The sequence below is a fragment of the Phaenicophaeus curvirostris genome, chromosome 1, assembly GCF_032191515.1.
Source record: "Phaenicophaeus curvirostris isolate KB17595 chromosome 1, BPBGC_Pcur_1.0, whole genome shotgun sequence".
Lineage (NCBI taxonomy): Eukaryota > Metazoa > Chordata > Aves > Cuculiformes > Cuculidae > Phaenicophaeus > Phaenicophaeus curvirostris.
In genome coordinates, this window is record NC_091392.1 from 109816440 (window position 1) to 109960618 (window position 144179).

General features: G+C 41.6%; 1 protein-coding gene across 1 annotated transcript; it reads right to left on the reverse strand.

The window, feature by feature from the left end:
• Positions 1 to 25343: 25343 nt before the first annotated feature.
• On the reverse strand, positions 25344 to 87620 carry CYYR1 (cysteine and tyrosine rich 1). The gene is made up of 4 exons (XM_069870634.1): positions 87538 to 87620; positions 84319 to 84424; positions 36030 to 36187; positions 25344 to 32973 (listed from the first exon to the last, which is right to left on the reverse strand). The coding sequence occupies exons 1-4, from the start codon at positions 87578 to 87580 to the stop codon at positions 32840 to 32842; spliced, it is 441 nt and encodes a 146-aa protein (XP_069726735.1). The 5' UTR covers positions 87581 to 87620; the 3' UTR covers positions 25344 to 32839.
• Positions 87621 to 144179: the final 56559 nt, after the last annotated feature.

Consider the following 144179-nt stretch of genomic DNA (forward strand, 5'->3'; position numbering starts at 1 on the left):
ATGTGGTCTTCCTGGACTTCAGTAAAGCCTTTGACACAGTTTCTCACAGCATTCTGCTTTGGAAACTGTCAGCCTCTGGCCTGGACAGGCGCACACTCTCCTGGGTGGAAAACTGGTTGGATGGCCGGGCCCAGAGAGTGGTGGGAAATGGTGTGAAATCCAGCTGGAGGCCAGTGACAAGTGGGGTTCCCCAGGGCTCAGTGCTGGGTCCAGCCCTATTCAATGTCTTTATCAATGACCTTGATGAAGGCATCAAGTGCACCCTGAGCAAGTTTGTGGGCGACACTAAGCTGGGTGGAAGTGTTGATCTGCTGGAGGGTAGGGAGGCTCTGCAAAGGGATCTGAACAGGCTGGACCGCTGGGCTGAGTCCAATGGCATGACGTGTAACAAGGCCAAACGCCGGGTCCTGCACTTGGGGCACAACAACCCTATGCAGTGCTACAGACTGGGAGAAGTCTGTCTAGAAAGCTGCCATGAGGAGAGGGACCTGGGGGTGTTGGTTGACAGCCAACTGAACATGAGCCAGCAGTGTGCCCAGGTGGCCAAGAAGGCCAATGGCATCTTGGCTGGTATCAGACACGGCGTGACCAGCAGGTCCATGGTGGTTATTGTCCCTCTGTACTCGGCACTGGTGAGACCGCTCCTCGAATACTGTGTTCAGTTCTGGGCCCCTCACCACAAGAAGGATGTTGAGGCTCTGGAGTGAGTCCAGAGAAGAGCAATGAGGCTGGTGAAGGGGCTGGAGAACAAGTCTTACGAGGAGCAGCTGAGAGATCTGGGGTTGTTTAACCTGGAGAAGAGGAGGCTGAGGGGAGACCTCATTGCTCTCTGCAACTACCTGAAAGGAGTTTGTAGAGAGGAGGGAGCTGGCCTCTTCTCCCAAGTGACAGGGGACAGGACAAGAGGGAATGGCCTCAAGCTCCGCCAGGGGAGGTTAAAGCTCGACATAAGGAAAAAATCCTTCACTGAAAGGGTCATTAGGCAATGGAATTGTCTGCCCAGGGAGGTGGTTGAGTCACCTTCCCTGGAGGTGTTTAAGGTGCAGGTGGATGAGGTACTGAGTGGCATGGTTTAGAGATTGGTGGGAATGTTTGGACTCGATGATCTGGTGGGTCTCTTCCAACCAGGTGATTCTATAATTCTATGATTCTATGATTCTCAGTACCAGACAAGTCATTATCAGGGGCTGAAATAGGGAAATGCTAAACACAGGGGCATGGAAGTAAAAGGATACCTTTATCCAGAAAAGAAACCCAAAATGATGACCACAAAACAGCAGAGGCACCTCAGAGAACATCCACCAGCTGTTCAAGACAGCCAGGTAAGTGATGATTCACTTTGCCTGTCTCCTGCAACCCCCATATGCTGAGGAGCAGCAGGCAGCCAGGGATGGTGCCAGAGACCAGCAGCAGACCTGACAGAAGAGGTAGAAGACACAGCCAAAGGAAAAACCCTGCAGGACCTGAGTCACAGTTCTTGCCGGTTCTTCATCAAGCAGCAAGGATGACTCCTAACAGGGCTCTAGTGGGTCATGGTGCCTCCATGGGGGCTGCCTCCTCCTCCTCCTCCCCAGTCCACGGGACTCTGACCCCACGTCTGCACTTCAAGATGCTGGCAGCTCCTCAACAATAACTATATAATAGGGATACTCTTGGATGCTTGCACATGTTCCAGAATAGCCACTCATTCCTGAGCAGTACAGAAAGTTCAATTAGTACGAATTTCATGTACCTAGAAAATTCTCCTGTTGGTAACAGAGACTACATTTCAAACTCATGTATTCCAGTCGTCATTTAGAAGAACTCCCTAGACAAACAGTTGTTTGTCAAGAATGAATCAAAGATATAGTCTTAAACTGCACTGTGGCAAGCACTGTGTGGTACTTTTGAGGTGTTTTAGCAGTAGGAGGTTTGGCTAGTTATAAGACAACCTGAGAACATCCTGCATCTCTAATGAAATACTTGGTATTTCTCCTAACTAGTTGTATAATTAGATATCATTCTTACATGAAATAAAATTCATATCATTAACTAGTAAGCGTAAATGAAATCTATCCTTCTGAATGCCAGCAGACACAAAGATATGTCCTATTTGCCTTCCAGGTAATACCTCAATATTCCTATATCCCCCTTTTCTTTCTTATCCACGGGTAAGCCTCACTGCAGAGTAGCAGTTTTTCCTCCGCAGAGCAGGTGAAAAAAAATTATTATCTGCAACTTTTCTGCTTGAATTAATGTGCTATTGCCTCAAGAATGATAAAGTTGAAGGATTAAACCAAAGAAGTGATTGTTCCTCTTAACTTGATACATACCAGAAAAACTAGAACTGCAGTCATCATGCAATAACTGTCTTCCTGAAACACAGGAAATCTTCACATCAGCTCCAGGCTGATCAGAAGAATAATAAATGGAAGAGGCAAGGGCTCCCTCATTGCAACTGTTAATAAACATAATATTTAAAAATATATCTCTTTGGAGACAGATACAGGTTTCATCCTTGAAACCCAAACAATAATTCCATTTACAAAGGACAGATTAGGCATTCAAGAAATGTGAAGTGCCAGGAAATGAATCCAGAGTTTATTTTAACAGATTCATTGTTACCTACCTTACTGTGTTCAGTTCTGGGCCCCTCACCACAAGAAGGATGTTGAGACTCTGGAACGAGTCCAGAGAAGAGCAACAAAGCTGGTGAAGGGGCTGGAGAACAGGCCTTATGAGGAGCAGCTGAGAGAGCTGGGGTTGTTTAGCCTGGAGAAGAGGAGGCTGAGGGGAGACCTCATTGCTCTCTATAACTACCCAAAAGGAGGTTGTAGAGAGGAGGGTGCTGGCCTCTTCTCCCAAGTGACGGGGGACAGGACAAGAGGGAATGGCCTCAAGCTCCACCAGGGGAGATTTAGGCTGGACATTAGGAAAAAATTCTTCACAGAAAGGGTCATTGGGCACTGGAACCAGCTGCTCAGGGAGGTGGTTGATTCACCTTCCCTGGAGGTGTTTAAGGCACGGGTGGACGAGGTGCTAAGGGGCATGGTTTTGTGTTTGATAGGAATGGTTGGACTCGATGATCCGGTGGGTCTCTTCCAACCTGGTTATTCTATGATTCTGTGATTCTACAAACACAGAGTAAGCAGACATTTCCTTCAGCACTAAAGTCAGTAGCAGCCTTTCCAGCTGCTATAATGACTGCCTTTTTTGACATCTCAGTTGATAGTTGTCTGCTCCGTATTAGTTTGTTGTACTGACGCCCACACAATAACAGAGAAAACTGAGACAGTTTTAATTTTCATCTCCACACTCTAAACAGATGAGCAGTTTCCTCATATATTCATGGTATAATTAAGATGTTATATCAAACAAAATATGATTGTCAGACAGGGAGCAGAATTACCCAGCACTTCAGAGATCCATAAGGCGGAAGCTGGCAGTGGCTGAGGACTTGTCCCCATTTAGGCACATGAAGCTGTCTGCAGTGGGGTACATCACTGAAGCTCCTTGGAGGTTGTCAGAGGTTTGTCACAAGTTACGTGTTTGCCGACAAAAAAAATGAGCTGCACGTGTGTTAAGTATGTTCATGGACAATACTAGGCAGCTGAGGAACTAGGGAAGAAGGAAGAGGAAGACTTTCGCAGCATACATCTTCCTGTTTTGTGAGATACTACAGGATTTCTTCCATAGCCATCCTTCCTTTTGGTTTTGTTTGTGCTCATTTTTATCACTAGCATTGCTTATGTCAAAAATGCGGAAGCATGAAAAAGAAATTATATAAAATGCTACTGACAATAAAAACCTTTTCGTATTCCTTGAACTTTTTCTTCCACATGTATACTGGGGAGGAACCAGATTTCATATTACCTTCTGGGTCTTGTAGTCTGAGGAGTGTGCTGGCAAGTGATTCACCTCCCACCTGTAGGATTTTCCTGTCCATTTGAATTGCTATGTGGCTGTGATTTGGTCATTTATTTCTGTGCCTTCCACTCCCTCCTCCAGGATTTTTGCACAGTCATACAAAAAGGTAAGCACTTGTTTACATGCATTTAAGTATGTGTAAATACATTCTTACACACAAAGCGGATCTTATCTCCGTGGTACTAAAGCAAAAAGATTCTGCTGTATATCAGAACACAAAACCTGGCAAGCAATTATAAGTCTAAAGCTAAATGGATGACTTGCTACACTAGTGTGTAAATAAGAAGTCATAATGGATACCAGAGCCAAAGTGTATTTGGCCGAGGAACTCTAGAAACAAAACTATTCGTCATCAGGATTTTACTAATGTCACTGTTTCAGCAAAGGGTCATATTTAAAAGTGATTTCTTGCTTTCTTGAAACAGGAGCTGGGAACTCAAAAACTTCATCAGTCTGGAGTTCTTGTAGTTACCGTGGTGCCAGGGAAACACCCTCAACTTAGAGATAGACACAACCCCTGGCTTCTGCTGGTTTCATTGCTGTCACAACAGTATTGCTTCATGGATGCTATCCAGAGCTACAAGGGTGTGCTAAAAATGATTCCTGAAGTTGCAATAATTCCTTGTGGCTTAAAGCTTATTTTTTATCATGTACATAATAAAAGTCTTTTTTCTGCATCAAAACAGCCAAAAGGGATTTCTAATGCTTTTTTTGTCTTTCTCTTGAAATTTTAAGAGCAACAGATATCTTATCAAGGCATTTTTCCCAATAGTATGCAGAGACAAAACAGGGGATCACTCTGTTAACTGTATCTTTCCAGGTATAATCCAATAACAAAAGCGTAAATGTCCAGTACCATTTGGGTACCACCCCCTACCCTACTTGCTGCTTCAGAAGATGCATGGATCCAGCAGCCCTTGCTCATCTTTGCCAGCCCCACGCTGCTCTTCCACGGAACCTAAAGATGCTGAAGTGACACAAGGCCTTATGTTTAAGCAACTGAATCCCACTAGACTACACATTTTATCTAGGATTTATCTGCAGCCAATGAAGAGAACAAGTTGTCTTTAGCAGGTGATTCATCTATCTTAATATCTATCTAATAGCTCTCCTATAAAAGGCAGTTCTTTCTTCAGGAGCTGAGGGTCATAGCTATCCTAAACAAGATGATTAAGAGGTTTTAAGTATCTTAAGAGATGTATCAATATTTGTTATTGCTATGAATGTCAGTAAATTATGCATTTCTTTACATTGGAGAGAGTAGCAAGAAAAAAAACAGAAGAAAAAGGCCTAACAAAAAAAAAAATAAAAAGAAGCTAGACCCTCAAAAAGCAAGGCATACTTCTTTTTCAGATAATATTCTTTTTTATAGTCAGTATTGGCCTCATTCTACCTAAGAATCTAAGTTGGAGAACAATGGCAGCATAGACTGTCAGGTATCTGATACACACAATCACTTCTATGGTCTGGGTTTCCTTCTCATCAATAGAGAATAGTCAATGTGACAGATATAGCTTTTATTTGTTTCTTATTTACTTTAATGCCAGCAGGGTGACTTACTGCCTTCATGAAGGCCATGCCATGCATCTTTTAAAAAATCCCAAGGTGGCAAATTGTCAGTGGCCTCAACAAAAGGCAGGAACCAATTCTGTTATCAAGTATCAAATTATATTTTTGTTATCATACATCCCTGGGTACATAAACCTCAGCTGTTCTGGAGATTTTCAAACAAAGCATAGAAACAAAAAACCCTGTTCACTCCAGTGCACATTTATATACCAGATAAAAGACCTGCCACAGATCCAAAATCTGTAGCAATTTTTGAGTCAAACCCAACATGCATAGCTTGGAGGCACATTGGTAAATCAAACCTATTCATGACTGATCCCTAGCTCTGGGTCTAGGAACCGTGGAGCATCCTGAGCCTTGGCTCCCTTGTAGAGCTGGGCTATGGGCAGACTGTCTGTGGGCTCTCTGGTTCATGCAAACTCCCATAGTCCTACCAAGGAGCTGTTTGGCAATGTACTAGCTCTTTTGCACCAAACCTGTAAAAAAATAAAAATAATAATAAAAAATCAGTATGATATCATGTCCCAGCACTCAAAAGTCTTTAAACCAGTTGTGTAGACGCATCCCTCTTGGCTGCAGCACTGGTGCCAAACCTCAGGGATGAAACCTCAGACTAGACATACTGTTTACCAGGGCTGCTGTGAAACACAGTGCTATTCTGGCCACCACATTGAAGAGAAGGATGTGGAGGTGAACAAGGACCCAAACCGACATTACTGAGCCCTGGTGCTGGCAGGGCTCCCCCTACGAGAGCCAGGCATCTGCAGCAGGAGCTGTTGCGGGATCATCTGGAAATAGGGGGAAACTGAGATTTTCCTGAGGAAGATGAGGCTCCAGTTCTAGAAATTATAGAATTGCATGCTGGGGAAACAGGAGGCTCTTTGTGCCCCGAGACTCAACTGGGTGCTACCCAAAATCTGTATCAGTATTCAGACATTCAGTGTGGCTATAACTGAAGGAGAGCCAGCAAAAAAGACCATAGATACTGCCTGTGCTCAGAGATGATGAAATGAAGTAAATGTTTTGAATGAAATCTGTGACTGGGCTAAAGAAAGACACACGTTTCTCTTCAGTATTTTCTAGAAGTGCTAGTATCTTAAGAACGTCTTAGGTTGTTTTAAGCCTTTTCACGAGTCCTTCTATAGCCGCTTCTCCTGTTTAACATTAATAATCCGAAGGATGTTGAACACTCACTATGTGTGAATATGAGGATACTAACCAAAGCCACAAAAGATTTTCCTATGTGTGAGCTGTACTCACTGATCTTTTTCTCATTGAGACTGGGATTTGAGGCAAATGCTGACTATTATACTAAAGAAGTGCTGTAAATATTTAGCACAGATGATGTTTTATTCAACCAAGAAATGGCTAAGAAACAGTTAGCGTTATTTGATAATGTTTTATCCTAGAATTCACAGAAACTGTGTTCTTTACTTCCAAAATATCAATAAATTCCACAGCATCTTGTGAAGAGGATACTTTCTTCTGTTATAAATGTGCAAACTTATTTAGAAAAGAGGCCCAATTATTTACTTTATTTAAGTATGTTTGGAGTACAGCTTCAGAGAGGACAGAGAACAACAGGATCACTTCCAATAGTAACTTCCCTCTTTATTTGAAAATGCGGTAAAGGTATTCTGTCCTGTATCATTTCTCTTTCTTGAGTATCTGAGAGAAACATTTTGGGTCATAGCTTCTCAGATTTTCAGCACCCCTTATTATGTAAATTGAGACATGGAGAGACATTTACAATGACACCACTGTTTTAGGTTCCAAATGATTTGTTTATCGCATAATCATTTATGGCTTAAGGAAAAATTAGATGGTGAAATTAAATCACTTTGTATATAGCACTGTGAGTATAGGTGGACACATTGATCACTAGCTGACACAATGGATTGTCTACCTGAGAATAATTCAGGTATTAGACTTATGTGTGCTTGCCCACCATCATGCCTATAATAAGTTAAGCTTCTTAATATGATTAGCTTCCAAAATGGAATTACTGAATCAGAGAAGATGGGAGAAAATGAGGAAATAAAGTTTTCGTTACTGGTGAGTGCTACAAATACTGTATGTCTATGGGAATCTGAGTTTTGTCTTGTTTTAATTTATGGCACAGCATGGAAGTCACATAAATGTTGTGTTCTTTTCAGATGACTGTTATAATGATAGGATATAAGAAGCTTAAATTTAGATTTGGTTTATAAGAAAAGAATTCACATAGTATGCCAGCTCTACAAGAGACATCATACAGAGTCGAGATTGCTGACTTGTTCTAATCATAGAATCATAGAATCATAGAATCATAGAATCATAGAATCATCAGGTTGGAAGAGACCCACCGGATCATTGAGTCCAACCGTTCCTATCAAACACTAAACCATTCCCCTCAGCGCTTCGTCCACCCATCTTTTAAACACCTCCAGGGAAGGTGACTCAACCACCTTCCTGGGCAGCCTGTTCCAGTGCCCAAAGGAGCACATGGAGTTTTAAGGAGCTCCATGTCCTCTGGACACACTGAGATTAATCTGAGACCTGGCTTTTGTCTCTGGTTTAGTGTGAGCTAGGATCTTGTTGTCAGTCTTTCTTTCTGTAGAGAGGTCTAGAGCCACAGCTGTGCCTGTTTCCCCAAAGAAGCAACCTTCTCTTAATGAAAAGGCTGACAAGGTCCGATAACCCCCACCCCGAGACTATGCCCCTGTAACTCTTTTTATTTAACAAATTAAGAGAATCAACTATGATCACCTTCAAAATACATCCCTTCTGAGTTGACACACAGAGACATATGATGCTGCCAATGTTCAAAGCAATTCCGCAGACCATTTTCTATAAGGTTGTTGAGGATGTCTGTAGTTTTTGCTTTCACATCTTCTAAGGACAGAAAATGGGTTCCTTTGAGCACTGCCATGTTTTTATGGTTATCTTCACTGTAAGCTTCAGTCAATAGTCAAAAAACTTACATTATGGATTTCTTCAGTTTCACAAGAATCTTAGAATCATAGAATCATAGAATAACCAGGTTGGAAGAGACCCACTGGATCATCAAGTCCAAACATTCCTATCAAACACTAAACCATGCCCCTCAGCACCTCATCCACCCGTGCCTTAAACACCTCCAGGGAAGGTGAATCAACCACCTCCCTGGGCAGCCTGTTCCAGTGCCCAATGACCCTTTCTGTGAAGAATTTTTCCTAATGTCCAGCCTAAATCTCCCCTGGCGGAGCTTGAGGCCATTCCCTCTTGTCCTGTCCCCCGTCACTTGGGAGAAGAGGCCAGCACCCTCCTCTCTACAACCTCCTTTCAGGTAGTTGTAGAGAGCAATGAGGTCTCCCCTCAGCCTCCTCTTCTCCAGGCTAAACAACCCCAGCTCTCTCAGCCGCTCCTTGTAAGACTTGTTCTCCAGACCCTTCACCAGCTTCGTTGCTCTTCTCTGGACTCGCTCCAGAGCTTCAACATCCTTCTTGTGGTGAGGGGCCCAGAACTGAACACAGTATTCAAGGAGCGGTCTCACCAGTGCCGAGTACAGAGGGAGAATAACCTCCCTGGACCTGCTGGTCACGACATTTCTGATACAAGCCAAGACGCCATTGGCCTTCTTGGCCACCTGGGCACACTGCTGGCTCATGTTCAGTCGGCTGTCAACCAACACCCCCAGGTCCCTCTCCTCCAGGCAGCTTTCTAGACAGACTTCTCCTAGTCTGTAGCACTGCATAGGGTTGTTGTGCCCCAAGTGCAGGACCCGGCACTTGGCCTTGTTAAACCTCCTGCCATTGGACTCAGCCCAGCGGTCCAGCCTGTTCAGATCCCTTTGCAGAGCCTCCCTACCCTCCAGCAGATCGACACTTCCACCCAGCTTAGTGTCGTCCACAAACTTGCTAAGGGTGCACTTGATGCCTTCATCCAGGTCATTGATAAAGACATTGAACAGGGCTGGACTTGATGTTAACTCACTGTTCAGTCTTGCAGATCAGTATTTTTCTGATCGAGGGTAAGAAAATGTCTATATTTGAACAGCTGTCCCTTTGTAGTGAGTGAAGTGATTGAGTAGAGGCTTATCTCACTGTGATTGGTTAGAACATGCTCTGTAACCATCTCTTTGTCTCTCCCCTCTCTCTTCTTTCTGAGCTATAGGGTTAGTCTCAGTTTTTTTTGTGTTGGAACTCATAATGCAGGAGTCAGCTTAATGCAATTTCAGAGAGTCCAGATCTTAAATTTCCATAATGTAAAGAAAAATAAAAGGCTTTCAGGTTTGATAATCAGAAAAAAAACAGGGGGAACATCATTAGCCATAGCCAATTCCATGGGCACCTGTGCTATTAATTAATATTGCCAACACTAGACATCTACCTTATAGTCATTAAAAAGTTGCAAAAGTAGCTTCATTGTAAGCAATGTCCTGTTCAGCTGAGTTTTCAGTGGTTTACCTTTCATGCAGCATATAGTAAACATGCAAATAAGCCATTAAATGATGTTCAGGATCTAAAAGAGAAGGAAGAAGTTGGCTTCTTGCCTAGTGTTATCTGGAAAGTAGCCTTTAGCATGGAAAGGATGGGGTGGGTCTGTACTGGGAAGGTATTTGTCTGGATGTCAGCTGAGCTGGGCATGGTTGCACAGGTCTGACTCTGGTTCCTGCAGCCAGGAATGAGGAAGCACATTTTTTTCTTTTGAAGGAAACCAGTTCTGAGAAAAGCCATAAAACTATCAGGAACATAAACTTGTTGAATCCTAGAGAAGAAAGTTTTGTGCGAATAAGTCATGTTTTACCTAGAATAAAGCTTCTGGAGTTATTCACTCCCTGATTAAGCTGTGTGAAGAATTAGGCCAATTAAATGGAATAGACTGTGAGAGAGAATTTTCCTGTCACACTGTTTCATCTGAGAGCTGCTTGTGGCAGAAGCATTTCAAGTAGTTGCAAACTTATTAAAAATTTCTGTTTATTTATTCATTATTTCTATCTCAACAATCTTCAGTTGAAGGCAAATGGGAGGTCAGGGATACATGGCTGCATAATAATCAAAAGCTTCTAGGAAAGCATTGAGTTTATCTCTTCTTCTGGGAAAAGCAGACAGAAACCCTTTATATTTACCAAGACAGACATAATTATTACAGTTCTCTTTTTACAGTTTTATTGGAAATTCTTTTGAAAATAATAATAGGAGGGAGAAGAAAAGATGACCTTTCCCCAAAAGCTAGGAGAACCTGAAGAAAATCTCTTACTTATTGCTGCTTAAAAGGAATATAATGTTCAAGAGACATCTGCAAGTGGGCCTCCCACTGTTTGGAACCAAATTTGATTGGAGAGAAACAGAAAAATAGTGTCCCTTGAAAACTCAACATTGCACTGCAAAAATGTGGTTTAATGTTAACATGGACCTTCAGCTGCCATTGCCACAGTCAGATATTTTAGAAGTGTTGATTTTCTTGTATTCATGATAAAATGTTATGAGAGTATTTGTCCAGCGAGTGCTTAGTGGCTTTTTTTTTTTCAAAGTTAAGTACATTGTCTCATCTGTTTCAGAACATTTTTCTTTCAGGGAAACCATATGACATTAGACTGCTGTGAGTATGACTGCCTGCCAAGTCTCTTTTGTCTCTTCAATATTTAATTACAAGACCAAAGAATGACACAAATGTAAGAAACTGCCTGAAAAGCTGTGCTTACTGCAACCCATTTTTCTCAATAAGGAGAACAAAAATATCAGAGCGAGGTTTTTGGCCCAGTCAAACAATGAAAACATTTTTGCATGAATATTCATACATATTTTCTAAGTCTTCAGCTGGTTACATCCATTCCACTTGCTTTCCACAAACTTCAGATACCTTGTTGAGAACATTCATCTTGAAAATGATGTCCCATAGGACTTATGCATACCTGCACAGGCAAGTGAGACACGTGGCATGGCTGTGAGTGTGTCTAACTCCATCTCTGCAGTATGAGTTCAGGCATGTCCTGGTCTTCCCTGCAAGACGCCATGCACAGTGTGGTATAACTCAAAGGTTTGTTTTGAAAACTAGGATCGACCCACTATTTTACCACAGAGTGCAAACCAGAATGTGATCAGCATAAAAGGCCCAAACTCTCAAATACTCTGTGAAATCGAGTTTTACTTAACTTATTAAAACAAGAAAGGTAACGAATGACTAGTGATTAACAACCACTTAATAGTAACAGCTTTAAAGGCAATGTGTCTAATCATTACTACAAGAGAATATGTATAGTAATTAATAAAGATCCATCACGAATTGTGCTATTATCATTATCCAGATCCACAGTCACTGGTGAGCCCCTATTGCAGCGGATTTTGCAGAGCCTGCCCCTGACAGCTGGGAGGTTCTATGAAGTGTGTCCCCTCATAGGTGAGCTCTCCAAAGTAACTGGAAAAGAGTCCAGCTTTTATACTGCTAAATAAACACATCATTCTAAAAATGTGGCATCTCTGGTCTCAGCTGCTCCGTTGCCCCACTTCTTGCAGCCTGGCCAGGACCCAAGAAGGGATATAAAGGAAAGGACCAGATACTTCTTATTTTTTAACTAAGGGGTCTGTTGAGGTGCAGCATTCCTGCATAGTTGTTCTCCTTTCATACAGTGCTCATGCTTGTGCTGATTGGTCAGCCAGGGCGTTGATGGCCCAGGGATTGTTGCTCTTTTTCATTTCATGTGTATGCTAGAGAAGCTACAATTAAGAATAGCACAGCCAGATTCTACTGATAATAGCAATGTGAGAAGTTACAGATTAAACAGTACACATAGCAGTGCAATATGATTCATTCATGGGTCACCTCTTTTGTTTTAGGCCTGTTGATCAGGCCCTGTCACTTCATGCATTTTGATAAACAAAAAGATTTGAGAATAAACCATCCACATGAATTGCTCTCTTACATTTAAAATCTCATCATTGGGTGGTGCACTAGTCTGGTCTCTTAACTGATCACTTTCTTTGAGGGAAGATGACTTTTTAGCATATGACAGAGCCCTCATATTTTTCCCTGCTTCTGTTCTCTGGACCATCGATGAACATGTTCCTGTAGGTTCAAAGGGAGACTGAATTCTAATCTAAGGGCCATTTTCCCCACTTCCTGCCTGTTTCCTGAGACTTTTTGGGTGATTTAAGCTAATACAGTCATGTGGCAAGCCAATTTACAGTGCTGGTACACGGTTACAGAGCAATCTCTAGCTCATTAGAGTGTGTGTCCCACAAAATACAGTTTTATTATTATTTGCCCTGCCATCATTTATGCAGAATGCTTTGTTTCTGAAGGAAAATTAAGGACAATAAGAAAATCAAAACAATCACACAGAACTAAAGGAAGGAGGAAACTAGTTGCCCCGGTAGGACTCTCAAGGTCATCAAAACAAGGTTATATCTGGTTATCCTCCAAGTGATTCTCCCAAAACACCCACAGAGCTGTATCATCTTTTGTTAAACCACCTGGTTTTTCCTTTTTATATTCCTGGATTGACTGAAGATTTAAGTCTCTGATGTTGTCACTGCCATGCTTAGGAAGAGCATACCACAAATATAGGACAACTGCTTGTGCGTGCAGTTATGTGTCAGAAGTGTTGAGAAGGGCATTTTGAGGAGACATGTGAACGTACTGATCTTGAGTGAAGGAGAGGCAACTCACCATGACAGGGACTCATCTGGCCCAGGGAACTGACCCATGAATCGGCTTTGCTGGTGATGGGTTTCCTTAAGCTATGAGCTCAACTCAGTTTTGTGCTGTGGGGAGTCTCAGTTATTTCTTCCAACACTGATTCTCAAGTCTTTCATTTTACTCTCAGCATGGACAGTCTAGGCAAGCCCTTTTCAGACCCAGATCCTCCTGGCCTTTGGGCAAGAAGTGTCCAGCCCAGAGGGAATGCTTTAAGGCAAGATGGGGCTTCAAGGGAGCTTGTAGTGTGTCATTCAATTTTTGCTAGGCTACATTATTTCCTTTGCAAAACTCCTTAAGCTAGGGCTGGGGATTTGACAATTATTTTTTTGTCAAAAGCAATTTTTTTGAAATTGTTGCAATCATTCTGCCTTCATTTGTACCCACAGGCAGATTTCTACAGAGGGCTATCCACCATAAAGATTCAGGATTCGCCATACTTGGCGAAGACCTCTGTATGATCTGTCTTTCATGAATGCACACATACAAACCTCCACAGCCCTGTTTCTTTGGTTGTTACAGGTGGTGTAGACGACGTGGGTGGCAGATTCTTAAAAGCTTTTTGGCTAGCAGACAGTGGCACACCATTAATCTATTCAAGTTCTTGAATGGCCTCACCAGAACCTTACCTGAACCTCTGGCAGATAATTGGTTCTGTTTTTCAATGTCCCTCTGATACAGAGAAATACCATCCTTACCTTACAGAAAGGGAACTGAAGCACAGGAAAGATTAGATACTGAAAATCACTGCTGCAGCACACTTACAAGCAAAAGCCAAGTCCATCCAAGGTGAGTGTCCTATTCATTCAACTAATCTATTAGCAGTTAGATATTTGCAGAGGAAAATGGGGGTAAAATAACGAGGAAAGGAGGCATTGATAAAAAGAAAGGGACCACAGGAAAGGAATAGTTATCATTGCCTGATTTTACTGTGTAATCAGGCAATGGCTCTCCATTTTGACTGCTAGTGATTATCCCCTGTTGCATAACTAAAATGGTATTTAGGGCAAATATTCATATTTAATTTACTGCTGCTGCAAGTGTGATATGTATGGGAACAAGATGGGTCACTGGCTGAGGGAGCAGCTGGGGTTGCTTTGACCCAGGACGTAGCAGAAAAAAGAAAAGCAGGACAGCAAGAAGAAAACCTATAGTCACTGATTTGAGAACATGTCCTGTAAATAGGTTAAACACTGATCACTGGCCAACTGCTTCTGTCCACTGCAAGCATATGCAGCTCTGGGTGCTGCTTACTCAAACTGAGGCCCTTGGAGTCAGATTTTTGTTCTGAGGAAATGGCTAAGTGCATCAGGCACTCAAGTTTCAGAAACTCAGGTCAAACTCAGTTTGAACACAAAAAAAAGAAGAAAAAAATAAGCAAATGCAAGTCAATGAACAGAAAAAAGAAAAAAAACAACAAAAAAAAGCAAAGGCAAGTCAGGTACTCTGTAAAGTAAGTTAGAATCACTGTCCTTTGAGTATCTCATAAATAGGGTCAGCAACAGATGCTCACCTGTGGGAAGGTGAAGCACAAACAAAGGCTGTATTTAAGTAACTATATAAACTATACTTTTCTAGACTATTTTCCTGCTTCCATTTTAATCAAGTTTTCTTTTGCAATAAAACCAAAATTCTAGACATTTAACTACCATCTCCCAAGACAACACTATTATTATAAAAGAAAAGCAGATTTAGAGAGTTAATAATAAAGTATAGATTATGTTTTCTTGAGCAAAAAGAATCACTTCATAATATATCGCTCACAATAAAGAATAAGCCTCAGATTTCATGCAGAAATATTAATTACTAAGGAGAGAGAATTAAAGAAAGCATGTCAGATTAAGATTCTTTTGAATCACAGCAGAGAAGACAGAGTGCATCTTCTGAATAAACAGATTATGTTACAGGGAGTAAAATTAGCAGGCAATCTTCAGCAATGCCTGCCTAACAGTTCTCCATATGACTTCTTGTGGGCAGGCCCAGGAGAGAACAACTGATGGCAGAATGATTATTTCAGCTTCTCGTGTTGTTATTCTGCAGCCTTTCTCAGAGCAAGGGAATATTAACTATTCCACCTCTTCTCTGCGCTGCATAGAAATAATGCTTCACATCAGCATGTGATGTGCATGTTACAAATAATTGCTTATCACAAAAGCTTTTTGATCTGAAACTGTGAGAAACGGCATGTAGAAGAGAAAGGACTTCATGTATTACTGCTGGAGGAATGATAAATTTCAAATAATGGATGTAAAATAAGATTGACATCAAGAGAGCAATGTAATAACCACAGATTCTCACACATGAAATATGAAGGTGTGCACTTTACACATTACAGTGAGAGTATTTCCACTGGTGGTGGTAGACTTTGCTATTCTCCCACGAAGACGAAGCTGCTGCCCTTGGCAGCGTAGCACCCCCCGGGGCAGCACAAGCCAGTGTTGTTGGAGCTGTGTTGTTCTGTTCTTAAGCTAACGCTGCCTTTTAGGGGCCATTTTTTTAGTTAATCTATATGCAGTTCATCCCTCATGGAAACAAGGTTTGTGAAGGCCTTGGGCTCTGGAGGAATTTGTTGTAGTCAGCCTCTGAAGAAAGCTCTTTTCCTGCTGAGGTGACAAGAAAACTAATAATGCCCATTGTGCTGGAGCCTGCCAGTCTGTGCAAATCTTTCTGTGCCTCTCCTGAAGTCACCATCAACCTTGTAGATACCCCAGATTCATGCCTTCGAATGCCTCAACCTTGACTTAATACTTTTCTCCAGCCTGCTGAGGAGAGCAAGGAATAGATTAGAAATCCTCAGAAGGGTCCATGTTGCAGAGAAGTGCCCTACATAGGCTGGAGCACCCGAAGGACTGAAGGACCTGAAGGCAATGGCCCAGCACCAGGGTGGTGGGAGGTGGCAGAGATGAAGGACCTCTCCACAGGCTGCTTTCAGAGAATGGGGTACTGCTTGAGTGTGGAGGTGCTGGCAGCAGCACGAGCAGGAACACAGCCCCAGCTGTAATGCAAGCTCAGTGACAGGGAGCAGAAATGTCTGCTTCAGAGCTAATTCTCATCAGGGTTGAGGTTATCAGTAACACCGTAAGCCTACCCTGGATGCCAAAAACTCTTGCCCACATGTGCTGTGTCAAGCACACGTCATTAGCAGTTTATTTGTATGAATCTCTTCTATCCTAGAAGCCCTGTGGGGAGTCCATATGAGAAAAAAAGGTTCTGAAATACCAACTTTGTCCTTAAAATGCAGTGAGAGGGTTAGGGTTATCACCTCATACGTACATGGTATTCATTGAAATGTTTCTCCTTTTCGTCAGCTTAAAAACTCTTTGCTTTGCTGAGCTCCGCAGAGACCCTAAAATGCACCATTTTTATTTGGTGAAAAGGATGGAATGAGAAGCTCTTCATCCCTTAAACTTCAGAGGTGTTTTTGTAAATGTATGGAGTTAATGCTCCCTCCTAGAAAAATGACTAAAATATATGTACTAGGTTTATATTCAGAGCTGTTGGACAGATGATTCTGTATACTGTCCTCTGCCCTGCAAAAGGCACTCCTGTGCCCTTGTGGTAGGCAAGGCAGGCCCTTGCCCATTTATGAAACACTGCTTCTGCTTAAACTCCCATTTAGCCTAGGTGTTTTTTTCCCAAAGATTAGTGCAACAGAAAAACAGCAACTGCCTGAGATAATGCCATAAATTCTTGTCCTTTGGGAGATACCACGGAATAAGAATTTACCCACTCTTTGAAAAATAGATAAGACAAAAATTTTTCTCTTTTAAAAACAACAAAACAATGTTTCAATCCTTATTAAGGAACAGACTGGCTTATGTTGTGCTTTTAGTCGTGCCTTACCTTGTATTTGGGGGTCAGATTTCATCGGATGTGTATCAACCCAAAGCCATTGGAGGCTGAGCTGCCTCTGGAAGAAGATAGCCACGTGAATTCGAACTCAAACCAAAGCAAGCACCTGTCTAGAGGAATGGAGGGATCCTGTCTACTCCACTACTTGTCCCCCTTGACCTCCGTGCCTCACCAAACTCCTCTCACAGCAGTTTCTCAGAATAGGGAACTTAAAGAAAAAAAATCCCAACACACCACAACAAATTACTATTAGTAATAACAAATATGGTCTTTATTTCTGAAATTCTGTAATAACTCCCAGTTATTTCTTCACTGTTTTCACTAGAAGAGTCAAACAACCTCTAGGCAATGAGATAGCTATTGTGTTAGCTTGGGGATTTTTAGGCTTGTGTCTGCAAGGTCCCCAAGATGGGAAAGGGCAGTGTCTTGGAGAGTACCTTAAGAGGGATGTTCAAAGTTTCCTTACTTCTGAGAAGCAATTAAAAGCAAATGGTAGACTGTCCATGCGAAGCTGTACAATTTTCCTTTGTTGTAACTACAGTATAAGGTACACAATAGCCATACAGTTACTCCTACTCAGGAAGAACAGGGTGATATAGCCCAGTGAGGCACCCCTATGCCAAGAGAAATCCTAATTATAAGCTGAGGAGTAGAGAAAGAGGGAGAAAAAAAAATCTCAGTTACTAAAGCAGTTATTAAAATAAAATAAGGATGTTTCAGCTCAGGACGAAGCATGAAGTCAGAAAAAAAATATTGGATGGCATGGAGAACTGAATGCCAGATGACAGGTAGCCCTCAAATCACAGGCCAGTGGTCCCTGCTCTGTAGGAGGGAAGAGCTCTCTTCCAGGGAAAACATGTTGGCTGTCCTTTCTTCTGGGGGTTGTCAACAATTTGAGCTTGGAACCCCATAAGCAGACTGCACTGGTCACTGCTGTCACTGGTGATCAAAAATGAGCACAGGGCTCACTGTACAATATTTCTTCCTGCAAGATTTGTTGGGTTTTTGGGATTTGTTTGTGGGGTTTTTTTGTTGGGTTTTTTTTTTCAAATTTCTTGTGCTTGCTTTAATGTGAGACAATGAAGGACTATATCTATGGATGATCCAGCCATTCTGTGTTGGGATTTCACTCATCAGAGCATTTTACAGACCTCTCAAAAACAAGAAAAAAAGGGCTCAAAGCTTCTCACGCTACTGAGAAGAGGAATTAAGGAATTACATCCAAGATCAGAAATATTGTGGCTAAGGAACTTTTACTCATGTACTCATACTTCTGCTCAACAGGCAGCTTTCAGAGGAACGGGAAAGGGAACTGATGTGTGAAAATCAACTACGGACATAAAAAGATAATTTGCCAAACTACCTGCTGACTTTAGTCTCATTAAACTCACATCCCCGGCAATGTTTTGTGAAGAAGCTGGCATGTCCCAGCTGGATATGGGATGGCGGCCACCAGGGGTGGAGGCAGTCCAAGGAGAGGGACTGACGGGTACAACCAGCCCACCCCACTCCTGTGCAGTGGCAGTGCAGACCAGCTCCACAACCTCCCCCTGCTCTGGAGTCCCAGCTGCAGGGTGCCCACCAAACACAGATGCTGATGGCAACATCACAAACAGCAAGGCACTGTGGAGTTGTGCCTTGTTGCATCAGGGCAGCCATCAAGATCCATCCTGTTTGGTGCACAAATATTGAACTTCACCAACAGCTTAGGTTCAGGTTTAAACGGGAAGGAAGCATTTAATTTCTTCATCTCATAGAATCATAGAATAACCAGGTTCGAAGAGACCCACCGGATCATCGAGTCCAACCATTCCTATCAAAAATCCTAATTCAAAAATTAATATAAAAAATGCCTATCAAAACCTCACTTGAGGTTCTTAAAAGACTGTATCTTCCCTATGTGAAAGATGGGTATTAGCCTATTTTTTGAGGCTGTGAGACAGCTAATTATCTCACTGAAAAACTGTCTGTGTGGGAGTGACTCCTGTTGTTCATGAAGTGTGGTTGAGGAAAGTGGCTGTCAATATTAAAATAAAAACAACCCTGACTTTTTTTCCACTTGATTTTGTAATAAGTTAACTAGAACCAGTTATTAGCTTAGCCTGTGGTAAACCATCCTTTTTTTTCTTCCATTTTTTCAGCAATCTTTACGTAGAGCCTGAAGATTTCCTGGACAGATATATGAATGCACACACAATAAATCTGTATTTTCTGGAAAGCTCTGTGAAGATGCAGATAAAATTAATTTACCATAAAGAGCAGGCAACCAGCAACTTCTGAGCTGAAGACCTCTCTGCCCTTTCCCATTAGGCCTGTGGGGTGTGCAGGCAGCCATATGGCAGGTGGCAGCCTTCCTGACTGTGACTCTTGCAGTGGTAGCCTCGGTGGGTCTGTTGCATATTCCCAGCAAAGCTCTGGAAAGACCTCAAAATCTGTCAAGAATAATCCTCTGGGAAGATGAAGAAAATACAGGAAAAAACCATGAAAACTTGGAAACAAGATCATCTTATCTTAAGCTGGCTACAAATCCAGAGTAGGAGGGAAGCTTTCTTTATTACAGTGATTTTATTACTTCTGTTTCCAGGTCTTGAAAGTTTCTTCAGCATTCAACAATTATGGAAAACAAAGGGGAGGGAGGAGATCCCTTCATTTCCCAAAACCACAAGCCAGCTGCTCATTTCAGGTTAAATAAACCGAATTAAAGAAAACAGTCCTATCCAACTGGTACTCGCCCTTCATTTACTGAAAGACAACCTTTTTGTAGGATGTCTGTTGTATAACCTACTGCATCATGAACAGCATTTTCGAAGGGACACCTCCCGATTCACTTAGATGGTTTAAGTTCCTTTTGGTCAAGGGTAACGATTCCCCCTTCCACTGAAGGGCTTAGGGCAGGTTTGGTGGCCTGCAGCCGTCACAAGAACTGATGTCAGCAGCATGGTCTCAGCAAAAGGTTTAGATAGTTAAGTCTCTGTATCACACTCCAGTCTAGGAAAAAATAAATTTCAAGATCAGTGACAGAGCCACTGGTGAGCCTTAGCTAAGCTCAGAAATACTACACAGGTAATAGAAAAAAATGTTAATCACCATTGAAACAAAATACACCGTGGGAGCTTCATCTTCCATGAGAATGTATGTTCAGACCAAAAAGGTTTTTTACAAGGCATTACCTCTCCTACTGTACTTCATTCTCATGCTGTCTTTGGTGGGATATCAGATCATAGAATCATAAGTTTGAGTTGGAAGGGATCACAGAATCACAGAATCACAGAATAACCAGGTTGGAAGAGACCCACCGGATCACCGAGTCCAACCGTTCCTACCAAACACTAAACCATATCCCTCAGCACCTCGTCCACCCGTGCCTTAAACACCTCCAGGGAAGGTGACTCAACCACCTCCCTGGGCAGCCTCTGCCAGGGACCAATGACCCTTTCTGTAAAGAATTTTTTCCTAACGTCTAGCCTAAACCTCCCCTGGCAGAGCTTGAAGCCATTCCCTCTTGTCCTGTCCCCTGTCACTTGGGAGAAGAGGCCAGCACCCTCCTCTCTACAACGTCCTTTCAGGTAGTTGTAGAGAGCAATGAGGTCTCCCCTCAGCCTCCTCTTCTCCAGGCTAAACAACCCCAGCTCTCTCAGCCGCTCCTCATAAGGCCTGTTCTCCAGCCCTTTCACCAGCTTTGTTGCTCTTCTCTGGACTCTCTCCAGAGCCTCAACATCCTTCTTGTGGTGAGGGGCCCAGAACTGAACACAGTATTCGAGGAGCGGTCTCACCAGTGCCGAGTACAGAGGGAGGATAACCTCCCTGGACCTGCTGGTCACGCCGTTTCTGATACAAGCCAAGAAGTTAAAGTTCATCTAATTCCACCCCCCCGCCATGGGCAGGGACACCTCTCATTAGGTCAGGGTGCCCAAGGCCCCATCCAACCTGGCCTTGAACACCTCCAGGAATGAGGCAGTCACAGCTTTCTTGGGCAACCTATTCCAGTGCGTCACCACCCTAATTGTGAAGAAATTCCTTCTTCCTAGTCTACATCTTCCCCTCTCCAATTTATAGCAATACCCCTAGGCCTGTCACAACACGCCTTTGTAAAAAGTCCCTCTCCAGCTTTCTGGCATGCCCCCTTCAGGCACTATGAGTTCTCCTCAGAGCCTTCTCTTCTCCAGGCTGCACAACCCCAATTCTCTCAGCCTGTCCTCATTTGGGAGGTGCTTCAGCCCCCGGATCATCTTTGTAGCCCTCCTCTGGACCTGTTCCAACAGTTCCATATCCTTCTTATGTTGGTAATTCCACAACTGGACACAATACTCCAGATGAGATCTCATAAGAGCAGTTAGAGGGGCAGAATCACCTCTCTCGCCCTGCTGGCCACATTTCTTTTGACACAGCCCAGGATAAGGTTGGCTGCCTGGGCTGCAAGCATGCATTGCCAAGTCATGTCAAGCTTCTCATCAATCGGCACCCTCAAGTCCTTCTCCACAAAGCTTCTCTCAATCACATCATCCCCCATCCTGTACTGAAATCGCAGAATGCTCTGACCTATGTGTAGGACCTTGCACTTGGCCTTGCTGAACCTCATGAGGTTCACACAGGCCCACTTCTTCAGCTTGTCCTGGTCCCTCTGGATTACATCCCGTCCTTCTGGCAACTACACTGCTCAGCTTGGTGTCATCTGCAAATAAGCCTTCACTCAAACCCTAACTGGATGTGGAGTAATTTTCTTCCTGAATTGTACAGACTAGCAAATCATACATAAAGGAAACCACGAAAAAAAGAGCTATTTTTCTATTGCATTGTCCCTAATAAATAGAGACTGTGCAAAGGTATTATGTTCAGTATCAATTATTCATATTTCCAAGAAGTAACTGGCACACCCTCAAGTTACGACTTCTATCCATGCTGGCTATAAAATATCATTTTCACTATGATTAGAATGGCTGTTACTGGCTGTCAATTAAAATATATATCATTTACCAGGCAACAGAATCTGACAACATGAGGAAGAAATAATACTTGACAGCCACTTGGGAAATATATAGGCAAGAGAAGACTGAAAATTGCTGAAGATCTTTATCTACAGCTTCTTAAATGCTGACCTCCAAGATATGAAGAACAGAAAGATTTATTTGCAGTTGAAAATTTCCCTTACCTCCTGTTGTTCTGTTTCTGTTTCATAACCAGGATAAATGAAATATTTCTAATTTAAAGATTGCATTATGCATATTTTGAAGAAGCAGCACCAAAGTCACTCCCAATGCTCAGCATGAGAAATTCCCCTTAGCAGAAATTGTTTACTGCCATTTTCCACCCCTACAACCCAGAGAGGACTGGAGCTAATTAAGTGAAGTTAGCAAGTCTTTGGGTGAAGCCCAGGGAAGATTTATCATTTTGTTTATTTAACTCGGAGATCTACTGGTATTGGCCTTTCATAGCAGCACATCATTAGTACAAGAAGGAGGATTTTCTTTTTTTTCAGAAGCTGGAAATTCAAGCAAAACATTCTCAGCCCTTGGGTAGGCATCCAGATGTGAAGGCCTCTTACACAAAACCCCCTATACTGTCTCAAATATTAACAGTCTTGAGATTGCAGAGTTGCCATATAACTGCCCAATAGTTCCCAAGGCTGGATGGAGACGCTCAGAGCTGTGTCCAGCCCCTCCACCTGCACTGCCACTGGACTCTGCAGGAGGACAACCATAGACACAGCTACTGCCAGAGGTCAGCCTGCACTCCACTGCCTTACTCCCCAGGCATGGAAAAAACAAATGAGAGACTAAGTTTGCCTTTTGAATTACAAAGGTTGAAAGCACCAGCTCATCATGGAGTTTACTTCAAGCTGGAGGCTGGTTACAAGTGGTGCTCCCCAGGGCTCAGTGCTGGGTCCAGCCCTGTTCAATGTCTTCATCAATGACCTGGATGGAGGCACCAAGAACAGCTCCAGCCTGTTCAGATCCCTTTGCATAGCCTCCCTACCCTCCAGCAGATCAACACTTCCACCCAGCTTAGTGTCGTCTGCAAACTTGCTAAGGGTGCACTCGATGCCTTCATCCAGGTCATTGATAAAGACATTGAAATGGCCCCTGGGGAACCCCACTTGTCACTGGCCTCCAGCTGGATTTCACACCATTTCCCACCACTCTCTGGGCCCAGCCATCCAACCAGTTTTCCACCCAGGAGAGTGTGTGCCTGCCCAGGCCAGAGGCTGACAGTTTCTGAAGCAAAATGCTGTGAGAAACTGTGTCAAAGGCTTTACTGAAGTCCAGGAAGACCACATCCACAGCCTTTCCCTCATGCAGCAGCTGAGTCTCTTTGTCATAGAAGGCGATCAGGTTAGTTTGGTAAGACCTGCCTTTTGTGAACCCATGTTGACTGGGCCTGATCACCCGGTTCTCTTGCATGTGCTTCATGATAGCACTCAAGATCACCTGCTCCATGACTTTCCCTGGCACTGAGGTCAGACTGACAGGCCTGTAGTTTCCTGGATCCTCCCTGCGGCCCTTTTTGTAGATGGGCACAACATCAGCCAGCCTCCAGTCCAGTGGATCTTCCCCAGTCCTCCAGGACTGTTGGAAGATGATGGAAAGGGGTTTGGCCAGCACATCTGCCAGCTCCTTCAATACCCTTGGATGAATCCCATCCGGTCCCATAGACTTGTGGGTGTCTAGTTGGGCTAGCAAGGCTCTGACCACCTCCTCTTGGATCATGGGAGCCTCATTTTGCTCCTCTAGCTCCTGGTTTTGTACACAGAGGGAACAACTTTCTTTACAATTAAAGACTGAGGCAAAGAAGGTATTAAGTACCTCAGCCTTTTCCTCATCCCCTGTCACCGTTGTTCCTTCTGCGTCCAATAGGGACTGTATGGTCTCCCTAGTCCTCCTTTTATTATTTATATATTTGTAGAAAGATTTTTTGTTATCTTTCACAGACTTTGCCAATCTGATTGGCAAATCAGAGCCTCAAGCTCCGCCAGGGGAGGTTCAGGCTGGACATCAGAAAAAAAACTTTCACAGAAAGCATCATTGGGCACTGGCAGAGGCTGCCCAGGAAGGTGATTGAGTCACCTTCCCTGGAGGTGTTTAAGGGACGTGTGGATGAGGTGCTGAGGGTCATGGTTTAGCAGTTGATAGGAATGGTTGGACTTAACGATCCTGGGGGTCTTTTTCAACCTAGTGATTCTGTGATCAAATTGATATAAAATGAGTAAGTGTATTTCTGGATGTAGATCCCACTTTGCTTAATCCAACTTAATCATGCAAGTCTTATGTGAAGGTCATGGTGAACAGGGCACAGGGAAACCAGGCATTCTGTTCTGCCTAGACTAAAATTATTCTATTATAGACAGAACTGAATACTGTTGTCCTACTCTGTTTAGGAAAACTCTTAGCAGATACCTTGACTATCATGATCAAAATATTTATTATTCATGGATGGAGAAGTGCTTTAAACCTTCAGTGAAACTTGAACTGCAGCTAGTGGGATGCTTTGTTTTCCCACCCTTCCCACAAGCCAAGATTTAAGATCTCAATCAATTTCTCTTATTATCCTTACAAGTGTCAAAACAAGCACTGTCCAAGCTTATCAATGAGCAGATCATGCTTATAAAGGAAATTCTAAGTGTTCATCAGCTACAGAATGTAGGTTGGGCTCTTGGCAGATGTGGAAGGGATAGGAACATCATGTTGCTACTCTTCTGGCTTTAAATACAGGTATCAGTTAACCTATCAGTCCTACATTTCCGTGGGATTTTAACCCTTGAGACATACAGCATTGCCTCTCTGCACCACATCACTAGTCACAGCTTGGCCTCAATTTCAAACACTGGTCTGGCTGACCAGAAATTATAAGTGCAATACACACTAGCAACCAGAAGGATTTTAATGATAGAACTTTCAGTGGAAGTAAGTATCATCTCTTGCCAAGCTGACTTACTGCTGTGTCCCCCATTTGTTTTCCTACCCTGCGGGTGGCGCACACCAGCCCCTGCAGAACCAGTGAACTGCCCCTTGTACAATGGTGTATGAGGACTCACAGCTGGGGAGAGAGAGCTCTCCCCAGAAGAGAGGTTCACAAAACTCCCCTAGTTTTCTTGTGCCACATAGTGAGAGCTAGTGGAAAATCTGTTTTATTCTACTAGTCTCTCAGATGTGTCAGGGACCATTTATACCCCGCTAAAGACTCCTGTAGATTATGAAGATGGATAAACAGTGATAGCATAGCTGTGGCAAACATCTTAGACATAGGTTCACAGTTTGTCGGTAAGGAGCACAAATCTATGACACAGCTGAGACAGACCATCTCCAAGTCCATCACTATGTGCACACATGTCTATCAGCTGATTTCCTAGCCCTGATTCAGATGGATGATTGCCCACCCTCCATCTCAGAGGAAATGCACCACCAAATGAGGAACAGCAATGCAGGACGTATGTATTTATTTTCATTCCTAAATCTCAAGAAGCTACCTGATGAGGTCTCAGCTGAGGCACAGTAGTGGACATTGCACTACCACAGTACTTCTTTGATGAATGCCCACAAGAACTCTGCCTTGCTTTTTAAACACGGAAATAATGATGATGATAATTGACAAGGGCAGCCTCAGATTTCATAAACTCTTGGTATGTGAGGCAGCAGATATAGAAGCAACCTTGTCTCTTAGCTGTCAGTAAATAGCAGGTACCCTGGTATCCCTTTATGCCTTGGCAAGTAATCAACCATCCCATGCCCACACCATTACAAAGCAGCTCACTGCTATGATACTCGGCCTCAAACACACGCCATCCTCAGGTATACAGATTTATTCCATGTATATATTCTGTACATCCTGTTGTACAATCTACATTACCTGTAGTTGTCAAGTTATTGTTCAAGTTTCAAGGTATAATTAAAGAGTTTGAGCCCTATTATATGGATTCACTGGATTCCCAGCTGTAGATTACCATTTTGTTTAACTAACACCTACAGTTTACCACTTTTATAAGACCAAGGGACATTAGATTTCTAAAAATTAATCCAGGAAGTGTATTATACTTCAGCAAAATGGGTAAAACCAATTTCCTAGTTGAGTAATTGTTCGTAAAGGTCCAGATACAAAGCAGGGGGCTTTAGGTACTGAAATCACAATGCAGCCCCAGGCAACGTTTGGGCTTTGCAGTTGCACAGATGCCCACAACAAATCCTCCCCTCCCGTTAAAGATGCCCTACAGTGAAGGAAAACAGAAACATTCAGAAAAGAGGAGACATGCTCTCAACTTGATAGCTGGCCATACACAGAGAAAAAGACATCCCTCAGAGCTGACCTAAACCAGAAAGCAGATGTAGGCATGAATTCTTTTTCCATTTTCCTTTCCTCTTTCCAGGCTTACTGGCCACACTTGGATTTCTGGAAATGGAGAGAGAGAGAGGAGTTTAATCACAAGTAAAGCCTGGGCTGAGGGTGATCTCAGGATAGCTGCCGAACAGCTGGCCTTCCTCCCCTGCAGAGGAGGTGATGTTTTAAACCAGGGTAGTCTTGCAGTACCCTGACTCTTGCAGAATTCAGCCTCCCCAGGAAGCTCCTAGCAGTGGTGATGCAGGGGGCCAGGGGTCTGATTGGAAAATGTTATCCTCTTTGGAAAAGCTCTTTGGCAAGCAGCAGTAAAATAAGGACACAGCCCTGAGAGATCTTGAAGGAGCATGTAAAATAAGGGCAATGAGATGAGTCACTGGTAAATATGCTGTAATATTAAAATTCTGGGTAATTTAGATAAACTGACAAAAGGCTGTACTAGTCTCCAGATTAGTTCCTGTAATGGAGGACTTTCTGTCAATGCAATATGGGATCTATTGAGAGAAAATTGGGGATGGCGTACTAATGAAAAAATGGTTTTGCCCATGATCCTGAAAATGAACATATCATACATGTGTTGCAAAGTTTATGGGTCAAGATAGCCAGCCTGGCATTTATGGAAGGAAGGATAACTGCCTTGAAGCCTTCCCCCCAGGCAGGTTTCCTGCAAGCAAGCTGAGGGCTCAGCTGAAGACTCAGGCCTGAGGGAAACCAGCACCACACAGTTCCTGCTTCAGCCCCCCTCCTGCAGGCTTCAGCAATTTAAAATCAGCTGCTATCACTGGCAGCAGACCAGCTTGATGCTGTGAAGGAACCAGTTCCATATGCTAGGCTGACAAGAACCCCCACTTCCTTCAGAAACACCTAAGTCTTTGGCTCTCCTTTTGTTTCTGTTGGCTTTAGTCCATTCTTAGTCATCACTGTGGTAGCAATGGCATCCAAAGCCTGCCCTTTCCTAGCCTCCATCAAGGATGCAAAATACTTACAGTGCATAGCATAACGAAAATAAAGTTTTCCATTGCTGTGCAAATATTGTCCATCTTATCTTCACAGTACAACAGACAGACAAACATTTCTGCTCTAGTTGTTGCCTCCAGCACCTCGAGTTACATGATGCCCAAGCCAGAGTTTCCCAGATGCTTCTTTGGGCTGTTGTCCTGACTGCATACCAGCTCTTCAGCAGACTCCATGCTCATTGCTTTCACTTGCCCTGCTGTGACTGCAACCAGCAACAGCACCAGCAAGCTGGCTTCTGTGGGTCATATGAAATCAAAAAGCCTTGACCATTTTGTGATACCCTTATCTCTCTTTCCCCTTTGTAAAATGAGGGATCATCACCCCTCCTTTCTTTAGTCCTCTGTTCATCTCTTTTGACTGCACGCCAAAATCAAAACAGAGCTGGGGTTGGGGGGGAGGTGTTTAGAACAGGTGCACTGCAATCCAGGATTGGGCTGGGGCTCTGCTTTTTGGACTTCAGACATTGCTGCAATATAAAAACCACCATGAGACTGGGTGTACCCATTAGAAAATAATAACAGGGACCACTTGATAAAAGGTCTTGGTTGTATTTTCTCAAGGTGTTTTGTCCAATCACTGATGTTTTAGTGAAACTGAAGAAATATATTCAATTTCCCTTAATACTTTTGCTGCAGGGTGTTATAGACTATTACTGTGTGCTGTTAAATACCTGTTGCCTTTTATTCCAAGGCGACTAAAATAATTATTTTTCCAGTTACAACAGCATTTGGAGACATTCCAGGATGAAAGTGAATACAGAAATGCCAAACATTTCCTATTCTAATAGATAGCCATCAGTGCTTTATGAACTATCCCATTACATCCAAAAAATATCATTGTGGTTTTCACAATGGGTCTTGAGAACATTTGCTTTAAATTGAATGACTCTATATCTACTAAACCAAGAACATTGTTAATATCGATCCAGGTGCTCTATGGAGCAATCTACTCTTTTCATTGTGGAACTATTGAAAATCTGGTCTAATACATGGGTAAAACGGCATCTTTCAAAGTTACCAACATTTAAAAAAGCAAATAATTACATTTTTCATTAATAAGAAAAGGCTTATAATAGCATTAACGATCCTTTCACCAGAGTGTATCATTTAGGTAATGGCAGCCTAGCACATTAACTTCCCTTGGCTTTGCCTTGGCCTTTAACTCCTCCAACTGATTATTACCTAATTTGTAAAGTCTCCCAAATGGGTCATTAGCTCTTAAATACATTTCTCCTGCTGTTTGGTATATACCAGAGAAATAGTGGGCTGTCAGAGAGATAACTAGTTTGGAAGTAGCTCTTTTGGGGAAGGAAAAAAAAAAAAAGTAAAGAAATGTCAGATTAAATTAAGTTTGCAAAATGAATCATGACTTGAAATATCCCTGATACATGGTTAACTAAAACATCACACAGAATTTATTTTTTTCTACAAGGGACCGGCATCAGAGCATATGCAAGCATATGTGCCCTTGTAAGCACCTGCAGCTCCTGCTGCTTCAAATCCATAACAGCACTTGTGCAACCAGGCAGTCATTTAATGTGCTAAACTAGGAAACCAAGAAGAAAGGCTCATGGGCCCAGGTCCTGTACTCCTGACATGGTGACCTTCCCTCTCTGCCTCATAGAAATCATAAGCCAAAACAGAGCAACCTGAGACCACAAGAAAAGCAGTAGCATTTGGTCCAAGAATTTGAACTGCCTAGGGCAATGCTACATTCACCAATCAAATTAGTGGTAATGTCCACTGCCAAGCAAGAAAAGCCAAAGACTGTTTGGCTTTTCCCAGCCATGGATTATTTTTTTCTTTTTTTTTCTTTACAGTATGATGCTGGGCACGAGACTGAAATAAGCCAGTGTGACTATGTGAAAACTCTTTGTACCAACCCACTCATCTGCAAGCTATTCATGTGAAACAGAATAAATGCCTACTGGTCGGCTGTATTTGCACTGCAGGAACCTTGAATATGGAGGTGTTGAACAAATATTTCCACACAAAGAAAATAACACTTATGGTATAAAACATTTAACTTTTTCAACTAAATGCAACTAATAAACCTTTAGTATTAGCAAATAGTCCTCTTTGTTTATGCAGAAACTTCTTTGTTCTATTCCTTTACTTTCATAGATCTTTCTGACTCTCTCCTCCTCTTTGGCTGTCTCAGTCTGTCTGCTTATTTTCAATGCAATCATCACCTTCTTCTGAAAACAGGCTACTCTGCACTAGTTTTACCTGGTTTGATAGAAGGGCAACACCTTCAAGTTTTATGCCCTTGGCAAGGACAAGAGATGTAGTGTCCTTTGAGATAAAAATAATTTTCTGGTATGTCCAAATACATATGGTTCTGCAGAACGTTAATTAACATACTAAAATCAACATCCTCACTAGTGTTTTCACAGCAAACAAATAGCTTTCTATCACTATGAAATTTTCAATCTCCTATTGTCATATTTTTCCCCTGGAATATGCCATGCATATATTGTAGGTACTCCGGTCACTATGACCTTTAAGTAGTCCCATCAGAGGCAACACACACTTGCAAAGCTGAAAAATAGAGGACTCCATGATCAAAGACTTGTAGTTGTTTTCCAGATGTCTTTTTATTTAAGAAATCTGCTTTATGACTTGTTCTGACAAATATCAGAGCTAAAGAAATTCTTCCTCTAAGGGAAGATTTATGATCTATAGGATAGTTTTCTTTCTCTGTATTTTTCAGGGGACTGGATTCATCAAATACAAACTTCTCTTTGATTTGTGTGAATGCATGTTCAGCACAAATAAATGAAATACAAGAGTGGGGGAAATGACAATCCTCTTTATCTATAGGTAACGTTTTGGCACCGAAATATCATCTGGTGTGATCAACTGGAAAATGCTGAGGTACTAGCGTAGAACGATGTGGCAGAAACAGAATCTCCCACAGAGAAAATTGTGCTTATTCTGTTCTTTATACTGGTCACCACATCAGCAGGCACATCAATACCCCAGCAGATGGTTTTGAGTAGGGACTGCCAAAACACTGCATGAAGAAGGCTGCCCTTCATGGGAGGATTGTAATTGAGGAACATCTGTCTCTTGAGAGGTTACGGTACCAGCTCAAATGTTTCAGGGCACAGCTCAGAGCAGAATAATTATGAAGAAAATATATTCGGGACAGAAATGAGAATACAACTTTCCTTCCTCCAAGGAATCAGTAGCAACCAAAACCTGTGATGCAGCTCAGTTTTCCTCTGACTGGGTTACAAATGCCTAGGTAGCTAATGGGCCTGCAACTCAAGGCTCAGCTTGGCAAAGGGCCACAACACAGATCTTCTGAACTTACAGTGGCAAGGACTGAGTCCATTTGCATTTTCAAGTGAGGTTTCAAGAGGATAAGCTTAGTCAGCCTGGAAAGGACAAATACAATTACAAAATCAGAGCAAGAAAAGCCAATAAGGTCTTGTTTACAAGAAAGTCTTGAATAATATTTGTGCTCAAAGTTAAAAGGTTGCTTGAGTTCTTCCCTGAATCAAGACTGAATGCCAAAAATATCAGACTTAGAGGGTAATGAGAGGTTGTCAGTTGACCTCACTTGGATATGATATCACATTTTGCAAGAAATTTTTTTCATAGAATTGTTTAAGTTGGAAAAGACCTTTAAGATCATTGAGTCCAACTATAAACCTAACGCTGCCAACTTCACCACACCTACACCTCTTAAATACCTCCAGGGATGTTGACTCAACCACCTCCGTGGGCAGCCTGTTCCAATGCTTGATAACCCTTTCATTGAAGAAATTTTTCCTAATATCCAATCTTAATCTCCCTTGGAACAACCTGGGTCATTTCCTCTTGTCCTATCATTTGTCACTTGTAAGAAGAGATCAGCACCTCTCTCGTTACAACCTCCTTTCAGGTAGTTGTAGACAGTGATAAGGTATCCCTTCAGCCTCCTCTTCTTCAGGCTAAACAACCCCAGTTCTCTCAGCCGCTCCTCATAAAACTTGTTCTCTAGAACCTCCATGAGCTTCACTGCCCTTCTTTGGACACAAAATTTTATCCATTAATACACTGATACACCTGAGAAGAAGCTGAGGGTTACACTGAAAAGCATTTAAATGCACTCTGATACCCAGGAATCAGCAGTAAGATATAGTGACCTAATACCACATCCTGAACTATAGGTACCGTATTCTTGTCACCTTCTGCTATTTTGGCTGTAGCATTCTCAAACTGCACAGCCACCCAACTCAAAGGGTGTTCAGCACTTTTAAATCCCAAAAGAGAACCACCGTCTTTGTGGCTCACCTATAAAACTAAGAAATATACTAGTCTTACCATTGAAGGTTGATGCCTTAGGTTACAGAATGCTCTATTCCAAAGTTAAATAGCTGCTGCTGAATTACAGTTAGCCTCGTAAGTACATGAAACACTTCAAATCATTAAGGCCTGTACTTTACAGAGTAGAGATTAAGTAATTTTGAACAATATTTGTGACACATGCAAAAAATATTATTTGGTGACTTACAGTTTTAAAATATTCAAGGTAATACTCAAAAGTAATCTGATGCTCACAGTCTCTCTGCTCACCTCTTTGGTTTGGCTGAATATCATTATTACTGGTAAACAATATGATTTAAAAAAAACCTTTAATCAACCCAATTGAAGGCAGATCTATGATGTTTTAATATTTGAATTGTATTTTTCTCCCACTTGTGAGTTTCCCCAATTCAGTGATTTTTTAAAAAATCAAAGTATCATTTGCTGATAAAAAAGGCATTGTAGCATATATCCAATGTCTACAGCATTTAAGTCCAAGTAAAAGTAAATCAACTATAAATTACTGTATTTCACATATAAAACCCCTCTTTACGTTTACATTCCAGGCCATGACCTAGTTTTAAACCGTTTAAAAGTAGGCACTTAAAACAACCTGCATTTGGCCAAAAATAATATCCATCATTTTTGGTTACAGAATAACTCCAACAGCACTTCTCTTGATAACAAGCTTCTCAGACCAATATGGACAGCTGATCATTGAGTATTATCAACCTGAAGCAGAAACTGCAAATAGCTTTAGTCTTCCTTGCTCTTCCTTACTCCTCTTGTTTCAAGAAAAGGCATAGCACATGCTTGAAGACAACAGTTGGAGTTCTCCTCCAAAATAAGCCCCAAAAAGCTCCAAAAACCAGCTTGCAGAATAATTTGCACCACTTGCAGTCTTACACGGGAAGACCCCCACTCTCAGGTGCCATAACAGGCTGCAGCTGAAGCTATGCACTGATGCTAAGCAGTACTCATCAGGCAGTAACTCCCAGGAAATGTTTCTTTGGTCACACGTTGTTTAATCATGAAATGTCATGGTCCGGAGTGGACAGTATTTTTCTTCATCCTGAGCCATGGCAACCCTTCCACATTGTTTAAACACCTGGACGTAACTGTTAATATAGATCCTATCCTATTTGTCCCTGAGCTGAGTATTTGTTCCAATCATGCTGGCTGTTTCAACAAGCAGTTAATATCCGTGTGAAGCCATGTAATTATTTCCCTGAATTTCCAGGGTAAGGAGGGGGTGGGGGATACTGTATTGAAGTCTGTGGAGTTGGAGTATAAGGTGGAGGTAGGTCAGCTGGGTACTCCATTTCATATTCGTAATTGTACGGTGGTGGAGCCACTGAAATGGGAGAAAAAAGAAGACATAGTTAAAAATCTCTTTTCAGATGCAAGTCCACAAGTATTTTCTAGCCGCCATTCAGACTTCCATACAACAGATGCAAAGTCTCCTGGCAATGCATTCACTTTTTTTTTTTCAGACTGCCATTACACAGTCACTTTATAGCAATGAAAGTCCTTGCTTATTGCCCTTTCCTTCACTGTTTAGCTGTGTGCCCAATGACATGCTGTGCTGGCAGCTGTTTGAGTGGCCGTATGTTTTCAGTGGCCACACCAGAGTGATGTGGCACAGATAAACTTCTTCATGAGAGGAGGGTTGGGTTTTTACCATATCCATTCCATTTCACCACCTTCGGCAGCAACATGGACTTATGCTACCTAAAACTGATGGCATAGCTAGGGCTTTCACTGATCTTCACAGATCTCTCAACCACCTTCTGGATCCCATGCCATGCCATGCCAAACAGATGAAAGCTCCTCACTGCACAGCAGCTTCACACCTTCCAGGGCAAATGCCAGGCATCTTCCCAGTATGTTCCCAGGACTCAGAATGAATAATAACAAAGCTTTTGCCTTGTTCACCCCAACAGAGAGGGAAGCCCTGCATTTGCAAACTGGGTCAGGCATTTTGAAAAAAACAAACATATTCACAAACAGCTGAAAACATTTCCTCAACTACTTCTAATAACCTTTCAGAGGAAGGATTAATTCAGTAATCATAAAGACAGTTAAAGTTGCAGAATGATAGCAAGGTAGGAACCAAAGGCTCCACATCAAGACCTCATTAGAGTAGTCTTGACAGATTTTAAGGTCCAGAGTCTGCTTCTTCTCTGTTCATGTTGCCATGGATGCTTTCTTATTCCCTCCCTAGATGTCTCAGGCAAATTGGTACCAAAAGAGCACTTCAATAGAGAGCAAACAGAAACCTAGGATGTTTGTGATGGGGGCAAGAGACTCAAATCCCAGTGTGCCATGAAAAGCACTCCCTGGTCTCTGAAACCTTGGCTGCCACTGTGGCTGAGGCCAAAGGAAAGGCAACCCTGCACTTGCAGTTCCTGTCCAAAACACATAATGGCAGGGGGGAGTGTTGATCATAAACCCTGCAGCCAAAGCTAGGTCAGTTATTAGTCCACAAGTGTTCATTACAGAAGGGAACACAGAAATCCCATCCTAAAAAAAAAATAAAAAATGCTGCTGCTGAGAGGAAGAACTGCTCAAACTAATGTTTGCACCAAGAACAGGGAGTGTGCAGTCTCAAACTGCCTGGAGGTGGAGAGATGGGGGTGAGTCATTGCAGGAGCAGACTGGGGAGGAAAAGGCTACATCCCCAGAATCTTCATTTTGCTCTTGTTTTTACAGCTTGCAGTGACTAGTAGATTCTGAACTAGCTCTTCTGCAATTCATGGTTGAGAATATTGTGGTTTTCTTTCATTACTATTCTCTCTATGCCAAACAATGTTGCAATGATAAGGACGATTATAGATGGATTTAGTTTCACTGAAAAGTAAGAGCATAAGGGAGAAAACAGACTCTCAGAGCAGTGGATGTGATAAAAGAACACAAAATAAATATTGCACAGCTTGCCTATAAGCATACATAATGCACCTGGGGTTTGGTGCAACCTTTGCAACAGGAGAGAAGATAAAGGCAGGGGATCTCTAGGAGTGGGATGAAGGGACTTCATCCATGAAACACTATTGCCTTTTATTGCAGTGAACTCTCAAGTCATCCCCAGGCAATCACTCCTGGATTTGTAATTAAAAGTGTCACTGAAGCAGAGACATAGCCAAGCTGCACAAACACCACTGTGCTGCTTCCAGGGTCAGCTTTGCTCTTTAACGATGCGGCCACTTTCATGTGGTGAGGAGCCCGAAAAAGTGAACCCTGCAGACCCCAGCCGACTCAGTGCAGATCCACCTTTGGTGCTTCCCAATCCTAGACATGAGTTGACAAGTGTGGTACAGAGAGTGTCTCTGCACAGAGCTAGCTCAGATACAGCCTGATGTACTGGTTCCCACTCATTACGGGCACAACTGCACTGGAGCAGACCCATAAGGGGTCCCTACTGTCCCCTGGGATGCCCTGCAGCCTGTAACAGCTTGTTAGCTCAATGTCAGATCTGACTTGGGCTCTGTGTCTCCCCTGGTACTCCCCTGCACCTAGAACTCCATTATGCCAAAACAATGTAATCCCACAGACAAGCCTGCATTGAACACGTCCGACACTAAGCTAGAACTAAGAAGCACTGCCGGATCTCAGCTAACCTTGACTAAGGCACAGTGGGCATCTCTGCACCCTGCTCCAAGTTTCTATCAGTTCAGCCACAGCGCCAGGTGGATGCAGAGCTAGCTCCAGCACCATAGACCAGCCAGCAATCCCTCCTGGGACACAGAGCAGATAACACACTGCAAAGATGCCTGTCTGCCTTTGTAGAAGTCGTCTGGGACACTGCAGCACCCAGCAGGGCTTGTGAGCTCTGGCTGAATACCAGCAAGCTCAGGCTGCATTGGACTCCACATGGCACCCCTCAAAGCCTTCGCGCTATGACCCACAGACCTTATCGTCCAGGTTTTCCCCTCTCTGTAGTACACCAGGCCCCATTATATTGGACAATGAAAAGAAGCTGACTCCATGTGAACAAGAGCAAATACAAGAACCAGAACACAAAAGAAGAACAACCGATTCACGGCCAGAAAGCCTCTGGCACAGGGAGAAGGTCTATCCTGCACAAGGCAGCACTGCCCTGAGTGAGGTCTCAATGTGCTACTGCAGGCACTGCAAGCCACACAGCTGTGCGAGTCTGGCACCTGGCCAGATCTCATTAGCCCACTGAGAAGCTGAATAAATTAGCCCAGGGAGAGCACTGCACTGATAAACACTGCACACGCTGAGCTGCCTTACGTTTCTCAGCAGGGAATTGTGCCGTTCCCCTCTGGACTGAGGAAAGCCGCCTGCTGTATTCACATCCCCTATTTACTGCAGAGCCATAACTATGCAAAGATATACTCCTACTATGAGTGCAGGCATTCTTGCAGGGGTGCAATTTTGCTTCCTTACCTGGGTATGTACTGATAGTGTTGATGTGCGTAGTTCGGATGACCCCTACTCGAGTCCCGCGGTTGTTCTTCATGCACATGCAGATACAGATGGCAATCCCAGCAATCACTCCCATTATAAATACTATACCGAAAACAATTCCAGCTATTGCTGTGCCTCTGCAAGGGAATGGAAACATGCAGTCAGTCTTAGCCAAACAGTGTTCACAAAACAGAATTTTCTCAGGAGCAGCCCCCATTTGAGCAAAGAAGTGTGTATTGATTACTAAAAATGCTGCAAATTTTGATCCATCAGGGCATCTGAATAGAAAAAAAAAATGAAAGATCTCCAAGACCAAAATGAGAAACTCTTTCAGAGTTGCTTTTGCAATTGTACCAAATCACTCTGCTGATTTCACTTATGTTAAATCCTCCCATTCCAGGGCCTTCTGAATTGAACAACTTTTAAATATTACCAAGAATAATTTCTTCCCTCTCCCATCATCACACAGGACTTTTTTTTTTTTTTCCCTAAAAGCATTGGTATGACTTTCTTTTGAAAAGAAAGAGTAAGTTATTCCCAACAATAATATATTCCAGAAGCATCCCAAAGCGCCTGCATGCTGTGCTTCTACTGGAACGGATTTGTCATTGTTTTATCTCAGGTCAAAAAGTCCTTCTGCTGTGCTTCTGAGCCCATAGATTAAGGAGAGCCCCCTCTTCTTGAGGACGAGCAGCAAGAAGCAAAGCAAATGCCCACTCTTTCACACATCTCCTGCTGCAGCCAGCACAAGTATTTAAGGCTTAAACGATTTCTTTTGAAACACTCCAGAGGAAAGAATTTAGCTCAGCCCCCTAAGAAATGAATCAGACTTTCCTTGAAATTATATAGAAAAAGGAAAGGAAGCCTTATTGCACTGACACATGGGAGAAAACCTCACCGAGAGGCACTGAAGAGCTCCCAGTAATATTGAGGACAAAATCAGCCTTTCCGACAAACCCTAGTTCACTCAGGTTTGTTGTCAGGCGCAGGCAGTGAAGCATATGTTATATGAAAGATGGTATTTATAGCCTGTCCTTTTACGGAAAAAAAACCAGTGACTTGCCAGAAGTATTCTTACTCTGTGCATCTCTTCATCTTCCAGCAAAGATTTCAAATAGCAACCTTGCTGGCAACTTTTTTACTGGACATTTTAATCAATCCAAACTGAGACTTCATCAACATGAAAAAGCTTGACTAGGTATTAGTGCAATGGAGGGAATAGACCAGGCACTGCAATACGACAAAGACAAATATTAAAAGGAGTCTAAAACATATTTGGCTTCCCCATACTGGTGTGGGAATAAGGAGCATGCCTGATTTGCCAAATGCTGATAGCCTACTGGCCTGCAAAAAATCAGCAGGAGTCATGATGGACTCGGTATTTGAAAAATCAGACCTTCTATTTAGGAACCTAAATATGAATTTAAGAGCTTGCTTTTAGGCCCTAACTATTCAGGAACTTGGCCAAGATTTGTAGTACAATTATGGAACTATATAGTGTAAGTAAAACACAGACAATTTGCTGTCTCACTAAAGTACACTGGCAAGGAGCTAAATTGTTCTCTACTGTTATGTATGAACAGGGTGCAGGTAGAGTGAACCTGTTAACATTTTGCAGAACATATAATGACCTAATTTATGACACCTTAACTCATAGCAGCAATCACCTGGCCATAAAACCAGGAGCTTAAAACACTGACGTGATCAAGTGCTTTGCTATTAACCACCACAAGTAACTGAGAAAAAAACTCCCCACCCTACTGCATCCCCCGCAGCTTGCATCTAAGAAAAAGGTAGTCTGATGCTCTTGGAAGATGTGATCAAGAGACTTCCCATTTTGCCATCCTGTTCCCTCCGCGAACATTATTGCTACCTTGAGAGAAACTGCTGTATAAGGAAGCTTGATTTGGGAGACCTTTTAACACAATATTCTTTTAGTTCCAGGACATTCCCTTATGATACCTTATAATTCGACTGAAAAATCAGGCATAATGCTTGGTACCACTGTTAAGAACCACAGTGAATTGCAACTGCTTTTGCTACGTCCATTTAGTGGATGCATCACTGTGCCCTTTGCTGTGAGCACTGCATCACAACATCACAGGGAACTGCTACACTGAAATAACCTCTCTCCCAGGTGGAAGATGCAGAACCAGCCACTGCTGACTACTGGCCTTAGGTCCTGCACCACACTTTGCTTTGTACATGGTTCACTGCTGCCTAGCTCTTGCATCCCAGGTATGTTCTGCCTGGCTGATCTGCTCAAATCCCAGAAACCACAACAGTGCCCTGCACTTCTAACCAGCTGCACCTGAGGAAAACTCAACCTCCATCTTAAAGGCTGACAAAAGTGGCTAACACACAGCACACATTAGCTTCCCAATGCTAAATTAAAAAAAAATCTGTATTAATAAACACCATTTTAAACACAGTTTAAATAGTGTTTGTCTTGGCTGTCTCCAAAGGCAAAAATTTCTCATTATGTTCTGGAAGTGGTCAGTCAAATGATATTTGGTCACCTGCCCCGAGCGATAGGTTGCACTTCGCATCCACCAGTGCCTACTGGACATCCCAGCCTCATACCCAAAGCTCACTCTCCCTTTCTGCATGAACAGCAACTGCTCCAAAGCAATACCACTTAACTAATTGAAGTGATGATTCCATGATACTTTACAGAAGAAATGTGTTCATAAGGAGAGGAAAAAAGATGACAAAGGTTCTAATACCATCTTCAAAAGGAGTTTCTACCTTTCCTGAGATACTAAGCAGCTACTTATACACCTGCCAGCTTGCTTTGGGAGAGACAATTGAGATCTGAGGGCTCACTTGCAGTCCTATAGCTTTTCCTAGTGACCCTTTGGTGGTGTTGACTGACTGGCAATACCTTGCCTCTGTAAAGAAACATAGGCAGGGCAAGACACAGCTGTAGAAAGCCCCTCTGTATCAGCCTGCATCTGGAATTAAAAAAGGGCTGAAATGCACTGGCAAAACCTCCAAGCTGGAAAAAGCCTCTCAGTCTAAACACAAATACACTGGAAAGCAAAACCTACTTCTTCCAGACTAGTGAACCCAGGTCTATAAGAAAAACACAGAATATTTGGTAAAGCATTGTCTTGCTGGTCCCCATTGTAGCTTCTGCTGGTTTAGCCATGAACCAGAAGTAAAAATGGTCACCAGAGAAATTATACACCAGCTTAGTCCTGCTGATAAAACACGTAAATACAAGTGTTGCTCATGGTTCCAAAATCAGGACAAAAAGTGGTTTAAATAGCTAGACCCACCGCTGCTCATGGATTCAGGTTTTCATACTGCAGTGGTAAATTTAGGCCACCTATGGATGGTTACGCAAAGAAAGCCTGGGATATGGAGCAAAATATGTAGGTCATGCTTTAAATCTTGTTACAGCCTGACTGAGCACCAGCAGAAAGGTGCTCAGTCTCGGCAGGTTTCAGATCAGAACCAGTGCCACGTACATGAAAGTGCTCCAGGAATCGAGTGTTTGAGTTGAAAAGGATCTGATTGAGAGAACTTCGGATGTATTCTCCCATATATATATATATGAATATATGTAATGCTATACCCCTCTCTGACAGGCAGTTAAAGCATAAAAACCCTCCTGCTTCCAAGACCTGCAGCCCCCACCACTCCCAGTGGCCCCCAGTAAAACTAGAAGCACTCTGCCTCTGAACATCAGGCTACACCTTCTCAGCATCAAATCCTGGCAGGATGATGCTCGTGCAGTAGCTGTTCTGGGCACACAGCACAAAAATAAATGCTTGTTCTTTTTGTGGACAGTATGTGGTATTGTACAAAATAAAATGAGCGTGTGTTTTTTAGAAAAGGGTTGAGTTTCTCTTCATGATATTAGGAAATTTTTGAAACTAAATATCCTATAAATAAATAACACTCATTTTATATTAAAAAAGATGTCCGCTTTGCCGTTCTTTCCCTCACTGATAATTTAGATTTCTGTATAGAGACATGGAGGGATACAGAGATTTTTCATGCCATCACCACTATAGAGCTTTTCAAGGGAAACTGCCTAAGTGGAAAAAAAAACCACTGTAAAGCCAAAGAAGATGTAGAGTCACATAGAAACTAGAAAGTTTGAATTAAAGAGAAAACTTTGAAATGGAACAATTTGAAGGAAAACATGATACAAAGTCCTTTTAAAGGATCAAAACCAATGAGGAGAAAAATACAGTAAAAAACAATGCATAGAAAAGTAAAGGGGTAAAAATCGGATATTCAAAGAAGCAGCTTTCCACCTGCTTTTAACAACATCCCCCTGGAGAGGATATAAATCTCATTCACAGCTTAGCATTTCTGGCCCAGCAGAGCCCTGTGCAAGGAATCCAGCCTTTTGCTGGCTGACACCAAGGCACCGACAATGCTGGAGCCAGGCAGAGCTCTCGCTGCTCTTGCAGCCAGTGCAGCTGAAGTGCCTGGGATGGGAGAACCCGTCCCTTGTGGGGACCCGGTAACTTGGGTGTTTTACACAAGTGGCAGAAGTGTCACCAGCAGTTGCTCCAGCCTGCAACGGCTATGATTGAGGTGACTGGAGAAAAGGAGAGAGACTAAAAAGTAGCTCTGCTCCTTCAGGTTTTAATGAGTGAGAATGGGGTTCCATCAGTGTCCCTTCCCCCTCCAGAAGGCTACTAATTCGTGATTAGTAGCGAAAAAAGTAGATGTCAAATTTGTACAAGGCAAATACTGCAGTCATCTCCACTTGGTGACAGCTGATATTAGTGTTTCCTTAAAGACAAATGCTTACTGAATAAGCATAAATTTTTAAATGTATTGCCAAAATATGGGAGTCTGGGAATCAGATATACATGGATTGTGTGTACATCTGCATTGCAGAGTGGAATGGACTTTATAGTCCAGGGGCCTGTTTTTCCTTCTTCGGTTCTGCCCTAACTTCATATGTGGTATGATGTGGAGCATAAAACTTTGCCAGGGAACCTAGTTTATTAGTACAAAATTACAAAAAAAAAAATTAAAAAAATCTTTCAGTCAGGTACTCCAGAAAGCCCACAGACTATAATGCAAAATGTTTTCATCCTAGCGGCACCAAGACAGTACTTCTTCAATCTGTCCCCTCTACCCCTGCTTCCCACCCAGGGATCCCCAGCAAAGTGCATGGCTCAAAAACTCCCCACATCACTGCAGCCAACAGATGGTGCACAGCATGTCCCCCTGGCCTTCTCCTGCCTCTGAGGTGTCCTCAGCATTTGGGCACGAATAGGTCTGGCTCCAGCTATGGGTCAGGACAAACAAGGTCAAGCAGAGGGGAATAGATGCCAACCAGCCCAGGCTTGCTGCAGTGAAGACCTCCAGCCATGTCCTTGCATCCCAAAATCCTCCTGATGAGGCTTGGGTTGCCCTCCTCCACCCATGTTTGCACTCATGCCTCCACAGCTGCACCTTCTCAGTGTGCCAGGACAGCCCCAGCTGCTGGTGCCCTTCTCCTCCAAGGATACCATGGGGACAGTTTCCGTTTGCACATCTTCCTACATCCCCAGTGGCCCAGTGGCAGCACCCTTTCCCCCCTGGGTGCTTTGGAGGAAGTCAGGGGCTGCCCAGCACTCTGTTCACTGTCCCTGTGACCCCAGCTCTTCAGCTTTGGGTTGCGCAACCCTCACAGTTCTGACTTTTTTGCATTTATTGTCCTATACAGGCAGATGTTTTCCCTCAATTCCTGTTTCCTTTAGCCCTTCCCTCCCCTGGAACACCTTTAAAGGCTCTCTTAAACTGGAGAAGCCAAAAAGACATTTGGGGAGAACATAAGAAAAGGGAGAAAACTTTCTCTCCTGGCCTCCTTCAATATTTTGCAGGTCAGCAACTTTATGACCCAGACTGGATGGTTTTGGGTTTTTTTTAACTCAATGTTTTTATCACTCAATGGATTTCTCCTCCACAAACCTGCCCAGACTCACCCTGAGCTCATGTAAATTTTAGCATCCACGGTCTCATATGACAAAGAGCTCCCCAGCTTAATTACACATCTGAAGAACTGTCTCCTCTGCTCTGTTCTGAACTGAATGCCCAGGAGTTTCACCCACACCTCCCAGCTTATCAGTGATGAGATACCCTTTCCACATAGCCTGTGATTTTACAGACCTTTAGCATCACGCCTGGCAGCTAACTCTTCTCCATCCTGTCGGTGCGCCATCCTGCTTGGCTGTTCTGAATACACAGACCATTTCAAGCCTTTGATCGTGCCCCCCTTCTTGCACTTTTTCTCACTCTCTTCTGCTGTTTTCTGAGAGCTGCAGCAGAAGCATGTATAACAGAGGCACAATCATGTTTGCTGTTTGTTTTCGTCTCTATTTTATTTTTAAATAGTCCACAGTATTAGATCTGGTTTTGTTTTTATTTTCTTAACTGTCAAACAGCTGGGATCTAAGGTTTTACAGCACTACTTACCAAGTCTCACTTCTGAGAGGTAATATCAGCCCAGAGCCTATCAATTAATGTGGGAGTTTAGTTTGCTTTTCCCTATAAGTATTACATAGTATTTATGGGCCCTGGACCTCCTCACTGGACTTGTGTCCTCCACCAGATGACGAAGGCTAAAGCTACAGCACAGGTGAACTTAGGCTACCAGCTCACTCTGTATCACTCTTATCAATTCAGAAACTAGCACTGCCGAAGCGACAGAGCTCTGCATCAGAGACGCAATTATATTTCCATAAAGGTCTTTTTGTCCTGTAATAGTTCATGGTAGCAATTTTACAGAAATTTGACCGAATATCAAAAGAAGATGTTAGTAGCGTGTGAAGATCAGTATTCCCACTCTGCTTTTGCTATATTTCATTACCATACCAGTGCAAGAAAGATACGCCATTCTCAGTCTTCACTTTGCTCAGCTGATCTCTTCCATCTCACCATCCTTCCTAATTTCCAGTACTGTTTTAGTTCTCCAGTTAATTTATTGCCAACTCTCTGTATCTATGATTTGCTAGCACTGCATCTCTAGAATAATATTAATAACAAGACATAAAATGCAATTTTGAATTCTACTGTTAATACTAATAAACACCCTTTACTTTTTTCCCCCATTCAGCATTCAAAAAGAATCTAATAATGGATTTTTTAAAACTCATTCTCTGAGATAAAATAAAATACAAAAAAATCAATGATCTTTGATCTTCTGATCCGGCCATTGACATTTTGAAAAATGTACTCCTTGGATTCTTAATCACGCTTGATGTTACTTGGAGGGAGGGGGTGTTGGGCTATTTATTTAATTTGGTTGGCAAACCCTGGTTTACTTGGACTGACAGCAGAAGTGCAGCGGGGTCGTGCGCTGTTTTCTCCTGCCTTCACCAGAGCAGGCAGATCTGTTCTGGGGTGTTTGCCATTCTCCACAGTTGTCACTTTATTTCCATACAGACAAAACCCACATAGCAAGTGATCCTCTAGGAGACTGGCTTTGCTGTCCAGGGTATTTTGGTTTTATGGCTGGGGTACCTTGAGAACCCCATGGCAAAAGCTGATGGGAGGAGTAATTGAATTGTAGCCCTGGTACCAGCAGCCTTCTCACCATGAAGTTTTACAGCCCTGGAATACAGACATCAGGGTAGCGTGAACAAAAAAGCCATCCAACCCATGTACCGGAAAAATTAGTTTACAGAGTAGTGACTCAAAAGGACCAGGCTTGCCTTTGAGGCTTTACGTTGCAAGTAGTACTTAAGACAACATTCTGACTAGTACTTGCTTTAAATTCATGTTTTACTGCAGGAAGGAAGCAGATGATTGTTTGCTTCCGCAAACAAATCCTGCCTGCCTATTAAAACTGGGTACAGACTGTACTTGGACTGTATTTTCCTTCTTTTGCTCCTACTCAGTTGCATTTAAGCTGTGTTGTTAATGTTTAATTCCTTCCAAATAGTTTCCTCCATTGTGTTCCCTCTCTACCTTGTTATACTTGTGAGATTATTAACTCAAACACCAAAATATCCTGAGTTGCAGCTGTACAATGAAAATGTAGTTGGTAATCATGCCAATTCCCAATCTCCTTCCTCCCAGCTCCTTGTGTACAGGTCGTCACTTTAAGACTGCCTCATACTGTTAAACTACATAATCCTGCAAAGAGTTAAAGGATAGTACGTTCTGTCTTTTAGTATTGCCAGTAACTGAGCAATAGGGTACCTTCTACAGCTTGTTAAAAGGCTGCTGAGCCACTGAAGCGTAATTGTGCCACACTTGCAAAACCAGAAAGAAAATCATATAAACTGCAAACCAAAAGGACACGTAATTACAGCTTGTTCTGGTTTGGGCTATTGTTGGACAGACTTCTCAGACAATTTGCCTTTTGAGAAATACGTAGACATTTTATGCTCACTTCCTTTATACCAAATCATACATTTTTCTCTCCACCCTAATGCTGGAGGTGCTGCTTGGCCAGCTTTCAATAAGCCACCCTGGAAAGGCCAGTATAGCTGCCATGGTAAAGAGAGACTAAACAACGCAAGCTCTTCCTCTAACTAGTTCCTAACCTGCTTTCCCTGCCTGCGAACAACAGGCCTGACACCCTCCAGCTGCCCTAGACAGAGGGTGTGGAGGGAGGGATAGCATTGCTTCCATCCTACTTAAGACTCGGTGCAAGGCTGGCTTGGAAATAATTTTATAGACAGGGGGAATGATGCATGAAATATAGCTGGGAGGTGCAAGCCACAATATAGCAAGCACAACACTTAACACACAATGGTGCTATTAACTGCTCACGGCTGAGCAAATGCATTTTGATCAGTCCCAGCCTGTCCAGCATTTTCATCAGACTAATACGTGCACACATGCAGATGCTGGTTTTGAAACACTGAGTCTATCGGTTTGGCAGTTCAAAAATTTCCGAACATTGCCAGAATGTTAAAAAAACCCCAACAATGCATATTTAAAATAAGAGATCAAAAAAAAAATAAAATTCAGGAATACACAAGCAATGCAGAGAAGCTTTCTTTTGACCTTTTACATGAAAGAATTCTGATTAAGATATCACAAGGTTTCCAGATACCACTTTTCACCCTCATGCTCTCTTACTGCTTCTCTGTCCTTGTTTTGCAGCAGCTCCTCTCGCTCCACCTTTCCCTCTCAGACATCCTGTGCTGTTCCCTGCGCTCATGACCTTGCCTCACTGTAATGGACCTCACATGCTTCCCTGGAAAGGAAATAGAAGCCATAATGCAATTTACACTTTCCAAAATGTTCCTCATTGTGCTCACGAATCCAAGGCCCAACCTGACACTGACTTAAATAGAAAATTATAGCACAATTGTACCTAATGTAGCTTTTGCTTTGATTTAGGGATTTTTATCCTTTTTATGCCTGCAGTTTGCATTGCTGGCTGAGCCTGCCATTTAAAATGCTTTTTGAACCAACAGCTCGGGAGAGGCTGAATTTGCTGTCCAACTTCCAGCCCTTTCAGCATCAAAGTGCAAGAGGTTAAGATGATACAGGGGACTTCCAAGAAGACCACAAAGTTAGTAACCCCCACTAATGGCTTGTTTTTGGCAGCTGGGTTATTGGATATAAACACAAGAATCCCAGGACTACCATCTTTCTGGTAATTCTTTACATATTCTTTCTGACAATTATTTTATTTACATCAGCTTCTGTGAACGCTTGACTTCGCACGCTCCATAAACCCAGTACAGAGGGCAGCTCCCCTTCTGGGAAGCTTCTGCTGTAGGGACCTAACTTACTATTGTGTCTCCTGGACCTCTTGCCAGTTAAATCGTGAAATCTCTGAGCTATCAATAGTCCAGACTGCGTAGTTTTACCCTGGCACGCATATAGAGTGTATTTTGACCCAGCCTGAAGCCAAGCCTGTGAAGTTACGGTTGCCATAAAGGCTGATAGTTAAGCATGTTTCAGCATGCCTGCTGCTTGCTTTGCACCTGTAATGAACCTTGAAGCCAGCCACATGTGATGCGATTTTGACGTGCCAGGGAACATTCTGGACAGGGCAAACTGGTCAGTGAAACAAGTGAGCAGGAACTGAGGGAGAGAGTCAAAAGACTGGGCTTTTAAATCTTGCTAGGTGAGGCAGAGGAGCACCAAGGCAGGATAAAGGTGACCCACAGATTAATTAATTTTAAAAGAGAAAGGGCCACGGTGACTGTGATTAAAAAGCACGGTTCCTCATGATTTCCAAGACAATTGGCTAAACAGAGAAGTAAATGCTAGAACTTGAAAACAGAGCTTTGCCACACTCTAGGATGTCTTCTGTGTTCTCTCTTCATTTTTTCTGCTGTTGGCCTTGTCTGTCTTCATAGTTTCACACCACTCTGCCTGTTCTGATCAACTTCACTTACAAAGTGGTGCATGGTAAAGGCACGGTGAGGGCTGGTCCTTGTTGTATTTAATTTTCTCCATGTAAAACTGTGTCCTCAACAGCCTTGTGTGTGCCATCTAGCCACTAACCCATGCACTGCAGCACAAGTTGTAGTTGCTAGCAAAGCTGTGAGCTAACCATCGCCTGCTGCCTCATTTCCTGTGGCTGAAACAAATAAATGAACTGGCAGAAAATCCTCTACTCCTTAACATAACAGTCATATCTTTTTGTTGAGGTTTCTGAAAAGTAACAACAAAAACAATGACAAAAAGATAGCATCAGTATTCTCCCTGTGTTTCATGTGAGTGGCACAGTGGAAGATGCAGCAGGATGATCTTCCTCAGCTTTTAAGACCTGGGATTTGATTCTTGGAGAAGACGTCCTTCAGGTTTTCCTACAAGCACTTGCACAGCAGAGACCAGGACCAGGTGAGCAGCGCTGGAAAAGACTTCCCTTGCCCATTCCCAGTGACAGCACAAACTCATTCCAAACTTAACTGACTGTGTATCTCCAGCTGAAATTCAATGAACAACAGGTCGAGGGAGGTGATTCTCCCCCTCTACTCTACTCTCATGAGACCTCACCTGAGTACTGCATTCAGTTCTGGAGTCCTCGGCACAAGAAGAACATGGATTTGCTGGAGTGACTCCACAGGAGGACCACAAAGATGATCAAAGGGCTAGAACACCTCCCATATGAGGACAGGTTGAGGGTGTTGAGCTTGTTTAGCCTAGAGAAGTGAAGGATCCAGGCAGACCTTATAGCAGCTTTCCAGTACCTAAAGGGGGCCTACAAGAAACCTGAGGAGGGGCTCTTCATCAGGCAATGCAGTGATAGGATGAGGGGTAACAGTTTTAAGCTGAAAGAGGGTAGATTTAGATCAGGTATTAAGAAGGGGATGGTGAGACACTAGAACAGCCCTCCTTCCTGGAGGCATTCAGGGCCAGATTGGATGAGGCTTTGAGCAACCCAATCCAGTGGAAAGTGTCTCTGCCCATGGCAGGGGAGTTGGAATTAGATGATCTTTAAGGTCCCATCTGACTATGATTCTATAGGTCAATGACTGAGTGAATCAAAGTCACAACATGTTATATCCTTTCCAGTTAAACCCTTTCCATGACAGGGATGTCTTTGAGAAGTAAAAAGCCACTGAATATAACTCTAAGACAATATTACTATTTGGTTTGCTAATGAGATACCTGTTTGCATTATGGAAATGTGTCTCTTCCAGACTATGACCCTGGATTTTCTAGGTTCCCCTCAGGGGCTCCCAAAGAAGGCCACGGTTCAAACATTCAGTCTCAAAATACCCTAACAGAGACAAGCGCCCAAACATGGTATCTTGCATTCAGCCCATGCTTCATATAAAATTGCATGTTGCTGACTCAAGATCTCCTTCCCAATTATGGAAAAGTTGAGGCCAACAGAAACATTTCTTTCCTTCTTGGTGGTCAGCTCTGAAGACAAAAGTAACATAGATGCCGATCTAGCAGCTTATGTAAATCGCTAAGTAAGATATATTTTTAATAAAGAAAGATTCCTGCCTAGATGCAGCATAGCCCCTAAATAAACACTTGGCAAATCATTGCAAAGAAGTGCACTCTCAGCTCCCAACAGACAGCACAAGCCAAATATGAGCTTTCAGAGGAATGAAGACCACAGAGTGCAGAGCAAGAACCCACCAAGCAAATGCCACGACCAGATATTACAAAACCTATTGCAGCTTTTTCTTGAGTGAACTGAACTGGAAGAGCATCATAGAGACCCTCAGCCCTGAAATGCTCCCTGCTCATTTAGCCCATTTTTCAGGAGTCCATCATTCTCCCTCAAAGGGGATTGCAGATCTTCCTCTGATATCCCTGGATGTATCCCCATCACCTATTTAAAAGTCACATTGGACCTCAGATTGTCCAGACTAACTTCCTTTCAGTAACACACTAGATATTCATGAAGTGCCTCTCCCTGAAATAAGTACTTTCTTGGGAGATATCAGTATACCAGGAGTATACTAGTAATGCCTAGAGTGCAAACGATATTTATCCACGACATCACTGAAAAGCATCCAGAGTATAAACAAATCAGAGGCTTTGGCTCCACCCTCCACCTTCTGCAAAGACCAGCAATGCTCCTGCTCCTTTTAACGGAATGTCATGTGGGCACCAGCACCATGAGGGAGGGAGCATTGGGATCCACTTGCTGAAGCAGTGTCAGGGCTGATGCCAGTAACCTGGTGACTACATCTGAAATTAGAAAACAACTTTGTTGGCAAAAAGGCCAAGCTACTTCCAGTTCCTGCAAAGCACAATGCATGTGACATGCAATTCATAGGCATTTCCTAACTAACAGCATTGTTTTGTTTGTATCCTTTTACTGACATTAGTGAGCTATAAGTTACTGCAAGAGCAGAAGCTTATCAACTCTTCTTTATTTATTTCTTTTCTGGTTGGAGATTGAGGGAGGAAGAAGGAGAAATTTTTGCCTTTTTATGCAACGAGAAGAGGAAGATTATAACCAAAGATCTTTTTTTCACAACAACAAAGTGAAAATAACATAGCATAAGACAAAGCAATAAAATACCTGAAAATGAACAGATGCCTGCAAATAATAATACTTTGTGGATCTGAAAAAAAGGGGGTTTAGCTTTTTCAGAAATCTCATTCTCACAACAAACTGTGGCCTCAAATGCATTTATGATTTACGAAATTTCAACTCAAAATTGGCTTTTAGGATTCTGACTATTAGACAGGCAAATGAAAAGGATGCAGAATATTTTTTTTTTACATTGAATAATCTGAAGTGGTTCCTGGTAGATCTTGGAGAAAATGTCTCGATTAAGAGATTAAAAACCCAGTGTCATAAATTATTTGATTCCATTTTAAAAAGAAAATAATAAATTATGTGCATTGCCTAAGTAACAGTGCAATGGCTTTTTAAAAAGGCAGTGCTAGCTAGTACTGTATATTTTGAATCTAAATAAATCTATCTAGGCTTTGAATTATCCAGCATAGGGATTTTTCCCTCATATCTTCCAATAAAAATAATAAGACATTAGGAGTTTAATTTTAGAAATTCTAGAGCAGAGCGAAAGAAAAAAATGTTTTTCATCTTCTCTTTCCATCTCCTTTTTCTAATGTACTTTAATATTCAACTCTTATCCCTGTGCAAGCAATAAAACAGCCTTTTCTGCATTTTTTTTCTGCATCAGGTTTATAGCACCAATTCCATTTTTCTTTCTTATTCTCACTTCTCAGGTGCTGTGTCAGAGCTTATGAGGACCAAAAAGACCCATTGAATCTAAGGCAGTGGACATTCTGGCTCTAAGTCACCATTTTCAAAACCCTGCAATGAACTAGAAAGTATTTACATAAGTCTTTGCAGGATTCAAACCTGATGTTGATTAAGCAAATTATAGTTTTAGTGGTTTGGAATACCCTTGTTAGCATGCACGAAGTGCCATTTACAAATATAAAAGGAGTTAAGTGCTTGGGTATATGAATCATTTTATGTTTCTAGAGAAAAGGACTATGAGTCAGAAAACTAAAAAAACCTGAAAATCAAACTGTAGTTACAAAAACATGCTGTGGTTCTTACAGATTCCATAAAACGATGAAAGTGACTTTATCTGAAGGCAGCTATGCTGAGGATGCAGAAGCCATCACACAATAAAAACGTGTGCACACACTACATTAAATAACACCGAGCTAGATTCGACCTCTTCCACATCAGGAGCTGTTTGGGGGTTGGAGAAGAGCCAGTCACCAATGAATCAGCAATAAATTCCTTTTGCGAGTGCATGAAATCCTTGCTCATCTGCCTGCAGGACAGGGAAACCCCACTGAGCAGTGAGGGAGTGCAGACCGAGGACCCAGTCCCTTTCTCTCCTTTCCCAGGAGACAAGACATTGCCTATTCCTGCAGAGATGTTTGAAGAGGAACCCCTTTGCTCTCTACCCTTTGCCACACTTTCAGTGTCACTTTGCCTTGCTCTTTTATGCTAATGAGATGTAATAAATAAAGTGCCCTGATTTCTTTAGGCACAGAGCCCAATGCCTCTTCCCCTCCCATGCAGGAAAGGTAAGAAGCGTCTCCCCTAGGGCCTCGCTTGGAAATCTGAGGAAGGAACTTAAACATATGCTTAGGCTTAAATACCACACTCCCAATGAAGTCTACAGACTCCATGTGCTTTGCTGAAAAAAAAAAAGTCTAAATCCACTGTCTTAGACAATTAAAATGTTATCCTTCTATTTTAGTTTTGCCTAAGGTAACAGTTTTGACGCTTGCTCAACTATTTGAAAAGAAATGCTCTGCTCCCTCCTCTCAGAATCCCAGGAAGCCCGGCAGAAGGCTCTCCCATGCTGTGAATATCACATTTGACAGTAGTTAAACACTACTGGGAACACCAAAGCGCAGCCAACCTTCAGGTGTCCTTTGCCATGCTGCACGCTCTAGTAGGTTTGTGCTCTTTCAACAGGGCTGAGCACTCGTCATGGCTCTGTGAAGCAACCGCATCTGCAAGCCAGAAGAGCTCATATCCATGCAAATATCTCCGGCAGCAAAAATAGAGATGTAGCGATGATCTGAGCTATTTTGACAGAACAATCTGTAAACATAACATTTTGCGAAGTTTTCCTTGAGGCTTTAAGTACTGCTGATATGTCACAACCTGTTACTCATCAAAACTTTACACCATTTTGCAACAGTGTGAAGGAAGTGACTGAATGCAGTTACTTGGTTTGCAAAACATTCAACTTCAAAAGCATCCGCAACCACCAAATCCCACGTTAATACAGTTTTCATTAAGATCTATGCTCAAAGGGTCAATTTTTTTCCCAAGTGCCACAGTGCATTACAGTCACTTCAGACATATGTGCAACCACTGGAAAGAGTGGACAGGTCAGTCAACGCGCAGTGAAGTAACACAGAAAAAAGTTCCCGCAGAGGGAATTCTGTCCCTTGCTGTGAACCATTCACCCCACTGATTAAACAAGAATTATACTCTTGAATCAAGACACACACTTTAACCTACACAGTCGATAGGAATGCTCTGATACACGCAATGACATATACTCTGCCATACAGCATCTCTCCAAAATAACTCCAGTATGGAAACACCGTCACTTAAGATGGGATCAAAAAAGCTATTTCACAGTTTTATTTCAGAATGGAATATGTAGCGTCAATTTAGGAATATGCTACTAGAATTAACACACTCATAGAGGATGCCTGAAAAAGAAAAGATTTTCAACAATTGGGAGAGTACGGCTCTGAAACACCTTTCCAGAAGATGTGGCAGGGGCTGGCTAGCTACTTGAGAGGTATGAATATTGAGCTTGGCACATTTAAGACAGCAATCGCGTGATGGCTGCCTGTCATAAAGGGAGCTCAGTCGCAGTGACCCGGAGTGCAAAGCAAGCAAAAGTTCTGAATTCAAAGCTAAGCTGCAGTAGGTTTGAAAAAAAATATGTAAAGACATCAAAAGGACTCATGTCTCTCTGAGTCAGAGCTAAGTCACCAAAGCTCTGTGAAAGCTCTGGGCTCAGAGATTGAGAGAAAGATCTAATTAGCAGCCTCCATCTCAAATTCTTCCAAATTTTCTTTTCTTTCTGAAGCAGCTGCATGCATCAACTGTTCCCACACAAAACACAGGAACACTCTTATATTAAGCAAATATTCAGTACAGATTAGCTATTTGTATCCCACCAGGACAAATGGAGATGAGAGAGTACCCTCAGACAGGTCTCATCATGGCATGGGAGTGGTATTCGTGGTCCACCTGCCTAATGGTGTCAGAAACATGTCATGGACTAGTCAATCTGAACTACTAACTCAATTAAACTGATTGTAGCATACAGCAAATTTTCTGAGGTACAAAGTAGAATAACACTTCCCAAGTCTGGAAAAGATATGTGGTAAATGAAAGAATGGAGTGAAGTAAAGCAAAAAGGCAGATGGTAGAGTCAGGCAAAGAAAGTAAAAAAATAGGAACCTAAAAGCAAATACACAGAAGAACCAAAGAGACTAATAAAAGAAAAAATTAATTGGTCCTTTCTGTGCTGCTGAGGATCCCTTCTTTGTGCCTTTCAAACTTCAAAGGCTATTTGCGCTCAAACATGCCGAGTTGAATGCAAAGGTCCTGACTCAACAAAACACTTCATCATTTAGAGCTGAACATATGCTGAAATGCTTTGTGGCACTGGGACTCTAGTGCTGAAGGGGAATGAGGAAAGCAGGAACAGAATAAGTGGCAGTATGTTGGACTTGGCAGAAGCAGCAGAATGCACTGCATCCAATACATGACATGAGCTGAAATGGAAGGAGCTGGGAACAGTTAGGAATTAACAGGATTTTAAGTACCAACAGCTTACATGACACAATGGCTGAGATGGTCTAATCCTGAAGTTAATTATTTTTTATAATTATTTTTAATAATTATTTTTAATAATTATTTCTCTAAAATTGATCAGAGTTTCATGAGCAGTGGTGCTCTACTTTTGGACTGCGCCTTGCTTTACAAACAATGGCCTTGATGCTTCTCACCTTTCAGGTGAATAATGAACATTTTCACTCGACTGAAGGTTTGGGACAGACATGCTTTAGGAGTGGGACAACAATGGCACACACAGATCATGGAAGTGAGCATGGGTAAGGGTGATGATAGAGCCCAAATTCTGACTCTCTAACACGATAGCATCCAGAAGTATGAGAAATACACCAGAAACCCATGCCTGCATCACCTGGCACACACATATTCCCATCACAAAATGAGGTCCCATCATGAGAAGCATCTACAGTTTGGCCATATGATGAAGATACATCCAGTGACAAATTACAGAAAGGGCCATGGAGAATGAGAACAGCAGTTGAGTAAGATGTCGCCTACATTAATTAGCAAATTAGCCACTTTCTTATTTGAATTAATTTAATCAGTGCACTAAAGAAAAGCACCCAGTAACACTAAATAAATATTTTAAAATAAAAGGAGGAAAGCAAAACATTAGTGGTTAGAATGAAAGAACTGGAAAAGAGAGGGAAAAATATGAAGGTATTTTATTGTACAGATGACATTTTCAGGCTTTTGCAATGGACAGCTTACATTCTGAGTGGCTATTTCGCAGTTTCACTATTTCATTCTTCAGCTATGTATGTTTGCCTGAACAAAAAACATGTCTTACCAATCAGGTAAATGAATTTTTATCTTTCTGTCTCTAATGCTACCCTCTTGTTTACAGCACTAAATAGAAGGTAAAGTCGATACAAAACCCATAAAGCAAGAGGATACTATGACTGGTGTGTATGACTTAATGGTGTAATTTAATGGACATATTTCCTGCCATAAAAATGCACTTGCATCTTTATTATGACCAGCCAGTCTGTGAGTAATGAAGTATACGGTCTTCTAGCTACTTAATTATTGTAATATTTCTGTAGTTTGGTTTTGCTTCGGAATTATTTAATAATCCTTTTTTCCACATTGTGTTTCTACCCTGCTTTAACATATAGATAATGACAAAGAAAGAGATTTACAGCTTCTTTTATTCTAACTGGAGAACTTATGTAGATGAAGTAACATACATGCTTGCATATTTTATAAGACTTTAATTTCAAGCATCAGGATATCACTTGATTTTCAGCCTTCATGTCCTGCGTTCACCAGAGATGACAAAGCTTCTAAGAAGACTGCATCAATGACAAACAACTATTATTTTTAAGAAACAATTTGCATTTTTAAAGTGATTATTAGAAAGTAAAATGAAAAAGTAGTCTCTTTACACTTCTAACATCTAAGATATTTATTTCATAACTACTGTTCAATACATGCCTCATAGCACAATCACTGCAGTAAGATATAAATATTGCAGCTGCCAAAGAAGTAGCACAAAGTATCCAAGGAATTATTTCAGTCCCACTGCGCTTTTGCTTTCCTTTATCAGCAAGTTATCCTGAAAGGTGTTTCATCTATTTCAAAACGTTTTTACAACCACCTCATTTCCTTAATGGGTTTGAGGATTATGAACAGACCCTCCCACCACAAGGGAATCTGATAATGCTCAGATAAACATCTGTTTAGAGACTCAAGGTTACGCAAGGCCCATTTCCAGATTACTAGTGGTCTGGAGACCCTGTTGTAAACACCAACTTTTGGGAAGCAGAGAAAGAGATAAATTAAATCATTCAATTTCAAAACATCAATTTGATAAAGTGCTTTTTCCTCCCTCAAAAATGAGATTTGAGAGATTTCAAAGAAAAAGGTTTTCACCACTAATGACAGGCTTAGCTGAAAGCTCATACAATTTAAACCATGGCATTCCTTTCTTTCTATTTAATTGTCAAAGGGAACAGTCGTGTTTAAATTTTGCCTTTTTTCTCATTTACTAATTGCACAGAAAGCTGTTTCTTTTAGCTCATTTAGTTCCTTACAGAATTAAACTCTACAAAACCAAAATGTAAATCATGCTCCGCCATTGACAGTTTAGACTACTGGCAAGCAATTACATCTGAAGTAAGAGAGAGTTTAAATGCATATTCGATTCAGAAGTCGTGATCAAATACTCTGCTTTTCCTAGCTTTACAGCTGGGCTGGATTTTCATCAAGATACAGGTTCTGACTGACTTTGACTGATGTTTTGCACTGCGCTCCTGGTCCTACTACTCAACCTCCAGCTTCAGGTGAACAAACCATCTCAGGGTGAGGGAAAGCAGGAGGTGGGGAGAGAGATCTCTTTCCAACCTCCTTAAGAGCCTCACTTATTTTTAATTAATTGACATCATGCACATGTGACAATATTCACAATATGGCAAATAGCTTCTCCTTTCCTTCCAGAGGACAAAAAAGTGGTTTCAAATCCCCAGCTGGCTTGGGAGGATGTAGGTCTATGAAAGATGACAAATATTAATGCAGATATTCACCAGCCAAGGACCTAGCTCAGAGGGTTTTAGAATAATCTCTCCTGAGTAGCATTCAAATGACCCTTTCTGTACTTCCTCTGTATAAAACTACAGTCAATGACAGAAGAAATAGTTTTTCCAACTCCTCCAGCACTGTACTGAAGAAGCATCCACTCTGTATCCCACTGAGGAGTGCTTGCTGGAGCAGGGGAAAAACACAATGAGAAAGGAGTGGAAGAAAGCAGCTCTTATGGACAGACAACACCCTCTATTCTCCATCCTCTATGTACCACTCAGGACAGGGAGGCAGAGGAGTTGGGATGAAAGAGTAAAGTTGATCCTAGGATGAAGCCTGCCGAGGATGAGTTAAGGGAAAGGTGGTTTAGGTTTTGTCTTTGTTTCTTATCATCAAACTCTATATCTAATTGGAAAACAAAATTCATTTTCCCCTGGTCAAATCTATTTTACTCATGGTGGTAATTGATATGTGGCCTCTCTGTCCTTATCTTGACCCAAAAGCTCTTTCGTCTTTTTTTCTTCTACCTGTCCTGCTGAATAGAGGGAGTGAGAGAGTGGCTAGGTAGGCATCTGGCAGCCATTCCAAGGTCAAACCACCACAAGGCGATAAATTATCTAAAGCCAGAAATACAATTTTCTTCAATGATTCTGTCTCCCAGAGAGAGATGTTCCAAGATATTTGAGTACCCAGTATCTATGGCAGGTAGAGTCAGATTTTTAGCTGATTAGAAGGGAGGATCTGCCTTAGAAATCCTCAGGACTGGCCCTTAGCTGCCCACTCCACCTTCTCTCCAGAGATTCCCATCCATACTGCAGGGACTGTTCAGGTTTCTGCGAAATACTTAGACAATTGCCAAAAATTACAGTATGATGTAGTAAGAAAACACAAAAACAGAGGGAGTTCACCTTAGCTGCATAAAGCCTGACTGCCATTATAGGGCATGGGCAGAGAACGTCTGGGCTTTTTTTTTTTTTTAAATTTTGGTAACATTAATGTGACCTCCAAATCATGGCCGTATTAGTTCTGCCTCTTCCAAAATTTTTTTGCTTGGTAAGAGCAAATACAAAGCAATTCACTATAGAGATATCAGAACTGGCACAGACCAGAAAAGAATACATTATATTTAAAAATGTAACACACAGGTGCTCAGAGGTTAAGCTCACCTATTCTGGTCTGAAGCTGACATGACATAAAATCAGAGGTAGAGCAGCTTTTGTGAACCGAGCTGAGGGAACAGGCCATTCATTAAAATGTCACACTGAAAAACTGGAGATAAGTGACAACAGTTCAAATAGAAAGCAAAAATAGAATGAGGGGAAAATTTTCCCTATTTAGCAGCCCAATAACATTTAAAAAGTCTTGATAGTAGCTGGTTAACCATCATTTCCAGAAAAAAAAACAGAAATCTGCATGATTTAATGAGGAAAGAAATAAAGACAACCCCAACACTACAAAAAAAAAGGAAACACATCCTCTGTCTTTACGGCTAAATTCAGCAAACACCTGTTTATCATCAAAATTTATGAAGGTAAAGGTAGATGACACCTCTCAGAAGTACCTGTGCCCACCCCCACTAACCTTCCACAGAAAAACCTTAGGTGCTTTTTTTAGGATGTGCGCAGCATCCTATTATGTGAAGCTGTAAAGAAATTAGTCAGTGTTAGAAGGGCAAAGCTGGGAAATGCAGCCAAAAAATCATTGCCTAGAAGTTACCATGGTGGCAGAAAGAAGATTTGCTGCTGTCCTGGGGCTAACAGGGAGGAGTGGATGATATTTAGTCCTTTCCCACCCTACCAGTCTAGCCCTGAGGAAAGGATCTGAGTAAGTTTGACGGAAGCAATCAAATAAAATGGAGATGTCATGCTGGAAGGGATAGCATGGCTGGACAAACTAGAGGTCACAGGCTGGATTTTGCCTCTGGTGTCTGTCTTCACTAGCTGAAAAGACAAATGGATCCTTTACATATACACCCCTATGTAGCAGATAAACACAAGAAATAACATCTTTTATTGTTGTGGAAGTTAATACTGATGTCCCTAACTGGGTTTTACAAATCTTGTTTAGGACATCAAATTAGCTTTATAAAAATACTCCTGTAAGGTGAGTAAAAGCAACCTTGTTTTTCTACAAAATAAGAGGAGGTACAAGAGGTTAAGCTGCAGCAGTTCCTGAAAAACAAGCCAGGATTTCCAGTCCCTGTGCATATTAGCTGCTTCCTACAGGCATTCATCTCCTTGCAAAATAAAGGTTTATAATTTCCAAGTGTTCTACTGCATCGATGTGGAGATACTGAAAAGCAGTGCTAGAGGCTTTCTCAACAGTCGGAGCACAAAGATCTGCACAGAAACGCATAGCTTGATGCAAGCTATAGGATCCTTTCCTTTAGTATATGTATTCAAAGGGTTTAATACATGAAAATGTGCTCCAGAAATTGGTGTTGAGCTAGAAACCTCCAATGATTCAATTTGACTCCAGGCTTGAATTTCCTACACTATTTGCAAGGAGTTCTCACCTAAAGCAGCCGGCAGTCATAAATAAATGTACAGCAGCTTGTGGATACCAGCAAATTTCCATCATCTGCTAGTTTAAATCTGGGCTAAATATGAACCAAAGCTGAAGAAGTTATGGGTCAGGGCACTGATGTATAAGCGAGGCTGGCAATAAATGGAGGAGTTCAGCACCAGATCATACTATAGGTAGTTTCGATCTCATCCAGGCATCTCAACTCAAAACCAAACTTTTGTTTTATTGGGTGCTTCTTCCATCTCAAGCACATTGGCAAACAGAAGGCTTGTGTGGGAACTAAATCGGGCATTGATGGTAGCAGCGGTAGGAGAAAGGAGACTGTAATGCTTCCATGACATTAACATGGTAGATTGTAGGAGAGTTTTCTAAGCAAAACCCTGAGACCTCACTATGCCAGGACCCCGTCAGTCCCTGTCAGTCTCTGTGGTGCTCCTTCTTTCACACAACTTAGTGCTGTAGCAGAGGGTGAGTTAGTTGACAAGAAATGTGCTTTTCTCAGATCATTATTACATTATTAACTTAAAAACCAAGAGTGAACTGGTGGCACAAATGTAATACAAGAAGAAAGTACCTACTTCTCAGGGAATCTTAATGGCACTGCTGTGCCCTCTCGAACCAGGAAAAAAATCAAGAAGGTATGTAATAAAATATAAGCAAGTTTTTGTAGAACAAGTTTGATCAACACCCTCTTACCCCCACTGCAAAGTGTTTCACCCTCTTCAACATTTCAATTCTTTTAATCTTCATGTCAACTTCTCCATGTTTCAAATAAACCAGGAACTATTAATGCATTTTCTTTCACGTCAGGAACCAGACAGGCTCTTGGCTCAGGACTTGGTGATTGGAAACAGTTATTTTGCCTCAGCATTAAGTCTGCATGAACGCAAAATGCTTTGGAAGCCACGATGGCATTGGCAACATGTTCTTTCAATGCTATCTATGCGGTGTAAATCCAACCTTTTTTGAAATTCATTGCCCGCCAGGCAGAAGTATTCATGCATAATACATATCTTGGACAAGATATTACTGACATTATTTTACTCCCTATTTCCTTTGTCACAGAAGCTCTGCATTCCTAGCAAACAGAAAAAAAAAATCTTACATCTCTCATAAAGAAAGACTTCTCAAGTATGTTTTTATTTACCATTTCTGAGAACTGACTCAAAGTTTGGCATCAGTATAAGAGTTACTCATGTTTTTCCTTTTCATAAAGTTTTGAAATTGTTTGCTTTGTTCATAAACTACTTTCAAAATGACATTAAGAGAGAGCATGCTTTACAACAAGCACAGCCACAGTACAAGTAACAGCATGTGTTATAAGGAAGGTATGCATCAGTCATTCTTGGGGTAATTCTAGTTGTAACAAAATAAAAAATGAAGGAACTCTGAAGTAAGTCTGTAATTTTCTGCTGAAAGCAGCAGGTCTCCATTCTGCTAATATTCTTCATGATTTTATAAGGCAACAGTGTCACATTTGAGCTTTGCTTTGTCATCCTTTTGAACTTAAGCTTCTCATTAACCACCCAGAAAACAAATATTTGTTCCCAGGAAGAAATATGTGCATTTGCACTCTGTTGCATACATGCAGCAAGGGCAGTGCCTCCTGGACATAACAGGGCTGCAGATATTCTGGGAAAAAAACTTCAAGCCATGCCAGACTAACTGTGTCTGTGCCAATGGTATAATCCCTGCTCATGTGGTTTGCAGGCTATGGAAATTTTGGCCTTGCTGTGTGCAGCTCTTAGCTCTGGACACAGATGACCAGAGTCTGACCCATAAGGTGTTCATGGTGGAAATCCTCCTGGTTATGAGAAGCCCCAGGACCTTGCATCATGTCTCCACTAAGATGGCCCATCCCCACCTCTCATGTCCATAAGAATGACAGAAGAATGGCCAAAGATTTTTTTTACAGATCATAGAATCATAGAACAGTTTGGGTTGGAAGGGACATTTACAGGTCTTCTAGTCCACCCCCTGCAGAAAGCAAGGTCATCTTCAACTAGATTAGGTGGCTCAGAGCCCCATCCAACCTGTCATTGAATGTTTCCTGGGATGGGGCATCTACCACCTCTTTGTGCAACCTCTTCCAGAGTTAACTGCCCTCAGCTTAAAAAATTTCTTCCTTATATCTGGTCTGAATCTACAGTCTTTTAGTTTAAAATCATTCAAATAATTTCATGGGGCTAGCAGTGAATCAAAAGTAAAAGAAATTCAGCCTCTGGCTAATTTAAAGCCAGCCCCATACCACGTTCTTCTAAGTTGTCTCACTGGCCTCTTGGGTGTGTGACTATTCACCTAGTCAAAGTAATTTTTAAGGTGCTTCCAAGAAAGTATTGTTTAGGAAGTCAGTGTAATTTAAACTCTTTGTACTAGATAACAGTAGAGTGAGCATGATAAATACGCAGAATTAAATTGTGGAGCAGAAGTCAAGTTGGCAATGGCTCCTGGCATGGACCTACCAACCATTTAAGCCTCTGACCCAGCTGTATTGGGTTCTGCCCCCATTATTAATTACATCTGGGTCGGCATTTCTTTCAAGGATTCTATGGAGCATAATGGTAGTACAAGGAGTACAATAACATTCTTACTATCAAATTATGCAAAATATCATGTCACAATTTCTTGGCAGTTTCAAAAAGAAGATAGAGCTAAAAGGCCTTTATGGTAACCTTCCATTAGTGACAATATGTCCACTGATGGAAGGAAGTATTTGGTTTTCCCATCTCACCATTGTAATTTTTTTTGAACAGAGTAATTGTGAAAATACATTGAAAATGATTGCTGTCACTTCAGAAACTTAAACAATAGGGCTCAAAGATTTCCCTGTTGCTTTGTTTAAGTTCTTATTTCTTTCCCTACCTCCTGGTTTATATGCCTGTGCATAGGTGTTTGCTCAGTTAAGGCCAAAGACAGAAAGATGATATGGCTATTTCATGGGAGCTACTCAGTGAGGCAATCTTGGGTCCACACATCGGAGCTACAGAGGGCCATGTCTGCACAAGAGCAGCACCACAGAAGGTGAGTTCAGTGGCTGCAACAGTGCTGCACACCCTGGCAGCTCCTGTGCTCAGTTTCAGCATCTGAAACTGTCTGTTCCCACATACGGATGGGCTGCAATAAAAGCCACTGCTGACTGAGGAGCCTGCCACCTCTGCAACAACTCTGAAAATGCAGTTTCATGTGGAGAGCTTCTGGAGCTGTTCCAGAAAGTTACAGTGTTTTTCAAAGCGTGAAGCAACAAAGCAAGCGCTGCTACTGCCAACTCAGTACCCCTACAGTCACGTCACCCAAGCAGCGGCTGTACCGTTGGCTGCAGGGAGAAAACTTGTCAAAGGAAAACAGTCAAGCGCAGTGGATGCGTGGAGAAGGCAGGCCATGCAACCCTAAGCATGGCATCAGTGCAGAATGAACACATGGTTGGAGCTGTATGGCACAGTTATGTTTTCTTCTTTCTTTGTCAGGACTTAAACAATCTGCTTGGGGAGCAAGGATGAAGGAAAACAGTGAAGAAGACGGAAACCAGGGCAGCCTGCAGGAAAACATAAACATAATTGCCAGACGAGGAGAAAAGTTATTTTCCATTCAGTTCAAAAGTAAATTTAGTGCTGTATCAGAAATCACTTTAAATACCGGACAGTTTCTGCTACTGTTTTGGCAAAAGCAACTTTTCCTTCTGAGTAGCCTTTCAGGATTATTTTCGTCCTGCTGGTTTCTGCATTTGGCCAGGCTGATCTCCTGCCAAGGGTTGCAGATGAGCTCCCCACCTCTCTGATCCTCACAAGACCTCTACCAGTGCTGCTTCCCATCTCAGGATCGGGAGCATGATCAGCGTAACCTGCACAGTCAGCCCTGGCAAAAGCAGACCTCTACATGCACCAACCAAAGGTAGCCATGCCACTGCCAAGAAGGGCCAGCAACAAATCACACTGTTGCCTCTCACATGTCACTGTCTGAAGTTCCAGAGTGAGGAAAAACCTTCTCCTTCCTACCATGCCCAGTGGGATGTTTCCTACTGCTGACCCAGGCTGAAATAAAAGTCCAGGACCTATGCCAGCGCATGCAGAAGTACAAGAAGATGCAAACCATGCATTCCAGGGATAAAGTGACACAGAACCCAGAAATTCAAGACCAGAATTTTCCATTTAAAAATTATGCCAGGATTTGTAAACATGATACAATCTCAGGATTTTTATTGTTTTGATTCATAAATTGGTGATTTCCACCCCAAAGGTAAATAAAGGATTTATATTGTAAACTGTACTTAGGAGTTACTGGCAGGTTTTGTACTGTAAAGGTATGGAATGATTTGTAAATCTAATTTCTCACTTACAAAAGATTTTGAGGATTTTTGTGTGGTAAATCCATCAATGTAAGGTCATGATTAAAAATCAGGCAACCCTGCCCCCCAGATTTCGAACCATGTAACATGGTCATCCCTGAGAGCCATTGGAATAGTAAAGGTGTCCTGCCATTGAGCGAGGTTGTCTGGAAAATCCTCAGCTGCCTACCATGGAGACAGAGTGGACAAGGAGCATGGCTTCAAGCCAGATGGGTGCTGGAACAGTAAAAACATCAATGGCACAGGGGTCTTCAACTGTTTCTCAGTACCTTCCTTGCTTGCTCACCACCACCTCTCCTGAGCTACAGCAGAGAAACAGCAAGGGCTCTTAGTCCCAGAGCGGCTGACAGGAGACCACCTCCTCCTTTGGGTGAGCGTCTGGCAGTCCACCAAGGTCAACCCACAACAGAAATACAAGAGATCTTGCCACAATTCAGGCTACTGAAGTAGCAGTGCCAATGCTATCCTTTTTCAGTGACTAAAGTTTTGCGGTTTTTAACTTTTCCTTGCCAGTCTGTCATTATTTTTACTTTATTTGCTAATCCAAATAGGAGTTTACATTCTAGAGAAAAACAACCACCTCACTGGTGATGTCTGAAACAGCTAATGCAATACAAAAGAATTCCAAGTACTTAATTATGCACAAGAAATTAGTTGATTACAGTAATGTTAAAACCAACCGGTATCGCATATACATTTGGCTTTTAACCAGAGTCTGTCTGCATTCAGATTTGCCAATCAGTTTTGAAGTCTCCCATGTCAGCAGCTAGAACAGCCAGTTTCTTTTCAAACAATGAAAATGACTTTTAAAGAAATCGTATTCCAACTTCAGGGCTAACTGTCTGCAAAGTGAGATCAGGAACCAAGTGCACTAGCTATGCCAGGCCCTGCCAATCGGCATCAGGGAAAGATCTGCATAGACAGCATTTAGCGGAGCAAAGGATGAGATATCAGGACAAATGGGGTTTGAGTGGTGATACAATTCCACCCCTTGCTTATTTAAAATATTTAGACAACTCACTTCATCTCATGGTGCATCACTGCAAACAGAGTGTGGGGGAAGGAATGATTTTCTGCTACTTACAAACGGAGCTGTAAAACAGTATCGGGCTCCTAGCAGCTTTGGGATTGTGGGCAGTATAAAATGTAGAGGTAATTCTGATTTAATTTCACTCTTCAATTCTGTCAAAGAGCATCCAGTAAACAGGGAATATCCTTTACTGTGACTAACAGTATCAAAGGGTTACAACCAAGACTATGAACCTACTCAATCAGGAAAAAGAAAGAAAATAAAAAAGACCACACAGATGGTCACATACTTGAGAACAGGTCATTCCTTCAATGCATTTATTGGCCAAGCTGATGACACTTGTCCAAGGCTGCCCAGGACATCAGTGCCAGAACCAAGAATTTACCTGTGACTTTCAGTAGTCCTAATCCAGTATCGTAACCTTAATTCTCTCCTTGATACTTTCAAAAAATGAATGAAGTGGGAGGAAATCCCAGTATTAGCTAAGATAATTCTGATGAATCACAAAAACTATAGTATGGCTGGAACATGTGTTTCTCTCCCACATGTCAGAAACCGGGATGATACAGATAATCCCCAACAAACCACTGGTTTGGTAAAACAATTAATTACTGACCTTATAAAGGTTTAACAGGATAAAAATCCTTCTAACAGAACAGCACAATGTACAATTAAGGTTTATGTCTCAACAAAGAAACCTCATTTGTACTAAAAGATTGGGTGATTTATATTTTCTGCTTCGACAGATCATTTAAGATTTAACAGATTGCTGAATAAATTGTTTAAATATGCAAATCATCTGGGCATTTCGTAATATTTCTCCAAGGGCTTTTTCCCAGTAGCTCTCACCAGACCATGCAAATTATTAGTGATTCAGAAAGGGAAGCATATAATATTTTAATTGGCAGTGTTGATTTCAGCTTCAGTTCTTTTACATCTTTCTTCTCAGATAACTAGAAACATACAACCTCCAAGAATCCCCATATTCTGTGGGGCTCATGACAAAATCGACTATTAGGAAAGACAGAGTACAGGAAATGATATGTTTTATGTAGATAAAAATCAGCTGACTTGGGGAATACAAATAGTACTAAATTACACCATATAGTCTGCCCTATACACCTAATTTCCATGATAAATGACGAGCTGTAATGGGCATTCATGCATTCCATGCACAGCGTCTCCAGAACTTCATTTCACCTTTCCCAAAATCCTACTCAGGGGCTGGCAGCTGCTGTCTCCTAGGTATCAGGGGCAGCACTGTCAAGGGAACACTGGTCATTGGGCTCAACACCACCTTGATGCTTGCAGTGGGTGCTGCTCACCCATCCGTGGATCCGCCTGTGGTTTCCATCACCACATGCTGCAGCAGCCAAAATCCGTTTCATGAAGCACCCCAACTCAATGCTCAGGGAATCTACTTTTCCACCTCAAAGCCAAGAAAACTATAGATGGCTTTCTCCTTCTTTCCCGTAACTGTCTCCAGAGAGCAACTCTCTAATTATGCTACTTAACCACCAGCAGGCCAAAATCTGGACCTCTGGGCCAGAGGAGGGGGGTGGGAAGGAGGGGAAAAAAGGCATCTTTTTTCTTAATGAGTTATGCACTGGTTTCACGTAGCCACTACCTGGTGAAAAGGGTAATGCATTTGTAATTGCATTACAGAATAACACTATATTACTTTTTTTTTCCTGTTTTGTTAAAGCTTAACCTCAGTACCAACCTTGAGAGCAAGAAACACAGCCCGTATTCAGTCCCTGCTAGCCAAATTGTTCCCCTCACACACTTCTGCTGAGAAGCAAATCCTACAATGGCAGATTTGGGTACGCTGGCTTCAGCATATATGCAGTTCCCCAGTGATCCACTTCAATCAGAATCCAAAATGAGCGATTCCAGCCCTGCAGCATGGTGTGAGCTCTGCTACCTCATGCATTATTTCAGCATGAAATATTTATAAACTGGAGAACAGGGGCAGGCTCCTTCTTTAAAAAACATAATGAATTTTTTTAAATGTATGAGCAAAATTTGTAAGAATCTGCAACTTGTTTGACATCCTGGGTTTAATAGCCCAGTCCCCACTCCTCATCTGTACAAAAGCAGCCAAGATTTCACCTTGTAACTGATTTATCTTTAAAAACTGAACTTAGACTAAGCAGGTATTTTTATATCTTAGGGCTAATTTTGCTTTTCTTGACATTAGCTCTCAACACCACACCTGCCTATTTTTTGTAGAAAAGAAAAAAATAACAGTGTTTGTATCAAAATTATCTTTCCCCGGGCAGCAGTTTGTATTCTGGAATTAAAATGGTGGGCACAGTCTACAGTGACACACTGTCACAAAACTGGTCAGCAGGGACTGACAGAGGCAAATCTCATAACTTAAGGGCCAAACTGGTATTTTCACTTTACAAGAAAGCTAGTGGAAAAAGCCGTTGACCGGTAGATTCCTTCGCTCTACGAGATTACACCAATAAAACATAACTTCAGTTTTGGCTGGAAATCAGAAGGTGAAACTTCAAAAAGGCTGTAGGGAATTTGGCCCCCTGTGGGCACTGGGGTCCTCAGTAAGTGCAGCAGTCAGATAGCTTGGAGGACCTGGAGTGGAAGAGCACAAATCTCTGCAAATTAACCCTCTGTTTTGACGTGTTAGTCTGCTAACGAATCCTGCAGCAGCAGTTACACAATTGACCTGTTCTCTGTAGCACTGATGAAGCTTTACTCTTTTTTTACCTACAGATTTAGAAATATTTACCAGCAGAGAACTAATTGACTCTCAGGAGAACAAACCCAATTTTACTTCCTTTGAAACATCAGGAAAATAATTCCAGATGCGTAGCACCTTGCAAGCAGGAATAAATGCATCAGTCGTTATTATCTAGCCTTTCTGAAGTAATTTCATTAAAGAATAATTACTTTTATTCCTTATGAAACATGGATTGATTTCCTTTTTTTTCCTATATTTTTTATTCAGCAAAGCAAAGGTTAGCTGACCTTCCTCCCACACAGCCCTTAAAGCATGTCCTATCTCTGTCACCTGCTAATGTATGCCTTAATTTATATTTCCTTCAAGTCTGCACTATAAATAGACTTCTATGGACATACTGTGTGTGCAGAGATCCTTACAAGTGCCAGGACCACTGTGAATCCAGCCCAGGGAGTTAAGACGTTTGTGGAGCTCAGTGCCCAAGCACACCATGCAACCTATGCTGGCTAAGGAGAACATGGCTTTTAGAAGGAATGGGCAATTTCTAAGTATCCTGGTTTAAACAGACCACAGAAAAGCTTAAATCCAGTGACAAACCACTAAAAGTTATTTGAAACTTGGATTATCTGTGGACTTTTAAATTCCTGGTTTAGTAATTGCATTGTTTAAACATAAGGACAAGTGCACCATAGCTAAGTTATCAGACACATATCCTCTTAAGATAAGACATTTGCATCCTGTAGTACATGAGAGTACTACAGTAGCTCCTCAAAAGATTATGCTTTTGCTTTATTAAAGGTAGCTAGTCTGGCTACGATCACTTATCTTAGTACAAGGAATCTTGCAGGAAATCAAGCATTTGCTCAAGTTGATAACTTTTTTCCCACCTGGGGTCATCACTCCCCTTTGGTTATTAATTCCTACAGAGCATCATCTGCTTTACTGACAGATACTGCAGTGAAAGGCACTATGTAGGAACTAAAGTCAGTACCTAATTTAACTTGCTGGACATATCCTTACCACCACCACTAGAAAAAGGCTCCATTTCCCTCAGTGCAGCACAGTCTGTGCTAAACCTATGCCATCTGGTGCAGACACACACAGTAAGTACTTATTTAAATTTAGAGTGCAGTTACAGCATGACCTGCAGACCACAGCAATAGATATCCATATCTGAGCATTATTATGTGCTTCCATTATCACCCTGCTTTTTAAATGGAGCCTTAAGGCCGACAGCACATTAGCTATTTTTGCAGGCACTGTCTCTGTTACACGCTGCCTTCTTCGTGGCAATGTAACTAATCCACTGGACAGTGCCAGACATAGACTGTATATTGCAGTATTCACTGTCCGGCTTACTGGCATTAAGCGAATAGATTCAAAATGTATCAGCCTTACATCAAAGCACCTCTCTTGGAGGCAAATTCTGCAGGTTTTTTTTAGTGTGCAACTTTGCTTCAGGTTCTAAATGGAGATTACACTGATTTTGAAATGTGCTGCTTCATGAAAGCTTGAGACATCCAGGGGAGCTGTAATAAAATTTATATCCATGCCATCAGTTCAGAAATACTGCTATAAGATCAGCAGCAAAATAATTTGATAGCTTCAGTCCATTTTTGAACTGAAACAGATCCAGCTCCCAATAACTATAACTGGCTATTAAGCCTCCATAACCAGTGCCAGTCATGATGCTGACTGGTCGACTCAGCAGAAGGACTGAAAAGCAAACAACATTCTGCTCAGGTGGAGGAGGAGAGGACAGGATTACCACTAGGAAGGTGACAATCCTCCAGTGTCCTCCCCCACAGCCTAATGTATACAGTGTGAAACTGTCTTCTGATCCTCTGGGAGCTGAACGGGGACCCAGGTTACAAACCAAGTAAATTTCAAAAGTAGTTCATCACAAGTGAAACAAACAAAAAAAGACACCACCTACACAGGTTACAGAAAATCCGTAAACTCTCAGCACAATCACTTGTCTGCAAGAGAAAAGAAATATCCCTGAGAACTGGAACTTACATATGGAAGATGACAACCTCTGCTGCCCTTCTCCTGCCTCTCCTTGAACATGAAGCACCCCTCGAGAGGGCAGATACGCTTCGCCATCACCCCTCATTTCTCATACCTCTCTCCTGAGCCCTGCTGCCACCTTTGTGAGCTCCTCTGGACTGGTGGCTTACCTTAAACTAATACAATTACATAAAATAAACAAAACCCATAACTTGACAGAGCTATTAAATGACAAGATGCAGGCAATAAGTAATTTGCCAGGGAATAATCAAACACTTTGAGAACTTAAAAGAAGCAGCACAAGAAATTCACTTTGACTTTGAGTGGTAGAGGCTTGAAACCAAGGCAACATCTTCTTAAAGTTGTTATATCTGTGCAGTGAATGATTGAGAAGGTAGTCCCCTTCAGCAGTCAGTCTCTGGACAAATTTCTAGAGCCCATTTACTGTATGAAGTTGGATGGTACAACATCCTGGATCACAAAGAGGTGGAAGAATGCCACTAAGACACCACATTGATAATGCATTGCTATGATGATCAGGCTCCAACCATCATTTCCATCTATTTTATTTCAGAGATTAAAATGGCACACATGAACATTGCATCAATGATCACTGTGCATATGGACCAGAGGCATTTATTGCCAGTCCAATTCTACAGCCTTAACAAGACTTCAAGACAAATCAAGCTGGCATTTTCATGACCCCTGGAAATCTTTTTTGAGACTGCAGAAATTAAGCCAAAGACAGACATATAAAGGCAGATTTTTAATTTTTTTAAAAGACAGTTTTGAAAATATTTTGCTAAAAATAAAACAAACCCCCTACTGTTTCATAGCTTAAATATAACACTGCTATGAAAAATATGCTAAGTAGCTTAAGAGACTGAACATATTGTTAATGAAATCTATTTCAAACAGGATAGAGCTTATTTTTACTCTCTTCTTGACCTTTATTTGAAAAGATGTCCTGAAACTCTAGGTATTTTGTATTACATCTGATGGCACTAATTCAAAGGAGTTTTCAACCTATATTCAATTATCAGAGATCACAGCACAATCCAAACTCTCCCTCCCTCCCTCATTTAATTCACCATCTTGGACAGCTTTCAAAAATAAGAATGCAGTCACATCTGATTAAGAGTTTATGTATTATATTTAATCGTTTAGCAGAAATAATGTAAACATGGTATTGGAAAGTATGGAAGGACCAAGAATTAGAGTAATTGAGCAAGCAGAGAATGCAAGGGCTTTTTGAGGTGCATGTGTGCTTTTTCTTTTTTATTTTCTTTTTTTTTTAAAAAAAAAAGGAACAGGAAAGAGCCATGGTGCCGAGACTAAAAAGTCAGGAAGTAAGTGCTCTGAAGTCAGCGTACACAAAGACATGCAGTTTTCCAATACAGGGGGTAAAATTCTGGTCACGGAAAGCAAGCATCCCAAACGCCACGAATCTCCACAGGAGATGACGTGCAGAAAGTCTGGGGCTTTTGAGGCCTCCCAGAGCCTTTCCTCTAGAAACAAACCTCTTGCTGAATACATCAAAATGGGATATGGGTTCCCTAACCAATTTGAACACATGGACTGGAAAGCACTTTGTTATGTTTTTAATTAGGTTGCATAGATCATTTCTTGTTGTACTGCCACTGAATTCCTGAAACTCCACAATAAAAATGACACTTAATTAGAATGCTGAACTTTTCATTGCCTTTTCTTAACGTGCCAGCATCACAGGAGAACATATTTTGTGTTCAGAAAAGTTATGCCACAGAAAACAAGAAAAAAAAGCATCCCTGCCCTACTTTGCTAGTTGTTTGTCCTGGCCAGGAAGTACTGCCTCTGAAAGGAGAGGACACACTCAATTCTCTGGCCCCTGTACTTCTGGTTTGAGATACCCAACTAATATTTCTTCTGGCATCAGCTACAATGAATCAGTAACAGCTGGAATAAGGCCAGCAACATATTTCATAAGACCGGGTAAAGCATTTTGGCCACCAAAGGCCCAAACCACTTACAGGTCTGGAACCTCCCATACCAAGATCAGAGAGGGGATCTTTTGCACCACCACATGCAATATGCATCAACGGGCCAAGTTTTAATCTGTATATAGATATACATGCCTTATGCTTTACACACTGAAAACACCTCATTGGAAGACTTATGTCATAATCCCACTCCTCTGTGGTAACCACATAATCAAAGGCTGCACCACGAAGTTACAAAGGAGGAACAAACTAAGGTCACAGAAATCCCCTTAAATCTTTCATCTGAGAACTTCCAAAGTGCATTAATTTAAAATGTATCTTTCTTATACACACCCATTTAGGACCAGGGATTATACATTTGCATCCTAGGTCCTGTTTAGCATTGGAAAATGTTCCGTGCTAGTATTAATCCCCACAGAACCTCACCACAAACAACCCTCATTACATGATAATTCTCTGCTGCCTCCACTTTTTGACATGTCAGCCTGTTCTTAATCCTTTTAACTTCTTAATGAAGGAGTAGTTACACAATGGTGGCGTCCAATGGAAGGTCATTGATCTGTACCTTGAGAGCGCTTCCCTGGAACACGGGGTGAAAAAAAAGGGCTGGGAACCTGCTCACAGGGATGGACAGCTCTGGAACACGCACCACTCGCAAGAACGGGGCTTCCAGCCTGGGAAAAGCAGCAGCAGGCGTTTAAAACTGTGATGTAACACTGCTGCAGTTCTTCTGAAAAGATGTCTTACTTGCAGCTTGGCATTCTGGGTGGAGGCAATGACAGTCCCCACTGGGCTGCAGCCCAGCCTACCTTTGGATGGCTGATCTCTGCCTTCACATCCCTGCAGCATGAGAGACGCAGCATTGTCCACCCCCAGGAACAGCAGTATTGACGCTGAGCCTATGCAACGAACAGAAAGGAGAGCTTTTCCTTCTGAACCCTTATGGTCCTGTGGTAGACAAGCTGCACTTTCTAGCCCAAACTGTTTTTATTTTGGTTCCTGGGCCTGTTTGCAGCTGCTGCAGTGGAAGAGCAAATGCCTAGTGACGGGAGTTCTTCCAAGCGATGTACTCATGGTTGAGGCTTTTGTGCTGCTGCAGTCTTCATGAGGGCTTTGCAAGTCCACCGGCAGACAGAGACAAGTAAAATCAGCTTGCTACCCACAAGAATAATACAGGATTGGAAACACTTGGCTGCAAAACAAGGATCAGTTTGAAGTTCAGCCTCAGGCAAGTCTTAAGTAGGTCAGAGCACAAAAGCCGTAGCCAAAGACTTAACTTTACAGGGTGAGAAACCTCCAATGCCTGTTTTATGGCACAGGCATGTATACAGAAAGGCTTGTGCTGCTCTTGCTAAGCCAATATGAGGGTTTTGTTGCCAGTACTAAGGAAAAAGGTACTTCTCACACCTGAACATACCCAATGGAGCACAGGGAATCCCTGCAGTGGCAGAGCTGCTGCAACACTATTCTGGACGAGCCAGAGAGCTTGAAGGATTTTGTTTGCCATTATTGGAGGAAAATCTCACAGCTTTTCTCAGGCTGGACCATATTTTCAGCCAGCACACATCAGTAGAAATCAAGTGACTTAAGGATTTTGCCCAATTAATTGACAGTTTGTAACTCCTGATGCAAGCTGAAAAAAACCCAACAGTGATACCACAACAGCTACAGTGGTGCTACTGGTGGTTATGAAGGAGCTGTTAGACCTGGCAGTTATTAAAACCATTCAGTGCAAGTGACAGATAACAGTAATAAATCAGCTGACTTCACATATCCACATATCCAGTGTTCTTTGTGAGCACAGTAAGAATTCGGCCTGGAAAAACAACCACATCTCATTACAAAGCCCTATGAGCAACTGCAACATACATTAAATTATTGACATGTAATGAAGCCAAAGTGAAAATCCTTACTTGAGGCATAGCTCCTTCAGATTTAAACAAGGGCTGGTAACTTGCTTTCCAGTTACTGGTCTCGCAGAGCAGTTAATTGCTTTTATATTAGCTAAAAGAGATACTGCATTTTTGCTTGACACAAGGGCTGTATCCCAGTGGGATAGCCTTGGGAACCTACTAGGAAGGTGCAAGAGGGCAGTGGTGCAGCAAAAACGTTCTCACCACCTGCAAGGCCTCCAAGTCCTCCCTGTCAAGGTTTCAGCCTTTCATGGGGGGCCATCCAGCCACCCCCTCCTTGCCAGTCAAAGGCTGAGCACTGGGCTGAACCAATGCACTCGAAACAGTGCCCTCCCTGGTGCATGGAACCATGGGAAGGAAAGCGAGGATGAAAAGCAGGTGTCCACCAGTGATGGGCAGCAGTGTCAGGTGCCCACTAAGTGAGTGCACTTGGGGCAAGAGTTCAGAGCTACCAAGGTGAAACCTGCCCTTTTCCTTAAATTATGGAGCACAAATGCCATGAACAATCCTCCTTTAAATGCCAGCATAGGACAAGACATAGCAACGGAGTATCAAGCAGCAGTTTTCCATCTTCAACACAACTCTGTTCTTCCCAATGCAGTTTGGGCAGCTGGAAGCTCCTCAGAAGGAGTCCTGGTGATCTTCTGGATGAGTCAGCAAGCCTTCCTGTGGGGATTAACCTCCCCACCTTTTAAGCAACGAGAACTTCCAAGTAATGCAGCTTCTTCAGGGACGAGATGAATCAACCTTTAATGAGAGCATAACCTAGTCGTTTCAAGTTTGGGATTGCAAGTAGTTTTTCTGTGACAATAAACCTCTGGAAGAAAAATAAGCCAGTATACAGAAACTTAACTGATGCTGTTTCAAAGATACCTGACTGTCTGTGTGCCTGACAGATTTCAAGTGACACGGAGATAATCTGCAGGCATTATTTTTCTGGACTTCTAAAAATATCTGATGATCTAGTGGACACTCAGCACAGAGCCCAGGGAGAAGTCCCAGACTGGCAATCACAACAGCCTCCCATGTGGAAGGCCCAAGTGGGATCCCCTAGCATGGCTTCCCAGCCCTTTGCAGGGCTCTTCAGATGCCTGCTGGGGAATCCTTCTGGGTAACTACTCAAAGATGCACAGAACAAAACCTCCTCTGTAGGAGGTTAAAAACCCACTCTCCTTTAAACAAGGATTCAGGCTCAAAATCCCAAAGTTGCTTTGTACTTGCCAGATTGGAGTGTTGTAAACCATGGCTGTTTTCCTAGCCGGTTCACATGCAGAGGTGACTCTCTCCACTAGATAAAAATACTGATCACCATCTGCTGCATAGACACCAGCCTGGAGGTCAGCTTGTAAGTAGCTGCTGTCAGCCTGCGGCTGCAGAGGAATGCAGGAGAGAGACCTTGTACCTACCAGCTTGCCAAGAGCTTCAAAATATTTGATCATCCCGTGCCCAAACCAGAACAATTTCTTATTTCTGTGATTAATGTGAAAGGGCTTTCCTAGGTCACCAAATCAATATCCTGCTAGCACAGGCAGCCATGCCATAGAGGCCATTTCATGATCATGCTTCCTCAGACAACTACTTCTGAAAAAAGGATGACTGAGGAGGGGCACGAAGAGCAAGCTGGAAAATTTCTTTTCCTTAAGGAGAATTTTAATGAAAAATAAATTATGTTAGAAGATAGTCACAACATAAGCTTACCAAATACAGACACTGAATTCCATAGCTCCACTCCTAATCTCAGCACATTATCATAATGTAGCGTATTATTCAAAATGTACAGCAGACATGCCACTATGTTTACAGCACCCCTGTCATATAGTAATTTTGAAAACATTATTGTCAAGCTGACATTTTATTACATTTCTGAAAATATGCTAATTCAATGATTAAGTTTCGTTCAACAATTGTGGAGGTTCAGGAACAAAGATGTATTGTGCTTTACTTCAGACAATTTTAAATGTTGTTGAAAATGTAGAATGAGAACCATAACTTTTCATCCATCCCCCTGAAGGTGTATTCTTTCACTCTCCACTGGAATTTAATATCAAATTATCCCTGAAAGGAGCCACTGGAGGAAAGCAATGCAAGGTAAGGAGATCGGCAATCCTGTCATCCATTTTCATCATTTCAGTTTATGTAAATAGACCATCTATTTCCAAGCCAAACACAGGGGTACCACCCAGGACTGAACAAACAATATTAGCTTTCAGCCACATAAATATATTAGCTATCATCAGACAGTCTCACTGAGGTCTCTGGGGCCTAGGACTGTGTAGCATAGCGAGTGGTCGGCACACTGCAGTGCCGAAGAGGCTGTGCCTCCAACTAATCAAAATTACCCCCATGCTCCAAGAAATAATCTTTATTTGTGGTAGTTTGTATTGTTTTTAGAACTGAGGAGCCATCACAAGAAAAAGTACAAACTATGTGGATGGCAAAGAGGGTGCCCAGACACTGTTGCCTTGCCTGACAGGGCATTGTGAGGATAAGGCTGAAACAAGTGACAATCTTAAGTGCTCTGAAACCCTTGGAAGATAATATGCTACACAAGTGGAAAGCAAAGATGATTACAAAGAAGCTGTACTCTTCATACAAAATAACGCAAAATTCTTGTCACTTTTCCAGGAAAATCTCAGAGATTCCAAGAGATATATTTTGACAAGGTCTTGTACAAAATACTACTAGAATTGCATTAGTCCCAACAGTAAAAAATCGTGTTATATTTATGCTGGCTGCTTATTTTCTCTCCTCTTGGTTTACATTTCCAAAGAAGCAGATGAGGAGAGGCCCAAAAGCTCAGGGACTCGAAGGATTTGATCCAGACAAAAGAATTAAGAGCTGCTGTCATGTACCGTTTGAACAGCATCGTATTGTAAGTGCTACTTATACACAAGTAATTAATTTTAGGTCTCTCTGCTGCTTGTCTTCCATTTCTGAATTCTCCTCAGCCCGCTATCAGAATATTTCTGCCTCTTTTTTTTCTCTACGGGTCTATGGCAGAGGTGATGTGATGCGGGAACAAGTGTTCTGTCACACTTCTCCTTTCTCCCCATTCACCACCCCAGCCAAAGCTGCAGAGGCTGCGTGGCCTTGGAATGCGCCTGGCACAGGGGTCTCACAGGCTCCATGGCACCTTGAACTCTGAATGCCAAGCGCCACCGACAGGCACCACCAACTTGCTGTTCCAACAAAACAGATTGCAATGACAGCTGGTCCTCTAGATAGTTTTAATGTTGTAGGAAAACGGCAGCAGCTCAGTCCCCTGCCCTCTCCTTGACAACCTCTTTGTTCTCCCCAGTTGATGTTACCTTACCCAGAGAGCTGCAAACTGCACCTGGGGGGATCTGTCCTCTGAAGTGTAAGGCATCTACTGGAGAAGCTGATGCCTCCCTCTCCATGGTGGGACATGCTGCTCTCCAAGGCTAACTGCTTCCGTCCTACCCAAAATGATTATTTCTCTTTCGTTCCTTTTACAGGGAGGACCGCTAGTGATGAGGGAAGGGGAAGAGGGAGGGGGGAAGAGAGACTACTTACATCCAGGCTCTCTCTTACAGCTGTTGGAAAGAAAAAGTCAAACACACAGGCACAACAGGAATAAGTGATACTGAGTATCAGACACCAAAACTGCAGTTAATGTGATAACATAAGCACACATATTTGGAACTGCATTTTATATGCTATTCCTAGTTTACTAACACTGTTGCCCTATGAGCTTCTTAGCAGCTGGGAATAGGTACAGGGCAGAAGTATCCTAATTATAACTTCATTAGATCACCTTGACCATGAACTGTACAAAGGACTGGAGCAGAGATAGTTTGCACAGTCCCTTTATGCTTCAACAGAAGTGTAGCAAGTCCACAAGGCATCTAAAAATAAGGTTCACTGCATCTTGGCTGATGAACAGATGTTTTAACAATAGCCGCAGATCCTTAGTACCTCATGCTTGTGACAAACTGTACCATGGGCCTCAATAAAAAGAGAAAAGCTGGAACATTCAGCATTAAACCAAGCCTCCCTTGTGAGCAAAAGGAATAACTCCATTTAATGACAGCAGTAAAAATCGCTTATCTGTGTGGATGAGCCAACAGAGGGAGAGAGGATGATGAAACATGCCTGCCCAATTTCTGGTATTAGTGCCTTCCTATCCCACACTAAACACTAACACATGGAGTAAGTCCCAGGAGAAATCCAGTATTTTACAAAAATAATACATTATAGGGAAAAAAAGGGGGGAGGTTATGATAGCGGAAGTGATTCTGAAAGTAAACGTCAAAATTTTTTTCTTTTTTAAATAGAGACAAATAATTGAGAAAACTTAATTGAATTTCTGAAGATTATACTAACCAAAGAATTTCTATCTAGTTGTGGTTATAAATCTCAAAGAACTTGTGGCTGCCCCGAGAATTAATAGTTCATTTCCCTTAATTTTTAATAACTCACTTCTATATGCCAAACTTTGTTTCTGTCCCTTAAAGAGATGCATTAAGATGAGAATAAGAGTTTATCCTTCTATGACAATATTGTTAAAACGTTGAATTAGTGCTGCGGGTTTTATTTGGACTGGCTGCAATTACACTGTGCACAGCATCAAATGGTCCTCTTGCACAGCTTCTGACCCATAAGTACCTTCGTTAAAAGCCCTGCTCTGAATTGCTGAGCTGTTCCTTCAGAGCAACGAGTATGAAATGCAACAGACTAATCCTCCAAGAATCCCTCAGCTCAGTGAAATCTCTGAATTAGCCAATAAAACAGAAATTCTGCAGCTGGAGCTAGGTGAGGCATGTATGCATTGGATGTGCAGGGAGTGGATGAGCCAGGAGATGTGGGATTCATCCAGTGTATCTCTTCTAGGACTGATACAGCTTATTACCCAGTGGTTGAACTGGAAGCAAGGAAGCACAAAATGGCAGTGAATGTGGAAGGTACCACGGTGATTAATAAAAAAAAGAAAGAAAAAATTGAGTTTTTTTAACATTCTGATTCAACAACTTACTCCAGCTTACAACTTGACCCATTAGAGCAGAGTGCTTGCAGTACCCACTGAAGTAATTAGCTTATTGATTTCAAGAGGATGAGGACTCTATCCATTGCATCTGCTCACTAGCTTGAAGTTACGAATGCATTTATCTACTTTGCTGAACTGCTGCCTAGGACACTATCTGAATTTTCTCAGATGACTGAACAAAATTACAGATTCTTATGAAATTCAGAGTCAGACTCTTCCCCTACTTGAAAAAGGGAAAGGGGAGGATGTTGGTATAAAAAAACAGAAGGTAAAATTCCTATGAAGAAAGGACATTCCTTCTGTGATCAACACAATCCCCAGACTCAGTTTTCACATCAGGCTTATAAAGTGTTAAGAAAATATTTATCTTATACATGTCTGAACCTTATGGGAAAATCCTTCCAAAACAGATCACAGCAAGTGATAAACACAAAATTATCTCTCCTTTTCACTGAAAACCCCTTTCAAAATAAACAGTGCAATATAAGCAAGCTAATTTCACTGAATTCCTTTTGAATTTTTATTTTCCCCCCTTAGAGTTTTCTGCAAGCCACAGACAGCATTTCAGTGATTTATACCTTAATGCTTCCATTTTCCGGCCAAATTCTAACTATCTTTCAAATGATGAACAGATGATCCACAGGGATGTCAACAACTCAAGTTTTAGCAAAAAACCACACAAACCTTTTCAATTATGAACAACTGAACCTGCATGTTTACAAAGACTTCCAGTTTTCACTAAAAAAAGTCTTCTAGTTCTTATGGCTACTATACTAAAATGCCTACTAAAATAAAACCATTTAAACTTCAAAAACAATCAAACAAATAAAAGAGCACAGTCCTGTTACAGTCCCAAATTTTTCAAAACAGTTAATCAGACACCTCCCAAAAAAGAGATGGGAGGCTTGAAGCAGTAGCCATCTTTTAAGAGCTGCTGTTTGGCAAGCGAAACAGTTTTTTCCCATTTTGAACTGTTTGTCACAACACAGGGTCAGGAATGAAAACACAAAGGACTACAGAAGAGGCACCCTGTGTTTTAATTCTGGTGCTGACAAGGGTTTCCTCTACAGCCATTCTCAAGAGCATAAATCTGGTCATAAATCTGATCACGCATTCTCTGCTGAAGGATATAAACTGGGACAATAGGCATGGAACAAAAAGCAAATGGAAGTTCAAACACTTCGCAAAGGTCACATTTGGAATACCAGTTCTCTCTCCAGCAGATCTTGCAATGAAAACGTGGTCCTAGATCTTTTTCTATGCCTTAGTTAATCAATCCCCTGCACAGAGAGAGCTGGATACCTCTTTTGTGGACGTTTTCCCAGGCTGAAGCACAGACAGTATGCTTCCACAGTTACTCCAGATGTTGAACACCATGGATTAAAAGGCTGAACTGCTGTTCACCTCTTAGACAGAATAAAAGGGAAAAGGTTTCAGTCTAATTAGCAGAGTCTTGTCCTTGCTGATGATACATTTATAGCCAGCTCCCAGCACTCAGCACAAGGATCTTCAGGCTCTGTTCCCTCTGCTCATTCAGGAAGACTCTCCTGAACAGAAGCCACAGCTCAAGCCAAATGGGAAAAGTAATTACGGAACCAGGCCTTTGGCTCACCTCGGGCATCATATCAGAAGTCACAGAGCCAGAGACACGAAATGGCAACTACCAAGTAAATTGCATTATTCTCCCAAAGTGCTTCAATCATGGGAAATTTTGAAGGAACACAACTTTATTTTAAGCAGATTACCATACAACTGTAGAGCAGACACAGAACTAAGCTCAAAACCATATGCTGTTTCACATATTTACTGTAGGATGCCTGAAGTATCTAATTTTAATTATTTGGAATCTACAGCGAATGTCAAACTTCCTGATTTTATTTTTTTGTTTGTTTGTTATTCACTAAGGACACCAAAGGCTACATCTCTATATTCCTAACTCTTAAAATGTTAATTATGTCCTTGAGTGCACTCCTCCTCCATACCCACCCTCCATCCAATATTCTCATATCAAGTGAATCAGCTTAAGGGATGCTGCCATTTTTGTACATGTAAGGGATTCTCTGAGCTCAGCTGCTTTTCTAAAAAGTATCATGGGATATAAAGTACCAATGCCACACTTAGATACACTATATGCGGCTTTTTCTTCAGTTTTGCAGGCTGAGGCATGGATGTGATTTTTATGCTGAATGTACTCTCTGCCTCTTTTCCTCCCATTCTCTTTATCTGCCTTCCTTCCTTCCTGGCCACATTGTGCAACCTCTAGACTTAAAACAAAACAAAAAACCCACCCAAAAATCTCACCCCCTCCAACATACATGAAGTTCATGTAAATAACATCTGCTATTTCACCAGTCACTGAAGGGGCTGTTGTTTCTTCATTATTACTTGTAGGATACAACTTACTCTCTTGCAAATCACCATGCACTACCTGTAATGAGAACACAGGTCTCTGAAGTTTTTATTCACTTTTTCCTGCAGGTACTTTTGAAGTCCTTGGAATCACGTGTTTTGTTTTATTTCTAAATACAAGTTTCCTTAGAGTAAGTCATTCTGGAGACATTTACCAAGAAACTTCATACACTTTGCAATGCAATGTAGCACCACAGCATCTTAGCTTTCTTCTTCTGCTTAAACCAATATTCCAATTTACAACTCTTTAAAGACCTACCCAGGAAAATATGGACCAATCACTAGGGCTGCATATTTTATCAGTGTGTTTTCTTAAATACTGTGGGCCAAATCTGACTGTAAGTCCCATCATTTCCACCAAATGTTCAACTTGTCCAGCAGTAATAACTTGAAATTACAGCTTAAACTATTTTTCTTCTTTGCTCCATTATTATCTGGAATCTGGGATCATTTCACATCTACTCACAGCCGCTGGCCATGAAGTAACGTGAAGGAGCAAAGGTAGCATCCAGAATCACCCCCGACAGCATGCAGCTACTGACATCTCAGCATCCCAGAGAGCTCCCTGCGGCTCAAAAGTTACCCGTGGGCCACAACAGACACTAAATACAATGTGGTGGTGAAGACTAAGCTGGAAATTAGCTCACAGAAAACCCACCAGGATAAGCATGAGGGCCAAACAATTTGGGGCCCCTCATAAATTTGGGGCAAACATAAAGAGCACTGTCAGAAACACACACATAAATTTGGGTTCTGCAGAAGAAACTCCTTTTGTATCAACTCCCACCTTGGAGGAGTTCAGGGGTTTGAGGCTGGAGCTGAAGGCAATAACCAGATGTCTCCAACTCCTCTGAGTGACAGAGGGCAAAATGCCTCTGGCTGGTTACTTAGGGAGATACTGTTGTTATGGGCAAACCTGGAACATCTGTCACAGAGAAAACACGCTTCAGTTCTCGCAGTCCCTAGCCTGGTAGCAAGCTGAAGAAGTAGATGCAGTACAGGGAACGTGATAAAAGGTCAGTCACAATTGCTTCAACAGTTTAGAAACTACCTTCTGAGGAGAAGGGCAGTTCGAGTTTCTTGACCTAAAGGGCTGGGATGATGCTGGGAAGGGTGTCTCCAAGCTTTCTTCTGGTGGGGAGTGAAAAGGTGGGCAGGAGGAATAGTCTGAGCACTCAAGCATCCCTGCACCTTTTCCTTCATCCAACTGATACAATTCCATTATGTGGCACAAGTCCAAACATAAATTTGTAATTTGTCTAAGAAAAAAACATTTTTAGAAGACCTAACTATTAAGCACTAGATGCCGAGCAAATAAGCAGGAGGAAATGCGTATACTTCCGAGGAAATAATGACAGGCTGTAGCTACTGAAAACTAGTAGGAAGGGAAATATACCTGGAACATAAATGCTGTAATGACTTGCTCTGAAAGGGTATCGTGCAGGGGGCAAGGAGTAGGAAGGATGTGTTACTTCACATTAGAGATGCTCATCGGATTACAGATGACTCAGTCACAAACCTTGAATGTTTACAGGTTGTACCTGTCGTCCAACTAAAGATGGAGTTACTGGAACATCTCTTCTAGGCCCTGGAATCCTACTACTAGAGTGAGCATCTGCATCTGTTCTTCATGTGTGGAGAGAAAAACAGGCTAATCACAGATGCACACAGCCTGGAGGATGTTTGCGGAAAACCTCATCTGACTAAAGTAAAATGTTCCCTGGTGTCCTAAAAAGATGGTGATTTCTTAAAATAGAAAATCCTAAAACCCTACAAGGAATATCTCAATACTGAGTCTCATTTTAACGAGTGAAGAGAGTTAATTAATCACCTAAGAGCTACAAACAACTTAAGCATTGATGATTATGATCTAGTCATACTGACTTTGTTTTAACATCAGTATATACATTATTGTCTGGTGTTTACAGTCTGTTTGCACAACTGCTGGCATATGGGTCTAGGAAGAGAAGAGTGAGAGGCGTGAAACAAAAAAAAAACTGTTTAAAAAGAAGCAACTGCACACCAAAAGGATTTTCCAAAACTGCATGAGAGTGACGCTTGTGAAAAAAAAACCATCTCAGAGTAGATAAAGAGAAAAAACTTCAGAACAACATGTAGATTTGTAAAGAATGGAGAGAGGAGAGAAATTAGTGGTAAACAAATAAAAAAGCAGAGGCAACCTCTAAAGAAGCAGAGGAGTCAATACAACACTGAGGTTTACTAATGGCGTTTAAGACAGTGAAAAGGCACTTCCGAAAGCTCCCACAAAGATCAAGTCCATTGTTTGGTGCAGACAGTAGGATCAAAAATGATGACATAGGAAAAGAAGGATATTTAAAGAACAACATTACATGAAATTATCAGGACATATAGTTTGCTGGATTAAAAATGGTTATTTAAAATATTTCAATACACATTTGTTAATAGAAAGACATGAACCAGTGGTCATTTCCAGATTCCAGCGGTTGTGTCTTCTTCCAATGCAATTTCCTCAGTTTGTAATTTGAGGGTGAGGCAACATGAAACTTCTGCAGGAAAAGCTTGGACATTAAAAAGACCAACAGAGTTCCAAATAATAAAAAGGAAAGGTTATTTTTATGGATTGTAGTTAAAGTCACAATAACATCTTTTGCAATGCAACTAAACACAAGGTAGCAACTCTAGCAAAGAACAGTTTGAAGGCTTAAAGCAGCAAACATGCCTTTGAAGACCGTAACTTGAGAACTTAGAGGAAGCACAAATTGTGAGCTTATTTGTGTCTTCTGCGATCATCACAGATAGTTGCTTCAAAAAAGGTACTCAAAGAAAGATACATGAAAAAATAATCCTAACAGGGCTGCTGTTAAAACCCTGTGCTCAGCCCTGCTAGCCACACTTCAACAAGGAAATGAAAATACTAGAGGGATCTCAAGAGAAGGCCAAAGAATTGACCCCCTGAGCAGGGCAAAGCAAAACAAAGCAAATCTTACATGTCAGGCTGACAGAGTTCACCCAGCTCAGTGATAAGGTTGAGAGTTGTCATGATAACTATTTAGGGCCTCATTTCAAACTTGCAGATAAGTTAAGAGCTGACAGTAGGAATTTCAACCTTCATTTCCCAGCAAAATTTCCCAGTGATGTTAGTAAACGAACTTGGAGAACAGTTTACCAGCACAGATGGTCAACTCATTAAGGCTTGAAGTTTTCAAAATGAGATTACACATGTTTAAAGATGGCATGCCCAAAACAGCTTTTAGGAATAAAAAAATAATGTATGGCTCACTCATGCAAAATGTCAGGTCAGAGGAGAATAATGACTCCTGACTGGTCTTCCAAGTACATGAATTGGAGTACTTAACCATAAAAAATTAGGAGAATCAAATGTCTCCTTCAAGACGTGTTGTGGCAAACAGCACTTGTAAGAGCCTTTCCAGTATTCAAAACCATCCAGATACACACAAACGCTTCAAATGTGTCAGAGCTTCTTGCACTCCCTTCTAGTTCAACAGCCATTTACATTTGTTAAATAAACACACAAAAGACTAGGTGTCAACCTGGCACTGAAGGCATGGTTTGAACATTTTAGCAGTCACTCTAAAGAATCCCCTGATCCATCCTTTCCAAAACAGAGCTCTAACATCAGGCTAGACAAATGTCAAGGATGTTCACATGGAAGTAGGACACGAAATCCATTTGCTTTGCTGCTGTATGGGAAGATTTGACATCTTACGCTACTGTGAGCATCATTCCTAACCACATGATGTGAGCTGGAATAAGATATTCAAAAACTGCACCTCCTTCCACGCATGTAAATGGGAAAGCAACTTTGGAATGAGAAAAGAAAAAAAAAAAAAATCAAAGCAGACATTCCCTAGGTGAATGGGGGAAAAAAAATCACTTGTCATTCTCCAACAGTAATCAGTCTTAAGTACATGCCTTTTTATTTCCAGAGGAATGAAGGATTCTGGTGCCTTATAATTTTATTTACTCTAGCCTAGGAAGTGTTTGATCTGCTTTAAAAACTAGATCAATTCTGTGTTAAAATACCATTCCTCTGCTTAATCCTTCGAAGTGCCACAAAATATGCTGAAAGGAACACTGGCATGTTCCCCAGGTACCACGGCTAAAACAAAACCTGCCACAGAGAAGACATTTTAGAAGAAGCAAGTACCACCTTCCCACTCACTCCTCCCCAAGCACTGAGTAGTCCATATGACATACCTCTTTTTCCTTTTCTGGTTTTAGTCAAGAATACAAACCAAAAATACGTCCCAGCCTGCATGTTAAAGGTTAAGGAAATTACTGATGGGGTTCGTGAAACAGATGGCAAGATGCCCTATCTTGAAGAACAACATTTTATGTTTTGGTTAGGTTTGTCCTTGTACGTGAATATAACACAAATTGTCACTTAAATTAAGTCCAGAACCTAGAGTCAGGCCCATTAAAATGCAGACTTTTCTTCCTCCTCACTGACGCAGAGCCTATGTTTTTAATCAACAGTTTATTCTTCTATTTTTCTCTAGATAGAAAATAGTCATCGCCACTGCATTTCACCTGCTGTGTTTTTTTAAGCACTGTGAAACATGCTATTCATACTGCAGTGTTACAGGGTCAGACTACCCTCACCTAGAATCCATTCAATAAATTCTTCCAGCAGCCAAAACACCATTTGACAAAACCAAGCAAGTCAATAAAAAGGGGAAAAAAAGTAGTCAAGGTAAAATGAATCTCAAATCCAATTCATTTGAACAGTGGTTTCACTCAGGTATTGTAACAAAGTGTTTCAACAAAACCCACACGATTTCTATTCACAGTCCTTTTCATCTGAAAAGCTTGAAACAAATTTCTCACCAGCTCCAAAGCTTATGTCCACAAATTATATAACTGTACACAAGCTAAGGACATAAACCCCAATTTTAGCAAGCTGTCTGGTGTACTTCAAAAATATATGCGACGTGAGACTTCAGATGGTCATGTTTGTTACCGTCAAGCAAAAAAACAAACCAAACCCCCCAAAACCCACAAATGCTGCCACTGTTTATTTCCCGAACAGTTTCACCACAACTCTATTTCACATCAAGTCCATGAATACAGGACATCAGTTTTTTTCCCCAAGCACAAATATACTTACGAAAGGACATTCCCAATGTAGGCATAATATGAACAGCAGTAGGGAGTAGTCCCATCACAGCAGTAAGCTTTGCAGTCATTATCACACTGAGCCAGACAATCTTCTGCTGAATAAAAATAACATTCATGCGGTCAAATGGCAGCAACAACAAAATGCTGTACTGCACAGCTTTAAAGAAAATGCAATCTAACAGTTTCATACAACCACAGGACTTCACTCGAGGCATGACCTGACCCTGTAATCCAAATGGCAGCCCATTCCCACACCATTTGTATTTTGGTAAGAATGTCAGGGTTAGGCGCTTTGTGTATGGGTATTTTGTAGCTGGTCGTACCAGTTCCTTCTCATATTTAATCATTTAAAATAAAAAAGGACATTTTGAAATGGCCAGACACCACAGATCACCTTTCTCTATTCCAGCAAAAAGTCCAGACTGACATCTGTAGCCAGGCTGCCTGCCTCAGTGAGCTGCAGGAGATAAAGTTGTCCTGTAGCTGACTACCTACCCCAGTGCCCATCCAGCCCAGGGTATAAATTAGAGCTGCCTGGGGCTTCCTTATCCCTTGCCAGCTGACAGCACTTTGCCTCACTCTGCTCCAGCTCCAGTGCCACGGCCAGCATGACATGGCAGCACCCAGCACAGGGGTCAGTGGTGCCCTCTCAGCCAAAGACCTGCCCAGCCAGGGACACAAACATTTCCAGCAGCAATGCTCCGCTGGACTGAGCAGCACTGCAAACTGTGAAACAACACTAAGCTCTTTAGAACTAAGAAGCATGAAAGAACATGTATCCTTTTATTGCTGTGAGAAGCTATTTTAAAGCTATCGACCTCTCGTGGTGCTGCAGCTCACGTGTTTTCAAACCCCTATGTCAGGTGCCCCCAAGGAAATAACACAGGACAGTCTCTGGGTATTGCTACTGCACTGTAAAAATGTCCTTGGGGATCCCATGCTTCCCACATGTCATCCCAGGCTCTCCTTCACCGCTGCCAGGACCTCAGCTGCAGCCTGGATGAATCCAAACAGACTGCCCATCCCACACACCATCACCCTTAGTGACCTCTTTGCCACGGCAGAGACCTGAAGACCAAGATGGTAAAGTATGCTTCTGCATTCCCAGTATGCTGTGGCTTGTTCCCCAGGCAGCACATCATGCTAAGGGGTTCCCACTCTCTCATTCCCATTACTGCCCTTCATCTCTGCAGCCCCAGCTTCTGATGTGTTGGGAGCCAGGCAACTTTACAGCATGTCAGGTGCTGCCAGGCTCCGGTTCCCACCCCACCTCTAGCTGCAACTTCCCACCTCGTACTGAGGCTCCTTTGCATGCTGACCGAGTAGTGAGAGGCTCCTGCTGCTGCTCCATCCCAAAACCTCAATCTTGTTCATCAGATTTTAGCAGACTAGCTTTCTGAACCTGCTCATGCTTGGTCTCTGCTTGAAAACAAGCACCAACTGAGGGTGAGGGTTGGAGAGGGCTGTGCAACACAGCACACCGGTCAGCTCAAGCAGTTGAGCCTTAAACCTGTGCAATTACCCCCATAGTAAAGAAACACACATGCACGAAAAAGTGGAACAACTGACTCATCAGTCTGAAGTGAGCCTGGGCAGGAGAGGGGAATACATGGCTGGCATGGGCCTGGCTGTGAAGGAGCAGCACCATGGGGTGGCCACTGTGCCTGCATGTGGGACGACTCCCCATGGCAAGGCTTTTGCACTGTCTCCCTTGCAGGACTCTCCATGCCAGTGGCTCGAGTCTTTCACGCTGTCACCCATTTTTGGCAGGTGCGCTTGTATCTCTGCCTGTGCTCCTAACACGCCCACCAAGCAAGGCTACGCAACAAGAACCAGGGCAGTAGTGGTCTGTGGCTGCATTCCTGCTTGCTCACCAAACCTGGGGGTACCCAGGTGTACCCTGACCCTGCCCAGGTGCACGGGGCCAGGACAGCTCATGGCACCTCTCCCAAACGGAGCACATTTAACTGTCCTGCAGTCCAACAGGGACATGCACACTGTGTAACCTGCCCAGAAAAGATCCGCTGGGACACCATGGAGAGCTTCTTCCAAGTTTGGGACACCCCAGAGAGCCTCTTGAAAGTCTGAGACACCCCTGAGAACCTCTTCCAGGTCTGGGACACCCAGAAAGGTTCTTCCAAGTTTGGGACTCCTGGAGAATCTCTTCCAAGGTTGAGATACCCAGAAAGGCTCTTCCAAGTTTAGGACACCCCAGAGAGCCTCTTCCAGGTCTGGGACACCCAGAGAGCCTCTTCCAGGTCTAGGATACCTGGAGAGCCCCTTCCAAATTTGGAACACCCCAGAGAGCCTCTTCCAGGTCTAGGATATCTGGAGAGCCTCTTCCAGGTCTGGGACACCCAGAGAGCCTCTTCCAGGTCTAGGATACCTGGAGAGCCCCTTCCAGATATGGGACACCCCAGAGAGCCTCTTCCAAATTTGGAACACCCCAGAGAGCCTCTTCCAGGTCTAGGATATCTGGAGAGCCTCTTCCAAGTTTGGAACACCCTAGAGAGCCTCTTCCAGGTCTAGGATATCTGGAGAGCCTCTTCCAAGTTTGGGACACCCTAGAGAGCCTCTTCCAGGTCTAGGATACCCAGAGAGCCTCTTCCAAGTCTAGGATACCCAGAGAGCATATTCCAAGTTTGGGACACCCAGAAAGCCTCTTCCAAGTTTGCAACACCCCGGAGAGTCCTTTCCAGATCTGGGACACCCAGAGAGCCTCTTCCAAGTTTGGGACACCCCAGAGAGCCCTTTCCAGGTCTGGGACACCCAGAGAGCCTCTTCCAAGTTTGGGACACCCCAGAGAACCTCTTCCAGGTCTGGGACACCCGGAGAGCCTCTTCCAAGTATCTAGGATACCCAGAGAGCCTCTTTCCAAGTTTGGGACACCCCAGAGAGCCTCTTCCAGGTCTAGGATACCTGGAGAGCCTCTTCCAAGTCTAGGATACCCAGAGAGCCTCTTCCAAGTTTGCGACACCCCAGAGAGCCTCTTCCAAGTTTGGGACACCCTAGAGAGCCCTTTCCAGGTCTGGGACACCCAGAGAGCCTCTTCCAAGTTTGGGACACCCCAGAGAGCCTCTTCCAGGTCTGGGACCCCCGGGTCGCCCCCCGGAGGCTCTGCCGAGCCCGCGGGACAGCGGCCCCCGCCCCCGCGCGGAGCCCCCGCGGCCGCCTCGCCCCCCGCCCGGCCCGGCCCGGCCCCGCTGACCTGCGAGGAGCAGGAGGACGAGGAGGAAGGCGGGGAGCGGCATCCCCGCGGCCGGGCGCCCCGCCGCCGCCGCCGAGCCGGGCCAGGGCCGCCCCGCGGCGCCTCCCCGCCTCCCGGCGCCTTTGTCCGCCCGGGGACCGGCCGGGGGCGTGGGGAGCGGTGCCCGCCTGCCTCCCGCCGCCCCGCTGGGGCCGGGACCCCGAACCGCCGCCGGAGCGCCGCGCCCTTGAGTGCAGCTAAAGCAGAGTTTCCTCTAAAGTCATCGTGTTTCTTGAAAGTTAGACGGAACGCCCCTCCGACAGCGTGTTTTCTTTCAGATCGTGTTTTTCCAGACGCTGTTCGTTCTTTGGAGATGATCACCTCACGTGTTCGCTGTGACCTGTCTCTGCTGCATCCCCTCTGTCCGCAGCCTCCCCCAGCCCCGGTGCGGGGTCAGGCAGGGCTGCAGCCGGCTCCGAAGCAGCGAGGGATCCGAGTGTTGTGAAGTTCATAACAACATTAAACTCAGTCCTGGAAAATAATAGAATAGGCATATGGTTTCTGGGAGAACTGATCCCTGTGCCTGTGAGTGGGAAATCCATCCTGTCCCAGCCCTTGTCTGGCTGCACACGATGGATGGAGATCGCTCTTGCATCTTGCCCAGCCCTGATAAAGGATGCTTGCTTTCAAAAACTCAAAAATGCGTCTTAGAGAGTGTTATTTGCTGGCGTTTTTGGTATCATCTGTGCTGTGCGGTAGTAATGATTCCTAGGCTGCATCAAAAGACATGTGGCCAGCAGGTCGAGGGAGGTGATTCTCCCCCTCTGCTCTGGAGAGATCACACCTGGAATGCTGAGTCCAGCTCTGGAGCCCTCAGCACAGGAGGGAAATGGACCACTTGGAGCAAGTCCACAGGAGGGCCACCAAAATGATCAAAGACCTGGAGGACCTCCCCTGTGAAGAGAGGCTGAGAGGGCTGGGGTTGCTCAGCTTGGGTAAGAGAAGACTCCAAGCTTGGAGACCTTATTGCAGCCTTTGGGCACTGCAACAGGCTGCCCAGGGAGGTGGTTGAGTCCTCTTCCCTGGAGGTGTTTAAGGCACAGGTGGACGAGGTGCTAAGGGGCATGGTTTAGTGTTTGATAGGAATGGTTGGACTCAATGATCCGGTGGGTCTCTTCCAACCTGGTTATTCTATGATTCTATGATTCTATGATTCTTTCAGTTTTAAAAGGGGAGCTATATGAAAGATGGAGAAAAAGGTTTTAGCAGTGTCTGTAGCATTAGAACAAGGGGCAGTGGTTTTAAACTAAAAGAGAAGAGGTTTAGACTAGATATTATGAAGATACTTTTGTCACTGAGGGTGGTGAAGCACTGGAACAGGTTGCCCAGAGAGGTGGTAGATGCCCCATCCCTGGAAACATTCAAGGTCAGGTTGGATGGGTCTCTACTGATCTACTTGAAGATGTCCCTGCTCACTGCAGGGGCGGTGGACTAGATGACCTGTAAAGGTTCCTTTCAACACAAGCCATTCTATGATTTGCCATGGCCAGGCCAGAACCATATTCAGACTGAAGTTTAGACTATTTAAATGCTCTCATAACTAACCCTGTGCAAGAATTCCCACACACAGGGCCCAGAGGGCAAAATACGTACTCCCTGGTCTCACAAAACAAAAAGGGTTAGCTCTGACTTCGCATGAGGGGTTGCAGGTTGAGGAATGCCCTTTGGAAGGTTGAAGTATGCACACAAAAATGCGAAACATCCACAGGTGTTTTTGCTCATAAAGGGCTTCCTGCTGCTGGCAGCTGAGAGGGGAAGGCTGACGCAGAAAAGTGTACAATTAAATGTTTTTTAAAGGATTTAGCTATTCTACACTGACAACAACAACAACAAAAAACCTCTGAACCACCATGCCAAATCACATGAGAGCCAGTTATTTTATCAGTGCACAGCTGAGTGTTTTTTCACATATAGGCCAGAACCTGGCCCTCAGCAAAGAAAACCAGCTTTTTGTGTTTTTAACTAATGCTGCAGTGTGTACCCCTTAGTTTATGCAACAGCCTGAATTAAATGTATCAAAGGAAATTTCGGTTATATGTCAGCTGCTGAGAGTAAAACTTGGACCAGGTGGGTAACTTAATTTCAAAGAAATTGCATCTGCTTCCTGTGTCTTCATCTGGTCACAGACCACAGTTTGCCCCTGAACAAATCCCTGAAAAAAATAATACGGTTTTGTAAACAGATAGCATTGAGAGTAAATGAAAAGAATTTATGAGATAAAGGAGACTCAAATATAGTAGGTAGCTCCCATAAACTGACATCTCCAGGTTTTTAATTTTAATTAATCACATTCGATCACCAGGCCAGACTGTCTTAGGAAAAGACAGCTGGTATTTATTTTTTTGGTATTTATTTTCTGTTCTTCCATTTTTGTTGTTGATTCCTTCCTTTGCAGTCCCCGCCCGTTCAGATCCCTCTCAGCAAGTCACATTTCAGTATTTCCCAAAAATGCTTGGTAAAATTGCCCAGTAGTTGTAAGCAAGGGTAGCCCATTTGCCCTCAGTACTGATTTGCACATAACAAGCTTGTGGACCTTCTGTAACTGTTACTTACTGTTAGTACGGGACAAGCCCTTCAAACCACTCTAACGCTCCCAAACCTAATAATTACTTCCCAAATCCTGTCCTTTGGACAAATGATTGAAAAGTCCATGTACCAAAGAGAAATATCTCTGTCCTCTCACCACTGCTCCTAGCATCATGGAGGGCATTTGTAGAAGGCTGAGAAGAGCGAAAACAATGTCAGAGTGGTGTCGTCTGGTGGTGCTGGGGTGAGATGAGGGCCTTAAGGAACCAAAATCTATTTCTTGTTCTTGGAATGAGGCTTTAAAGGAAGACTTCTTCATAGTCATAGAAAGAAAAAGAACAGGAAAAGATTACAGCTAAGGTTCAAGCCACAGAAGTACTCTAAGTAAAACTCTCTATCAGCACCATATGATGGCAAAATCATATCTTATCAGAAATGTTTTTTTAAAGATGGTTTTGAAAGCATGCAGGTTGATAAAATTATGTTAAGTGTACAAGTGCTAATCTTCAGGCACAGTTCAAGGAGAAAATCCCACTCCCGGTGCACTAGTGTTTTGAAACTCACTATAATCAGACATCTCTGTCGCCAGAAGCTTAATTAGCAGTTTAGAAACAGTAATTATCACACATAGAGCACTAGAGGAAACTTAATAGAGAAAAAAGCATATCCTTAGGACAAGCATTTAAACTTCTATACCTCTAGACTACCTCTAGAGAAATCACTTCAAAACAATTAACAGGGTATCTTGTATACTTACCAAAGATGTCTCTTGTTGAACTGAAGCTGCTAAGTGGTTGAACGTGAGGAATGATAAATCTTATATGTGTTTTCCAGCATGTAACCAGCCAACCAAGCTCAAAGCACCTCCAAAAATGCCTGGACAGCAGGAGAACTTGAGTTGGGCAAAGCACTGGTTCTGGAAAGAGGTGAGGCTGGGAAGTATCTTTTCATCTCTACCTCATGTTATCCTTTAATGATACTGAGGGCTAGTCTCATCTTCTGAGTGTTAGCTACCTCTGAGCACCACCTTATCCTCCTGGTTCTGCCAGATTTGAGAGCCATGGTTCTCAGGACTGGTGGCTGTATCTGCTTTGGTACCTGGGGGAAATATGAATCTCGCTCTTATTTCCCTCTAGGTTCCTGATGTCAATGTCCAGCAATAGAGAGTAAGACTGTACTACACATGGCAAATACAATTTCATTGTACGTTTCATTTAGTAACTTATCTTTTCCCTCCGGTATGGAAGAACAGCCAACATTAGCTGACAGAGGGCATACTCCAGCTTCTGCTAGAGTTAATGAAAGGCTTCCCAACGACTCCACTGTTAGCTGGACTGGGGTTTTAATTTCTGATTCCCTCCCATCTCCCTTTACTTATCTCATCATTAGTCAAAAAGTCTTAAGCTTTTCTCCTCCTTTAAATGGAAATCTTTTTGCACTTCTAATCAGTTTTATTGCCACTTTGGGATGCTCTTTCTGCTAAATCTTTTTCTAAGGATGGCCTGAATACTAAATGCAATATTTAAAATGGATTTTCAATATCAAACTCTGTCCTGCTTTGACAGATTGCCATGTCTTTTCCTGACCGCTCCATTAGCACGCATTAAATCTATTGTAGTATTGCCATAGGGTTACAAGTACACTATTAATGACTATAACACACAAAAATACATACTTGCTTTCTTTTTCAGTAATGTTGCCTTATGATTACATTGCTACAAGCCACTTTACTTAATCTCCTTTGGTGTTTCTGATTTCTGCCAGTATCTTTGACACTGAAGAATTTATCACAGAGCTCCTAGAAGGCCACAAGACAGTCTTGTTCTTTTCTGCAGTCTGTTGGTCTCTATCACATAAGGCATGTACTTAGGGCTCCTGCCTGTTCCCAAATGAAAATCACGAAAAGCATAATGCAGGAATGCCATTATTCTTAGGCAGCAAACAACATACTTTATGGCCGCTTCAGTTATGTCTTCCATGTTAAGGTACATGTAATTTCTGCAATATAGTTGTTATATTCTACAGAACAGAATAATTCTAGAGGTAGAAATACAATATTTTATAACCTTGTGTAAAAGCTAGTGAAATCTTTAGGTACATTTTGCCTACAGAAAAGCTGAAGGCAGCAGAGAAGATGATAGGTGAATCTTTTAATCATTCCCAAGTCAGAAATTTCTGTGTTAATACCATATTCATGTATGTGCCTAGAAGAAGGAAAATAGTCCTATATCTTTGGCATTACTCCTGTTAAGAGCAAAGATTGTTTCAAAACCATTGTATCCTTTCTGGTAAAGCACCAGACAGTGATTTATAAACTTATGCTGACAGCAGGCATCTGCTGAGAGGCTGAATTTCATTCAGACTTGATAAACACTGTTTAAAAATACAGACACTCACGTGCTTTATTGGTTTTCTTTGTGAAACATTTATTTAATAAACTCATCAGTAGTGCTTGGTGAAGCTTAGCAAACAGTAACAACATCTGGGGAAAATTCACTAACCACAGCAGTCTTGGGTTTAGGCATTTCTGTTTATTTTCTCTTCCAACCCCTCTCCCTCCTAAACAATAATTGTTTTCTTTTCATAATCCAGTATAAAAATTCAGAATCTGAGAAATTAAATAGTTGTTCTTAAATGTCTATGTTGCTTTTGAGGATGTGTGATTGACAGAATCAAAATGAGAAATATAAGAACTGTCCAAACTAGATTTTTATTTCCTTTTGAAACTAAGCATTATCCATTATCCAGACACTCAGAATATGACATAAAATCAGTGGTTGAAGTGAGTTAACTAGCAGAGTAAAATATACTAGGAGAACTAGCTTATCATCTGACTAATAATCCTCTATTTTTGTTTTCTTTTAACTGAAGAAAATTTCAGGAGGGTTATTTTGCAAATTTTATCCTGCACATGGTTTTAGTGGACAGTGGTGTGTTTTCCTGAACAGCATCTTTTTTTAAAATGACAGTTAGTGAGGAAGATATCTAAGGAAAAGAGCAACAAGCTGGAGATTACCAAGCCAAAATGTAGTACGAATGTCTTGGCTACTGTTATTTTTCACATTCCTTCTACAGAGCATGTTAAATCATCAGCCAAACCTTCAATTACATTGGAAAACATTGAGATAGCATGGAGAGCTCTGTACTAAATTATGTCAGTGCCAGGAAAAGTGATATACCCTAGAAAGCAGTAAATCCCCATAGTTCATCGGGGGCTGTTACCAGTAGCCAAGATTTAGCATTATTCTAATACTTAGTTTTGTGACTTAGGAAAAATCCAGCAGCCCGGGATTCAGGGAACCGTGAGTATGAATTAGAGCTTTCTCTCAGGTTGATTCAGGGATGCTACACCTAAGAATTTTGCCTGGAGTTTTAAAATTATATGAAATGCTTGTAGAAAATACTTAGAAATTACTAAATATTATCTTCTCTTTAATAAAGTTGATTGTTTACAGATATTACTGTCCTGTAAACTTTATAGGAAGCATTGACCTCTGTCTTATTCAATGCAAATAAAGCAAGACTTCTGAAGACATGGCAGAGGCTAACATTAAAAACTATTTACAAGAAGCAGATGAATACCCACACTTAAGAAAAAGTCACCTCAGAGAACTTCAAGTTTTTGCTCCAAACAGAATGCTTTTCCAGTTTTAAACAGAATCATTCAGAGTACAGTCATGATGCCTCCACTGTTCAGTGCTGAGTGGGACTTTAAAAGCTTATGCTGGGGATAGGTAAATCAAAGTTTCTTTGGATCAGCAGGGTGAAAGATGCATTAGAATCCAAAGAACAGCTCTGTCTAGTATAATACATTTGCAAAGTCTGCTGTCTGTTATGTTTTCCCAACACATCATGCATTATCTCAATTTATCTTTGCTATTTAGCACCTATGATAACAGCAGAATGAAAGGGTGGTAGGAAGATCTCTGGGTTTTGGGATTTTTCCTCCCTTATACAATGGACCTGCTGAAATTATTTTTCCTAAGAAATGTACAGTGCAAACAGCAAAATGTTACCTTTTCCTGTAGCATCCAGAACATTGGGAGAGTAGCCTAATGTTCCCTTTTCAGTGTCCATTGTAATTACTGATGCTTGACTGGTATTTGTGACCTTCAGAGAACTTTGTGAATAAATGTCTCTAAATTCTCTTTCCTTCTTTGCTAAACAGTTCTATATAGGGAAATGTTTTAAAGAAACAAATATCAGACTATAGATTGTTCATTTCAGTCTGCTAGCAAACTGGATTACAAATTCATACCCTTATTTACTTGAAAAAAGATGAAATAGCAAGTAGCAGAGACCGGCTAAGACTGGTGGCAAGAGAAGAGGGGTACACTGGGTAGGAACTGTAGCTTGTTGTGTTTAGGAGGGAGGAAATAGTTATTCTGCTGACTCCTTAAGAGTCCCTGGACTACAGTTATAAGGGTTGAAACACATAGTGCAATGCTCCTACCTATTTGGTAGGCAAAGATGGCTAGTTGCTATTTTTAAAAGGCCATATTTTGTATAATGTGCTTTAAATCCTCATGGCTGCAACAAAATACACGTGGCTCTCTTGTTTTTGCAAACATTGCATGACTTGGCAAGAATCATTACATTAGAGAAAGCTTGAGTTTTCCTCTTGAAGCCTAAGGGAATATAGGCATTGCTGGTCTGAAAGAACGGCAGTTTGACATGCTGCTCATGGAAATGGTTGCAGAATGTTGCTAGCCCAGAAGACACACTATGCTAATGGGCCTTGGTTATTCCCTTCAGTTTCCTATTCCATGGATCGAAACAGGAGAGTGGTATTTGAGAATGTTGTTTTATTTGGTTCTCACACAACAAAGAATCCAGTCCTTGTTAGCTGGAGTCAGCACCTTGTCTTTCAGAATTCCTCTGGCCCATGTGTCTACACCCAGAATTCTTATATAAATTGATAAGGTGAACAGCTATAGCAGATGAGGAGTTGGCAACATGGGGAAAAGAAAGAAATCCAACTACCATAATCACAGTTTTGCTGCTATAGAGGACTCAAAGTCACATGTCTGAAGGCAGCCAGTTTCACTAGCTTCAGTATTTGAATTGCTGTAGTCAGAACGCAGTTGCTGTTCTTTGAATGACTTCAAGATATGGAAGAAAATCTTTGACAAGTTCTCAGTCTTACATAAGGATGCTTTTGGAAGTGGCTACGTGCTTTCATTGAAAAACAAAACAACATGTTCTGAACTTCTCAGTTAAAGATGACAAATGCTTTGGAGCAGGCTAGAACTCATTCAAGTTGGAGGCAGAGATAAGGGTCAAGGCATCACCATCTATATTCAGCAACGTGCCTAATCATCATGGCTAGTGGCACTGGAATTTCTATTCAGACTGTATGCTCATTAGCACCTTGGCAGCTTGCTAGTTCACCAGAACTGGCAATAGAAACAAGTGATTTGTATTAATAAACTGTGGGGGAAAAAACACATCCTCACAATTACTAGATGTTTTTCAGCTTCCCAAAAAAGCTCAGCTGAACAACTTGTGTGTCCTATTTTAAATGCTTTATGCAAATGTTCTTTGTATTGGTCCACACAAAGTAGAGGAAATTAGAATAAAAATATTGTCAGTATTCTTGCAGTGGTTTTCTGCTTCCTGGTCTGTAAAGAAATAAGGTAGAGGGGCTACGTGCCTTTCTAATCAGTGGCAGAAGCAATGTTTGAATCTAAATGATCCTGAGCTCCTCCTTCAAGTTCAGCCATGAATGATATCCTGAATACAAGACCAGAAATATTAAAAAGACTGGTTTTAAAAACAGGTTCTGGTGGAAAAGTTAAAACAAAACCATACCATCACACTCTGGCCACACACATAAAAGAAAAAAAGCTGCTTTGAGAACTACAGCTCTGTCCTGGCTTAAAATAGAGATATCGTGTATCCCCATATAAAAACTATAAACATATTGCTCTTTTTTTTCTAGTAAAGCATTAAATGCATGCATATGTGCATATGTGCGTGTATACATATTGTATATATGTGTACGTATATGTGATTTCTTTTACATTCATACATACACACAGACATATATATTTGCATATGTATATATAGAAGCAGACAGTGAGCCTGTGTTTTGATAAACAAGAATACAGAAAACTCCAGCCATTTGGAATTGCAGTGATGATGAAGGAAGGAAACTGAAGTGCAGTGCAGAATTCATATACATCATCTGTTTTAAAACTGAAGGGTGGAAGGATATTGCAGAAAGAGAACAAGGATAGCCTAAGGCTATCCTGTTAATGTTATTGTTGTTCTGTTAGCTAGATGGTGGGTAACCCCAAGACTTACCCCTCACTTCCAAGCCTCACAAGACATTACAGTAGTAACAGAATACACGAGTGGCACAAGGTGCTCATGATGAAGAAAGGCTAGGAGGCAATGTTCATAGGAGTCACTGGGTTCAGAGGAGGAAACTGCAGTTGTCAAAGACTCGCCCCATGCTCTTCTGTGGTGGTGCTCTGTTTTGGCCCTTATGCGAGAGAGCCACAGGCTTCATCCTCAGACCCTGAGGTCTGACAGTCTCTATAGGTAGAGACAGAGGAAAAAACACAGAAGTAAGTGCCAATAATTAATAAATGGAAGATTAAAGCTTGTCCTTCTGAGAAATGCCCCAAAGACGTCTCACAATGATTTCTGCCATAAGGTCTTACTGGAATCATGGTCCTGTTAACACAAATAAAAAATACCATTAATAACAACATATCTAACAAGTGACAAATGTACCTTCTTTATTCTTCCCAGACATTTGGGTCTTTAGAGGTCCTGATGTCTCCTACAGAGATCAAGGCTTAGAGGATTTTGTTTAAGGAATAATTTTTGGGGAGGAAAACATTTTCCAGAGATTTCACGGGCAGCTACCACAACAGTTCAGGTGATCCATTTTCAAGCAATGGCCCACGTTGCATGGTATGCCTTAACTTTGGGGGGGAAAGGTTTCCAGTCTTTTAACTTATTTTTAGTTTTTTTCTTTTGAAATGGGAGACAGTTTCTATGCAATGTCACCCTTGCGAGCAGCACAACAGCTGTTAATTGTATTCTGCAGAGCTAATCATGTGGTGACACAAGATGTGGAACTGAAAAGCAAGGGTCTGGAACACCACAGGCATATAATCATAAGGGGGAGGGGGGAGCGCCATAATCAAGCCATATACATTCCGCTTTGAAAATGAAATAAATATCCTTTCAGAGTGATGAAAGACTTGGAAAAATGGATTGTAGGAGTTAAGCCAAGAGATTACTAACTTAATCAGAAGAGAAGTCATCGCGATGTACATTCAGATTTAATTGCATCTATCCAGAATGATCTTGTTACAATGGATCATGCAATGGATTACTCAGTATACAATGAGTAACTATTTTTTTATAAAGTGAGCTCTTCCCTTCTGTATTAATCCACACACACTAGATGCAGCAGGGGCAACATTTTATTAAGTAATTCAACCCTCACACATAGAAACATTCTTTCTGAAGATCCCATTTAGACACCAGAAAGGGTCAGTTTGTGAAAACTGTTGCAGCACAAGACTTTGTCCTCTCCACGTCATGAAAACAACACGCTGTGCAGACTTATTTAGGGTCCCAGGAAGGCGAGTGATAGGGGAGGAAAGGACAAAGGGTAACTCTGTATCCATGTATTGATGCTGAGTGACTAGAAATCTGTTGGAAAATTGTGTCTCTACAGTTCTTGAGTGCCTAGCTTGTTCCTATGCCAGATTTGGTAGGTATTGGATTTTACTACAAGCATATCAATGCAATAATGTAATTCACTTACCAGAGAGCTACCTAGACTCTCGTACTAGCTTGAAGGAATTCCCATGAAAACCAGTGGCATTATGTCAATATGCACAGTTATAACAGAGCTCTGTCCTGCAGACACCTTAGCGCACAACCTCCTCCAGAAAAAGCCACCTTGTTAGGCAAGGCGCCCATGATCCCATTCTGCTCCTGATACCCCCTTCTCTTGTTCTGGTTGGAAATCAGTGGGATCGCCTGGTGAGGAGGACTGGGAAACTACTCTGAGTTAACACTTTCTTCCTTTTTTTGGAAAATTTTTCTGGTTGAGTGTTTTTCTGAGTACAAAATTGGGCTAGATGTCTATGTAAGGCACAACATATATAATGAGCATATCCATTTATCCATTTCCTTTGTTCCATTGTGAGTACTTGTCTTTCTAAGGTGCCAGACTTCTACATTGTATTCGTTATTTCTCTTCCTGTTGGACATTCCTGTGATGAAGCACAAGTTTAAAATTCCATTCATCTGTTTATGGTGATCAGAGGTAATTATTATAACTGGCTGATGACCAATGAGGGCCACTTCAGGGAAATCACTTGGAAAACTGAAGCTATGAAAGGTCATTTTTAATCAATTCCTCTCCTGAAAATCTTCTCCAAAGGTCTTGCACTTTTGGTTGTATATTCAGCTAGTATTGTAACAATGATTAAAAAAAATAGTAGCAACCAATACAAGTAATCTGAAAGATGTTTCACGGCTGATGCCTAAGTTTACATATCATTAGTTACAATAAAGTGATTGTCAATGAAAATTAGGATTTGCAGACAGTTATCATGCAATGATTGATATTTTGTCTATTCAGAACAGAGCATATTTCTACCTATGAAAGATAGTTGATGTCTTAATTATAACCACTGCACTACACCAGCTGGTCACAGATAGTTTTATTAAAACATTAAAACATAAGGTGGCACATATAATACACATGTGTTCATAACCATAACTCTAAAAAGAAATACTGTTTTGGCTTCTTAAAGGTGATACTATTGGTCAACAATAGCTATGTCCATATGACAAGCAGTCAAGGGGTGACCTCTTCAGGAAACAAAGATATTCTAACTCCTGTTTGGCAGAAATTTCCTCACAGGGCATGATGGCACCTGGGATAATAAAAAAACCCAAAATCAATGGAAAATGACCATAAAAAAGCAATGTTCTTGAGGATTAGTAATATGTTGCTTTAGCATTAAGATTTAAAAAAAAAACAAACAAAAACAAACTCTAAATTCATAGAAGATATTGGAAACATGCTCTTTAGTTTTGGAATTCATGACTAGAGCCTCTGCGGTTGTACACTCCTGCAGAGCAACTGAAATCTGAGCAGTTATACCAGTCTACAAAAAATAAGGATCTGGCTCATGATGTTTATGCGTAAAGCTTGTAGAAGGTACAAACTACAGAAAAACATAAATACAAACTCATAAACTAGGATGGTATTGCACCACTGGATCAAATCCCAATTACTTTTTGGATGACATAATGAGAAATAGAAAGAGTAACAGGAACAGAAGGTTGAAAGCTAAAAATGAGAGTTATTCTCAGAAGTGGCAAGGATTTCCTTTGTGAGATCCATAACCTTTATATTCCTTGTTTATCAAACCATAAATTAAATTGGAAATAACAGCTACCCACAGAGTGCTTAGTTCACTATAATTTTGTGAGATACATTGAAAACCATCAACAAAATGTGCACTAGAAGGTGAATTACATCTTAGGGTTCTTATCCTCCAGGCATAATAAATCAATAAGTAATACATTTAAATGTATAACTCTTTTTGCATTGTCAGCATGGCAGTAAAAGAAAGATTTTATTTATAACACAAAGATTGTTGATGAACTCGTACTATAGTAAGAAACATCATAACCAAAATTCAGAGAAGAAAAGTCGTGGTCTCTTGCCAACACAGAATGTAAAAACAAGGCTTTTAAAACTTCTTTTCTTGCTTTCTCCATTATTATACCAGGATAAAAGATGCCTTTGCTAATATGCTGTGCAACTGAATGTATAGTTCATGGCAGCATCCACATCTGAAGGCTGGAATGTAGCTGAAAATATCCAAGGCCATTTGTTATTTGGAGGAAGAAAGAGAATCAGCGTCATCCACATTTTCCAGAACAGAGGTCATTTTGCAGATTTTAATGGGCTTGGATTTTAAAGGTCTGTTTCCTTCAAAAGCTGCTTTTTTTTATTGCCATTCTCTCTGTTGATTATTAAAAAAAAAGGAAAAAAACCCCACAAATTCTGCATTCCACAAAACCCCTTAAAAAAATCCTTATAAAAATGCAGTTCGTTAAGCTCAGAGAGGCCACTATTAAAAATCTACAATGGTATTTTACTTGTCTGTCAAAAAAACCTGCTTTTCGTCCTTCTGACAGTAAATGACTTGTCCAATTGTTGCAAGTCATTTACAGGTATCAAGGACATGACAAATCTGGGCATTCATTTATTTGGGCATACTCTTCTTCTGTACAAAACAAAAATGATGAAAAAGCCTGATTTTTTATAGACTTAGGAATGGTTTCAGTACTTCCACTAGTATGAGACTACCTTTTGGTAAAGTTAGCCTTTTGCTTAATAGCATTGCTGGATCAACACATGAATGTGTAAGTTTTACCAGATTGTTTACTTTTGCAGATCACTGCTCATGGACCAATCCTTTTACAATGGAGGTCCTGCATATTTTATAGAAAATTACACTATTTAAGTGGCATTTTAAGGCATTTTAAACTGCATTCATAAGTCAGAAATGTATAAATAATACATTTTAGAAGTCTCTAGAAATTATTTAAAGGAAATCGCTCTTCAGGATTGATGTTTTCAAGATTTATAGAATCTGAGCACCTCCTTAAGCAGGGTGCTCAAACCCATCCTTAATGTTAGTTGACTTAAAGGGAAGAAAACAAGTGTGCATATATTTGATAAATAAAGATGAGTTTAATTCATAAAAGATTCCATGAAATGATCCTGAAAACATGTGGAAAAGCTGGGATATTCCTTTTCCTACAGCGTAAAGCTTTCACATCCAGTTCTTATTAGCTGTATTGCATGTTTATCCTGTTGCTAGTCAGGACAGGAATATCATGGTTTTGTGCCTCATTCTCATGTCAAGGCCATTTATTTTTGTAGCAGATTTAATAACTCTCAAAATGCCGATAAATGATTAGGGTAGGGGGGTAGTAACAGGCAAAAGGTAAGTGATGGACCTCAGATGCAATTATTTTATGTTTCCAAGTCTTTCATGACATGTTAGAGAACATAAATTTCTTCATGCATACCCCACAACAACTCAGAATATATGTTCAATTTAGTTGAATAAATGAAACATTGTTACATACAAAGATGAACAGGAGTACTGTCTGTAGAAAATTTAATGGACTTTAGTGATTCTCTTAAAGGTAAATAAATATTTGAAGAAAAGGTATAATTGCCTATTTACCAGATAGACTAGAGTCTATCTTGTCATATAGACTAGAGACTATATTGTCATTCTGGTCTGCTAAGTACATAATATACTTTAAAAAAGCTTAATTACATACTTAGCTGATAGACTAATAGCTCCAGTGGGAGTAATTTTGTTCTATTAAGTATGAATAAATATGTATTTACTGAAGATAGAGCCTTCCTAGTCTCCTGAAGGAAAGATAAGAATTGTTGGTTTCTACCAAGAAAGAGCAATAATTAAAAGAAGCCTAAAACCAGAAAAAGGGCAAAAGAAGGTATTTTTACCTAAAAGAGTAACTACACAAAAATAATTACATGAGAAAGATTTTACGGACAATAAAGTATTAAATAGAACTTTTCAAGTCTCTCCCCTGATATAGTGTTCTAGCTATAAATAGCCACAGGTGAGAAGGAAACTCCCCCTATATCTTTCAAATGGCAGCAGCCATATAGCGATACCCCTCCTTGCAGGACATATTGTGCCACAAAGAATACATAGGTCTGCCAGTTGGGAGGTTTTTACATTTTGTGGGCCTTGGTAGACTTTAAGAGAGACCTTAAGGAGATAGTACTTACAGATTCTCTGAGCAGCTGCATAAGCAGCTCCATACCAATCTGTCCAGTTCACACAAGGATGTACCCAATTCTCTTTGAACGTGCTAGAGAAGTGCTAGGCATCCGTATGCATGCCAAGATATTTGAGTACCATAAGTCTAATTCAACACCCTTCTCTAGGTGGGGCTAACTTCAAAGTCAGATCAGGTTGGTCAGGCTTTGTACAGTTAAGTTTCAAGTATTTCCAAGGATGGAGGCTCTGAAAAGTCACTGGGCAACCTGGGCCAGTGCGTAAATACCATAATGGTGATCTTTTTACCTTAAGGCTCGAAATTCCTTTGTTTTCACTTGTGAACATTGTCTCCCATGCTTTTGATGTGCAACCCTGTCCATTCTGAGTCTGTCTCTTCTATAAAGCAGAGAAGGTAGCTAAAGAGGGCAATTGATCCCTTGGCCACTCTGAAGCCATCTCTTCTCCAGCCTTGAACAAACCAAGTTCCCTCAGCCATTCCTTGTATATCACGTGCACCAGCCCTTTAGCAACCTAGTGACCTGTCCTCAGACTGACTTGCTCCAGTGTGTTGGTCTCTCATGCCAGTTCTCCAGCTGGGGTCTTGAATGAGCCATGCGTATCTCATTCAGGAAACAATCACTTCTCTCAACCTGCTGGTCACACTTTTTCTAACTTGGTCCAGTGTGCAGTGAGCCTATATTGCTACAAGGGTGCACTGCTGCTCATGTTCAACCTGTCAGCCACCAGCACACTCAGGTCCTTCTCCATAAAATTGCCTTGTGAATGGTGAGTTCTCAGTCCATGCTGCTTCACAGGATTGTTCATTCCCAGGTGAAAGACTGCATTTATCTTTGCTGAACTTCAGGAGGATTTTTTCAGCCCATTTCTCCAGCCTGTTGAGATCTCTCTGCATGCAGCTCTGCCCTCTGCCTCGTGAGCCATATACCCTTGGTTGGTTGCTATCCAGAACGTTTAATTCTGACAGATGGCCCAGGTCACAGGACGAGATTTTGAACAGTTGGGCTCAGTACTCAGTCCTGAGTATCAGTGACAGTAATGAGCTCCCAGCCAGATTTTGAACCACTGAGTACTAGTATTTGAGTCCAATGTTCTTATCAGCTTTTCACCCATTTTACAGTTCAGTCACCCTGTTCGTGTTCTTCAAATGGATATAAAAATGAGAAATTATAAATGTTTTTTGCACTTTATCACTCTGAGTCCATACCATGACTCCATACAGATGCTGAATGAGAAGAGAGAGAAAGAAACGATCTTTGTAGTGATCTATAACTGCAGAGTGCAGCTGCCATCCTCCTTACGCATTCTGGACATTTCTCTGTTTAAGTGCACACCCTTGGATATATGTCATTTTTTGATGAAAAACTACAAGTACTGCATGATCAAGAATGTAACCTCCTTCAAAGAAGCTTGGGAAGATGAAAACAGCCCTTCATGTTCATCAGGAAGGCATAGATTAACATTTTTTAATCCATCTTCTTGTCCAAATCTAGATTGTGTCATATGTAGAGACACATTTAGACAATACAAAGAGTATATTTGCAGCTTGCTTTTGACTATTTATTCCCAAGTGTTTGCTATGGTATAGCATGCACAATATAACAGTAACTGGTTAGAGGCAACAGAACAGCAATTGGCTCCTCAGCTTGCAAGTTGAGAATTTGAAGTTGAAAGGGAAGACCTCTTCTCTTGTTTTCATCAAGAATTGTGCAAGGAGATCAAGAATATCCTTCATCAGTCAGAAAGGGAAAAGAGTGGATTCACAGCTTAAAGATCAAGACTCTTTAGGGAAGGCTGGTATGTCTTAAGGGCAAGCACAAGCAAAACTGAGACAGGGATGGCGTAACTGATTGTCTGTGTAGGAAGCACATATCTATGCTACAGAGGAAACCTTGCTGAATGTGTGTTTTCCTCTGCTTCTAATGTGGGAGAGAAATATTTTAACATAAAAATGCCTGGTTCAGGTGGATGTCTGCTTTGCTTAGGACTGTCTCTCTTATTGTGGCTAACAAGGGATGCAGACAAACCCACTCTGCAATGCTTCTTCTGTCTGAGACTTAGACTTGTTTTGTTTGATAATCCTTGAAGGATGGTTGGTTTGGGCGTTTTTTGTATGAATTTCTTTTTGAACCCCCAAGAAGGCTTATGGCACTCTCAGTCTTCAGTGATAAGGGATCCCACACCTGAGTTATGCATTGTTTAAGAAGGTGACAGCTTTTCTTTGCTTTGAATCTGTTGTATGATTTGTGTGATGCCCTCTTGTCCTTATACTGGGAAATGGTGAACAATCGTCCTTTAATTACCTCTGCATTATCATGTCCTTGTAGATATCATAAAGGTCATTTATCTTCCAGGGTAAAGTGTTCTAGTCTGCTTAGTCTTTTCTTGTATGGAAGCCCAAAACCTCAACAATCCTTGTCTCCTTTTGCTGCACCTTTTTTTAATAGCACTGTATTCTCTTGAGTTGGAGAAGATGATGGCTATGCATCCTACTGAGGGTGCAGCCACTATTTAGGTCTATACAACAGCCTAGCGATGTTTGTTCTTTTGTTCTCTGTTCTATTTATTTTTTTGACCACTGCCAGGCATTGAGCTGACATTTTCATAGAACTATTTGTTATAATTTCAAGATCTCTTCTGAACGGTAATTGCTAGTTCAGAGCCCATCATTCTGTATGCAAAGTGAGGGTTGTTGTTCCTCTCATGAGCCACATCACCAACAGTAAAATTCACATGCTGTTTTATTTATCAATTGTTCCTCTAAGAACCTTCTGCAGTCTATCACAGTTGACTTTTTTCCTTTATTTTGACCTTTGTCCAGAAAAAAACTAGTATCATCTGCAAATTGACACTGCACTCTACTCATTTTTAGATCAATTCAGGATATGTTAGACAGCATAGGTCTTAGCACCAACTCCTGCAACCACTCCCCTTTTGCAAAAATGTCATTTGTTCTTACCTTTTGTTTCCTGCCTTTTAGTAAGTTACTAATCCATGAGAGGACTTTCTTGTAGACTTTGGCAATTTTATCTCTGGAAGGGCTTCCTTCTTGAGGAGGAAATTTTGCTGAAAGCGTTCCTGAGAGGAAACAGATAATGAGCCTGTGATGCTTGTCCACTCAGTGCACTTCAGAGTATTCATGCAGACTTTGAGTTCTTTAGTGCAGCTTCTGTATGTTTGCCCTATACTGATATCAAGCCCGCAGGACTTCATTTGCCAGCAACAATAAAAATGATGCTGCTAAAAGCTGCTAGGGAAAAGAAGTGGCCATGTTTAGTTTTCTGCTTTGACTCATCTCTGCTAAGTTCTCTGTCCCAACAGATATATGCCCTGTTATAATGTATGGTAGGGTCCTACAATACGTATTCTGCTTTTACAATAATAATCTGAGATGCAGTTAATAAGAAGAATGAGGAAGCTCCTTATGCAAGTACATGGCTCACCTTGCAGTCCTCATGCAGATTGTGAACAGCACTGTCATGAATAAAAGTTTTATACATTCAAAGACTGATCAAAAAAATCCCACCAGTAAAGACTACAGATTTGTTCTGGTTATTTATGGACATAGCTATATATTGATATTTACTGAAGCCTACCTTAATATGTCTTTTTACCTGTCCTTCAATTCTTTAAAAAGGTAAAAAGTTTCATAGGACACTTGGAGCTTTATGCATGCCATATGACAATAAGGTTGCCATGGAGATTTCTCATCCTTGAATACTGGTGTAATTAATGTAGAAGAATTCAGCTCCTTTTATCTGCATGAGAGTTACAAGACAATATCTTCTTTTTTGTCAACTGTTTTTTCTAAAGAATATGCATGCTTTTTGTAGCAGTGCAAGGCAGGCAAATCTGCAGTCTCCTGACCTCAGAAACAATGAAGAACATATAGAAATACAATGTTCGCTGCTCCAAGCAAAGACCAAGATTACAGTCTGTGTGAAAAATGCATCAGCAACAACACAATAGCTGATGTTGTCCCGTTTCTTCCGTCAAATAGCAGCTACTTGCAGTAGGATGCATGCAAAGCAGGAGGAAAGCCAGAAACATGATGAATTGCAAAATGGCAGTTTCCCCCCAACACTTGTCTTCTTTGTAGTATCAGTAATAATTTGTTACGTATGATATAGAAATGTCTCCTTAATTAATTCATTGATAGCTTAGTAGTCACCCCGCACAGAAAAATCTGACCTGGAAAATTTCACCTCAGAAGCAATTGTGGTGGTGTTTGGAGATATCACCTAAAAGTAACATGTTGCAATGACAATATAAAGCTTTGGAGAAAAAAAAAATCTGCAGATTTAAGAGTTATTGGATGAAGAAATGGATATTGGCTTTAAGTCACAGGAATAATTCTCTTACAATGCTCTGTAGTTCTTTATTTACATTTGGGATGCTCTCCAAGGCTGGACCAAAGTTAGACCGCTTTATGTATTAAGGCCACTTAGTTTTTTCCTTCCATCCTGTCTATCATTAGAGATTCAGATCCTGCCTGGTTGATTCTTTGCATTGCAGAACTAATGAAATTGTGAGTGCATGAGAGACAAGAAAATGAACTATTACAGCAAAATACGGTTTCAACAAAATTTTTGTTTTGCTTTTGTTAGCACCTACTTAATTTCAGCATCTCGTGCTCTGAATACATCAGCAAGGTTCTATTAAAATTTCTACACTCCCAGTGTTTCACTTAGGAATTTGAAATAAATAACTATTAGACTATCTCCCAAGCAAAAAACCATGCCATTTCTGTTTTTATATATTTCAGGGTATGCTGTCAGTAGAAAGTAATGTATGTTCTCAATTCATGTTAATTAACTCGGCTCAAATGTTAAAAGATAATCTCTCATGCTGAACTTACTGGTCTTTTTTTCCCTCATGGAATCATAACCTAAGGTTAAAATCAGGCGGAATTTAAGGACAACTGTAAAAAAACATGAAAAACATCACCTTTCAAACTCTTTGATATTCTATCTGATATTCAGTAGAGCTTCCAGCAATCACAAGATTTATTTTTTCACCTGTATACTTCTACGGTCTTTGCTATTTTTGAAGTGGAAATACAGGAGAAATAGCTACTGATAAAAGCCAAGTAAATCTATCCTTGTAACTTTATTTTTGTGAGACTTATTGAGGTAAGCAAACCTCAGCTTTCCCTTCAAGACATGGTCCAGTTTAACATCTACAATGAAGCTATCAGTTAGACTTAAAAGAAAACAGACCAGGAGCAGCAATCACTTCTAGCATACAGTTAAGAGAGGTCAGACCAAGCTGCAACACTGCAGTGGACAGAGCACAACCAGCTGGCTATCGGTAAAACCAAAAAGAATATGCCACTTCAGCTTCCTGTAACAGTTGGCACTTAACTGGAAGACTTTTGAGCAGAGCCTGGAATGGAACTCAAAGACTTTGCAAGGACCTGACACCCAGTGAACAGAGGGCATTCAAAGGCCTTGAGGGTGCTGGACTGAAATTCCCCGTCCGTCATTGAGTTTGTTCTCATCCTCTTTCAACCTTTTGTTCACCCTGTCTGTTAAAACTGAAAGAGTAATACTTTACTCCATACCTTGCAGAGCTCCTTATTTACCTGAAAGCCTGTTCTTGTGTTACGGATAATTTGGCAGACAAGATGCACCAACAGATGATGTGGCTGGCACAGACGTTACTGCTTCTTGTCTTCATAGCAGTGCTTACAAGCCAGATGGCCTCAGAGGGGTGTCTTGTGCCATCTGAGTAGGACCTCTATGTCAGCTGCATCAATGGAAAGGGAAAAGCACAGAAATTCTAGAAACAAATAATTCTAAGAGATGGGAGTTGTTACACCTCTCCACACAGGGCTGTGTTAGGTGTCTTGGACCCTAATATTATCGTCCTATTCTCTGTGGAAACATTTGATGGTAAGCAAGAGAAAGACAGAAAGCGAAGGAGAGGAGGAGTGTCTCTGCATCCATGACTGTGGCTTTGTGACTGGAATGCTGTTAAGGTAACCATAATTTGACAGCAGACATATAGATTGTGTCTGCTTTTGATGCTCTTCTGATGTAGCCATTAAGAAACTTAAAACATGAGATTCACGTCTCCGGAACCTGTCCACAGCTTGTCATAAACTAACTTCTCATATAAAATGTACAATACCCTGTAGTTTCATTTCACCTTTGGGTAAATTTCTAAGGGTCCTTCTGTCTTAATTTGTAAAATTCTCTTCAAAGGGAGATGCCGAATGATCCAATAAACAGCCAGAGCCAGCCACAGAGTGCCTGACACCTCTAGTGAGATTAATTAAATTGACCCGTGTGAAATAAGAGATAGGACAGACTTCCTGATCTGAGGGTATTGTACTGACAATAACTTTGGGATTTCATTTTCACATACAGAAAAATATTGTCAACAGAAGCAGATCTTCTTGTCATATGTTTAGGTAGAAAGGTTATTAACAGAATTTGTAGTCCAAACATTGCAAGCGTTGAGCTCAATTCGGGGCACAGGGATTATTACGAGGTATAATTCATTCTGTGGCATTGTTGACTCATAGAAATTGAATGGAAAGGAGAGGCAAGAGTTTGTGCCTACGACTGCTGTGTGGAAGGTCTGTTACTGTGCCAGTGCTTAAGTAGCCTGTTAGCAATTACACTGCAAATGCCCAGATAACACTACTGCACTTTAAAAGGAAGCCCACATCAGAAGCTAAGTTTTATCTAGTGAAGAAGAAATCAGACCTGCCATATGGGCTGCAGTGAAAAATCAGTATCAGATAGGACTGCAGAGGGACTAAAACTTGCCTTAAGCCCAGTTTTGTTCGTTATGTTATGTTATGTTATGTTATGTTATGTTATGTTATGTTATGTTATGTTATGTTATGTTATGTTATGTTATGCATGTGACACCTAACTCCACTCTGCCATCACCAATCCTAAGTGAGGTTCTCCTGCTCAATTCCATATGTTGGCACAGCATATTTTGGAATGAAAGTTGGGAACGTTACTAGCCATTGCAATTGCCCTGCAGGGAAAAAAACAGGCGTTGTGTGCTGTCAGTGTGCAGTTTGTCGGTTCTGCCCCTGGGGATGTTGGTGTTGTAGCCAAGCTGGGCTTGCCCTGATGGAGCCTGCAGGATGCGGCCTGGCTGGAGAAAAAGGGCACCACACTGCCCTGATGGCCCTGCATCCCCTCTGTTTCCCCATGTAGGAAATTATTGATGGCGTAACTGGATGGGTAGATGAGGGGAGAGCAGTAGATGTTGTCTTCAGCAAGGCTTTTGACACTGTCTCCTATAACATCCTCATGGATAAGCTTAGGAAGTGGGGTTAGATGAGTAGACAGTGAACTGATAACTAGCTGGATGGCAGAGCTCAGAGGGTTGTGATCAGCAGCATAGAGTCTAGTTGGAAACCTGGAGCCAGGGGTGCTTTGCAGGGGTCACTACTGGGACCAGCATTGTATAGAAGTGGGAGGAGGGGCTGATACACAGGAAGGTTGTGCTGCCATTCAATGAGACCTGGACAGACTGAGAATTGGACGGAGAGGAACCTAATGAAGTTCAACAAAGGCAAGTTGTTCCTTCACCTAAGGAGTAACAACCTGATGTACCAGCACAGGTCTGGGGCAGACCAGCTGGAAAGCAACTCTGTTGGAGCCCCGGTGGACAAGATAACCATGAGCCAGTGATGTGCCCTTGTGGCCAAGAAGGCCAATGGTATCCTGACGTGCATTAAGAAGGGTGTGGTTAGCAGACTGTGGGAGGTCATCCTCCCCCTCTACTCTGTCCAGTTCTGGGCTCCCCAGCTCAAGAAATACAAGGAACTTACTGGAGAGAGTCTAGTGGAGGGCCACAGAGATGATTAGGGGAGTGAAACATCTCTCAGGCTGAGAGACCTGCATCTGTTTAGCCTGGAGAAGAAAAGACTGAGAGAGGACCTTATCAATGCTTATAAATATATGAGGGGTGGATTTCAAGAGGATGGGGCAAGACTGTTTTCAGTGGTGCCTTGCTACAGGACAAGGGGCAAAAGGCACAAACTGGAGCACAGAAGATTCTATCTCAACATGAGAAAAAACTTCTTAATTGTGAGGGTGACAGAGAACTGGAACAAGCTTCTCAGAGAGGCTTTGGAGTCTCCTTCTCCGGGGATATTCAAAACCCACCTGGATGCACTTCTGTGCAACCTGCTCTAGGTAAACCTGTATTATGGGGGGGTGTGTGGCTTCATGATCTTCAGAAGTCCATTCCAACCCTGACCATTCTGTGATTAACTTACCCATTGGTTGTCCTTTTTTTTAAATCTAAAAAATATCCCCAATGTATTTGGCTGTCTGACTGTAAAGCCTGAGTTTTTTTCTTCTAATCAGTAAGAACTACCTTAGATTTGCAGACGTCATTGATACCAAAACTGGGCGTTAAAGCAAAAACCAACAATCAGGTTTATCTCCTATTCCTTTCTATCCCTAATGACACAGTCAAAGATTTCATTGGCTATATAAGTCACTGCTACAGTCTCCACTCCCACATGTGTGGCTGCACTATGCCATACTGGGAGGAAGGTGATTTGCCAGCTTGCCTCCCACTTACCCAAATGACACTGAATCAGTGACTTCATCCTTTCCTATGTTGGCTGCTGTCCTAGCACTTGTGTTTACTGCAAACTTTGTTAGCAATGATTTTACAGAGACTTACAGGTCACTCTTCAAATGTTAAATAGCACAAAACCAAGGTTAATGATAGAGAAGTCTTCAGAGAGATCCAGCAATGGCTTATCCTTCTTTACAATTATATTTTAAAAGAACATCACTTGAGACAGTGTAGATCCCCTGGGTGAAGACTGAATTGATTTTGAATCATTCAAATTTCTTGACCAAAATACAGAATAGTGTTCACTCAGGCAAACTTCATAAGCCTAAACACATTACCTCTGTGTGTTCCATTTATTAACAATACAATGTCCCTTAAAGTTTTTTTAAGAAATATATGTGTGTAGGCTGGTGTGCTATGTCAGAGACATAACAGATATACCACATTTTTCTGATGTGGGTTAAAGACAGTGTTGCTACTGAGGAATTTGTTTTTGTATTTTGTCCAGTATCACTTTGTGGTATATAACTGTAATAAGCTCCCAAGCATGGAGTAATTAGATGAAAAATCTGGGATATTTTGAGTGTTCTTTTCAAAAAATACAATCCAAATCTGCTATCATTAGTCATCCTCAAACTTTATTCTTCAAGCATTCACTTGAATTCTTCAAGCATTTATTTGAATTTGTGGCAAATTTACAGTTTCTGAAATGATCTGCTGAAGCTTATATACCATATGCTTTAAAAACAATAAGAGTGCAAATTCCTTAATGCTCCTTGACTTCTTTTACACTGTCAAATTATTTTCAAAAGACAGGAGTAAAGCACTTATGGTGGCAGAAACAACAATTATTTAAAAAAATATAATGATAAAATCAGTTTCTAATAGCTAACAGTGCTGACAGGCAGACACAAATGCAATACGGATCTTATGTTTTCCCAAAACTATGCACCACATTTTATGGCTTTAAAATTGAAAACCTTCCACAATGAAAAATGAGATGAGTTCCCTCCTGATGTTTGCTCTCCTCATCATGAACTTCTCCATTAACTGCTGCCTTCTTTGGCAATCAGACCTTTTTATTTCTAGGGAGTAAGTTGTTCTAGTGGAAGAAAATGGAGCACTTACAGAGTAAACAACATAGAAAGAACTATGTTGAGAAAGTGTCTGCCCCAACAGGGTCCCATTTTTCAGCTCCTTGCTCAGGTAAATAGTCTCAGTGAAATAAACAGGATTGCTTTCATCGCAGGTTTTTTCAGAAATACATGTAATGGATTCCATTGCTTGGATCCAGTTGTGCAGTTTTTGTAATGCTGGAGATGAAGGAGAGTGCTGGATATGACAAACAGCAGAGTCAAGTCTCCGTGGCACAGGAAGGACTTATTCCAAGACTCAAGGAAGAATTTTTTTTGAGCAGACATTGATTGGTGCAAAACACTGACAATGACAAAGCAATAACATAATAATATTGCTAATTGAGTTTCAGTGTATTTATTTGATTGGCATAAAAGCAGTGAAAACACACACTGCTAAATACACTTTCCAAGTCATCCATGGAGCCCAGAAGGATTAGAGCTGAATTTCTAACCTTCCCAGAGAAGTCCTTTTTAAGCTGTATTTTCCCCTTATTTCTATTAATCACAAAGATTGTACAATACTTATTTCAAAATTACTTTTAACAGCCAGTTCAATTCTGACAGCATGCTGTTTTCCTTTTCTACTGCATTATCTTTTTGTTTTTTACAGGTTACAGACTAGTATATATGAAAACTTGCGCTCATGCTGAGAGCACAGGACAGCCAGATGCAAATCCCTGTATCTATCTAAATTAAGATATCAGACCACAAAGTTTCTGGTTTGTTTCTTTACAGCTGCTCAGCACCCTGGCATAATTCAGTAGACATCCCAATCATTTTCTTCACTTGATTCCTCCATAACTGTGAAAAAGGGGGTTGGGAATAAGAAAAAACAGTTCTCACTGTAACAACATGCTGTTCTCTTGCCTCTGCATTGGATGCAGGGTTGGATTTCCTATCTGTTTTTCCCGAGCTCTGAGGGCTTTGGGGACCTCAATGAATCTTCCTTTACCTTGGTTTCCCACCTGTGTGATTAAGATAGAAATATTACCTCTCTCTTATTGGCAGATTGCTAAGCAAAGCAAGCTCCACTTGCAGTATCAACAACCAAATTAAGAAAACTCATTAAACATATTTCATTTGTAATACCTGGTTTCAAACAGGTTTGAAAGCCTTTCAGCATCTTTCTTTAGTAATACGATGGACAGGCAGCATATTCATAAAAGATCATAAGTGAGTAGATGACCAGGACATCAGTGTGTTTCTACAGAAGAAAAGAGCTGATGGATGTTTCTTCCATTTTTTCTAAAACTTGAGGGTCGAGTTTTCAGTTTGAGTTAATTGCCAATCAGAGGAGCTACAACAGTTTCCTCCAGCTGAGAGGTCTGCCTGCTATGGCTTTAGCATGGTCCCTGAGCTCTGTGATAGGCTGCTGAAGAAATGCAATGCCAGGGCTACTATTATGTTCTTTTATCACAAAGCTGTTGTCATATCAAATACAGTATCAGCATGTGTCAAAAGGAGAATTGTGAGAATACCAACACTAAAAAAGCTCCACAATTCTATTTTTATTGGGAGTAAAATCTCTTCAAAATTATTCCGAAGGATATGAAATGCAGAAAGCTGAGTCATACTGCGATGATTAGGAAAAGATTGCTTTTTCTGATAAAAGTTTAGAAGCAACTGGGATTGCCAGGATCGTGCCTGTTCGTGTAATATAGGTTGGTTACAACGGCCTTTTGGACTAGTTTACCTAATTGTTCAAAATCTGGCCTGTTGCAGGCAGAAGCCATTGGATATCTCACTCACATTTCTGCCATTTAAAACCACTCAAACTCAAATCCAGAGAGGTACTGGATAAGTCACGTTGGTGGTCGCCCAGGAAGTTAATGTCCAGGCTCTCTGGACACCGTTAGCCTTGACTGCCCTTACCCAGCACCCTGGGTCAACCCACCTGCCCATGGCCCAGGACCCCATCTCAGCCCCACAGGGCTGTCAGCCCCTGCCCCAGTGATGCCACAGCAGGGTCAGCCTCCAGCTCTTCACAGTGCTGCCCTGCCCAGGTGTAGGTCCCCCAGTCTGGGCCCAGCCACAGCCCCATGCCTTGGTCCATCCCCAGGGAGGTGCCTGATGCCCAGGGCTGGGACTGTCCTGGTGGCTCCCCATAGCCAACTATCTGAACAAATATTCTATATTAAGAGTAATTTTTGGTCAGAGTTTCAAAATTAGGGATGATTTGCAAAAAAATTTTTATTGCCATTGAACTGCTGAAACCATATATATGGAAAGAAAAGTAGTCTTTCAATGTCTAACTTCAAATTGTCTAGGGAAATTCCAACTAGGCTGTTTTTCAGCATCTTAATAAGTGTGCTTTTTCTGGATAGATCATGCAAACACTGCACATGTTAGAAGAAGTCTAATGTTTCTGCCATTAAACAGAAGTTTGTGCCTTATCACTGAGACATTTGTGCTCATGCATGCGTGTGAGGACAGCAGAGCCAAGCCTGGGATCAGTGTTCCAGAGCGATGCGAGAGGTTTTCCCCCCAAGAGAAACCAACACTAAAATGTATTCATCAATAAAATTCTTTGACAGTAGGGCAGAGACACATAAAGGAAAATCTCCTGCAGAACAGTCGTGATTATACAGGCAGTAGCCTCTTATTAGAATATTAATCTTCATAAAAGCTGAACCCTTTTTGGAATAACTTCTCCCTTCCCCACAGATTTATCGTTCCCTGGAGAGAAGGAAAAGGTTTTCATATGGTATATTTCAGTAGCTCAGCAATTTCTAACTTTATGTTTTTAATCTTTCCATGAATCAAATATGTGTATAATGGTTTAAAGTGGAGTCTTTGCATGGGCAGAATATTGTTTGGAATCTGGTAATGCAATGAGTTTGTTAACGGAGAGACAAGCATCCAAATAGTAAAAGACCTAATAGCTAACTTGCAGTCAATGAAGTGCAACCTCAGCTGGATGAAAAACTCAGTGGAGCACAGATGTCTGAGTGAGAAAAGCAACCGCAAATGTTATAATCGAGAATATCTTCAGGCCTAAACATGTAAACAGAAAGAGAACATTTGCTACGCAGCACTACATATCTCCATACAGGCCGTTCCTATAACTTAGGGAAATTCACTTAAGGGATCACTGCATGATTTTAGTGCTGAGTAACACTCATGCTTTGTTTGTTTACTCATGTGCTTGGCATGGAACGTGGTTCTTTGGAGAGGGAAAGGCCTAACAGAGCTTCCACATTACAAAGACATATGCTCCCTCATTATTTTGAGATCTCAGCATGGTGTCCTTTTCCCCATGGTGGATTCCTTCTGTTAGACAGGAAACACCCACATACTGCCATCTTCGTCACTCCCTGAATCTTTCAGGGTGGTTCCAGAAAGGAAATAGACAGCAACATTTCCGCTCACATTAATAAGTTTCTTATTACTTTCCTAACAGACTGTGTTTTGGGGAACATGAAATCAATTCCTTCCTCATTAAAGAAAAACTTATGAAGCCATTAACTAAATCCTCATAGTTAGAATAAGGGATCATACTCTATTATGCCTACAAAAGGTTATTATGAAGAACATCGACAAGGATGGTCAAGGAGGGAAGATCATCTGCAGGAAAACAGAGAATACCCACAAGCATGCAGGGCTATTAAGGTATTAAAGGGAAGGTGATGGTAAATTGTCATTGGGAAGAAGTTGTTGTTTTTGAACAGGGAGGTAGAAGCATGAGCTAACTTTGGGGCAGCTGGTTTAAGGACAGTTTGCATTGTGATCGAGAGAGAAAACCAAAAGATATCTCACAACAGTCTCATCAGAAACTTTGTGGACAAATGAGTAAACCTATTTGTTTATTTGTTCTGTATGTAACTATGGTCTTTATTCAGACAGGATTTTCAACTAGCAAGCTAGTGCATCGCACTTGGAGCCATTGCTGTGTTGCAAATGACCAATGTGTAGAACGTTTCATCCTAAGTGCCACCATAATATTGAATTGTAGTGTTGAATTATTTTTTTAATCCTTTTAAGATATTTTAAATTTTTTATGCCTTAAATTACTTTAACTAGCTTTTATTGTAGGTATTGCAAGTAAGCCATCAGAAGTCACTCTGTTAGCTTGTCTTTTATATAGTGCTTGTCACTGGGAGCCTTTGCTTAGGCATCACAGGTGGTGAGGTAGTGACAATAAATCTGAAAGAGTTTTTCATGGGAAATATAGAAGAGGAGAAAATATTGACATACACATGAGAGAAGCTGCACTGGTGGGAACCAAACACTAGCCTACTATTTTGGATCCAAATAACTCCTCCCTAGCAGTCCAGAGAGGCTTACTTGCCGTTGAGTCTAAGTGCATGGACAGTAGTGTATGGAACACAGGTAGAAAATGGTGTAGCTACTTCTCCTCCTCTTTCTTATTAATTAGAGACTGACATGGCAACTACACAAAGGTAAATACAATTCTACAGAAGAATTATTATGTACCTCCACTATAATAACAGATTGTTTGACCACAAAAGAGCAGACTGGAATTGCAAAGCATTATTGTAATGAAGAAGGAATAGGGCAGTAGGCCTTAACAATAGCTACAAGTTTTTCAGCACTTTCTAGGCAGGGATCCCAAAAGTACTCTAATCTTATACTACCTTTCTGAGTTATGCAAGTAAGTATTCAGAAAAATAAAACCAAGTAATACGCAACTAAAATAATAAGCAAAATTAATGACCAATCAAGAAACAGAACCCAGAGTTTGTGACTTCCAACCTTGTTTTCTCAATGCACTCTCTAAAATGTAATTTTTCATGCAGCACTCTTTCAAAATTTGGAGCAAAAAGCAGTCTGAGTGAACATCACCCCACGTTAGGTACTGATAGGTGTTCTGTACAGAGATCACCTGTTCTAGCTTTTTGTACATAACTAGAGTAATGTAAATCTTCATTGGCAGCCTACCAAATGAGGCAAGAAGAGTAATCAGTGCCTCAAAAACATCCTCCACAACATTGGGGCTAAAGAGTTTCAAACAGGGAAGAAGAGGAGGTTATGTTCTTTCCTGTCCTATTATTTTTGCATGCATTGGGTTGGAAGTTGAGAATATGTTACCAACTTTTTCTATTCCTAAAATGGCATATTTCACAGAATTAGAACCATGCAAACTTCAGTCCTTCCAAAACACCCATAAATGTGTTGTCATAGGGAAGTCCGCAGATGTTACTGACTCAACTGGCCAAACCCCTTTCCATCATCTCCCAACAGTCCTGGAAGACTGGGGAAGTCCCACTGGACTGGAGGCTGGCAGATGATGTGGCCATCTACAAGAAGGGTTGCAGGGAGGATCCAGGGAACTACAGGCCTGTCAGTCTGACCTCAGTGCCAGGGAAAGTCATGGAGCAGGTGATCTTGAGTGCTATCATGAAGCACATGCAAGAGAACCAGGTGATCAGGCCCACTCAACACGGGTTCACAAAAGGCAGGTCTTACCAAACTAACCTGATCACCTTCTATGACAAAGTGACTCGGCTGCTGGATGAGGGAAAGGCTGTGGATGTGGTCTTCCTGGACTTCAGTAAAGCCTTTGACACAGTTTCTCACAGCATTCTGCTTGAGAAACTGTCAGCCTCTGGCCTGGACAGGCGCACACTCTCCTGGGTGGAAAACTGGTTGGATGGCCGGGCCCAGAGAGTGGTGGTAAATGGTGTGAAATCCAGCTGGAGGCCAGTGACAAGTGGGGTTCCCCAGGGCTCAGTGCTGGGTCCAGCCCTGTTCAATGTCTTTATCAATGACCTGGATGAAGGCATTGAGTGCACCCTTAGCAAGTTTGTGAACGGCACTAAGCTGGGTGGAAGTGTGGATCTGCTGGAGGGTAGGGAGGCTCTGCAAAGGGATCTGAACAGGCTGGACTGCTGGGCTGAGACCAATGGCATGAGGTTTAACAAGGCCAAAGGCCAGGTCCTGCACTTGGGGCACAACAACCCTGTGCAGTGCTACAGACTAGGAGAAGTCTGTCTAGAAAGCTGCCTGGAGGAGAGGGACCTGGGGGTGTTGGTTGACAGCCGACTGAACATGAGCCAGCAGTGTGCCCAGGTGGCCAAGAAGGCCAATGGCATCTTGGCTTGTATCAGAAACGGTGTGACCAGCAGGTCCATGGAGGTTATTCTCCCTCTGTACTCGGCACTGGTGAGACCGCTCCTCGAATACTGTGTTCAGTTCTGGGCCCCTCACCACAAGAAGGATGTTGAGGCTCTGGAGCGAGTCCAGAGAAGAGCAACAAAGCTGGTGAAGGGGCTGGAGAACAAGTCTTATGAGGAATGGCTGAGAGAGCTGGGGTTGTTTAGCCTGGAGAAGAGGAGGCTGAGGGGAGACCTCATTGCTCTCTATAACTACCTGAAAGGAGGTTGTAGAGAGGAGGGTGCTGGCCTCTTCTTCCAAGTTACAGGGGACAGGACAAGAGGAAATGGTCTTAAGCTTTGCCAGGGGAGATTTAGGCTGGACATTAGGAAAAAATTTTTCACGGAAAGGGTCATTGGGCACTGGCAGAGGCTGCCCAGGGAGGTGGTTGAGTCACCTTCCCTGGAGATGTTTAAGGCACGGGTGGATGAGGTGCTAAGTGTTTAATAGGAATGGTTGGACTTGATGATCCGGTGGGTCTCTTCCAACCTGGTTATTCTATGATTCTATGATTCTATGCCTGATTAATTTGGCAGCCTTCTACGACGGGGCTACTGTATTGGTAGGAAAGAGTAACTGACATCATCTAACTGGACATGTGCAAAGCATTCAACACTGTCCCACATGGCGTTCTGATCTCTATATTGGAGAGACACGGATCTGGTGGATAGATCACTTGGTGTGTAAAAAATTGGCTGGATGGTCACACTCCAGTTGTGGTCAATGTGGAGACTAGTGACCAGTGGCATTCTGCAGGGGTTGGTATTGGGACCAGTGTTGTTTAACATCTTTAACAGAGACCTGAACAGTAGGACTGAGGGCACCCTCAGCAAATTTGCTGATGACACCAAGCTGTGTAGCACTGTCAACATGCTGGAGGGAAGGGATGCCATCCAGAGGGACCTTGAGAGGCTTGAGTAGTGGGCCTGTGTGAACCTCCTAGAGGTCAACAAGGCCAAGTACAAGGTCCGGCACCTGGGTTGTGGCAATCCCAACCACTAATACAGGCCGGGCAGAGAATGGATTGAGAATAGCCCTGAAAAGAAGGACTTGGGGGTTCTGGTGGATGAAAAGCTCAACATGACCAAGCAATGCGTGTTTCCAGTCTAGAAAACCAACTATATCCTCGGCTGCATCCAAAAAAAATATTTAAAAGACACCAAACCAAATATAACCTACCCATACCCAGGCAATGCGGCAAACAGAGGAAAATAAGAACCTACTATTAACTGCTGTGTCTTTCCTGCTTAGGCAAGAATTTAAACAACCTGCTTGAATACAGGGGAGATTCTCAGGAAGGACAATGACCCTCTATTTTTCAACATATTCCTCAAAAGAACAGGAGAAAAGTCATTAAAGCTGTGAGGAACTTCTTCTCTGTTGTACTCCCAAAGCACAGCCAATATTATATTCCTTTACAGATTACCCCCTAAAGGCAGTGGAGAATCGCATATATCTCCCATACTCCAGCCAGTCCCTGTGCCTTACTTAGTACCACTGCTGCAGCAAGGGCATAATTTATACTGCCTTTATATACATATATAAGAGACACAGCAGAGAAAACACCTAAAGCACTGATCTTAGACTCTAGTTTTAGAAAGAAAAGTCTCAGGATGATAAAGCTGGATCTTTCTGAACCAAACCCTAGGATCCCTATGAAAGAGTCCACAACTCGTAAACTTCTAGGAAAGATTATTAGTGATAATTGACCTTGCTGTAGTAAAAACTGTGTGCCCTTGATTCTAGCTTGTGATGCTTAAGTGCTCAGCTCAGTTAACTGTATCACAGTAATGTTGATGTCATCATGTTTTACTAGAGATACTGCCTTAACACTAAACATCAGCAAGACATTCAGCCTGTCGCACATGAGCAGTCGATGGCTGATGGCCTGTAATTCTCAAATTATAATAAATCTAAAGGAAAGAATTGTTTTGCTAAATATTAGCTGAGTCACTGCTTAGGAGAATACAAGGCGTAAATGTCAGGCTGAATTTTTTGAAGGGTTCAACATAAGCCTTGATAGATCCATTATGTTTACAGTTCAATCTCTTTTGAAATCTGAATAAAGAAAACTAGAAGGCAAGAATATGCCTCATAGTCTTTGGGAGCATTCAACTACTCAAAAAATATTATGTATTAAAATAATTTTAATCTAACCCGTCCAAAAAGCTTGAAATAAGATGATATTTCCTGAACAACATCTGAGACCTGTTGATCTTCAGTCATAGTGAGACTGAGCTTCTCTTAGCTGAATATAAACATGACTCATGTACCCTCCTACAGAGATTAAGTATTCTGGATTCAATTAATGTTCTTCTATAATGCCTTGAACTTCAAAAATAGATCAACCCCCAAAATACAAACATTAGTCTTTTGAGAAATAGGATATTTATTGTAGTTCACCCAGAATATGCGCCAATTTACTGGGTCTTTTTCATTTTAGTATCCTGATAGTGCCTGAACTCTGGAGTCCTATCATCCAGCACTTCTTCCACAGTGACAATTGTGTGGGAAGAGTGGTGACTATCTTCTTGGAGCTAATCCCAAACCTCTTTTCTTGCTTTCTCACTTGCTTGAGGAATGGTAGTTTGCTATGTCTCTATACCAGAAAAAGCTGTAACCAACTCCTGTTGGTTCAGCCACACTAGCTTCTGTAGTGGAAAAGTGAAAAACAGGCCACTGCATCCTCTGTGCACTTTCCCCTCCCAAACCATCGGGACTGATACAGATCTTGGCTTGGGTTTATCATCGCACAAGATGATATTAGGCTGCTTCTGCTATAGAGAACCTGTCTCCTCCACTCTCCTCTAAAAGTCTGCTTTGGGTTTTACTATGGTTAGTTTTGAGATTGAGATTCAAAGTGTTAGAAGCTTGGATGAAAAGACAGAATGTATTTTAGGGCTGGTTTCAATACTGATTTGTTAATGGAGAGAATTTATCTCACCTCACTTCAGATATCTAACTGCCTAAATTCCTACAGTGGTCAGTTGATAAAGACGGGTATCACTCAGGGATGATTTACTCCATGTGACTGAGATGCTGGCTGTGGAGACATAATATACTGCTAGAGGATGCCTGCCTCCCTGTTTCTCCCTTGACTAACTGAGATTCAATGCCCAACCCTAGACAGCTGAACAGATGGATTGCACCCCAGGGAACACCAAGGGACTGAATCAGCTTCCTAAACATTAATACTTTTTATCTGCAGAAAGATTGTAGTTAAAGTTTGTAATTAAGTAAATAACTTGAATTTAGTAGTCCAGGTGTTGAATGTAGGTAGATTTTTATGTATAAGGTGATAATACCTTGCAGCACTGTCATGTTTTAAATCTCCTGGGCTGAAACATGCTGTGCTGTCTACCTGTCCCCTACAACTGATCATTTAGAATCATTTAGTTATTTCTAAGGATATTAGGGACAAAGATGTTGCCTGTCTTATACTAAAAATTTCCTATAGAATAATGCACGTGACAGTTTACTATTTTTGGAGCTAGAAGTTCAAATGTGGCAAGAAAGATTCATATACTGTTGATTGCCCCCTGTAAAGTCTTACCCAAATTTGGCCAAATTGCGTACATTTAGAAACTAGTTCCTTCGAGGGCTACACAAGCCCCGCTACTGCAACTTGGAGACTACTGCCCTGTGCTCTCAGTAAATCCCACCCTTGTCCCAGCAACATTCACCTGGCTAATGACCCTCAAAGAGCTAGATTAGTACTGAAAGAAAGGAAAGACTGGCATAGAAAGAGCCTGGGACTACAACTGAAGAGCTGTGGGAGGGCAGGAGAAAGGAAGAACTTGTTGATGAGGCTGTAAGTGGAGGGTACAGTATTCACTAGACAAGGCTCACTGTCTGGATGGAGCACTAAGTTTCATATGGGTCAGTGTTAGCCACTTCTCAGGAAGTCAATCACCAGGAAATGAAACCTCGTACCTCTCTTAGTGTCAGCCACGAAGGTGGAGGGGGGTGGCTCATACCTGCAGAATCCAAGTGGTTCAGCCCAGCTTTTAATTACTACCCTATATAAGACTGACAGAGAAAAAACCTCCCAAACAATCCTGCTCACTCCACAATTCCCCTGCATGCATTTCTGTTTGAAATAACAAGTCATGATTTAGTCCTGCAATCACTTGTGGTATAAATTGTACATGGAAAGTAGACAGTACATTGGGAGTCAGGCTAGAAGCAATAGATGAGAATTCAAAATCATTGGAATATTCTTGCTTTTGCTAACCCAGTTATTCAGGCATCATCAACAAACCTTCACAAGAATGCAAGAGTTTAAAAATAAAATAAATATAGGCTTATTTATGTTTGCCTTCTGGTTTTCTGTTTCCACTATGCAGGCATCAAATATTGGTCTGAAAAAAAGCTCTTGTTTATACAGTTAAGAAAAAAGAAAAAAGGCATACATTTCATGTAGTCACGTGAATTATGGAACAGAAAGGCTTTGCTGAAAAGAGAAGACTAGCTAATACTGAGCATGGACCTGGGAAGTAAAGGCTGTGCAGCACAAGCCTTTACACTGCTTGTCACAGAATCACAGAATCACAGAATAACCAGGTTGGAAGAGACCCACCGGATCATCGAGTCCACAGCTGCATTTATTCCTGGCATGTGACTTATGGTAGAAATTGTGTGCAGTACATTCTGCTTGAAAACCAGGGAGTAAATATAGTGAAGTATAGAAAGTTTCAGTGCTCATTCTATTCTATCTGGTTCCAAGAGCAATAAAAGAAAAATGTTATTAATGTCCTTTCTCTGCCATCTCCTATCTTCTTCATTATTCTTCATCGAAAGAAGAGGAAGGGGATAGAAGGTTAAAAGGTGAAATTGTTTTGTGCCTCATCTTAGCAATGGTCTAATCCTCCCCGCCCCCTTTTCATAACTCCAGCTGCCAGGTGAGGCTTCTTTTCAGCTGCTACTTCCAATACAGGATTATCTGAAGCAACATGTTGCTCTGTGGCACTTTCCAGATATTTATTGTTAAAATTTACTGTAAGAAAACAAAATAAAGCTTTTTATTTCCCCTTCTTCCCTTGAACCCTGCAGTATAGAATAAGAAAGCCATAAAATTAAAGACATCTAAGGCTGCGTGCCACTCCCCACCTGCTTTTTAAGGCAAACACATTGGCTACTACCATGCCTGAGCCTTTCTTCTCCCTCCTCTTTTGTTTAAGACCACAAATCCAAATCTGCCAAGCTGAACAGTTTATACTTATGGAGTGAAAGAAACAAACTATCCAAGAAAAACACCACTCTCGGGCTGAAACAGTTGACACATCGTTTGTTGTTCACAGCAGAGGACTCTCTACATTGCTTGTGCTTACAAGGTCAGTGAGTGACACAAAACCATGGGAAATAGTGAGTTAAAAATATCGACCTAGGTGTAAAAGGGCCCTGTCACCCTCATGCACAGGAGCTGATGAAGTGCTTATAAAATTCCACTAAATGTTAATGGCTCAAGTCCACCAAAGTTAAAACTATACTTAATATTACAAACCCATGCTAATAAGATACACCCAAAAAGGCCCTTGATAACATTATGCACTGTTACCTTTAAGAAAGTTAGAGAAGGGCATACATTAGTCACTTAATGTGTCTTTTAGGTGCAAAATGAACCTTTAGTTGAAACAAAATATTTTAAGTCCTGATTCATCACTAGGACTATTGGGATGAGTAAAAAGTGTAGAACCCAGCTATCAAAGAAGAAGAGTGCCAGAGTCCTGCTGGTTTGTCCCTACAAAATACGCCTCTGGGTGTATTCTGAGGGAAGTGATCTGCAACTAATGTTTTGCGAGAAAAGCTCATGGGTTTGCCCATCCAAGGGTCAAACTTGGGCTTATTTGTAATGTAACCATCTGGGACTGACTAGTTAAAAAATAAAAATATTAAGCTGCCTGCCTCATTCATTTTGCTTCTCTGTGTTCAGACTATTTGCATTAATTTTTAACACCCCTGTCAACATAACTTTTGAGAATTACTCTTTTTCAGTATGGTCATGCCCTATTAACTCTCCTTTAGGAGCCAAAAGGAAGTAGGTGGCATTGAAAAGACAAGGAAATGCCACTCTGCTGCAGTCAGAGTGGTGCTGATTGCTCAAGAGGGGCCACCAGCACCTCCTGCACTGCCACTTCTTCCCTGGGCCTGCAGGCAGAGGCTGCAGATCTCAGGGTGATGCTGCAGGAGACCCTTGCCCTGACAGTGCTTCAAGTGTGACAACAGACACCTCAGCCTGGGTCCCTTCTGTGAGAACAGGTGCTGACACACTGAATGGACATCACTTCTGCTGAAATTATAGTGATCTTTAGGTTATATTTTAAGACTCTGTAACTGAGGCTGAGAGGGCTTTGTAATAGCTGTGGCAGAAAGAGTGCCCCCCAATATCTTTTCTGCATTATGTATGCATAAAGCTGTACCAGGCCTACAAGTTTTATCTGTAAACCGATAAATCAACTATCTTAGCCAAATAAGTTCAGACAGGAATAAACTATTCTGGCATTTCTTTCTTTCAATGCACTTACAGGAATAATTCTATTGCTTCCATTGCAGACACTTCTTCAATGTAACTTTTTCTTACACTTCAAATTCACATTCCACCTAATGAGCCTAAAACCCATCATAATATATCTTTCCTAAGAAGTTGTTTCACTGTACACATCCCACACAGTCCCTACTGAGTGGCTGTCATAACTAGGCAAAAAGCAAGATGCCTGGGACAGTACCATCTTGTTTCTTACATGTTATTCGATGAGACTAGGGTAACAGAATAAAAACATTTTAAAATGTTTTCTTTCTTTACTTTTCAAGGCTACTCCAGCATGATTTCCAGGCTTTCTTCTCACAGGCAAACATTGCCCTTTAAAATGCAGCTACTTTTAAGAACAGTTAGCAGCTCCTGTAAGCTATAAAAATAATACAGATGTATCAGTGTGGTGTGAAAGAGTGGTAATTAAGACACAATGTGGCACTTCAACTTAGTCAAGTGGCAAATTAAAATGTCTACTTAGTCTTGAACTGGATCATATTTAGTACCTTCAGGCATCATGGCCTGTTGGTCCCCTGGATCAAGTGTGCTGAGAAATGTGAAAAGTAGTGCTGCTGTCAAGGTTCTGAATAAAAATTAAACTAACCTTTTACTTACTGTACGTGTAACTAGATGCTAGTGGGTGTGCAGGATTTGAGTAGCTTAAAATGAAAAAAAGGGTGGGGCCAAAAGTGTTAGAGGTACTATAGCCATTTTCTTTGTAGGGTGTTTCTTAATTTTCATCCTAGGATCATAGGGAGATTTATGAAGAAGGTCAGAATCATCATTTTGTTCAGGTCAGCTATATTCATAACATTTGCTTTCTTTGTGCAGCTGTGATGTTGCTGCAGAATCAGAATCAGAAGTGAGGACCATTCTTTTGCCATATCAGTCATCCCAAATCAGGCAAGATGCTGCAACCAGAGTAGAGCTGGCAGGAGAGACAGGGATAACTATATTTAGCAGCTGGCCTTTTTTATCTTCCTTCAGGCTGGGAGTGCTTCCCTAGTGCATTAGTCTCTTGATTAGGACTGGAAAATGTGGCTCAGGTGTGATCACATCAGGATGCCAAAAACAATTATGAAGTAGTAGTTCAAAGTGGGTCATAAACTTGTTATATGTTTTCACAATATCCTGTTTTCTTAATCAGTTCACATGCATAGTTATACCTAATAAAAAATAAAAAAAAAGCCCCAAATCCTAGCACTTCTTCATTGCTGTAGGAAACAATAAAATGGCAAATTATCAAATGCAGCATTAATTTGTCGCATTTTTTTGCAGCTGGACAGCCAGATAATACACTTTTCACAGAGTTATGATACTAGAAGCCTGTAGCACCTTTGGACATCATATTGGTATGAAATAATGTGCATTTTTATTCTAGTGTAGACAAGGCTACGAATCATGTCTGTTTTATAAAATTCTAGTATTTCAGATTTAACAGTTTGGTAATCATACTGTTAAATACTTATGGTAAGTTCAAAATTATTTGCGACTTTCGATCTGTGAGGGTATTTACATGAAGGACAAATGAACATATTTATTTTGAAGACCTCAGTAAACCCTAAGTAGTAAAAGCCAAATAAGGAGCAGCTTATTGAGATGTAATGAAACTCACACTGAAATCAATGACAATTTTGGTGGCATTGCAGGAGGGGAGACTATGAGGAAGCCTACAAAAACATGATAAAGGAAAGAGACCTCATGTTGTTTTAGGAATACTGCAGTCTGTAAAACAAAACAAAAAAATTTTCATAATGTACTGTAAAAATAACCTGGGGTAATTTAACTAATTAACATCTATGGCCAGCTCCTTCTGTATTTTTTTTTTTTTCTGCAGAACCAATAGAAAGCAGCACTGACCACAAGGATGCCTCACCTTGGAGGGAATAGTTTGTTTTCCTAAGGGCAGCATGCTATTTTCTTGAATCTGTTTGTTATTCAGCTTTCCCTCATGCAGTTTATAAACAGTCTCTTGTGACTCTTTTACTATCAAAATTCAATCAGTTGTGCTGGATCTCACTACTGAAAACACATAGGTGAACATTTGTGGCCACAGACTTGAATGGAGGATCAAGGCATACGCTGCTTGGTCCAGACTGGATGTATACCCTTGGGGACTCCTTATCCTTTATGTGTTTGATAAGTGCAATTCTTTGACTTTTTAATATTTATGAATTCAAATATTATTTTCAAGGATATCTTACATATCTGGATATAATTGTATTGTTGCAGTGACTGTTCTCACTAGTAAATTTATTTTTTAGAATCATAAAATGGTTTGGGCTAGGGATCTTAAAAGGCTATTTAGTCCAATCCCCTTGCAGTGAGCAGGGACATCTTCAACTAGATGATGTTGCTCAAAGCCCTGTCCATCCCTAACCTTGAATGTTTCTAGGGTTCCAACACCTCTCTGCGCAACCAGTTCCAGTGTCTCACCACCCACATCATTAAAAAGTCTTCCTTATAGCTAGTCTAAATCCACCCTCTTTTAGTTTAAAACCAGTACCCCTTGTCCTATTGAAAGAGTCCCTGCTAAGAAGTTTGTCCTTATCATTCTTGTAGACTCCCTTTAAGTATTGAAAGTCTGCAGTAAGGACTTCCCCAGAGCCTTCTCTTCTCCAGGCTGAACAGCAGAAACTCTCTCAGCCTTTCTTCATAGGAGAAGAAAGGTCCAGCCTCCTCTAGATCCACTCCAACAGGTCCATATCCTTCCTGTGCTGAGGGCTGCAGAGGTGGATACAATACTCCAGGTGGGGTCTCAGCAGAGCTGAGTAGAGAGGCAGAATCCCCGCCCCAGTTCCCAGGGTCCTCTTTTCTACTGCTTTAAAAAAATGGTACAATGTTTCCCTTTTTCCAGTCATCAGGGACTTCACCTGACTGCCATGACTTTTCAAATATCATGGAGAGTGGGCTGGCAACTACATCAGCCAGTTCCCTCAGGACTGTGGGATACATCTTGAAGGGTCCCATAGACTTATATATGTTCAGGTTCTTCAGGTGGTGACGAACCTGATCTTATCTTACAGTGGGAGGGACTTTGCTCCTCCAGCCCCCATCTTCATAAATCATAGAATCATAGAATAACCAGGTTGGAAGAGACCCACCGGATCATCGAGTCCAACCATTCCTATCAAACACTAAACCATGCCCCTTAGCACCTTGTCCACCCGTGCCTTAAACACCTCCAGGGAAGGTGAATCAACCACCTCGCCGGGTAGCCTGTTCCAGTGCCTAATGACCCTTTCTGTGAAAAATTTTTTCCTAATGTCCAGCCTAAATCTCCCCTGGTGGAGCTTGAGGCCATTCTTTCTTGTCCTGTCCCCTGTCACCTGGGAAAAGAGGACAGCACCCTCCTCTCTACAACCTCCTTTCAGGTAGTTATAGAGAGCATCTTGTTGTTCATTCACTTGAGAGGCTGGACAAGATAGACTGCCTGTGAAGATGGAGGCAAAAAGTTGTGTACCTCAGCCTTCTCCTTGTCCATTGTTACCAGTTTGCCAGTTGTGTTCATCAGAGGAGGTATGCTTTCTTTGGCCTTCCTTTTCTGGCTGTCATACCTATAGAACACCTTCATATTATTCTTTGTGTTCCTTGCTAAGTTCAGATCCAGCCACGTCTTCACGTTCCTGACCTCATTCCTACACAACCAGGTAGTGTCCCCATACTCTTCCCATGATATCTGCCCCTGCTTCCACTGCCTGTGCATTTCTTCCTTGCCCTTTAGTTTGACTAGCAGGTCTTGGTTTAGCCATGCTGGTCTCTTGCCTTCCTCTCCTGATTTCTTAAACCTGGGGACTGACAACTCTTGCACTTCATGGAAAGCATCATTGAAGATCTGCCAGTTCTGTTCTGCTCCCTTGTCTGTGAAGGCAGTTTCCCAGGGGATCCTATTGACTATGTCCTTGAACAGCTGGAAGTTTGCTTTCCTAAAATTCTGAGTCCTGACTTTACACTTTGCCGGACCCATAACCCTCAAGACTGTGAACTCCCACCAGTGCATGATCACCACAGCCCAGGTTGTCTCTAGTCTTCACATCACCAATCAGCTCACTTGTGTTGGTGACCATTTGGGATTGCATCCCCTCTGGAAGGGTTTTTTATTACTTGGCTTAGAAAGTTATCCTTGGTGCACTTTTAGGGGTCTCCTGGACTGCATACAGCTTACCATGATACTTTTCCAGCATATATTGGGGTGGTTGAATTTCCCCAGCAGGATGTGTGTCTGCAAGTGTGATGCCTCCAGTAGCTGGAGTAGGAAGGCTTTATCAATAGGCTTCCCTTGTTCTTGCAGCCTGTAGTAGACATCAACCACAAGGTTCCCTTTGTTGCCTCAGTCTCTAATTCTTACCCATAAGCTTTCAACCTCCTCATGGCTATTCTTCAGAGACAGCAATTCACATTCTATCCATTTCTTAATGTAGAGGGTAACACCTCTGCCCTTCCTTCCTCATCTGTCCCTTCTGAACAGCCTGTAGCCTTCAATAGCTGCACTCAAGCCACAGCATTAGTCCCATGAAGTTTCAGTAACGGCTGCTAGGCTGTAGCTTTCTAGCAGCATGGTGGCTTCCAGCTCTTCCCATTTATTGCCCATGCTGCATGCATTGCTGTAGAGGCACTTGAGCTGGCTGACAGCTGTGTCACCTTCTTAAAGGAACATACCTTAATTCCTTTGAGGCATTTCACCAGTGTTCCACTGTTGACTCCTATTACCTCAGGAGCTCCTGGCTTATCTCTGTAAGACTTCAAGTGTGCTGCAGTGTAGCCATCATGTCTCAGAGTGACAGGCTGAGGGCCCTCACTAGCATTCCATCCCTCTATCTTTGGTGCATCAATCCCACAATTTATCACAGGTGAGTGTGATATTCCCCTTTCAGTCTAGATTAAAGCTCTGTCAATTAACTCTGTAAGCTCCTGAGAATATTCATGGCTGCAAATATCTAAACACAGGCAAAGCCATTTAATTTTTAATAAGCATTTTAAAAGGCTTGTTCAGCCTGAAGAAGAGAAGGCTCTGAGGAGACCTTATAGCAACCTTCCAGTAACTGAAGGGGGCATACAAGAAAGGTGGGGAGGGACTTTTTATAAAGGCTTGAAGTGATAGGACTAGGGGTAATGGATATAAATTGGAGAGGGGCAAGTTTAGGAGGAATTTCTTCACAATGAGGGTGGTGAGGCACTGGCACAGGTTGCCCAGGGAAGCTGTGGCTGCCCCATCCCTGGAGGTGTTCAAGGCCAGGTTGGATGGGGCCTTGAGCAGCATGATCTAGTGGGAGGTGTCCCTGCCCATGGCAGGGGGGTGGAATTAGATGTTCTCTAAAATTCCTTCCAACTCAAACCATTCTATGATTCTATGATAATACTAATAACTAAATTAGAATGTTAAGATAGTAAATCTTCGAAATTATCTTTCTTCCACTTGCTTAATGCAAATTCCTTCTTGCTTAGAATCCTCACTGTCTTTTGAAGGAACAGAGCTGAGTACTTTATATAAAGATTTTTATATGGAGATTTTTATTCTTCCATGTAAATTGATTATAGAAAACATCATATATTTTTTATATCACTGATATTATTGCTTTATGCTTCACAGATGAATTGGCAAGAAGCAGCAGCTTATAGGTTTAATACTGCAAGGTGCCATGTACATTTCCAGACATAAGAAAGCATAATAATGATGACAATAAATTGAAATACTGGAAACATCAGGTAGGCAGGACAGAATAAAATGCACTCCTCTAACTAGGGACAAGTTATTATCTCTAGACATTCAGATTAGTCATACCTGATTTCATCTCTTCTCCCTGAGGCTCACTATGTTTACTGAAATTAATCTAAGTATCAGTCAGGCAGTCAGTGCTGCTATGACTAGCACACCTATTCTCAGACCCCTTGCCCTCAAATTAAAGAACTGAATGTATCCTCTAGTGTTTCTGAGTGAGGAAAGTCGTGAAGCTGACTAAATTTCTTCAATTTTTCATTGTCTTTCTTTGTCAGTTTTGTAGGTGAGTTCTAGTTTGGCATGAACTTTACCACAGACCTTCTAACGTGACAGTGTTGAGTATTGATACCTTTTGCAAAATAAGACATAATTTATAAATATATTTTTCTTCTACATCACTGGCCTCCATGCAATTGCTGATGAATTGAGTAAAGTAATTAAATCTAGTTTTTAAGAACTGTCATGCGTCTTTCACGATGCTTTACTTTGACTTTGCAATTCATTGTAGAAGCTCCCAGACCACTTCCATTGACTAATCTCTCCCTGTCACTGGAAAACAGCCCCTCTCTACAAAGTAAACTGCTAATCACTGCACTGTGTAGCATCAGGGAAGGTGGGAGAAAAGTCAGAATTTTGTACTCAAACATGAAAGCTGATAACCTTCTCTTCTCATTAACTGTTACAGGAACTTTGATAATTATCTAGGAAGCACAAGAGCTAAAATATTAAAATATCTTAAGAGATCCTACCTAATAGCTTGGAACAGAATCTCTCTAAACTTTGAGCAAGGCCCACATGAGCTGGTCATGCAGCACAGCTTCAATGAGATCCTCTGTTGGGCAAGGTGGGAGGACAGTAGCTTTCTGCCTGTACCTATTCTTGCCAATTAACACATTTGTATTATTGCCATGTAATCCGCTTCTCTATCCCTAACCCTGTGTTTTGTTCACTTGCTATGTCTCAGCTTTGTGGTGGTCAAATTTCTTTGGTTCTCTGTGATATTTTGTGCAAGTTACTTTAAAGTTAGTTTGATTATTTGGAAAAAAAAGCAAATCTCAAACAGTCAGCATCTCCGATGCACACACGGTTGAGGCAGGAGGGCATGAAGATTCACAGGAGCTAACAGCCATGGCCAAGGGAGGCAGTTGTATTAGTGGGCAGATGCTTTAGCATAAGGGTATCTGTCTGATCTGTGGCAAGAAGGTCATTCAGGTAGAAGGGGCTGGTTATAAGTATTAATTACAGGTAGTACAAATTATGCACAATTTCATCTGTTTCTGCTGTGATACCTGCTTAAGAGGAGTCCCAGCCATACCTGGAGAAAGGTGGGGCTGCCTCATGGCAAGCTCAGCCAGGAGTTTGGCACATATCTCAGATGGGTTGAGCCCAGCCAGCAGAAAATGGTCCTGAGAGACCCATGCCGTGTGAGAGACGTGAACAGAACATCTCCATAAAATTGTCTATGGCCAGCAGGTCAATGGCATTACAAATGCCAGCAGGTTTCACTGGGCATATTTCTATGGGTGCTGGTATTTTGCCACTTAGTGGTCCAGAACCAGTCAGAATATGAATCCCCTTCTCTCAACTGGGGCATCAAACACAAATAGAAGTAATTTTAATAATTTGATTTTTATTTGCTTTCTTAATTATTGGCTTAATGAAGCCTTTCTGCTCCTTTGTGTGTCTGAGATACTATAGGCTGAGTGCAGAGAGATTCAGACAAGGGCACTTTCCCTGGGTGAGATTGCTTTTGAGAAGAGCTGCTTTCCCTTTGACTGACTTCTAGATTGCAGAGTTACAGTTTGGGCCATTCTTGCCTTCCACACATATTTACCAATGCCTGAACTCGTATTTTTTTTAAAAAAAAAACAACACTGTGACAAGATCTCTTTAACTGTTCTAACCTTTGGTTGGTGTGAAAATCAAGCTAGCTTTTTTTGACCACGGATGATGCCATGAACTTTATTACTAGCAAGTATCTGTTGCATGCTACACAAGCAAAGTACCTCACACAGCCCCCTTTGCAATCATATCAACTATAACTTGAAAGTTTCCAGCAACATTGGACAAAGAAAAATAGAGACCACCTAAAAAAGGTAACGTGTATGAGAAGATGCAGGTGATTTATTATGATTATTTCCTGTAAAATGAAGAGTGGCAAAAAAGGCTACTTCAACTCTTGTTCATAGGAGAATTCTAGCAGCTTATTAGAAATTTCTAAGATCTCTTATAGCTGATATAAGGCCTAACTCATCTCATATGTCCTTAACAGCTTACCACACTTACTCTTAAAGAAGTGAATGAAGTCAGGAAGAGAAATAGAGAACAGATGGTTCTACACACTGAAACGCAGGGACAAACTTGTTAGTGTTCTTCACCTCTATTCATGTTAATAGCACAGAGGTAAGAAAGGGCAGTAGGGGAAAGAAAGAAAAGCAAAGGAAATTAACTTTAGAGGAGACGTTAAAGGGTGATTAGCACTGATTTTCCTGCGTGCCATTTTTGGTGCAAGGAATAAAATACTAATGCCTCTTTAAATGTTTTTCACTAAGAAGACTAAATCTCTAAACAGCCAAATTATATTTTTAGCAAATGTTGCCATTTTGAGCCCCTCCGACAGCTAGCAACAAAGAGCCATGCAACCACTCGCCCCAATGGGCAAAAGAGAACCACAGAGCTGCTAGCTCACTCCTCCACCTCCTGAGGGGAAGAATCAAAGAAACAAAGGTAAAACTCATGGTTCAAGATAAGGACACAGAGGGTTCACTCACCAGTTACTGTCATGAGCAAAATAGACCCAAATGGGGGTGGGAGCAGGGGATAAGAAAAATAAAAAAATCTAACTTATTACTAATCAAACTAGAGCAAGATACTGAAAAACAAAACCAAAACCCCAAAAAACCTTTCCCCCGCCCCTGCCTTCTTCCCAGGCTTAACTTTACTCCTGATATTCACTCCCTCCTTCCATTCCAGTGATGCAAGAGGAAATTGAATGGGGATTTCAGTCAGATCTTCACACATTGTCTCCGCTGCTTCTTCCTTCTCAGAGGAAGGACTCCTCACCCTCTTTCTCTGCCCTAGTGTGGGGTCCCTCCCATAGGAGACAGTCCTTATGAACTTCTCCAACGTGGCTCCTTCCTGCAGGCTGCAGTCCTCCACAACACACTCCAGCATAGGTTCCCATGGGGTCATGGTCTCCTTTGGGTGTCTCCACCTGCTCCAGCATGGGGTCCTCCATGGGCTGCATGTGGACATCTACTAGGACTCCTCATAGGCTGCAGGGGTCAGCCTGTTTGACAATACTCTTTTCCATGGGCTGCAGGAATCTCTTGGGCATCTGCTTGGGCATCTGCTCCCCTGTTTTCTTCACTGACCTTGGTGTTCTCTGCATACATTTTCTCTTACAGCTAGTGTCTGCAGAGCTATTTCTCTCATATCTTTCTCTGCCACTACACTGAGCCAGACTAGCCTGACTGGCCCTGGGCAGCCCTGCCACAGATGGGTGGAGGTCAGCACCTCTCCCCACACCTTCCTGTCTCTCTTCTGCTGCTACTGCCCCTCACCATTCTTTCCTCCCTTCTCAAACACATAACCACAGAGGCTTTAACACCATTATTGACTGGCTTGGCCTTGGCAAGAGGTGAGTATGCCCTAGAGCCAGCTGGCCCTGGCTTCTAGCAGCTTCTAGCAGCCTCCAGCAGCCTCCAGTAGAAGCTGTTCCTTTAGCACCTCTGGCTACCAAAACCCTTGCACATGCAACATAACAAAGACTTAGAGATTTGCACACACTTGACAGTAAGCAAATAAACTTTATTTCTCATTATGACCATATGCAAAATTTTGTCTAGCGTACAGTCTGGCTTTGCATAGGTTAGATAGCTGTGTGAGTATCTGCTGGTGCTACAAGTTCTGTCACAGTGATTCAGAAAAAAAAAAAAGAATAAAAAAGAAACACTATAATGCTGCAGCCTCAGATCTGAGTCTTTTCTTCCCTGTTTATACTCATTAGCTTTCTTGTATTCACATTAAGTTGTAAAAGAATACAATGCCTGATACTCACTCATACCACTGTCGTGCAGACAACTAAGCCTTAAAACACATTCCTTTGTTGAACATGGCATTATACCACAAATAATAATTATGGTACTAATCCCAGAAAAGATCACACAGCAAGCACTAGCCTACAGCAACAAAGCTTTTCTTTTCCTAGTATTTTCTTTTTTGGGTACAAGCTATATGAAATGACCTAAATTAAAAGCTCTTGATGAAATAAAAAGTAAAACAAGAACTGTAAGCAATTCAAACTGAACATGTGAGCTATTTAAAGGCTGGAAAAAACAAAATCCAAAGCAAATGGCACCATATCGAGCAACGTGAAACCAGGTTGTTTTTTTTAAACGACACTCAACTGATCCTTCTGTTTGCTTGTTCTGGGTTTGCAAATTGTCTTAGCTGCACATGGTTTCACATTAGGGTCATCAATCCCTCTTCATAAATTCTTCTTGTATTATTTATGGCATTTGATGTGAATATTTTATCTTTTTTTCTTTATTTTTTTTACTCTATTTATTGGACTGGGAGTTGGAGGAATGGAAGAGAAGTTAGGTTCTATGACACCTCTTCATCATTTTTTACATGGGACAAAGACATTTCATCTTGCCCAGACAAACAGAACATGAAGATTTCTGAGTATGAGGTGCAGGTACAATGAAAAAAAAACCCAACCTAGATATTCCAGATTAGTGATTTATACATTTTATCAGCAAATCCTGCAGCTAATTGGCATTCACTTGAAGTTTGTCTTTTTAGCAAACTGCATTGGAAGCTTCAAATCAGCTTTCAGTTTTGCTTTTAAACACTTGTTACTTGTAAATTTAATATCAGTCTCTCTTTTTCTTAAGCACTGATGAGTCTGCATAAGGCTGTATGGTAAAACAAGACTGCAAGATGGTTCTTTCTTGGAATTGTACCACTTGAGAAGTGCTAATGGTGGAACTTGAACAGAAAATGTACGTTTTCAACATGGCCTTGCTTTTAGGATGAAACAACATCTAAGAAGCAAAAGAGCTGATTTTCAATGAAGTATTACTGGAACAGCAGGAAATATTCTATTTGAAGTGAAGAAGAGTTTTGTCTGAGATCAAGCCTCATCTATGAGCTAACAATGATTTATTAAGCTCTTGTTAGAGATCTCTTGACCTATCTATATCCAGTTGTTGCAGAAACATTTCACGTTCAAGTAAAATTTATCAGCAGATAGTGTAAGTTCACACAATTTTATTTCACAAGTTTGATGATCCTATCATACGTGATCAGCAAAACTGTTTTTTTGAGACAGAGAAAGAGAGAAACAGAATTATAGTGACAATCTGACCCAGCTGAGGGGGAAAAAAATCAGATAAAAAAAGTAATTTTCTCTGACTGCCCTAGTATTTTTATCTGTGTTGTGCTGGCCTTGTATAGTTTTGCTTTGTGTAACAGTCCCAATTTTGGAGCTATCTTAAAAACAATGTGAGCAAAAATAAGAAATAAAATAAGTCCTTGTTACATTGGGAAACTTCCTTTCTCTTCCCAATTCCTATTAAATAAGTGTATAGAAATGCTGTCTTTCTCTTTGTTTTCATTTTTAAAAGCTTCAGGATCTTTACATTTTCATTCATGTAAATTAGCAATAGCTAGGCACTCAGTGACACTTATTTACTGACCTGGCTTGCAGTGTTGGCAGGTTTGCTGTGGCTGGCGGCTTTGATCTTGGATGTTATTAAGACTTGCCCATTACTATGACAGGGCACTCATCCACATGGACACCAGTGATACTGCTGATGGAGATCTGGAGCATGTCACGAGTTACTACATGGCTCTGGGGGCTGATAAATGGGTCCATAGGTCCACTCAGGCTTTTTTATGGTTTCCAGTGTGTCTCTACACTAGACCTTTGAAGAAAATATGTAAAAAGACGTGGACATCACTGGCCTGAAGCTCCACATCACCTCACCTATTTGAATCTTGCTTTCTTTATTTAATGGAAGGGGTCACTGGGATTGTAAGAACATAACACAAGTTGCATTCCTCCTTCTCTTCTGAACAGATCTGCATATTTGATCGTGACCATCAGGTGGAGGGGGGTGTTTGTCCCGCTCTGTTCTGCTCTCCTGAGACCTCACTTGGCGTATTGCATTCAGTTCTGGAGTCAGCATAGGAAAGATATGGATTTGTTAGAGCAGAGTTCAGAGAAGGGCCATGAAGATGATGAGAGGGCTAGAACAACTCCCATATGAGGATAGGCTGAGACAGTTTGGCTTGTTCAGCCTAGAGAAGAGAAGGCTCCAGGGAGAACTTATAGCAGCCATCCAATACTTAAGAGGGACTAATCAAGAATTCTAGTGATAGGATGAGGCATACTGGTTTTACGCTGAAAGAGTGCAGATTTATATTAGATATTAGGAAGAATTTTTTTACTGTGATGGTGTTGAGGCACTGGAACAGGTTGCCCAAAGACAATGCCCCACCTCTGGAGATGTTCAAGACCAGGTTGGATGAAGCAATGAGCGACCTGATCTACTGGAAGTCCCTGCCCACTACAGGGGAGTTGGAGCTAGATGATCTTTAAGGTCCCTTCCAACCCAAAGCATTCTATGATTCCATGATTGCAGTGGATCATTCAAGAATATATGTCTAAGCCCTCCAAAGTGGGTTGAGAAAAACACAGAAATGAAACGTCAGCATGTAGAGCAAGTTCATAATACTAATACTCCCCAGCATACTAGAGAGAACTAAGAGTGCAAACACAGTTTTGTGAATAAATCCTTTTAAATCTAATCTTTGTGACTAAGTTAATTTTTATTTTTTTCCCTTCTATTTTACTTTCTCTTCACTTCCATAGCAAATTAAGAAAAAGAAAAGACGCATGGCAGAATAAGCAAGAAGAAAGGGTAGAAAAACAACCTTCCTTCCAAATTTCAAAAACTGACTGGTGGCTATCTGAAATGCAGGATAATGTAGGGCAGTACAGCCCTACTTAGAAAAATTTCCAAAGCTATAACATAGAAGAACCTTGGTCATAAAACTAAAATGTGAGTATCCCTTTGTCATGCATCATTTCAGAGGTAGAGTCCAGTGAAAATCTAATACTTCATGCTCCTGCTTTGTATTCACATAAAATACTCTGTTCCTTTCGCTTTCGCCCTCATTATATAACTCTTCATAAAAAAAGCAACAACAAAATTTCCCTATACCGAAAAGAAGGAGGCAGTTGAATAATATCAGTTCTGCATATTTAAAACCACATTGACTACTACTTGCAGAAAACCTATGGGAGATGGTTAATCTGTCATTACTTTATAATGCCAAAGGGAGTTCTCTGCAGGAAAGTATCTCTTGGAAAAAAGTGTGCAATGCCATAAGTGCCTATGTTAGATTTAGACATCAAGGGATGATATACAAAGGCACTTCTGAAAAATTAAACAATACTTCTGATACTGTCCTACTATGAGACTACAGGCCAGCTTTTGCCACTAGCACAGCACATACACTACTATAAATATGTGCTGCAAGGATTTTCTTATTGTCTACACAAGTAGGTTTTTTAGATTAAAATCAAGAGACAGATCAGTGAATTCTGACATGGGCATGACACCATGGACTTTCTCCAAAAGCTGTATTTATGCCCAGTTATGAAAAGTTTTTGATAATCTGCACATATTTCTCCACTTTATTATATTGCAGTACTAGCACAATAATTTTAAAATTCTGTATTACATGCTTGTAAAAAAAGGATAGTGTTTGAATATAGTCTGATGGACTATTTGTGACAAAGAAATTAACATACAGCTTAAAAATGAGACCATAACATCTAAATCTGTTCGTTGAAGTATTTAGATGCAGTTTTGTATGCTGGAGTTGTATTCATAAGTATTTTTCTTTGTGTTCTTCTGCCTTTATTTTTTTTTAATGACTGGTAGAAAAGTGATAGGAAGGAGCCTTCAAATAATAGAGTTGATTTTCCTTTAGGAGAAGTAATAACTTGCACATCTGAAACATTTTCAATACCTTAACCTAAGCTAGTACAGGTAAGATCTCTCAAGAAAGTACTGAGAAGCCACAGTGAAATAGTAGTCTGGGCAATTACATATTAATCATTATTGTCTTTTCCCTCTCCTCAAGTGATATTTTGAGGAGGTTTACGAGCATTCAATGTAATTATTTCAGGAATGGTTATCAATCAATAGACATTGCAATGCTCTCTTTCTGTAGCCTCAAGAGGTGCTTCTCTTTCCAGTCTCCTCAGATACCTCTATCACTAAAGGAAAAATATAATTCTGTGTTTAATTCATCTTGGGCTGCCTGCGTAAAACTGACATGCACCATAAAAAAGCCCAGCTACCTTCCCTCTAATACTAGAGCTTTGTCTTGAAAAATATCTCACGATTTTTTTTTCTCCTGAAGAAGCAAATGAAGATGAACACCCAGCTCTAAGAAACAGCATATTTCGATCTTGCTAATTCCATGTATTGCAAGTTATGAATTTGTACATTACTATATCCACATGACATTATTGCCTTCAAAAGGAAAATGTGTTTATTTTAGCTATGTAAGTAACTTTGTGTCTCTTTTCTGTTTCCCTTTGCTCATTGAAATGTGGTCTTAACTTTCCAGTTTTCATCCAGACTCATGAGGTTTGGAAATTTTTATTTTTATAATGTGATTTTTATATCCACATGATCCAGGAGGTATTAATATCAAAGCAAAAAGTGAAGCCACAAAACTCCATAAAATTGGTGGAGTCAATCACAGTACTGTCAATCAAACAGCAGATTAAGTAGTGTGATTTCCCAAATGCACTGAGGTGAACCAAAAAAGTGTGCTATAAATCCCTGGTGCTTTAAAGAATAACGTGTCTGGTCTGATTGCACTGCTAAGTGTTACAGAACCCTTTGCCAATATGAACAGAGTTAAATGAAAGGTGGCTGTACAGGATAAGTGCATCCCTAGGGAAGGAAAACCAATGGACTCCACAAGAAGTCTTCCTGTGCATCTAATACTTTATGTTTATAACCACAGAGAAGGCCTCAGTCTTGCCCATGACAGTCTTGTTTTGCCCTAGAGAAAGAAGATCAAAGCGAACTGTTAAAAATCAGCCCTGCAGAAAAGAGGCAACTGCAGGCAGAATCCAGAAGGCTCGCAGAGGTTTTGTCAGGGGAGACAGTGGTGAGCTTCAAGGCAGAGGTGGGACAAGGAAAACCTGCCTTAGCAGTTGCTGAGGAGTTCAGCTTAGGATAAAGAAATTATTAAACCTAGTCTTTCACTTCATTCTGATTTTATTATTCTTTGTTTCGAGGAAGCTGTCTATGCCACCTGGCCAATTGTCAGAGCGCCAAAGAGGGGACCTGAAGCTTGACCAGCTGAATTCTTTGTGGCTGGAAGCTGCAGGTGCAGAGGGTGGATGGTACAGCCCAGCCTTGGATTGGACAGTGACATGGGAGGCAGTTCAAGGCTCACAGCCAGAGAAGATAAAGGGAGGCAGTCTTGTGACTGGAGGAGTGTGTTTGATGATGGTCAAGGAGCAACATACAACAACCACTGCACTGACAGGCTGCCCAGGGAGGTGGCTGAGTCACCTTCCCTGGAGGTGTTTAAGGCACGGGTGGAGGAGGTGCTGAGGGGCACCATTTAGTACTTGATAGGAATGGTTGGACTCAATGACCTGATGGGTCTTTTCCCACCTGGTGATTCTATGATTCTATTCTATGAAGCCTAAATACAAGAAAAATCACAAATCAGAGGTCAGAATAAAACTTGTCCATTGGGCAAATAAACAGAGAAACACAAATACAGAGAATAATTTGGGTTGGAAGGGATCTCTGGAGAACATGTGGAGGAACACTCTGCTGAGGGCTACCTTCTCACCTAGACCCAATTGCTAGAACTGTGCTCTAGTGCCCTGATCATCTAGCTCAGTGTCACCTATCACTCAGGAGAACTGTACCCATATTAAGATTTAAGATTAATAGTTGTTTTTGTAAAAAAATATTTGAGTAGGGTAGATGAAAGTCAATATAAATAAAGTGAAGCAAACAGAAATTAACAACTCCAACAATGCATATACAGAGAGACATGTAAATACCTCAGCTCAGTGGTAGGTACCTAAACCAAGTGGATATAACTTGATTCTGCTCATCCTGTTTCTAAACAGAGACTTTAGAACAGCATCAGATGTAAATGGACCAAGTAGCACATGATTCTTTTCTGATGACTTTTTTCAAGAGCACTAACTCTTCCCACTGGAGTACAATACCAAATAACATTGATCATTTAGCAATATTTCAGTATGAGGAAGAGTATCTTCACATTTTATAAAGAATCCGTTTTGTGACTGTAAGAACATTTTTGAACAGTAATGTAAAAAGCCTTTGCTATATACCAGTAATTATTGCACAAACTGCCACGAGTGTTAACTTTTAGGCTATTGTTTACTATTAAATATGTGTTTGAAGTGACTTCAAAGAAATACACTGTTATAAAGAAATAGCTGCATGGAATAACTGCATCTTCAGAAACAACCAACAGAATGTTAAATGCTATCATTTAATGCAGTGAATATCCAGACCCAAACATATATAAGTATTTGTTGATAATATCAATCTATTTCCAAATTAAATGACAAGAATTTCAGAAAATATGATTTTTAAATAGAGAAACCATAACAGTATAAGCACCAGAAAAAGAGCTCTGCCAGCTTGAATGCAAATCTCTGTCTCACCAAGCAGGAGAGAGGGATGGGATAAAGCTGTGTCATGCAGACTGCCTGTACAGAAATGCTAACATGGCTGAGGCAGGAAGGCATACTTTGGCACTGCTCGCATCAGGCTGTGTAGTCAACCCATCCCAGGATAAAGGTAAATATTTACGAACATCAGAGTCTTCAGATTATTTCCTGCTTGGCTTGACAAATAAAATGTAGGGCATCCCCACTGTCACTATGTCTCGCCACATAGCTACTGATTGATTAGGCATGGAGGCTTGTGTGAAATTTGCCTGCAATGTCCCTGCTTCTGTCCTAAGCTGTGCCCAGGCTGATCACAGAGCCCAGGCACATGCTGCAGACCTACACACTGACATACGCAAGCTCAGTGCAGCACTCTCTCAGCTCATCTCTCTACTCTGCTCATCTCTGATTTATCCATTGTGCTGTTCCTCCTGACTACTGACAGAAATCCCATAATTAAAACAGCCCCTCAGATCAGTTGTTTTATCTGAGAGCATTCAGTGGTCAATATTTATCAGGTGAGGTTGCTCTGGACTTGTATTTATTTGTCACTCAGTGTAACGAGAGGTGATGTTTAATGCTCTATTGATCCCTGCAGCAACAGGTCTTGTTCTGAGGAGAGGGATGATATCCTGTTTCACCGCATTCAGCTGAGTCTGAACATTGTGGCCTTAATGCTCACATACATGGATCCACTGGTGTGTGTAATACACTGAGTCTAGCAGATCAGACTTGTTGCAGTGAAACTGGAAAATGTATACTCTGCAGGAAGAAAAGCTAATGAAATCAGAGACTTGTTTTTGTCTATCTCTATTGATACAGCAAGAAACTTGCCACATCTGCCTTCTAATATGGGTTTGTTTTTATTGTGTCGAACTAATTTAAGGCTTCACTCTTGGTCCTGATATCAGTGGGAGTGTTTTCATTGGTCTCAGTGAGCACTAAATCCACAGTTCCCACTGTCCTTTCCTCTGCCAGAAGAAACCAGCTGCAGATATTAGACAACCTTCAAGGGCAGCCATGGGGCTTGGCACCGCATCTCTTGTGATCAGCTGAATGTGACAGAGCAGTTCAGCTTATAAAAATAACTTTTCTTTAACACAAGGATCATTTCTTGTGTGCATAAACTTCAAGATAGCAAAGTCAACCTTCATCTGAAACCATGAGAAAGGAAGATTCTGAGAAATGAACAAGGTACTTTTGCAGGACTTTCCATAAGAAACAGCTAACTGTCTTTGAAAATGTACTCCCCGAAGTCTATCCTACTTTTCCTATTTTCTTTCCCCTCTTTTCCTTTTGATCAAATTAATCAACCATTTTACTAACAAGCAACTGTGGAAAATATGCTTATGTTCATTTTATACAGTAGATTAATCAAATTAACTAGTTTTAACTTTCTCTCCTCCACAACTCTACCAAATTCTCTTTAAAAATGTTTTGATCTTTAGCATCTGTCTCATTATGTTTAAAATGACCTGTTCTTATCCAGCAGTATTTTATACTAAGCGTCTCACTTGTCCACTTCTTTAGAAGACAGTCATATAAGCAGCCCTCAGAAATATTAAATGAGACTAGATGTTACCTGACAGTTTCTTCCTGACTACTTCTCCCTCGAACAAAGAGATTTTGGCTAAGCAATGGATTTATTTATCCTCTCAGTTTGGAACAAAGCTGCCTCTTTGTTCTTGCCAAGTTATAAAAAGTCAGAAGGACTTCTCTCAGCTTTGGTGATGTAAACAAATGGAGCATCAAGAATGGGAAAGCAAATATTAAAAGAAAGCTTAAAACATCTTATAAAAGCGTAGAGCCATTTCCCAAGAAGAGACAGGCGCATTACAAGAGTCATCTCAGTACAGACTGGACTAAACCTTTGAGAGTGCTCAACAAGTACTAAACTTTCTTCATTGGGTGGCAAGTGAGGGAATAGCTTCATACTCCTGAGTCCTCACTGATTGCCTGGAGGTGTAGTCCCATGTAACTTGCTATACAGTTTATTTCTGCAGGCACATCTCCAGTGTAATAAGCTTGCAGATGGATGCTATAATTATGGAATATTTAGAAAATTATGAAGATACTTAAATTTATTACACAGTTTTCTTGTAACTGACAATCAATACGAATGCTGCTTTTGGCAGTGAAGAGAGGTGGACAGAAGAAAGGTGCCTCCCAATAGACCACTAACAATTTCAGGTGTTTCAGTGCCATCCTCCCTGTTGCTAACTGTTTTCTTGGAGATTTCTTTAGCACTGCAGAAAGAATACATTAGTTCTCTGAATATAACTGCTACTGGATATTCCAGGGACACCCTGCTCTGCTGAGGAAGGTTTTATTTCAGTAAGGAGTTCTCAGTTTCCCTTGTGTCAACACTGGCAACTTCACGGCAATGGTCCTGACAGCCCTTATGTAGATTGATGAATATGAGTTTGACAGATTATGTGTTTAGTCCAATGTTAAATTACTCCTGAATGTCTTTGCATGGAAGAAATCACCTCTCCAGCAAGAGAGCAGGCTTCATCTGTCACTCAGTCACTTTTCCTACAACTCCAAAGAAGATCGTCTGCAGAGAAGTATGGATACTGTGGGAGAAGTTTTCGGTTTATCAAAGCAAATTATAAACTCTTCCTTTGCACCTTTGGATTCAGAAATATTTGAAGTATCCATGAAATACCTTTTGAGAGATGGGAGACGAGAAATTTACTACACAGTCAGGTGTATGTATTTTTACTCAGTTCAAAACCTAGCTCACATATTACCTAGGGACAGGCAGAGAAAGAGATGACTCAAAACCATAAAAACATTATTGCTGTTCTGCAGGCTTTTTAGAACAAAGGAGTGGTCTCAATACATATAATTACTTGTTTCCTTCAGTTAAAAAAATGCAGTAGCTCCCAAGTTGGCCATGAACTATGTCTGGGAGCTAACTACCATGTCACAGGATGTCTGTCACCTGTTGGAATGGACTCTAAGGGTAATACTGAGCTACTAATAAGTGCAGAGAATGGCTGTCAAACATCTCATTACTTCTTTAGCCCATATGCGATGAAGCATGCTCACACATGATAAAGACTTAGCACAAATGGTAGCCAAGTCTAAATGAACAAGAAAATTATATTTTCAAAAATGGTAGTTAAGAGTTAAAAAAAAGAGAAAAAAATAGATCATAGAGTGGTTTGGGTGTGAAGGGACCTTTGAAAATCATCTAGCCCAAAGCCCTGCCATGGGCAGGGACATCTTTCACTACATAAGAAAATATAGATAAAATAGTGGAATAGGGACAGAACAGAAGTTTTTAGGATTTCCTTTCGTCATGGGAAAATCTTAAAAGGAACCGTCTCTTTCAGTGTGCTATTCCTAAAATGTGAACTTGGGAAAGTGTATATAAACTGGCAGAAAGGCATATCCTTTTACATAA

Bases quoted from the DNA above. Each gene is read 5' to 3' on its own strand.
- CYYR1 (XM_069870634.1), bottom strand. From the start codon at position 87,580: ATGCCGCTCCCCGCCTTCCTCCTCGTCCTCCTGCTCCTCGCAG. The intron at 36,188-84,318 runs GTAAGTATATTT...ATTCCCTTGCAG, and splicing joins TACATTGGGAATGTCCTTTC to AGGCACAGCAATAGCTGGAA. The intron at 32,974-36,029 runs GTAAGGAAGCAA...CTCCCATTTCAG, and splicing joins CACTATCAGTACATACCCAG to TGGCTCCACCACCGTACAAT.